We start from the raw sequence: 111,323 nt of genomic DNA, 5'->3' as shown, positions 1-111,323 counted from the left end.
AACATAGAAACATAGAAATATAGAAATGATGGAAGAAAAGATCCAATTGGTCCATCCAGTCTGCTCAGCAAGCTTATGGTAGCATCTGCTGCACCGTGTAGGTTACCCCCATGCCGTAAAAGTCAGGGCCCTCATTGGTTGCTGTTTGAATCCAATTCCCCATTTATGCTTGCCGTTGAAGCAGAGAGCAATGTTGGAGTTTCATCAAAGTATTAGGCTTATTGGTTTATTTATTTTATTTTATACATTTTATATATAATCTTATATGTAATTTTCTCCCAGATTTGGTTTGATGCAAACCTGTTATGTGTAACTTTTCCAAGGTTTGGTTCGATGTAAACCGGTGTGATAAGAATCTTCGTCTTGAACGTCGGTTTAGTAAAAAGATGTAAATTAAGGGCAGTAACTGCCGCATCAGCAAATGACCCCAATACTTGTTTCCCCAGACCATAAAGGTCAGGGCCCTCATTGTTGCTGTTCAAATCCAATTCCCCTTTTCCCCTGCCATTGAAGCAGAGAGCCATGATGGAGTTGCATCAAGAATATGAAGGCTTATGGTTAAGGATAGTAACCGCCACACCAGCAAGTTACTCCCTTGCATTCTTTTCTTCATTTCTATCCTCTAGCCTTTAGGGATCTGCAGTGTTTATCCCATGCCCCTTTGAATTCTTCATAGTTTTTGTCTTCACCACCTCCTCCAGAAGGGCATTCCAGGCAACCACCACCCTCTCTGTGAAGAAATATTTCCTGTCGTTGGTTCTGAGTCAGCCACAAAAGTGGGTGGCATTATCTTATGGCGCCATGCCGGAGTGTTCTCTTTCTCAAGACTTTTCAGCTTTTTTTGTCTGCTATCAGAGTGTTTCTCTTCTACTTGCCGCAATTTTTGGAGTTTTTTTTTTCCTTAATTTTCTGTTTTTTTCTCACCTGTTTAATTTCTTTATTTTCTTCTCTTTGTTTTGAGGCAAAGGGGGAAATAAACCTAAACTAATCATGATTGAAAAGACTTAAAGAGCAGGAAAGTCCCCATTCAAGTCCTGTGCAAAATGCCACCTCAAAATAACACAGGCCCTACATGACACCTGCCTCAGATGTTTAGAGCCAGAACATGAAGTGTTCAATTGCAAACCCTGCAGACGGATGTCTCCAAGAGTTTATACTTTTAGGGAGATGAAACAGAAGTATGAGCTCTCAATACCAGCAAAAAAGAAGAAAGGTACCCATAAAGGGCCAGAACCTCATAGGTCTGAACCAAAGAGGGGAAAAGAGAAAATCAATCATAAGCATCACTCCTCAAAGAAAAAAACAGCAGCTCCTACAAACTCGGAGCCAAGTTTAAAAATATGATGCGTCAAACATAGGTCAGGCCGAAATTTGGCATAGATATCCTGATGGCACAATCACAACCAACATGGCCCACATCTTCTTCAACCTTGGCACCGATGTCTATATTGACAAAGCTTCATAGCACCGACCACTGTCATTGGCACTATCTTGTTATTGGCACAGAAAGGGTGTCGGCACCTAGTGTTCCCCTGAATATAAAAAATCAACTTCTCTTATTTTAGTGCCAGATTCTGACTCTTCAACCAAGATTATGTCACTACTACTGTCACTGCTACCAATTGCAGAATGCCACTTATTAAAAAATGGTGGTCTGATTTCATGAAAACCTATATAAATTAGATTCCATCTACTTCTACAGGGGTGCAAGTTATAGAACTTATTTTTGAGAAAATTGCAAAGGAGCTTCAATCTAAATTGCAGCAAGTAAAACCAGGGATAAAACAGTCCCAGACCATTTCTTCAGAAGATGCATCATCAACCAGAGAATTGCCTACAGTTCTTTCAGATTTGGAGGAATCTTTTGATTCTTATTCAACATATTCACGTCTCTTTCCAGCCATACCAGAACTGCCTTCAGACCAGTTCCCTGAACCAGCAAGAAGAATTACACCAATAGACAAACCTAGCCTATGTACACAGGATGGCTGAAGCTATACCTTTCAAATTAGAAGAGGAGACCAGCCAACAGGAGGATTTACAGGGAATATTAAAATGTATTCATCTTCTAAATGATTTAAAGTGGTTCTGAATCATAAAGCACTTACAAATGAGAATATGGAAAACCCCTGTATTACTGTTACTAGTGGCAAAAATATAGATGTAAAATATAGGGTACAGCAGTGTCCAGGTTTCAACAAGGGGCAGCTACCGGATGATTCAATGGTAGCAGAGTCTATAATGAAAAAAAGCAAAAACATTATTCTATTGCCCACACCTGGGAAGGACTCAAAATTGTTGTATAATTTTAGAAGAAAAAATTTTCAATCAGCAACTTTGCAGTCCAGGATCACAGCTTACTAGCTGTAAATGGTACAATACATATACAATACCCTACAAAAAATTAAAGTGGTCTCCTTGCAAACTGAGGACAGGATTCATCAACCTATCACATGCGATAGGAAGAAGAGAGAGAGAGAGAGAGAGAAGAGAGAGAGAGAGAGCTTGATGGACTCTCTCCCTGGGTAACACGAAGCTAGGTTGAGAGAACATTTACAAATCTCATCTTTGTGTGAGTTTCCTCACTCCAAAGGACATCAAATCTTCACAAGAGTGTACTGTTCTGTTTGTACATCTCACTCTATATGTCAAAGTGGCCCCTAACCCCTACACTACTACCTAAACCTCACCTCGAATAACTAGGTGGGCCTCATATAGAAGTATAAATAACTACTATAAGAGCCTTATAGCTACTCTTTCTCTCTCTCTCTCTCTCTCTAAAACATGCTTCTTGTGAAAAGATTTCAAAGTGTGATATAGCCACATTGCACAGCTTAATGAAAAGGTGTAGTTATATTTCTGGTGTTAAAACTTTGCAATATGGCTTTTTCCAAATTAGCATCGCACCATGCATTATGGTGTTTTTTGCATGTGAAAACGCCATAACACAGCTTGGAAAATAACTTTAAGTCTCTGGACTAAGAGAGGATATATAATGACAAGTTAGCCGATGGACCATGTGCAGGGGATAACTTTTTCGGTGAAAAGGTAAAGGAAGCAGTTAATGTTATCAAAGAGCAATCTGCCGCCTTTCAATCCTCAACATCTACTATTGACCAGTCATCTCAAAAGAGATATCAACAGACATTTAAGAAACTATATTATACTACGGAAAACGAAGATATAATCCATATTCTTTTTACAGACAGCATAGATTGTCCCCTCAGCAAAAAACCAACTTCAACAACTTCTTTAGCAGCAACAATCTAATCTCTGTCTAGAGGGAGCACACAGTGCCTGATTAAACAGCCTCCTCAAAACCTAGCATGAGTTTTTTGACTACTCTTATTTTGGGTCTTTCTCCTTATAGTGTGGGGAAGGTTTCAGTATTCTGCTGCCCAATGGTTGCTAATTACATCAGAAAAATGGGTTCTTAAGAGAGTCAACAGGGTTACTGCATAAACTTTAGGTCTCTGCCACTGGCAGTTTCTCCATACCTTCAATGACATTCTTAATAACTGCAAGCACTAAAGAAGGGGCTAGAATCCCTCATGTAAACTCATGCAATGGAACCCTTTTCCCCAACACAGAGTGGAATGGGATTTTATTCCAAATATTTACTCATTTCAAAGAAGACCAGAGAATCGCAGACTATACTAGATCTCAGAAATCTAAATATATTTTTAAAGAGAGAAAAATTCAGAATGAATTCTACAGCAACTACAAATAGGTAAATGGCTCAATACTCTGAATCTCAAAGATGCATACACCCACATTCTAGTATATAAATTACATAGAAAATAGCTAAGATTTTCAGTAGACGAATACTGTTATCAATACAAAGTTCTTCCATTCAGCCTAGCAGCAACTCTGAGAGCATTTACCAAATGTTTGGCAGAAGTAGCTGGGCATTTAAGAAAAAACAATGTAATTGATTTTCGTATTTGGACAAATGGCTAATATTGAGCAAATACTATGATGATTCCAGATGGGACATTGCTTTTGCAATTCAGACATTGCAGTACCTATGATTCATCATAAATTTTGAAATCTTAAATAACTCCGACATATCAGTTAGAATTTATAGTAGCTCATCTGGGGAAAGTCTTTCTATTTATTTAACATTTTTATATACCGGGATTCATGTAAAGATTTACATATCATCTCGGTTTACATTGTAACTGAAAACAAGCATGTAAGAATGCGATTACATTAAACAAGGCATAAAACTTGGATCTGAATAAATGGGGAAAACGCATAAATAATATTAGAACGAAGAAAAGAAGACATGTTTATGAGTAAGGTTTAGTCTGGCTGAGGGTCTAGGAACATACTGGATTTATTTAATGAGACAGGTGCTCTGAGTAAACTTTGGAGTGATCAGATGTGGAGAGGGGTAGCTAAATTATAAGGGAAGTATGAATGGATAGACTGAAATTCGGCCTGTTGGTTAGTATGGTGGTGCCAATGGTATGTCATTAGTATAATTGGAACGCTTGCTCAAATAGCCAAGTATTTAGTCTCTTTTTAAAATTGATAGGGCATTGTTCTAACCGGATTTCTGGCGGTTCTACCCAAATAGAGGCAGATAATTTAATAACCATGTTTGAAAATCTTTGCTGTCATTGTTGGGTCATAGCCAGATCATTTATGAGAACAATAGGCCATATTACATCCACAGTACATGTAATACTTCTAGGATTTCTATACATGAGATTGGCTCAGATTTACATCCTCTGCTCGCATAATACCAGTAACAAAACTACTCACATGGGGTAAATTTTAAGAGCTCAGCGCACCAAATCCAGGAGATACACGCGTCTCTGGGCCGGCACGCACCACACGGATTTTAAAAACCATGCGAGTATGCACTTATCTTCTGGTACGTGCAAAAATTATTTTGGGAAAAAGGGGCGGGGTGTGAGCATGGTCTTGGTGGGGCATGGACGTACCCAGATTTTAGCATTAAAACATCATGTAACTATTTACACGCACAAGCGCATGCCAGGGTCCCTATCCGTGTATCTTTACTTCTGCTATGGATGGCATGTAGCTAGTATAATAAAAAAATTAGTCTGGTTAGTGAGGATTGAAGGGTTGGGGTAAAAGGGTAAAAGGGAGGAAGGTTAATTAGGGTGTTAGAAAGTCTTAGCATTTACCTGGGAGAACTGGGAATGTATTGAGGAAACCGGTAATTGTGTCGGCACGGTATATAGTAAAATTCACCCACTTACGCAGTGAGAGCCAAGATTTGCACACACATGCACACGCCCATATAAAATTGTGCGTACATATACATGCATACTGCTGATTTTATACCATGTGCACATACATGTGCGTATGTTTAAAATGCCACGTCCATTCATGTGAGCCAGCACACATGCTTACATATACTCCCGCGCGGCTGTTTGAAAGTTACTGTTCTGGGTGTAGTGTAAAAGGAGTTATGCACAAAAATATAACTTACTATTGTAGCAATTTTCAAAAGCCATTTACTCAAATAAAGTGTACTTATGAGAGTAAATCCTATGGACAATTCAATGGCATATATTGTAGCAATTTTCAAAAGCCCCCTTACTCAACTGAAGAGCATTTATTCGAGTAAAACCCAGTTTTATGCGTGTAAATGATTCTTAAAATTAGGCCCTTAGTCCCTAAAATGGTGGATAGATATGTCAAATCTTCAACACAGACTCTGTTTTCATTCTCCAAAAAGCCCAGATAATTTTGACCACAGATTCATCCTCACAGAGGGTGGGGTACTCATCTCAACACAATATGTACACAGGAAAAGTGGATCTCTTCAGAGTCCGTACTGTACATCAATCTGTTACAGCCATATTCAAACCACTTCAGGTTTTTGAGCAATGGATAACACAATCTGTCATCAAGATACAGACAGACAATCAAATAGTGATGTTTTACATAAACAAACAAGGGAGAACAGATTCCTGGCAACCATGCAAAGAAACTCTCAAAATTTAGACTGGGCATAAGGCAAACAGATTCATCTTTCGTGATTCATCTGCCAGAAAAAAGCAATGTCATAACCAATGCATTGAGTCATTGTCTCCAACCTCACAAATGGTTTCTGTTCCACAGTACAGTAAAACAACTGTTCCAACAATGGAACAGTTTTGCTTCTCCCCAAACCCAAACACTTCCTCTTTACTGTTTCAGGAGACTAGCACACTGTGCTTTCTCTCTGGAAAAAAAAAGGTACCGGTATTCACATAAAGGATTCATATATATATTTTTTTTTTTGAGGGACCACAGGGCAAATCAAGCAGGTGGAGTAAAAGATGCTAGTACATAGTATTGACAAATATTCTCTGAAAAATCTCTGCTAGCACAAGACTCTTTGGTATCAGGCACTTTTCAGTTCCTTGAGAAGAGGAACTAATATATGTATTTCTTCCAGTTTCTCTGATTGCAAGACAGAGATAATAATCATAGTGGTCTCTTTTTGCCCTTAGCAGATATTTTTATTTTATTAATTTTAAAATCTTTTGTATACCGTCGTTCATGGTTTCCTTACTTGCAAAGGGTGGCAGTAGCTCCCCCATATGACTGAAGATATTCCCAAACCTACTAACTCAGCTCAAGGGTACTCTGCTTTACCCAACCTTCAATCTTTAGCCCTAACAACATAGAAATCGAAAGCAAATACACAAAATGACAGTTTTATGGAGCAATTGATTCAGGAATTGACGAGAGAAGAAGCAATTCTAAATCTAATTTTCAGTGGAGTACAGAATTTGGTGAGAGGTAATGGTGGCGGGGCTGCTTGGCAATAGTGATCATAATAAGATCAAATTTGAATTAATGACTGGAAGGAGGACAGTAAGTTAATCCATGGCTCTAGCATTAAACTTTCAAAAGGGAAATTTTGATAAAATGAGAATAATAGTTAAATAAAAACTGAAAAGTGCAGCTACAAAGGTAAAAAGTGTGCAACAGGCATGGACATTGTTAAAAATACCATTTTAGAAGCACAGTCCAGATGTATTCCATACCTTAAAAAAGGTGGAAAGAAGGTCAAACGATTGCCAGCATGGCTAAAAAGTGAGGTGAAAGAGGCTATTTTAACCAAAAGATCTTCATTCAAAATTTGGAAGAAAGATCCATCAGAAGAAAATAGGATAAAGCATAAGCAATGGCAAGTTAAATGTAAGACATTGACAAGACAGGCTAAAAGAGATTTGAAAAGAAGTTGGCCGTATAGGCAAAAACTCATAATAAAAACTCTTTTAAATATATCCGAAGCAGAAAGCCTATGAAGGAGTTGGTTTAACTGTTAGATGATCGTGGGGTTAAAGGGGCACTTAGGGAAGATAAGGCTATCGCAGAAAGATTAACCAGTTTCTTAACCTCAGTGTTTACTGAAGAGGAAGTCGGGGAGATACCTGTTCCGGAGACGGTTTTCAAAAGTGATGATTCAGATGAAATGAACCAAATCATGGTGAACCTGGAAGATGTGGTAGGCCAGATTGACAAACTGAATAATAGTAAACCATCTGAACCAGATGGTATATACCCCAGGGTTCTGAAAGAGCTAAAAAATGACATTTCAGACCTATTTCAATTAATTTGTAACCTATCATTAAAATCATCCATTACACCAGGAAGATGGCCAATGTAACACTGATATTTAAAAAGGGATCCAGGGGTGATCCAGGAAACTATAGACTGGTGAGCCTGACTTTAGTGCCAGGAAAAATCGTGGAAACTGTTATAAAGAATAAAATCACAATGCATTTAGATAGACTTGATTTAATGGGACACAGCCAGCATGGATTTACCCAAGGGAAGTTTTGCCTCACAAATCTCCTGCATTTTTTTTGAAGGGGTAAATAAACATGTGGACAAATGTGAACTGGTAGAAGTGGTGTATTTGGAGTTTTAGAAGGTATTCGACAAAGTCCCACATGAGAGGCTTCTAAGAAAACTAAAAAGGCATGGGATAGGAGTTGATGTCCTTTTGTGGATTGCAAGCTGGTTAAAAGATTTATTTATTTATTTATTTATTAACTTTTGACATACCGACATTCATAGAACATATCATGCCGGTTTACATCAACTCTTGTAGCGAGGTAAGAGAAATTACAAAATAACAGGGACAGGGGAAGGGGGAGCAGGAATAGAAGAGGAGAGAAGGGGGGGCGGGTGAAAGCAAGTGCATAAGTAGCGTGAAAAACATAGGTTGCAGAGCGTAAGGGAGAGAAGGAATGTAGATAGGAACTATATTCAAAACATTAAGGCAATAACATTTCAATGATTATATAGACAACGTTTCCTTAAGATGCATCATTATTAGAGGGTAGCAGGGCTGGAAGCAATGAAGGGGTTTAGGTTTGATTGGCATCAGGGTAGGCCTGTAAGAAAAGCCAGGTTTTGATGCCTTTTTTGAAGTGGGGTAAGGAGGGTTCAAGGCGGAGAGACATGGAGGTTGAATTCCATAGTGTAGGGCCAGCTATGGTAAATGCTCTTTCTCTGGTAAGGGAGAGGTGTGCAGTTTGAGGGGTGGAATGTGTAGGGTTCCTGCGAGGGTGGCTCTGGATGGACGATTAGAGGCACGGAAACGCAGCATTTCCTTGAGCCATGCAGGATTGTTTTTGTAGAGCGCATTATGAAGAACGGTGAGGGTTTTGTATTTTATCCGGAAAGGGATGGGGAGCCAGTGCAGATCTTTTAATGCTGGGGAGATGTGTTCTCTTTTGCTTGTGTCAGTGATGATTCTAGCCATGGAGTTCTGCAGGATTTGTAGAGGTTTAATTGTAGAGTAAGGGAGGCCTAGGAGAAGGGAGTTGCAGTAATCTAATTTAGATAGAATGGTAGACTGCAAAACTAGACGGAAGTCCTGAGCGTGGAGGAGGGGTTTAAGTTTTTTGAGGATGTGGAGTTTATAGAAACCTCCTTTTAGTAGAGATTTGATATGGGGTTGAAAATTGAGGCGTTGACCTAAGACAACACCTAGGTCTCTTACAGAAGGCAGGGGGGGGGGGGGGGGGGGGGTGAGTGTGTTGGATGTGATCTGCGAAGTGATTTCAGGATTGTTGGATATGAGGAGGATTTCTGTTTTGGTTGTGTTAAGTGCAAGTTGGAGGTTGGCTAAAAGGACGTTGATGGAAGCTAGGCAGGATTCCCAGGATTCCCAAAGGGTGTCTTTGGGGGTTTTTTGAATGGGGATGAGGATCTGGACATCATCCGCATACAGGAAGAAATTAAGACCTAGGTCAGAAAGAAGATAGCAGAGAGGGAGGAGATAGATGTTAAAGAGGGTTGAGGATAGGGAGGATCCTTGGGGGACGCCTTGCCGAGGGGGATGAGTGGGGATTCTGAGTTGTCAATTTTGACCAGGTATTCTCTGTTGGAGAGATAGGAGGTGAACCATGAAAGTACTGTGCCGGAGATGCCTATCTCTGATAGCCAGGATAGAAGGATTTGGTGGTTGACTGTATCGAAAGCAGCAGAGATGTCTAGGATAGCGAGTAGGTAGGAGTTTCCTTGGACCATGCCAATAAGAATGGTGTTGGTGATTGCTAGAAGGAGGTTTTCTGTGTTCCAACCTTTGCGGAAACCAAATTGAGATGGGTGTAGAATGTTGTGGTCTTCAAGGGAGTCAGAGAGTTGTGTATTGACTACCTTTTTAAGGATTTTGGATACAAACGGGAGGTTAGATATGGGCAGGTAATTGGAGAGGTCTTTGGTGTCTAAGGTGGGTTTTTTAAGGAGGGGCTTGACGATCGCAAGTTTAAGGGGGTCTGGGACTTTGCCAAATGTGAGTGAGCAGTTGATTAAATCAACTAGGAGTTTGGATATGGAAGTGGGAATGGAGATGAGGGTTTTGGAGGGGATGGTGTCGGCAGTGTGGGAGGGGGTTTCATGTTTTTTAGTATAGTTTCTATCTCCAGGGTAGACGTGTTGTCGAAGGATTGAAGATAGATTCCATTGGTTTTAGTAGGTAGGGGGGAGGTGGGGGAGGGCTTGGTAGGGAATCGAAGGAGGATGTTGTCAATTTTATTCTTGAAGAATTTAGCAAGTTCAACGCACTTCTCCTTAGAGTTTTCTTCTTGGGAGTTGGGTAGTGGGGGTGTAGTGCGCTCAGTTGAATTGGTAGTTGTGGATTTTGGCCGCGTAGAAGTCTTTTTTGGCTTGGATGGTGGCTTGACGGTAATTGTATAAAGTGTGATTGTATATTGATTTGTGTGTGGGAGAAGGTTGTTTGTGCCAAGTGCGCTCTTTCGATCTAAGGTCCTGCTTGATCATTTTGAGTTCATTGGTGTACCATGGCTTTTTGTCTGTAGTTAATAGTGGTATTTTTTTGTGTATGATGGGACAGATATCCTCAGCTATCTTGGTATTAATATTGTTCCAGGATTGCAAGGCTGTATCTGGACTGGTAAGGTCCAGGTTCTTATCTGCTTTGTTGAAAGCAGAGAGTAGAATTAAGTGGTCTATTTTCATAGTAGGAAAAGGTAAACAGTGCCTCAGGGATCTGTACTTGGACCAGTGCTTTTTAATATACTTATAAATGATCTAGAAAGGGGTATGACAAGCGAGGTTATGAAATTTGCGGATGACACAAAATTATGCAGAGTAGTTAAATTTCAAACAGATTGTGATAAATTGCAGGAGGACCTTGCGAGACTGGAAGATTGGGCTTTCAAATGGCAGATGAAATTTAACATGGACAAGTGCAAAGTGATGCATATAGGGAAAAATAACCCTTACTGTAGTTACACAATGTTACACAATGTTAGGTTCTATCTTAGGAGTTGCCACCCAGGAAAGAGATGTAAGTGTGTTAGTGGATAATACATTGAAATCACCGGCTCAGTGTGCTGTGGTGATTAAAAAGCAAACAGAATGTTAGGAATTATTAGGAAGGGCATGGCAAATAAAATGATGGATGTAATGTAATGAAGTTAAAGTCATCTAACTGATTAAGAATTTCTTCCTAACCGTGTACTTGAGATGTAATGTAATGAAGTTAATGGCATCTGACTTCATATACAAATGTGATAATGGTTGTTTGTTAGCCTTATCTTGATGATTTTTATTGTTTATAATATTGTTAGTTTAAATTTTATTGTTGAGTTTAGTTTCTGTGAAACTTTTAGATTTAATTTTGTGTGTGTAATTATGTACATCGCTTAGGCCAATTATCGATCAGAAATTAGCACCTGCCCGGAGCAGGTACTAAAACTATTACAGAAAAGCAGAAAAAACTGCTTTTCTGTACTGCCTCCTATTTAATATCCTTGGGATATTAAGTGGGAGGAACAATTCTTTAAAAAAATAATTTAAAAAAGAGTTTTAAAAATGCACTGGCAGGGGTTTGGAAAATGGCCGCTGGTTAATTCAGCATCCATTCTCCGAACCCGACTTCTAGCACCAGAAGGAGTGTATAAAATGAATATTAAAGTGTCGGGCACTTAATATTAATTTATTCACTCCTTCACTTATTGCCCATTGGTCCTTTTCACTGACATTTATCAGTGAAAGGACCAATCCCCTTTCAGGACAAGCTTCTGAAAGGAGATTGGTCCTTTCACTGACATGTGACAGTAAAGGGACCAATCTGCAAAAAGTGAAGGAGTGAATAAATTAATATTAAATGCCCGACACTTTAATATTGATTTTATACACTCCTTCTGGTGCCGGTAGTAAGGTTGGGAGAATGGACGCTGAATCAGCGTCCATTTTCCTAACCCCTGCATGTGCACTCGTTAGGAAAACGGGACGCTGATAAATTCAGCATCCGTTTTCTTAACCGGCGGACAGCCACACAGCGGACCTCTTTCTGACTTGCGCTGTCAATCGCCCTAGCGCCTCCTCGACAACGCGAACCCTAATTTAAATATTGCATTGCTTCCAGGAGAGGTGCGTGAGGGTGCGTTATGAAAGTGGGCGCTGAATACACAGTGCCCGCTTTCAGTGCGAGTTTTTTTGCATCGGTCCTAGAGTCAGTGAACGTCAAGGTTTAGAATATTATGCCCCTCATACACACATTTTTACAAGAGTAGGTTTTTTTAACTTTATCTTTATTAATTTATATTACACACTCAAGGAATAACTTTGTACAGATAGTTTAGGAAGAATTCTGATAAAAATATGTTGGTAATAGAAGAAGAAGTCTTCGTAGTTTCAAGTCCATAATTTAAGGGAACCCAATAACACAATCCCAAGTAAACGTAACAAATAAAAAGGTAAAACAAGCACAATAGGTGAACAATCTATCTATGAAGAATTTTAACACAGCTGGAACATATCCTGCTAAGTACTGCCAGAGCCCATTTGTACAATTTTATCACTAAGAAAGAGGGTGAGTTGACTAGTCAAAAAAAAAATACATGACACATTATTATATTTGACCAAACATTTGCATGCAAATTTAAGAAAAAAAGGCCCCAAGTTGGACTGCTCTAGGTCTCATAATATAAACCAGTGGTTCTCAACTTTTTTTCGGCCGGGACACACTTAACAGATGGTTCTCACATGCATGACACACTGAATATGTGACTGTCACGTGGCTATATGTAAACATACACTCTGCATCCTCGGGAACCCCCTTGACCCCTAACAATGGATGCAGAGCAGAACTAGGGCATTACCCATAGAACTCACCATGTAAAAAAAAATATTCTGGTTCTGATGACAACTCAGTAAAAGCAAAACAAACTCCCTTTACTACCAGGCACAATAGCCCTCCTTACGAAAAGTTAATAATTTACCACTAATGCATAACCTATTGAGAAAACACAACAAATAAGATTGATACAATTGCCTACATGCTAGTAAAATACCTCACCTCGGGCACACACAGAGCCTACCTTCACCGAGTACAGAAAGACCACACATTATAAATATGGAGACAAACTGGAATGGAAAACCAAAAAAAGCCACTCTGCATGCAGTGCAAACCTGGAGAAATGGAAAGAGAAATAGAGCACCTAACATAGTCCCAGAATCTGCAATAATGCACAGAACTAATCTGCACAAAGTTACATCTGTAGTATGGAATACATAACAACCCTATCTATGAAAAGGCATCACTATAAATATTAAATCAGGTCCTAAACACTAATACACCTCCTATTAGGAAAACAGAACAAGCCAAGCTGCTATAGATCCCCATACAGAAATAACTGTAAAACTATATTAATAAATGTTTCAAAACAGCTGATGAACAGAATAACGTCAAACAATTAAAACTCATAAAAATTATTACAAATTGTCCAATATCAATAAAATATTTCAAACCAGCAGACACATCACATAATACTCAATAATTAAAATGGCAGTCAATCAAGAAAAATATAATATTATCTAGAGATGTGAATCGGAACTGGAATCTGATCGGTTCCGGTTCCGATTCAAAATCTTAAAATTTTTATTGTCCAGCTCGATTTTTTTTTTGTTATCGGTTGCGCCCGATCCAATAACAAAAAAACCCTCCCCCACCCTCCCGAACCCCCAAAAACCGTTTTAAAATTACCTGGTGGTCCAATGGGGCCCGGGGAGCGATCTCCCGCTCTCGGGCCATCGGCTGCGTTAAAAAAATGGAGCCGATGGCCCTTTGCCCTTACCATGTGACAGGGAATCCGTGCCATTGGCAGGCCCCTGTCACATGGTAGGAGCACTGGATCGCTGGTGCCATCTTTAAAGATGTAGGTCGTTTCAGTCTCAGCCACCAGTGGAGGTGGTTCAGGAGCCTTTCGAGAAGGCCAGGACGAGACCACTGGTTTTAGAAGAGTTACGTGAAACGTATTGTGTATTCCCAACATAGGTGGCAGCCGAAGCTGGTATGTAACTGGTCCAATGTGTCGGGTGACCAAAATAGGTTCAATGTACCTTGGAGCGAACCTTTGAGAAGGTATCTTGAGTCGGAAATACCGATGGCTCAACCAGACTTTCTGGCCAGGAAGGAATTCAGGGGTCGAGCGTCTGTGACTGTCAGCAGATCTCTTGGCCTGGGAAGTGGCTTGACATAAGCAAAGGTTCGTCTGTTCCCATAAAGCCTTGAGGGCATCAGCTGTAGCCTGCGCAGCAGGGAAAGGTACTGATAATGGTATGGGCAATGATAGTCGTGGTTGCTTCCCATAGACGATGGAAAACGGTGACGTGCCTGTAGCAGTGGCAATGTGGGAGTTGTGAGAAAACTCCGCCCAAGGAAGGAGTTCAGACCAATTGTCTTGGCGGTCATTTATGTAGGCGCAGAGAAAAGCCTTTAAAGAGTGATTCATACGCTCAGCTTGTCCATTGTCTTTTGAGGTAAGCGGTTGTTAGACTGATGTTAATGCTGAATTTTCGGCAAAGGGCCCGCCAATATTAGCAACAAATTGTGGACCCCTATCAGAGACAATGTCCTTGGGTTGGCCAGGTAATCTGAAGATGTGATGAAAGAATAGGCATGCCAACTCAGGAGCAGATGCTAGGCCCGGTAGAGGGACAAAATGGGCCATCTTTGAAAATCGATCTATGGTTACCCATATAACGGTATGTCCCTTAGATGGAGGCAAGTCCACAATGAAATCCGTAGACAGGTGAGTCTACGGTTCCTCGGGAGCTGGAAATGGTTGAAGCAAACTCCAGGGTCGACCGACTGGGGGATTTTGTTGCGCACAAGTGTTACAGGATTCGACATATGCTTTAGCATCAGAGACCATATTGGGCCACCAGAAGAACCGCTGGAGCAGCGCCAAGGTTCGTGCTTGCCCTGGGTACCCAGCAAATTTGAGTCATGTGCCCATGGAGGACTCTTTCTCAGAGTCATCGGGGCACAACAGTCTTCCCAGTAGGGACTGGGTGAGTGGCAGATAAGCAAATACAAGCTGGATCTATTATATGGCTAGGTTCTTCCGGAGTTTCTTCAGGCTTGAAAGAGCGTGATAGGGCATCTGCCAAGAGGGTTTTCTCAGCTGGACGGTAACGAAGTTCAAAGTTGAACCTTGAAAAGAATAATGCCCTTCTGGCCTGACAGGCATTGAGACATTGGGCATGGCTCAAATGTTCCAGGTTCTTGTGGTTGGTGAATACAATGAATTTATGTTGAGCGCCCTCTAACCATGGGCACCATTCTTCAAGGGCCAGTTTGATGGCAAGTAACTCACGATCTCTGATACTATAATTTTATTCTGCAGACGAGAACTTGCAAGAGTAGAATAAACATGGGACTGTGAATCAGAAGAGGTGCGTTGGCTCAGGACTGCCACAGCCCCAGCTGCGGAGGTAGCCACTTCTACCTGAAAGGGGTGGTTCGGGTCAGGGTGGTGAAGGCAAGACCCAGTCAGGAAAGCTTCATTAAGGTGGTGGAAGGCTGTGATGGCTTCCGGTGTACAATTTTGAGTGTCTTGGCCCTTGTGAGTTAATGCAGAGGGGCAGCCAAGGTTGAACAGTGTGGAAAAAAATGGCGATAATAATTTGAGAATCCTAAGAACCACTGGAGAGCCTTAAGACCCATGGGCTGCGGCCAGTCTTGGATTCCTTTTAACTTGACATGTCCATAGAGAATCCTCGTTGGGAAATAATGTACCTGAGGAAAGGCAGACTGGATTTCTCAAATAAACACTTAACCAACTTCGCAAATAAGTGATTCTCACAAAGGCGTTGGAGGAAGGTATGGACATCAGTGCAGTGTGTAGCCAGATTTTTAGAAAAGACAAGGATGTCATCCAGGTACGCCACAACCTTGGTATACAGCAAATCTCTGAAAATTTTGTTTATCATTCATTGCGAAACTGCGGGCGCGTTACAGAGACCGAAGGGCATCACCAGGTATTTGTAATGACCGTCTCTGGTGTTAAAAGCTGTCTTCCAAATATTGTCAAGACAAATTCGTTCCAAGTTGTACACCCCACGTAGATCCAACTTGGTGAATATGGATGCTCCATGCAGGCGATCGAATAGTTCCGAGATCAGCGGCAGCAGGTACTTGTCTTTACGGGTAATGGAATTCAGGCTGTGGTAATCAATACAAGGCCTGAGAGACCCATCTTTCTTGGTCACAAAAAAGAATCCTGCTCCGGCAGGATACGAAGAGGGGCGGATGAATCCCTTCGCAAGGTTTTCTTGAATATACTTCGTCATGGCCTTTGTCTCTGGAAGAAACAGAGGATAGGTACGCCCTCGGGGAGGCGTGGTCCCAGGTAGGAGGGCTATGGGACAATCAAACCTCCGAAGAGGTGGGAGAAGGTCTGCTTTTTGCTTGGAGAATACATCTTCGAAATTTTCATTTGGAGCGGGTATACTTGAAGAAGTGGCAGCCAGAGGAACCACAGGTGTGGTACCACTTTACGTAGGCAGGACTGGTGGCAGGTGGAACCCCATTCCACCTGTTGAAGTGAACCCCAATCAAATTGGGGAGAGTGACGTTGGAGTCAGGGTAGTCCTAAGACCACCGGATGAATGGATTTCTCCAGTACTAGTAATTCAATTTCTTCCGTGTGGAGAGCACCAGTGCATTATTGAACTGTCTCTGTAGTGAGGAATATTCGACCGGGTAACGGTTCCCCATAAATGGAAGCTATGCACAAGGAGGTCTTTAGAGGATGGGTCTTTATACCCAGGAGTTGAACTACATCCTTGAGGATAAAATTACCTCCTGCCCTGGAATCCACCAGAGCAAGGACTGGAAAGGACCGGTAGTCCCAGATCAGGGTGACCGGTACAGACAATTGAGGGGCCAGAGATGTTGCACCCAAGTTCAGGACTCCTACTGAACTTAGGCCAAGAAGTTTCCCAGAAGGACGGGGCAGGTCTGTAGATGGCCAGGTGCTCTGCAATACAGACACAGACCGGTTTGTCCCCACCAGAGGTGCTCTTCTGGGGTCAGCCGCCCTTGGCCCAACTGCATGGGCTCTTCCGTCTTAGCCACAATAGAGACCCTACCAGAGGCAGGGCTGGTGGTCGGTGGTGAATGGGATCGAAGCCGAGAGGGCTTCTTGGGCATCCGACTCTCCCGATGACACTCTTGGAGATGATGATCAATTCGGCCCTTCAAGTCTATAAGGTCCTCAAGAGAGGAAGGGAGCTCCCGTGCAGCCAGCTCATCCATCTGCTGTATGGAAAGTCCATCCAGGTAGAAAGCTCGTAGGCAATCTTCCTGCTAAGCGAGTTCAGAAGCCAAAGTCCGAAATTCAATAGTATAGTCAAAAAGACATCTTTGACCTTGACGAAGGTGTAACAAACTAGTGCTTGCTGCGGCATGCCACCCTGGATCATCAAAGATCCATCGAAACACAGCCACGAACCAAGACAACTCCCTTAGGAGGGAGTCCGATTGCTCCCACAGGGAAGAAGCCCAGGCCAGCGCCTTCCCTTCAAGACGAGACAAGATAAAGGTGACCTTAGTTAATTCATCCTAGAAGACGGAGGGCTGCAGAGCAAACTGCATATAGCATTGGTTGATGAACCCTCTGCAGAGCTTGGAGTCACTGTTGAAGCTCAGGGGTGCTGGTAGGGCCAACAAGGCTCGAGGTGTAGAAGATGACGGCTGTGGATGAGAAGGAGCCGGTACTGGAACCGGATTGCTGGTGATGGCGTCAAGCCAGGCGTGGAGACGTCTCAATGGAGGAGGCTAGTGCCTCGAGAAACTGCTGCTGTTCTTGTACTTTGGATGCCAGGCTGGGAATGGCCTGGAGGGTACGTGGCTCCACTGAGTCCATGGCCTTTGCAACCTGTTGCGCCGGAGGTGGACCTTGTTCCGAGGTGGGGTTGATGCAACCCATAGGTAGGGACCTACAGGTCTCCACCATTGGCAGGCGGAGTGGCCTAATGAACAGAGACCAGCTGGAGCTTCACCAATACCAGCCCTCGTTCCCCATGGGTTGAGCTTTGGGTGCCGGGGCTGGCTGGACTTAGGTGGGCCTCTGTATGTGGTCAATGAGGAGATCGAGATCAGCCCAGAGACAGAAGGAGGGAGAAGGTAGTGTCCTGGAGACTCGGGCGCCAAAGGAACAAAGGCAGACAGGGGGCACCCGAGCAAGAGCAGGCAGAAGCCTGAATAGACCAAGACCAGGAAGTAGGCTGAAGAAACTTCTAGGAATAGGCTTGAGTCAGGGCTGGTGGCAATCTGAAAGCAGTGGCAAGCAAGGCTGAGATCTGATCACGGAGACAGTCAAGCGTAGTCAAATGATGCTGAGGTCTGGGTCTGGAGAGAGGCAATGACGAGGTCAGGCAGTGCAGAGGTCCGGGCTTGGAGAGAGTCAGTGGCATGGTCAGATGAAGCAGAGGTCTGGGCTTGGAGAGAGTCAACGGCGAGGTCAGGCAAAGCAGAGTCAAAGTCCTTGTAGGCAATCCAAGGAAAGGTGAAGAGCAGGAACGTAGGAGCAAGGAGTCAGTAACCAGGATCAGCAAGGAACAGGAACACGGGAGTGAGACGAATCTCTCAGGAGGCAACGAGTACTCGACAAGCGAGAAGACCTGTTGCAAAGGCAAAGCTAGGGAGCGGAGCCCGGGCTTAAATACTGGTGCTCCGCTGATGTCATCATCTGGGGCCGTGGCTCATTTCCTGCTGCAGGCCCTACTTAAGCATTAGTGATGTGTGCACACCTAGGGAGGGGCGCGGCACTGAGTAGCAGCGTCTCTCCATGAGCCACGTGGAGAGGCCCGACGTGGAGCAATGGAAGTGGTGGCTGAATCGGGAACGCCAGGGACTGTAGCTGAGCCGGAGACACTAGGGGAGGCCCGAGGACGGAACTGGCGGCCTACCGCTGCCAGGGACGAGGAACCAGGAACCAGGTGCTGGAGTTACTCCAGAGGGTGAAAGGGCCGTGCCACAGGTCTGCCGTGGACGGCACGCGTAACATATACTTAAAATCCCGCTAACTAGCCTCATTTTTTTGTTTCATTACTTACACGCCATCCATAGCAGAAGTAAAGTTACATGGTAGGGGACCCTGGCACATGCTTGTGTACTTAAATACTTATGTGCACATTTCATGTTACATACCCCGGACCGCCCATGTCCCACCCATGTCCTACCCAGACCCCGCCCATGTCCTTCCTCCTTTTTGCTTTTCCCATTTTTGCGCATACCGGGAGATATACACATACTCGGGCACTTTGTAAAATACATGGGGTGCACACCGGCCCAAGATACTCACATATATCCAGGCTTTGGCGCACATAGGGCTTTTAAAATTTGCTTTTATATGTTTTTGTTTATTGACCTTTATTTCAGCACATGTATAAAATGAAACATAACATTTTTCATTGTTTCAGGGTATGTATGCAATGCGCATTTTATAAATATTGCATCATATTCAGAGAGTACTATTTCTTTTTGTGATGAATGACTGTACCTTGGTTGAAAACTGACCAATTAGACAACTAAAATTTTATATGTATTTACTTTATTAATGTGCACTAATTTACATTTTTGTACACTGTATGTTGAAGATCCCCTGTTGCACAGGAGCAGATATCAGTAAACTATTGACAAACAGAGAGATAGCAGACTGTTCTAACCAGATATACACTGGCAAAGTTCCTGAAAATCTCTTTACTCTCAATGATGATAAAGACTGCTTGAAGGCACTGAACTGGCTGAAAGACAACTTTGTCAATAAAGAAGGTAAGGATTCTGCTGGCCATCAACATTTGCAAAACTGTTCTTTTTTAATGAGTTTTATTCTTCTTCCAGTTCTAGTATATAATTAGTGCCTAATTAATTCCAACAAAATCTTTCATCTGTCATGCTTTGTTTTCCAGATTCATTTACAACATGTTGTCATTTTTTGGGTACCCAGCATACTTAGTAGGAAATAAAGGCTTGATGTAGTTTAATTATCTGTAATTATTATATGGCAAAAATGAATGTCCTAAGAGCCATGCATGACTAAACTCATTAACTAACTAATTAAAGAATAATTTAATTAGCAAGCTTGCTTTGCAATTATATGGAAAATATGTATCATTGTGAGGAACTGAAAAGCACTAGATAGAGAAGAGAGGGTGAAATTAGGACAGATATTTTCTTGAGAATCCATCATCTTTTACTTAATGTCATCTTTAGTTTACAGTCCTTCACAACTGAAAAAAATCCTGTAAATGTGTCCTATTTTGGAATAAAATCATGGAAGAAAGAACTGATTGGAATATGGTTATATTCATTTTATTTTGAAATTGCATTTTGGTTTGACCTTTTGGTTGTGTAAGAACATGTAATCGTGATATGAGCCCCTATATTATAGCATTCACATTAATATAAGGCTACACTACTGTTGGATTCGTGGACCCTTGAGCCGGCTCGAACTGATGATGGCGCACCGTGGGAAGGCCCATCATGGAGGTTGTAGCTGGAAGGCAGTCCAAGCCAGGAGACCAGTCGAATCTTCACCACTGGAAACCCGAGATCCCCCCGGGAGAAGCCCTTGAGGACCCAGGCTGCTTGGACTTATATATGGTCTCCTGAGGGCGAGTATCCGAAGAGAAGTCCAGGAGTGCTGAAGAGAGGAGAAGCTGGAACCAAGAGGCCAACCAGAACTTCACCACTGGAAGCCCGAGGTCCCGGAGGAGCCCGTGAGGACTCGAGCCACTTGGACTTAGGCAAGGCCTCCTGGACGGAGCGATCTAGACAAAGAAGAGCAGAAGGAAGGAACCAACCAGGATTCAGGGCATGCGGCTGATAGCAGAAGTGGAGACGAACCAAAGTCGAGGCAGGCAGAGAGCGGGGAACCAGGAGACTAGCCGAAGTCAGAAGCCAGAGGATGAGCCGAAGTCAAAAGCCAAAGGATGAGCTGAAGTCAGAAGCCAGTGGACGAGCCAAAGTCAGAAGCCAGTGGATGAGCCAAAGTCAGAAGGACGAGCAAGGCAGGAACAGCAACTAGCACACTCCAAGGAGTCAACCTCTTTGCAAGGCCAGGAGTGAAGCTAGTTGCAGGGTTTTAAACCCTGAGGGCGTCTGACGTCATCCTCGGGGCTGTCCTACATTTCCCACGCTGGCCACTTTAAATACTGAGCCCCTGCGTGTGCACGCGCTATGGGGGGGGGCGGGAGCCAGCTGCTGCGCATCGGCGGCATCTCCCTCAAGGAGGGACGCTGCAGGCAGGAGCCAGGCAGGCCGGACCAGGCCCCAGCGATGCCACAGCGTTCTGGGCCGGCCCCGAGGTAAGAGGAGGGACCGGGGTACGGCCCGGGACCGCAACAACTACTCATACTGTACTATGCATATTTGTCTTCGACTTTTTATATGTAGCTCTGTGATTCAACCTGTCAAATCTTCTCAGCTGACTGAGATATCCCAGAGTTGGTGTATTGGTGGACTAGTCCTATATTGCTGTTTGGTCTCTCTTAATGCTGTAACAAAATTAGCACTATATTCCTACGCATTTATTTCTACTAAGTGGTACAATTTTACTGAAAGGTCAACTGTTTACAAAGTGCATTGATACAGAGCAATGGAGAGGAGATTATAAGGGAAAAAATAAGACTTCTCCTGTATTGTGTTTCTTTTTAAGTGAGTTTGAGTCATGTGCAGGATAATTTACAGAGGGCAAAAAAATCATGTGCACATCAATAGATTGCAATTAGATTATCAGAGGGGAGAAAGCACAGCAACATTCCTGGGGAGTTTCCTGCAAATGAACTGAACAAAAAAAATCATCTTAACCAGACATGCAATAATTACAGTTATTGCAAAGAAATAAACTTCATTACAGTATTATGAAGATTCATAGTTCCATAAAAGACCTGTTAACGCATGCAATAGCACGATATGGTGTGATGCAAATCTGAAAAAGTGGAGGAGTGGGCTTACCAGTTTGTTGGGGGGGGGGGGAGAGAGAAAGAGAGAGAGAGAGATTGATTAGCAGCAATGCTGTCTCCCTAAATGGGTATTTATATCCCTATGGGAGGCCCACCTAGTAACTCGAGGTGAGGTTTAGGTATTAGTGTATGGGGGGGGGGGGTTAGGGGCCACTTTGACATTCAACGTGAGACGTATGAACAGAACAGTGGTCTCTTGTGAAGATTTGATGACCTTCGGAGAGAGGAAACTCACCCAAAGATGAGATTGGTGCAATGTTCTCTCCACCTAGCTTGATGGACTCTCTACCTGGGTAACATGATATTTCCTGGGTGTAAATATTGATAACCATCTTAATCTAAAAACGTTTATCTCCTCCACATTAAAAAACGGCGTCTTCAAACTACACACACTAAAAAGACTCAAATCACTCCTCCTCCCATACTATTTTCGCACAGTGCTTCAAGCCACTATCCTTTCCAAGCTTGACTATTGTAATGCGATCCTCCTAGGCCTCCCCAAAAATTCTATCCAACCCCTTCAGATGTTGCAAAATGCTACTGCCCGCTTACTCACCAATGCCCATCGCCATGATCACATTACCCCAGTACTTCAGTCACTACACTGGCTACCTATATCCGCCAGAATAAAATATAAATCCCTCCTGCTCATACACAAATCCATTCACAATCAGAATATGCAATGGTTCTCTGAGCAACTCATCCTCCGCAATCCGACTAGACCAACCAGAACACAACATCAGGCAAAACTCCACACACCTTCACTTAAATTAACTAAATTTGTCTCCACAAGAAAACGCTCCATCACCATTGCGGGAATAGCTCTATGGAAGAAAATGCCCTCAAGTCTTCGCCAGGAATTATGCCCCAAAAGATTCAAACAAAACCTCAAAACCTGGCTTTTCAAACAGACATACACCTGACTTTACCTCAATTTTCTCCTCTCCCTGACGATCTCCCAAACAGACATAAGCTTGACTGTATCTCAACCTCCCCTCCCCCCAACGATATGTTACCGCACTGCTGTATTTTATGGATCTCTGTATATATGCTCCTCCATAGTAGGTACATCTGTATATATGCTCCTTCATATTAAGTATTTATGTATATACGCTTCTCCTTACTTGTAACACTTGTAATTATACTATTCTCCCCTGTTAAGATCATTTATAATGATGCTAATCTTGCTGTCGTACCCAAGTTACTGAACTCCTGGCTTCCCACCCCTTTCCAAGAGTTTCTTTACCTTGGCCACCTTCCAGTCTTTAGGTTCAATGGATGATTTTAATGATAGGTTACAAATTATTTGATTTATATATTCTGCTTTTTGTACTTTTTTCAGCACTTCAAAGTGGATTAAATTCAGGTACTGTAGGTGTTTCCCTATCCCCAGAGGACTTACAATTTAAGTTTGTACCTGAGGCAATGGAGGGTAAAGGGACTTGCCTAAGGTCACAAGGAGCAACAGTGGGACTTGAACCCTGGTCTAACCACTAGGCTACTCCTCCACTCCTATGAAAGAGGTCTGAAATTTCATTTTTCAGTTCTTTCAGAACCCTGTGGTCTATACCATCTGGTCCAGGTGATTTACTACTCTTCAGTTTGTCAGTCTGGCCTACACATCTTCCAGGTTCCTCATAATTTTGTTCAGTTCATCTGAAAACATCACCCTTGAAAACCGTCTCTAGAGTAGGTATCTCTCCAACATCCTCTTCAGAAAACATGAAAGCAAAGAATTTGTTTAGTCTTTCTGCAATGGAATTATCTTTCCTAAGTGCCCCTTTAACTCCTCGATCATCCAACCAATTCCTTTGCAGGCCTTCTGTTTCTGATATATTTTAAAAGTTTTTATTAAGAGTTTTTGCCTCTGCAGCCAATTTCTTTTCAATCTCTATTTCTTTTCAATCTCTCTTAGCCAATCTTATCGATTCTTACATTTAACTTGCCAGTGCTTATGCTTTATCCTATTTTTTTCTGATGGAGTCTTCTTCCAATTATTGAATAATTATCTTTTGGCTAAAATAGCCTGTTTCACCTGACTTCTTAGCCATGCCAGCAATCATTTGACCTTCTTCCACCTTTCTTAATATATGAAATACATCTGGGCTCCGCTTCTAAGATGGTATTTTTTAACAATTTCCAAGCCTGTTACACACTCTTAATCTTTGTAGCTTTACCTTTCAGTTTCTTTTAACTATTTTTCTTATTTTATCAAAGTTTACCTTTTGAAAGTTTAGTGCTAGAACCGTGGATTTATTTACTGTCCCCCTTCCAGTCATTAATTCAAATTTGATCATATTATGATCACTATTGACAAGCACCCTACCACCAATAACTCTCTCACCAAATCCTGTACACCACTGAGAATTAGATCTAAAATTAGTCCCTCTCTCATCAGTTCCTGAACCAATTGCTCCATAAAACTGTCATTTATTCCATCCAGGAACTTTATCTCTCTAGCATGTCCTGATCTTTCACTTACGCAGTCAATATATTGGGGTGCTTGAAATCTCCCATTATTAGTGCACTATCAATTTGGTTAACTTCCCTAATTTCTCTTAGCTTCTCACTGTCTGTCTCATCATGTTGGCCAGGTGGATGGTAGTATACCTCTATCGCTATACTCTTCCCCCAACACACAAGGGATTTCTACACATAAAGATTTGATTGTGCATTTAGTCTCTTGCAGGATCTTTATCCTGTTGGATTTTCTGCCATCCCGGACATAAAGCGCCACCCCACCACCAAGTTGCTCTTCTCTAACATTGCGATATAATTTGTACCCTGGTATAGCACTATTTCATTGGTTATCCTCTTTCCACCATGTCTCAGATGCCAATTGAGGTGCCCTAAAGGATCTTCCCTTTCTCCAACACTCTTCAACATATACCTTATACCACTCTGCCACCTACTCACAAGGCTAAAACTATCCCACTACCTCTAGCGGACGATGTCCAAATCCTCATCCCGATCAAAACTCTCTTCAAAAAACATTGAACCACTGGACCACCTGCCTCCAAGAAATTAACCAACTACTTGCCACGCTCAACCTGGTCCTAAATAGTGACAAAACCGAGATTCTTATCATCTCAAAGGACATCCTCAACAAACCTCCAGCATCACCATCCCCAGCTCATTCGGTCAACTCAACGATCAAATCATCTCCTTTCGTCAGAGATCTAGGCGTGATCCTAGATAATCAGTTTAACCTAAAGAACTTTGTGAACACCACAGCGAAAGATTGTTTCTTCAAATTACAAGTTCTCAGAAATTTAAAACCTCTCCTTCACCTCCAAGATTTTAGACTGGTATTGCAATCCATCATCCTTTCAAATCTGGACTATTGCAACTCCCTCCTGCTCGGACTCCCAGCTAACACCATAAAACCTCTTTAAATGGTTCAAAACTCAGCCGCCAGGATCCTCACCAACACCAAAAAAAGAGATCATATCACCCCCGTTCTTCAGCACCTCCACTGGCTTCCCGTCAAGTTCAGGATCCTCTTCAAAGTCCTCACAATCATCCATAAAGCTAAACACAACCTCACATCCATCGACACCACCATTCAATTCACACCTCACACCTCATCCAGACCCATTAGAAGCGCCTATAAAGACACCCTGTTTGCCCCACAACAAAATCAGCCCTAAGAAAGAGGGCCCTCTCGACAGCAGGACCCATCAATGGAACACATTACCACCAGACCTCAGGCAAGAACAGTGTCCATCTTCCTTCAAAAAAAGACTTAAAACATGGCTATTCAGCCTAGCCTTCCCGGACTCCTAATGCTATTCTTCCCATGCTCCAGATTCCAGCCTTTATAGTCTCTTATTTCTTGCAACCTCAGACTGTTTATTCCCCCTCTCTTTCTACCGTAATTGGCTCACACTTTGTTTCCCACCCACCTTTCCAAAGCTTTCCACAGATACATATTTACGAGAAGTTAATTGATATGATAGGATATGTTCTGCTTACTATATATTAAGTTAAAATTCTTTTCATATTTTTATGCCTTCTTTGTTATGTTGTTTGTATTGTTATGTATACGCCTAAGAATTTTGTTGTTATTATGTAAACCGGTGTGATCTGTATTCGTACAGGAGCTTCGGTATAGAAAAATTAAAAATAAATAAATAAATTAAGTATATGTCATTATTCACTGCTATACACTCTAACTCTCCCATCTTACTTCTTAGACTTCTGGCATTAGCATACAAACTTTTCAAAGTGTGTTTTTTGTTTGCATTAACATTCTGCTTTTCAGTTAACAGGGATAAATTGGAATCTTTTATCTCAGATGAATCTTTAATTATAGGCACTTGGACTACTTTTCTTATTATTGGAACCTCTCTATTGGGATGCTCTAACTCTAATGCTTCATTAGTATCCTTTGAAGATACCTCCCGCCGAACCAATCGCTGTTAAGCGACTGATGGTATTCCCCTTCGATTTAATTTAAAAGCTGCTCTATCTCCTTTTTAAAGGTTACAATAGTTACAGCCTAAAACAGCAGTGATATGACTACATTGTGCTTCTTAGAAATCATGGGGTAACCTGCATGCAGCAGCACTTACAATCATAAAAGACACATTGGGAAGGGGGAGTAGGTGTCAGGTTCCATGTAGGAATTTGTATGTGCATCTATCCAAAGTGTGAAAATGGCTACTGGGCAGACTTGATGGACTATTTTGGTCTTTATGTACCATCAGTTACTTTGTGAATATTTTATTATGTTATAAGTGGGTGATGCCATCTGACAGCACTGATGTGGAACCTTTTCACAGCTGCTTAGAAAAGTCTAGAAAGCACTTTTGTACATGCATGGGCCTTCTCAGTTATTTTGTTTGCAGAGATGCTAGAAGGTTTTTTCTTACAGTGGGGCCAATATAATATGACCCGCAGTGAAATTGGCACTAGTTGCCAGCATGTATTTGTTTTAACGTACATACCAAAAGCAGGCGCCTCCATGGGATGTAATAAAGAGCACATATGCAAATGAGCTATGCACAAAAATCTGTGCAAACATGAAACCTGTGCAAAAATGCATGCTCATGGCCTTATGTAATAAGCTGCACAGAAATTCATGTTGAAACCCGCATTAATGTGGTGACCTGCAAGTGACTCTCAGAGCAAAAGCCTTCTCTTTTTATAAAACAGTGAAGAAATTAGTGGTCCAGGAGTGGAACTGAAGATGGGAAGAGCAATATCTAACCCCTTCATGTTCTGTCTCCGTCCATGTGGCAGCTATTCCGATGGATGCTAGCAGATGCTGGAATACAGCAGAGATTTCTACAGCCAGTCTGCAAAAATTTTCCAAATTTCTGTAAAAAGTGAAGGTATTCCATGATTACCCCAGACTAAACTGGTTTCCAGACATGCACTTTAACTTAACTCCTGCCTCTGAGCCAAAAACCTGCATTAAAAAATCCGCCCTAACTGCATAGCCGGTGAAAAGTTAATTGCCTCATTTGCATGCACTCGCACTAAACCAGTGGCGCATTTTAAAGCAGGTTTAGGTGCACGTTTTTCCCACACTGAACACTTTATTACATACCTGTGTAAGGCTAATGTGGGAAAAGCATAAGAACATAAGAAAATGCCATACTGGGTCAGACCAAGGGTCCATCAAGCCCAGCATCCTGTCTCCAACAGTGGCCAATCCAGGCCACAAGAACCTGGCAAGTAACCAAAAACTAAGTCTATTCCATGTAACCATTGCTAATGGTAGTGGCTATTCTCTAAGTGAACTTAATAGCAGGTAATGGACTTCTCCTCCAAGAACTTATCCAATCCTTTTTTAAACACAGCTATACTAACTGCACGAACCACATTCTCTGGCAACAAATTCCAGAGTTTAATTGTGCGTTGAGTAAAAAAGAACTTTCTCCGATTAGTTTTAAATGTGCCCCATGCTAACTTCATGGAGTGCCCTCTAGTCCTTCTACTATCCGAAAGAGTAAATAACCGATTCACATCTACCCGTTCTAGACCTCTCATGATTTTAAACACCTCTATCATATCCCCCCTCAGTCGTCTCTTCTCCAAGCTGAAAAGTCCTAACCTCTTTAGTCTTTCCTCATAGGGGAGTTGTTCCATTCCCCTTATCATTTTGGTAGCCCTTCTCTGTACCTTCTCCATCGCAATTATATCTTTTTTGAGATGCGGCGACCAGAATTGTACACAGTATTCAAGGTGCGGTCTCACCAAGGAGCGATACAGAGGCATTATGACATTTTCCGTTTTATTCATCATTCCTTTTCTAATAATTCCCAACATTCTGTTTGCTTTTTTGACTGCCGCAGCACACTGCACCGACGATTTCAATGTGTTATCCACTATGACACCTAGATCTTTTCTTGGGTTGTAGCACCTAATATGGAACCCAACATTGTGTAATTATAGCATGGGTTATTTTTCCCTATATGCATCACCTTGCACTTATCCACATTAAATTTCATCTGCCATTTGGATGCCCAATTTTCCAGTCTCACAAGGTGTTCCTGCAATTTGTCACAATCTGCTTGTGATTTAACTACTCTGAACAATTTTGTGTCATCTGCAAATTTGATTATCTCACTTGTCGTATTTCTTTCCAGATCATTTATAAATATATTGAAAAGTAAGGGTCCCAATACAGATCCCTGAGGCACTCCACTGTCCACTCCCTTCCACTGAGAAAATTGCCCATTTAATCCTACTCTCTGTTTCCTGTCTTTTAGCCAGTTTGCAATCCACAAAAGGACATCGCCACCTATCCCATGACTTTTTACTTTTCCTAGAAGCCTCTCATGAGGAACTTTGTCATGGTCAAAACCCCATGCAAGTATGGGCAAAAAAACCCATGGCAGCTTTAGTGATACTTATTACACTGGCCTCAGTGTTACCACTGACATTTTTCAGCAGATTTTTAGCAATTTCTCATACTTTTTCCAGATTGTGTGGTCCTATTCTCTCATTCTACCCCTCTTAGCTATCTTTAGTTAGGTTTTTGAAAGCTCTTTTTACGTTTTACACTTTTTTTTTGTCACTAAAGGCCATCAGCTCCAAAGTATTTTTTACCTCCTCTCAGGAATACTGCTGCTTGCGGCCTCATTGGCTTTTTTTTTTTTTTTTTTTGCCATTGTGGAGTTTAATTTCACTGCATCCATTTTCTTCCCCATATCTGTAAAGAAGTCCAGTGGCTTCAGCTGCTGTTCCCACTGTAACTTCAAAATGTCACATATAGATCATCATGAGATTTTCCAGCATTGTTTGGGGCTGGAACATGATGTCCTTGCATGTGGCATCTGTCACAGAAGTCACCCAGAGCCATCAAGCTCTGGCAACCAAGATATCAGACTATTGCAACCAGAGAAAATTCTGGTTGTAACAGCGAGCGTGCCTTCTGGTCCACCAGGCTGGTTATTGTGATGGTCTTAGGCTTCAGTATAGCCTAACCCTGGAACAATATATGGGAGTTTCAAAACTACCTCTGGTATGGCAGGGCTTACCTGCCCTTACACTTGTGAGATGGAGTGCTCCATTTTGTGGCTGAGAGTTTGGCATCTGGTAATTTAGTAGATATAAGCACCTACATGGCTCACTTGCTCCACACTTTCCCCTTCTGAACAACTATTTCCCCCTCTGAGTGTAGGGGCCATTAACATCTTGCACAGTGTCAAATCCCCTGGTAAATCTTAGAATTGTCCCATGGACTTAGTACATACCGGTCATACTTCCTTGGGCTATTAGACCATGCTGTCCTTTACTGCAACCACTTTAGCCCTGCAGAAACTCCCTAATAGGTGTATTTTAAAAGATGCGCCAATTTTATTATATGTGCGCGCCAACGCATTATCTGAATAGATGAAGTAAGTTCCGCGCGCCAGTCAGCTGTCGGCGCATGCGTCCCCAGGACAGGACCTAAGGCCACTGTATCGGCTGGCCTCTGCCATGCCCATGTCCCGCCCCTTTTGAACAACCCTTAACTTGGTTTTTGGCAGGTTCAACTTTTTGACCACTGCATGCTCTTCCCTTGTAGCTGTTCACCTTGAAGACAGTTTTTCTGGTAGCAATTTCTTTGGCATGTCGGATCTCTGAGCTGCAGGCTTTTTCCTGTCACGAGCCTTTTCTCCATATGACTCTGGGAGCAATTCAACTTCGACTGTGCCCTCTTTTTTATTTCAAAGTGGTTTTGGACTCTCATTTGAATCAATCCATTGCTCTGCCTGCCTTGGAGAGGGACAGAAATAAAGCTGAGTACCGCCTTTTGCGTTCCTTGGATGTCAAGTGTCATTTGCTGCGGTACTTGACATATCAAAGACTGTTCGGAAATCTGATCGACTGTTTATGCTTAATGGTGAAGGTAAGCAGGGAGCATCAGTGACATGGGCAACAATTACCCCGTTAAGTTAAGGATGTCATAGCAGCCTATGTGACTGCTGAGGTTGCCTTACTGAAACAGATTAGACTGCATTTTACAAGGGTTCGGGGTTTGCTGTCACTTGCTGAAATTTGCCGAGCAGCAACATAGTCATCTTTATACATCTTCTCCAAGCATTACCACTTGGATGATAGGGCTAGGGAGGATGTGCAAGCAGTATTGACAGGACCGCTGGCTGCCTTTCACCCTTTTCGAGATTATCTTTGGCACATCCCACTTGTTAGGACTGACCTGCCCAAATGCCCCTGACTTCCACGGTCGGGTCACCGGTAATTTCGACAGCCCCGGCTTCTACGGCCAAGGAGGGTGCATGTGCAGCAGAAAACTCTGACAGTAGCACAGGTTGGCAGGGGAGCGCTGGTCACTAAGAGTTCAGTTTTTTAACAAGTTACAGTGTTGTTTATGATGGCCAATTATGTTTATTGCTCAATTTAGTAATGTATAATCTTACCATTGCTTATTGGGCTGCGGCCATTATTTTGTCCAAACTAATAAAATTCTCGTTATTCAAATGTAATGGTGTGCGTTGTTTCTAAGAGCTACCTGCAGGTATGATAAGGATTACAAACGCAGGCTTTCCACTGCCCACATTGTGACTTTTTCAGAGAATATTGGCAGATTACTGTTGGGGTGGGACCATATAGCCATGACTTCAGCTTTGTGCCATCGCCATCTGCTGGCAGAAGTGCATAACCCACTTGTTGGGATTGACCTGCCCTTACTAAAGGAAAGGAAATTATTAGGTAAGTAGTAATTTTTCCTGTTTCAACAAGTAATGCTAGAGATACTTTCCCATCCACTTTTAGGCAGATTGCAAGTCAAAGAAGCTTAGTGAGAAAATCAGGCTGCAATGCAGGCAGAGGGACACTGACAGAGCCGTAATCGCTGACAGAGTCCCTTTGCCTGCTCTGCAGCCTGATTTCTCCGCTAAGCGCATCACAAAAGCTTCTTTGACATGCAATCTTGGGCTTGCTCATTGGTTCAATAAAGCTAAACAGAAGAAAAGAAAAAAAGGAAAAAAAAAAAAAAGAAACAAAGAACAAAGAAGGGGAAGTTTATTTAATTCCTATTACCTTATGGAATACTTTTATGACATTCTATCCCTTTCCGGACTGATGATTATACAAGACCCAGTCTGGTTATTATGAACATTAATTGTTCACATACCTTGGGTGCTATGAAGGTCCGTTCATGAACACAGAATTGTAAAAACAAATGTACATAATGGAATAACAACCAGACATTAATAGAGGCAACATGTCATGGATGAGGAAGGCCTTTACAGAACACTCCATAGACATGGTATATGTACGGATCTCAAGCAGCTGGGATGCCATATGCCACATATGATAAGATAGTGTTTCACTGTCTTCATCTGCAAGAACACCTGCATAACACCAAGACACAAGAGTATGCAGCAATCTTTCCAAGGCAGGGTGGGTAATGTAGCAGATCAACTCATTCTGGAACTGCCAGCATCCTTAGAATGGGCACATGAAGACCCAATGCCCCAAATTAAGTCAAACAGTTTACTGGCTGAAAACTGACAGTGGAATTCATAACATCACCAATGTATATGGAACCTACCAGTGTGCAGTTTGAAGGCCAAATAATGCATGCACTGCTGACAGGGGCAAATCACAGCCATAACTGGTGTCAGATTGCCATACATGACCAGCCGAAGAAAGAAGATGACCATGTGGGAAACTCTGACATATCATTGGATACCTCCTGACTCCATGAATGATTACTCTGAGTTCACAAAACTTTGAAGTACACAAAGACCTAATCTCCTGAGCTACCAAATTGCCAATGCGTTGGCTCATAAAGTATGCAGCCTTGATGAGCAGAAGTAAACTTAAATCATGCGATGGATCATGGAATGGTAGCAAGGATATTAATAGAACAACTCTAGTGTATCACATGTGACAATGTCAGGCATCAGCCAATTCGACACAGAGTAACCATGAGGAAGTGTTAAACACCAAAGGGATAGCAAGGAGAATAAAAAGGCAACAGTGATGCAAAACCATCACCACAAGCCAGACACAGTAGAAAATAGTGTGCTATCTGAAAGCCACCTGACACATGTGCCAGCATCAGTGCCAAGTCATGGCCAAAAACAGATGCTCAGTTGCCATAATGACCTGCTTTAGAAAAGAGAAATAAGATCTGCAAGAAGCACCAACATATATGTGCCAGAAGTGGGGCACTTGCTACTGACCAATCTTGTAATGTAATTGCGATTAGCCATTAGTTAACAGAACCTCGGCAATGGTATCCAGAGAACTGATTGGAAACTGCAGTTTTCCAACTTGCTAATAAGAATTATGGGCTTTCTTGTCCTCTTCGCCAGCTCCATGTAAATTAAGTTGAAGACTAGTACAGCAGCCCAGGAGTTATGTGGACAGCCAATGCAGAATAATCTCAAAATCGAGCAATTACCAATGCTACCTAAGTCACCCAGCACTGCCAATATTCATGGCAAACGTGTGTAGGGTATCTACTAACTATGACCAGATTCCTATTTTCTACCACTTATAAGACGCTACTGTGTAATTTTGACCATCATAATAGGCATCATTGTGTGGTGTTATACAGCCATGATCACTCTGCCTTATATATAATCATAGGTCAGTCCATTGTGTTGGAACTCTATTTTTTCAATTTTTTTGTGCTTCTCTCACCCGTGAAATTAAAATCTCTTCTGCAATCATATAAATTCTTAATGATTCAAGACACTTATCTTACACACTGATTCACGCTGTTTTTCTACTTTTTGTTTCCACTGCTGTAAACCAACCAAGACTGTTCTGCCCAAACTTTGCAGCAATGTGAAGGTATCCACACTGCTATCTTCATGCCCGACACTGTACAGTGTTTCGGACTCTGTAATGTTCTTCATCAAGGGCTTGTATCTGCGTTTTTCAGCGGCAAGCACAAAAAAATTGAAAAAATAGAGTTCCAGCACAATGGACTGACCTATGATTATATATAAGGCAGAGTGATCATGGCTGTATAATACCACACAATGATGCCTATTATGATGGTCAAAATTACACAGTAGCGTCTTATAAGTGGTAGAAAATAGGAATTTGGTCATAGTTAGTAGATATTGTGGATTGGTTGACCTGTCCATTTAATAAAGTGGTCGCCCTGAGCATTAACAAAGTGTTTCTACAAGTGTGTAGGGAACAGGTACCACAGTGTTGAAAATGACTTTACCAGATAGACATAAGAATCATCTTCAAGGCAAAGTGACAGAAGCACCTCTGCCAATAGGCAGGCTGCAGCCAAGTCAGGTCACTGGAAGCAAAATGTGTCTTGGTGAAACAAGCACACAGCGGCTGCTATTAAATTTGTAGCCCAGTGCATAACTGTAGAGGGCAACTCCCATGCTTATCTGAAAGACACTTTTATATTAGGACCTCAGTCTGACTAATGTGATTGGCCATATAAACATTATTGCTGTATACCTGTGAGTCCTGATCAAGATGTAAAGGCTAGTCACAGTGCCATTGCTGGTTGCAAAGGAGTATTTAAATACTTGCAGGCAAGAATGACTCAATAACTTAAATACAGGGCATGCAGATCAAAATGACCCCAAACTGCCTATAGCTTCTGATAATAAGCAGGTGGTGGGTGTATATAAAATTAGAAATATAATAAGCCTACTTTAAAAGTATGTGCCAGAAGCCTGAACATAAAGACCGTAGCAATAGAATGCATGGTCTAGAGGACAAAATATACTTCATGGATGAAAATGGTTGAAGGAAAACCACACAGTAGCATGGTTAAACGGTGAGATTAAGAAGCAGTGTAAGCTATGACCACTATGTTAGACAGATTTTTTTGTTTTTTGAAGTCTGGAATCATGATAATTTCATAACAACTTAAAAACTACTTGTCATACTCCCAGAAGTCCTCCCAAATGTCCATACCTGGGAGTTATGGTCACCCTGAGATTGCTGTTGATTAGCAGAGTGTGGGGGGAGAGGGAAGGAATGAATAATATGCATCAGCTTTCTAGCTTCCACCTCCCCAACTAATCCACATTTTCTTTTTCTCCCACCTATCACCATCACTTGTCCCCCCTCCCAAAATGACTCAGCATACTTTCTCTTCATCTGTCCCTCACCCCAGTACTCTCTTTGCTCTCTCCCCCTATATGACTTATATATCCTCACTTTACCTTGGCTGAGTGATTCCCAAGTCTTGGAATCATAGTTACAGTCTGAGTTTTGTGAGCATTGCAGCCCCTCTCCAGTTTCTCTCCACATGCTGCTTGCAGTGTCTACTCCAGGCTCGTCCCACTTCTCCTGTTCTCTGCAGGCTTACTGAGGAAGGGGAGTGGCTGAGCTATATAAAGAGAGCCCCTGAGATTTCTAGTGATTCCCCTGAGACCCTGCAATTGATGCAAATTCCCTGATTCTCAGCATGAAATCCTGAGAGTTCCCAGGTATGCATATGTCACCAGGCATGGCCACAACTTGAGGCCATAGGGCAACGGTCTAGTCCTCTCTCACTCCTTAATTCGATTTGTCAGATGCCTATAGGCCAAAGTGCCAAAGTCAGCAGAAAACCCCAGAGAACTTCCCACATGTCTCCCAAATGGTGTCATAGCCACATTCATCTCCAAGGCATGACTTTGTGGGAGCCAGACCAGGCCTCCCACTATGGGTTGAACCACCATAGGAGACCCAAAGACACTAGTTTAGCCTGGAGACCCTGTGTGCATGGGAAAGGGGTGGGTGGGGGGGGGGGCGGGGCATGCAGCTATAAGCGAAAGGAGCACCGTATGTCCTAGGCTACCTACCCAGAGGGCCACCATTCTCTGCACCAGCTTTTTGAAAAACACTCTCAGCACCATAGACTTTCATGCCATGGCAGAGGAGGGGATGCTCATGCACCCGCTGCCACAGTAGGAAGACCATCACAAGCCCCCACCAACCCATACACTTGCTATCTGTACCCCAGCATACTCTGTAGGCTGCATGTCCACATCAGCATCTTCCAAAGCACACAACATCACCCAGGGTTATGAACAATGTCCTCTGCCATTGGATCACAAATGCATCCCCTTTACTCTGGTCCTGTACCGCCAAAGACCCCTTCCTCAATAGTCATCATCCATCACAGCCTTTTTTTTTTTTTTAATTATTATTGGCCATCGATTCCCCCTCACAGAAGAGACCAAGGGGATGTGCCCTAGAGGGAAGGCTCACCATCCCTGGATGCTGCCAATATGCCTTAGTGCCAGACCCAACAACCATGTGCTACCATCACACTCCCGCCATAGCCCCCTTAAGGAGGCCTTTTCTTTCTTTTTTTTTTTTTGGTACTTCAGTCCTCTATCTCCCCAGCCTTAGGAATATGGCAGTGCTGCAAATGGAGTCTGATTATGGCCTTGCAACAAAAGGCATTGCAGGGCCCTGTTGGAACACCCACAAACCTGCCCTCTGCTTCGTACTGCTGGCTCTCTGGCAAGGTGCTCCTGGCCTGTTAGGTGACAAACTAAACTGCACTCCTGCCCGCTCCGAACAGCAGACTACCACATATGCAGCTGCAGCAGCCTTGTGGAAGCCATAAAGGCCACTGGATCCAAGGGAAGGAAGCAGGCATTCCCATGTATGACAGCCGATGTGAGCAGCATGCACTCTGCACTGTGACCTCTGACCTCATCCAAGTGAAGACATAATGGGGGATGTCAGGGCCGCAGAAGTGCAGCGATGGACCAACAAGCAAAGACAGATCCTCACCAGCACTCAACTAGGCTGCCTACCCCCATGCCCATGCCGAGCCCAAGATGCAACTCCCAGTTCTACCTATCTTCATCCTGCATGTGCGATGCCACCATTCCGCCAAGTGAAAAGCCTCATGTCGGAGGAGAAGCACTGCAGCATGGGTCTCCCCATTGTCCACATACTGCTCCTACCTGAAAGAGAGTGTGCTCCACAGTGACCACCATCAAAGCATGGCTGGTGCTATGCGGTGGTGTCTCCTCAAACCACCTGAATAAACAAGCTTCATCGTGGGTCAGGCTAGGAACCAAGGTAGGCCGCAAAAGGGGGGAAAGGAACTAAGAATGCAAAATCTTACCCAGAGAAAAAATACTGAAAAGAGGCTGGTGGGTGGACTGGCCCTGGCTTAGACTGAGCTCACTGGTGCTTCCACCAGCTGCTGCACCTCTCCCCCAAATCAGAGCAGTGTATCTCCACGGTTGTGGCCTCACCTCCTTACCTGGGATGGGGGAGGGGACAGCTCCTTTCCTTTATAATGATCTTCTGAAAAAAAATATTTGCATGCTTTATAACTAATTGGATAGATCCCATCTCCCACTATTACAGCACCTGAGTTGGCTGCCTGTTAAATGGAGGGTTCAATTTAAAATAGTAGTGATCATTTTAAAGTTATTAAATACAGAAATCCCATATATTTTAGAGAATAAGTTAAAGAAATAGTCTCCTATAAGGGCTCTGAGGTCTCAGGATTCTAATCTGTTATGTGTACCACCAGTGTGTGATTACCAATTGCAGACTGCACATTTGAAGGCATTTACTGATATGGCTCCATCTTTGTGGAATGCTGTACCTGAAGAATTGTATAACATCAAGGACATTAATTTCTTTAGGAAGTAGGTTAAGGCATTCTATTTTAATGTTGCTTTCATTTAATATTTATTTATTTTATTGTTATTACATGTATGTTTTATGAGATGAAAATGTGATGTTTGTGCTAATTAAAATTTTACATGGTTGTCATGTTCTTTGCACAGAGATGCTAAATATATACAGTATATATGATATCCAACACCAAGGTTAATGAAGATGTTACAAATAAGTGTCAAACTGCTATATTAAATAATATAGCAGGCAATGCCAAACCTTATGAGACTCCTGTTCTCATCTTAATCTATTGGGAGACTGGAGTGTCTTGATGAACTTGGAACTTCCTATCCTCCAAAAAATAAACCAGGATAGAACAGCACCTGATACCCTAAGACTGACCAGATGCTCCAGCAATGAATCCAAATGCTGGTCAGTCTTGGGGTATTAGAGATGTTGAGCATAATTAAGATATACTTGGTGTCTTTATAAAATCCTTTTTGAATAACATCAAGAGTAGATAGATGCAGTATTCCATGCTATGAAATTTCAGAATCCAAAATCCAACAGAGCATGATCATTGAGATATTCAGTTAATTGTTTCAACACAACAGTTTCAATAAACATAGTAAAAAAATATAGTGGGGTCAGTAATTTTCAATATTTTGGGGATCAAAGGATGATTTCTTTAATATTGGAGATATGAAATGATAGAGATATATAAAATAATGAATGGAATGGAATGTGTAAACACAAATCAGTTATTTACTTTTTTAAGACAGTACAAACACTAAGGGACAATCAATGAAGCTAACTAGGTGATACATTTAAGTCAAATAGGAGAAAATATTTTTTTACTCATCACATAATTAAACTTTGGAATTTGTTGCTGGAGTATGTGGTGAAAGTTGTTAGTGTGGCTGGGTTTAGAAAAGGTTTGGCTAAGTTCCTGGAAGAAAAGTCTGTAAACCATTATTAAGATAGACTTGGGGAAATCCATTGCTTATCCCTGGGATTAATAGCATGGAATCTATAAACCTTTTGAGATCCTGATATGTACTTGTGACCTGGACTGACCACTATTGGAAACAGGATACTGGGCTTGATGGACCTTTGGTCTGACCCAGTATGGCAAATCTTATATTTTTATGTAACAGAGGCACTTTTAAGGCATGCTGGTAAACTGCCTGACACCAGAGATGTACTAATAATTGCATCTACTGATGGACCAATATTTTCTCTTAATGCTTTTAAAATTACTGTTGGACATACATTCAAAGGAGAACTAGTTGGATTCATGTATAATATGATTTAAGGTAAAGAGACCATTAAGAATTGTTCCCAACTATACTTCTGAAAGGATAAGGCACATATGATATGTTTGTATTTCTAGTCTGTTTACATGTAAGGTGCTACACAGTATGGAATAGCTCATATAGTTTATTCAGAGAAGATTCTATTCTGTTTGTAAAATATGTCTTTACAAGCCGTTAAGCCCGTTAAAACGGGCTACATCCCTCTGTCTCTCACCTCCCCCTCTTTCTCTCTCCCCTCACTCTTCACCACCTCCTACCTCCCTCCCTCCCTCACTCCTCCCCACCCTCCCTCTCCTCTCTCCCTCTCCTCTCACTCAGTCCCTCCCTCCCACTCAGTCTCACTCACTCCCCTCCCCCCCTCTCTCTCACTCAGTCCCACTCACTCTTTCCCCACTCCCTCCGTCCCCTCCCTCAGTCCCACTCCCTCCCTCCCTCTCTCTCCCTCCCTCAGTCCCACTCAGTCCCCCCTCCCTCCCTCCCACTCAGTTCCTCCCCCTCACTCAATCCCTCCCTCCCACTCAGTCACTCCCTCCCCCTCTCTCCCTCCCTCTCACTCACTCAGTCCCACTCACTCTCCCTCAGTCCCACTCCCTCCCTCCCACTCAGTCCCTCCCTCTCACTCAGTCACTCCCTCCCACTCTCTCTCTCCGTCCCTCCCTCCCACTCAGTCCGTCCCTCCCTCTCTCTCTCTTCTCCCTCCCTCGCTACTGGCCGCTACCGCCGTCGCCGCCGCTCGCTACCGCCGCCCGCTACCGCCGTCGCTACCGCCGTCGCCGCCCGCTGCCGGTACCGCCGCCGCTCGCTACCGCCGTCGCCGCCCGCTGCCGGTACCGCCGCCGCCGCCACGCGCTGCTGCCACTGGACGCCGCCATTGTTTTCTTTCAGACGCTTGCTCAGAGCGACGTGCTCGCCCGCACATGCGCGGTAGAGCTGGTCTCTACTGCGCATTTGCGGCACGTCGGTCAAGCTTCGTTTATCTAGTAAGATAGCCATCTCAATAGCTTCTCTATACATCTCTAGCAGGCTTCTATAATAATTTAAATTGTAAGACAATTATGATTTTCGCCAATGGTGTTCTTTCCATCATAGATCTTGCATGAACTCCTGTAACCTCTGGGTAAACCATGAACAGCTAAGAAATCTTTAGATAAGGCTTTAACAGTAAAAAAAATGATCTATTGTATCTAATTAAGTAAATACAGGACTGGCTCAAAATACTATACAAGAACCATCTTAAAATATTCTCTGCCTGCCGGAGAATGGAAAATTATGCCCTGCTTTCTTCTGTTACATAAAACCTTTGATGATATTCATATTGCCACCTCCAGTAACTGGTAGGAAAGGTCAATTCTGACAGCCAAGTAGGAAAAAGTGAGGAGTGGCAAAGATGTTCTTTCACAAACTGAAAACATTTTGAAATATATCTGCTTCCTACAGATCCAAATATATCACTGCACAAAATTGCTTCAGCTTATCAGTTTATACATTATTCCTTCATCAGAAGATTATTACTGTCATGCCTATGCATGTTTTGCATGAACAATGCTAGAACATGCATTTATCAAAGTTAGGTTTCATGTTGTTTTCTCTGAAATTCATTTATTGGTTACAACAGCTTTTAATGTATTAATAGAAAATTATCCATTTTGCGTGCACAGTTCAGTGATTTTCAGTAAAAGGATATATTTCAAGCATTTTAGTTATTATTCTGACTGATGCTGTTGCTGGCTCATGATGCCAATTATTCTAGGTCATTGCTCTATTGAAATCCTCTACGAAGATATCTATTTATATTGTATGACAGTGCTTCTACGTGTGACCCAATTCCTGGAGAAAGATCTTTAGTTGATTTCTGGGTTTTGGGCTTGGCAGTTCCTTCCTGTTACTTTAGATTTTCAGCTCAATTGGAACAAGGTTTCATTGGTAATATACCATAATGAGCCTTCAATCACAACTACTCAGGAGAGGGAAGGCATTTTTTTAACCCTCTCTATTTCTGTCTAGCATAACCTTTGCAATGACAGGCCTTGATTAGGGGACATAGACTGAGGCTCTTTCTGGAGGCCAGTATATATATATATAGAGAGAGAGAGAGAGAGAGATTTTTTCCACAAGGTGTCACCATTGTACAATAGCCAAAACTCCCTAGCCCCTCCTCCAAGGGGCTGTGAACAAAACCTGTATTTTGAAGGTACATATTGGACCTTCCAGAAAACTCCCATATTGGCTGCTCTACCTCTTGACTCTCCTGGCAGCAGCTTCCCTGACTGCTTAGCAAGTCCTAATAGCCACACAAACTCAAATTAAGACTAATTTTTTATATTGGCTTTAAACTGTTTCATATTTATCATTTGCAAAAACAACCATACCAAGTCCTGATTTTATTTGTTTTTGTGTTGTAGGATTTATAGTTTTTTAAGTCATTTGACAAGCTTTGGGCCAGATTTTAAAAAGGTTACGCGCGTAAATCCGGAGGCTTTACAAAAGGGGTGGTCCGGGGGCGGGGCAGGGCAGTTTGGGGGCTGGGCAGGGCCAGAGGCCTCCGACAGAGCGGCCATTGCTGCTGTGTCGGAGGATCTCATGCTGGCAGCCTGCCGGTGCGTGCAACTTGCGCCTGCCCGGAGGCAGGCACAAAAGGTAAAACAAAGGACAGGGGGGGTTAGAGTAGGGCTAGGTTGGAAAGGTTAGGGGAAGGGGTGGGAAGGTCAGGTTAGGGGAAAGGGAAGTTCCCTTCCAGGCCAGGGAGGGAACGGGGGAAGGCAGCGCGGCTTGGCACGCACAAGGTGCACAATTGTGCACCCCCTTGCGTGCGCTGACCCCTGATTTTATAACTTGCGTGTGCCTGTGCGTGCAAGTTATAAAATCAGGTGTACATGTGCGCGCGCTGGGTAGCGTACGCATATGTACACCCACGCGCACCTTTTTAAAATCTACCCCTTTGTGTCTACACTTCTGAAAGGATCTTGAGTTGATAACTGTGTTGGGAGCTCTACAAAGTCTTCAAGGCTTACAAATTAATTTTCAAAGGAATTACGCATGTAAAATTAGCATAAGTAGCTCGTACTTGCATGCATGCTATTTCAAAAACATCAAAAGTACACGTATATTTTCAGTTTTGTGTGCACATTTACCTGTGCAAAAAGGGTCTAATGGCATTTGGGAAAGAGCCAAGAGAAACATGCTTAAGTTGCTATTTTATAAGAAATGTACGCTAATATATTAGGCAACTGATTCACGCAATTTTATACCTGCTAATCATCAAGCACAGTTCATATCATCTGTTGTCTGCTGTTTTTGAATGGGAGGTCTGCATGAAATGGGGAGAGTTCAGGGTGAAGTACTAGGAGGGTCTCAATGAATTGGAGATGGACTTAGTGAACTGGTAGAGGTAGCAGCAAATTGGTGATTTCAATTCTATATGCATTTTTTAATATATACATACTTCCACATATAAATCAGGGTTTTACAGGAACACGTTCTAGCTTTTTTCACACATAAAATATACGTGGGTATTGTAACCCTTTATCGAGGAATATGCCTGATTTCAAGGACCATAAAAGAATTTCTTAAACTGGGCTAGCTCCTCTGCCATATCCCTAGCTCTTCTGTCTCTAAGGGCTGGATTCTTTTCTGCGGGAGGGGGTGGGGAGGAGGTTAACCTTCTGGGTCCAGGCACTGGAAACTTTCTCTGTGTGTGTGTGTGTTATCACAGCTCTTTGGAACAGGTACCTTGACAAAACAAGCTGGTCTCACTGGATGGGTGTTCAAACTAAAGTTTACTGTGATTGACTGTAGAAAAATCAATAGGAGCAAATAACAAGTGTCCAAGTACATCTAGATTCTTTATACTTAAGGAAGCACAGATGGAAGTTGTATTTCCCTCTGTGGAAGAGTCCCTTTGTACTGAAGTTTGAGACTTGTGCATCCTTCATGGGTGGAGTAAATATGTATCCCAAGATAGCTGCAATATCCTAATCAGAGCGGATGATGTGTCCCCTTCCCCAAAGTACCTGATATCCTGAGGGAACTCCTGAACTCCAACCTGTCTGTGCCCCATGCCCCAGGATGGAAACTCCTGTTGGGGGTCTCCAGATATTCTCTGCCCTTCCCTCATCGACTCCTTTTCAAAAGAATAGATACAGACCCTCTTGGAGGAAGGGCTTCTACTGGAACAATTCTGGGTAAGGAAGGGGACAGCAAAATACTTCCTTCACAAATCAGATGAAAATCTCAGTCTTGCCAAAACCAGCACTAGGTCTTAACTGCAGGTATCTCACACCTCTTCTTTACTGGGCAAAATGGTGTGCAGATCCCCAACTGCACTTCTGCTGCCCAGAAAGCACTGGTTTAAAACAGAAAAATCTTAAAAAGGTGAGCAAAAAGGAAAAAACAAACTCTCGTCGGGCCCTCTTCCCTCCAGTCTATTACAAAGACTGGCAGGGCAGTGTCTCTCCTTCTCTATGCTAGACTAGGAGCCTAACTTGGAGAGCACACTGAACATACATCTTTCTTCATGAAGGCAAAACTACACTGCCTCCCTACTCTCACTCCTAATCCCCCCATCATGGACTAAGCAAACCTCTAGCAAACCTGTAGGGGGAGGTATTATTTGGAATAGTACCCATGGGCTGGAAGTTAGGGTCATCTAGTGGAGACTTCATAGTCTCTACAGTATGTTTATAAAACAGGTAGAAAAAATACACGCTTAATTATTTACTTACGTATTTAAAATTATTTATGAATCACTTTTTCCTGATTTAAAAAAACTGCTCAGAGCGATTTACAGAAATAACATATAATACAATAAAAGCTTTGATTGCATTGCTGATATTCACGTGTTGTGAAACATAGGAATGTATGTTGGGGGGGACATGCACATTTTTCATAATCTGCACAAACCAGAATCATGCAGGTTATAAAATACTATACTTGACTTCTGCACAGCCATATATGTGTGTATATGTGGCCGCGCAGAGCTGTTTGAAAGTTATTATCCCTGGGAGCAAGGTTAAGTTCCTCTGGAAAGGGAGACCATAGAAAAGTTACGGCAGGGACTGCTTTCTTTTTGTTCCCTCTACATTAATTGCCAACTTTTCCACAATTGTTAACTGGATATTGGCAAATTTGAGGACCTTAGAGGGAGGTGCGCTTTCAGTTGTTCTAACTCATACTCCCCACTGCTCCTGGCTCCCTTGCCCTGCTACCTACATAGGAGAATGACAGAACTGTAGAGGTGGTGAAGCAGATAGCAGGAGAATCAAACCGGACATTTTGGCATATCCCTCCCCTGTCTCTGCCCAACATTTTTCTCTCTTGTGCTCTCTCACCTCTTCCCCCCCCCCCCCCCCCGCCCAGCATCCCACTGACCCCCTCTCTCTCTTCTCTATCCTTTGCCCAGAATCCTGCCATCCTGGAAACTGGGTTTGATTTCTGGATAAGGCCTCTTGCTTCCCAGGTTGGCAGGGGCAGGGGATACTGCAGAGGCAACATTTACATCCCTTGGAGGATGAGAGTCCCAGTCATCATACTAAAGCAACATCTAGTGAATGAATAGGGCTCATGACTGTATGGTTCCAGAAGGAGCCATGGTGCATAGCCCCCAAGCTAAGGATTGTCACTGCAGGAGGATATAAATTAGGGGGGATATCCCTGGGTAATTGTGAATGAAGACTTATAGCGCCTGTAAACAGGGGTGGAATCAGTTGAGCTAGAAGCCCAAATAAGCAGGAACAAACTGCTGAACGCAAAAAACAAGATAGCCCTTTTCCTCCCCTTCCCCCTACCCCTCTTAAAAAAAACAAAATAAATTGTACAGATACGAGCTAACTTAGAAAACCACTTTTTCTAATTATGCAAAATAATATAAGTTTGTGATAATGTGACACAAAATTGCCTCAGCATTTCACAAATGTTACCACAGAATTTTCTAATTCTTGCTTAAAAATCTATGAGCTGCTGCAGGAAACTTGGCTCTATGGCCATAAAACTACTGTGTTGTAGGCTCTGAAAAAATCTTATATTTCAATATTTTAAATATAATTTAACTTATTTTAAATGAAAGCAATGTATTCTGTTATACTTGTATAGGCCTAGAAGACTCCAAATGCGGGTGTCTAGATAGGAGGCTTAATTTTGGAGAAACAGAAATGAGATAAAATAACTAAAATCCTCTGTAGGTGGAGGATGCATGTGCAGCTTTCAATAACAGTGTAGATGTTAATGTCAAGGTACTTGCTATGTTGTTACAAACCTCTTGTAAAAGTCATAAAGCCAAAGAGTCATGAGCAATTTTTCATCCTCCTTTTCTTGCAAACAGACGTTTGTGAGACGAAAGGCTGTTTTCCTTTAGGTATTAGCTACTAAACTTCCAGAATTCAAAACACGTTATAAAATAGTTATGATTAAACCCTAATGACAAATGTTTTCTGTATATTAATGGAGCCTACAATTTAGTACAATTTTCTCCATTAATAAATATAATACCACAGTGTTGAGCTTATTCTGCACTTATGCTATTATCCCGTAATCCAGGTCCTACCATCAATTAAACATTAATGGTATACTGCCCTACCCACTGAAGGTCATTTGCTGGTATAAGGACATTCCTTGTCAATATTGATTTTTTACCAGGAACTTGGTGGTCTTGCAGAGATTCTAAACTAACAAAATAAAATTCATGGGCTGATTAAATAATTGCATATTTTGAGATATTTGATCCATAGTATTTTTCTCATGCTCTAAAATAGATTTTCAGTTAGTTGGAGGGAAGTGTAACTTTGTCCAGTGGAGATTTACTCCGATGCATAATTTTTTCAAATGCCTCCAAATTACTCTGATTAGAGATCTGTGCATATGCTCAGGGCCGGCACGTCCTGTTAGGTGAACTAGTCCTGGGCCTAGAGCGCCAACCATTAAGGGGTGCGAGCCATGTAGGGCTGCGAGAGACGGCAAAGACGAGTGGAGATTCGGCGTGCCGTGAGCAACACCCAACCTGCTCACAGCCCAGAAAACCACACACTGAATGTGAGCTTGAATATTGTGGCCTTAATTGTCGAACCCAGCCTGCAATGGGACTCTATTCAGCCATCGCAACCTTGCTCCAGCATACCACATCACCAGCATGAGGCTGCAGGCTCTGCAGCAGACCAGCCCTCTCATGCCCCTTCTGGAGCTCAAAACCTTATCTTGCCACACGACTAGCACAGCAGCACCAACACCAGCTCCAGCACTGTCACCAGTACCATCTCCAATAGAGGCCTCCATGCACAAGCACCTGGACCGACTGGAAAGGAGCCATCATGTCAACCTACACCACAGATGGGCAGAGCTAGTGCACCTAAGGAGGGCAGTCAATGGGCATACCCGGGCCCTGCATGCCCAGATGGCACCGCAGGCACAAGGTCTCACAACAGTAGTAACGTCAATCAATAACCTCATCTGTGTAATGACACAGATTCTACAAAAAATACCAGAGCCTGCACCTCTGCCTTCCCCAGCGTCGCAGGACTCAACGCCATGCAGCAGTCCCTGGCCTGAGAGATGTCCCAGGGGTAGGCCTCCCAAGGACATGCCACCCCCAAGTGGCAAGCCACGGCATGGCAAAGGGCCATTAAAGATGCAAACAGCTGGCCTCTAATGGCTAAGAACAAGACATGTTGGACAAGCCTGGCCAGGCCTCTGTACAGAGTTCCTGTGCCAGCTAGATAGCAGAAGAGTGCTGGGCCTGTCCTGCCTACAGAGTTCCTGTGCCAGCTAGATGGAAGAAGGCATCCAGGCCCCTCCTAATTACAGAATCCCTGTACCAGCTAGTTGGAAGCAGCCATCCGGGCCCATCCTGACTACTTAGTTTCTGTGCTTGCTTGATGATGGGGATGGTCTACTGTGTGCCACTGTTGTCCTAAAGTCTATTTACAATGCCCTCCTCGATCTTCTGTCTGTATTCCAGCTTCTTTGAGACCTGTCTCCAGTCAAGGTCCAGCTGCTGTCTCTTATCATATCTCATCTCATCTCATCCTGCTGCTGCCTCCAAGTTGCTGGGTCTTCTCCTGGACTTTGGCCTCCATGCTGTGCTCTTTGATCCTGGATCTGCTGCCTTCTTGGTGAACTCTGCTGCCTTGGCCCTTAGGCTGTCCTTATTTGAGTGTACTCTTTCTACATGGACTTTCTGGGGTCTTTTTCTTGCCATCATATAGTAAGGCTGCTATCAGCTCTAATATTAGAGCTGTACTGTAGCTATAGGGGGTGTCACTTCCTCTTTCTATGTTCTTTGCTGTAATTATGTTTGTGCCAAAAGGATAAAATGCTAAGCCTTTATATGTAATGATGCCATTTCTAACAATGTATGTATAGGTCTACTTTGAATGTGCTGTTCAGTTCATTTACAATGTTATGTACTATTTTCTATCTTGTCCTTGCAGAATGTGATTATCAAAGACATTTGTAAGATCATCCTTAGCTTACATGTATTATACAGACCCCCAAGCCAGGCCAGTACAGGGATGGCAGTCAGTCTGTGGAAGTCTGTCTGGTCCCAAGCAGCAGCAGACCTCTAGGCCCTCTGCTCTTAGCCTGTGGGCATTCTCTACACGACTCAACTCCTTCACTCCTCCTCTTCACTTGTCACACAGCAGTTGACAGCCTGTTCTAGCAGTCAGCAAGTAAACAGCAGTGCTGAATGCAAAGGTTGATTAGTGGACAAGTGAAGCGCCAAAGGTTTTATGTTAAACCCATCCCCTAGATTCTACATAAGATATGTGCCACCACTTCTATGTATGCACAGTAAACATATTGAGCTACATTTGGCAGAATCCAGGTAGCCCTACCTTGCCAATATATACAGATGGCTGAGTAAGTGTCAAATGATGTGGCCTGGTGTGGTAGCCTCTATGTCAACTGTCCATGATATGATCTACAGAGAGGAGGCTAAGGAGGCCACTGACCAGAAAAAGGGAACCTCAAATAGGACTGCTGCCAGACCTCAGGCACCTGACAAGCAACCCAACCTCACAAACACCCCCCCCCCCTCGGTATCTGCTACATGATGACACTAACCCCTCCCCCAAAACATTTTTCTGAATAACCCCAATGTTGATAGCATTAGGGGCCATTGACAATCTGCGTTCCTGCCATTCCTGCATCCCCACATTCAGTGGCAGCTTCTTAACACTTACAACTCCCCTCTCAAAACTGCTAAGCCTCCCTGGCAGCTGAAGCTCTGTGAACCCTGCACCCCGCCCCCCCTCCCCAATTAACTGGACTATTAGGCCCCCTCCAGGTATTAGGTGTAAAAGCCTCAGGTCCGAGGGGGAGGGGGTTTGGAATGGAAGGTGTGCATTACAGGCAGATATCAACTCATCCTGAAAAGTTAGACTGCATATTTGAGGTCTGACACTAGCAAGTTTCACTACACCCCTCCCCCCAATGCAAAGAATAAACAGTGAGCGGCCTAGGGGGAATATAAGAGTACTCCGTGTGAGCTCATTCATACAGCAGCCCATACTGTCATCTCTCTGAGACACCCCTTCTGGATCACTGGTGTCCAAAGCCAGGGTATACAAAACAAATGCACACACACTGCCTGCTCTGGGGAATGCATTGGTGTGATAAGGGAGGGAACTACAAGTTCAACATCACCCCCAGACACTGAGATTGACAGAGGCCAACACAGCATGTCACTCACCGAGAAGCACACTGACACTCATATCTAATGGGTACCGACTTCCTGCAGCACTTTTTGCACCTACACATGGCCAATGCATATGTTCCTGGACTATTTGCCATCAAACATCATTGATGTCTGTGGCAGCCTGTCCCTAACTGCTAATGAGGTAGTCTGAGTCCTTACTCAGCACAGAAGATTATCTACACCTGCCCACATAAAAGACATCTGTCAGAGGCTTATATGAAATGTACTTTGTGTGAGAAATTGACATGGGACCCTCAAAGCCTTAGGTGGCACTAAATGTGTGTCTTGCAAGAGACCAACATAGAAAGGGCATCAGCCATCATGCCAACCACATGAGACCTCTGGGAGTAGTAGGCTTGTACATTCAGCACTGTGGCTGGTTTACTATGGAGACAGCTTGTAGGCTCTTGTGGTCCTCAGCTGATAACACCTTTTATAGCCATTATACTATACACAGAGCTGATGATTGATACTCTATCAGAATACCTGCCTTGCTCACCACTAACTATAACAGTGACAAACACCACATGAAGCACAGCCTATAGGACAGCTAATCTTCCATGGGGGCCACAAGTCATGGCTGTCATATGGACCAGCAAAGGCCTCTAACTGTAAACCAACTGAATGGGGACTGACTTTCCTTCACACTGCTCACCCCAGGAGACCTCAACCTATGCACTTTAAGGGTGCCCACAGATAGCATAAGGAGTGTAACCAATACTAGTTATTGCTACAAACACACAGCTCTGCAGAATTTATTGATACATACATACAGCAGCACAAGATGACTAGCCATGAGCTGGATGGGCCAAAGGTCGCACGGTCACACCTCCATCACTGACAAAAGCTACCTGTTATGTGTCAGACTAGGCAAATAGCTTCTAACACACATTTGCAGTGGGTTCAGTTAGGGGAAGCTTTTGTTAGGAGACATGTATGTGCTATTAGAGTCTTTAGAAACTGGTTTCTTTAGACATGGACATAGAGAGTGGTAACTTGAATAAAAGAAAGATTATCAAGAGGAGAGCTGATGCAAATACTCTGCTCGGCTCTCTTACATGGAAGGAGAAGGGGTAGTAGATTGCTAAGAGGCAAAGAAGCATTGTATGAGGCTTTGCCGAAGCTGGCTGCCACTCAGCATGGTGTCTTGGGCTTCTGTGGGTAAACATGGGGGATCCTGTAGAGCGAAATTATGGAATTCACAGCAGAGCAGCACTATATCCGCTATTCTGGGTGGCACATACATTAAAGCCTTCCCTGTTTTGTCCAGACAGCAAAATCTACTTTTCAGAACTCTGAAGGTGCATTCTATGATACAGCAAGTAGAACATAAGGCCTCGTTGTACCTCATCTCAGCCGGCATGTTGGGAATAGCAACAGGGGTGAGAAGCCAGGTCCGGCAACAATATTCCGAATCTCCTGGGACAAAGACAGAATGGCTGCATCATTTAAACCACTGTAACTTGGAGATATCAAGGGCAAGGCACAATATAGGTATTAAGACAGCATAAGGTTACCTCTATGTTAGCTTGGCACTTCAAATACTATTTCTCAACCCTAAGTCCATGCCACTTTTTTGAGTGACACTCTATGAACATTTTAGGACTTGCTTATTCTGTGTCAACTCTTCCAGAATGGCTTGCTACCTCTGGGGTTCCTAGCAACTGTGTGCCTGTCACTCAGAAAGAAGCAAAGGCTACCCGTTTGTAGCACTCATCAAACCCTGAAGCTGTACCTCACAGCTGCCACACATGTCCTAGCAGAAAAGCTTCAACCACGTGGTATGATAGTGCAAGTTCCTGGTTGCTTGCTGTATGTCCTCCCGAGATACTGTTGTGTATCTCCGTACGGAGTTAGCAATCTGTCAAGATTTCCATGAGGAGATAGCAATCTGTTGTCAATCTGTAACAAAGCTCTGTAGAGAAAGCTGGGAGGAGTTAGCAATCTGTCAGAAAGCTCTGTTGTTAAAGCTGGTATTAGCAATCTGTAGTTATTTAGAATAGTTGTGGGTGGATCCTTGGACCAGTGGCAGGTGACCACGCCCTAGGGGGAAATTCCAAGAGGGACCACTGGTCAGGCTCAGTGTAGGAGACAGACACACACTAGTTCTTTTATTAGACAATATAGTAAACCACCAGAGGTGGCAGTAGTGAGCTGGAAGCGCCCGGCTGGGCTGTAGTCCCTCAGGTACTGGAACAGCGATCCCCAGGTGGCTGAGCTGTAGAGAAACTAAGAAAGTGAGTAGGCAGTATATGCAGAGTTCTGGAACAAGTCCTTGATGGTAACACTCACACAATAGTCTCTTAAGGCAGCCCAGGAGATGGCATACATTAGGCCCTCGAGGAGCGAGTACCTGGACCCAGGGAAAGCTCTGAGAGATAGATGGAAACTCACAATGTTGTAAGCAGCGATGACTTCTTAGCAGAAGTGGTATGCAGGAGCAAGTCCAGGACGTGGGCCCTCGAGGAGCGAGTACCGCTGCTCGAGGGACCTGCAAAGAAAAAGACCTGCAAAGAAAAAGAGAGAGCGAGACCCCCGAAGAGCGGGTACCTCTAGTGAAGTCTGAGGAGGCAGAGTAGCTAGGGTTGCGGAGAGCGAATCCCATCCGCAGCGACCAGGAAGAAGCTAGGTAAACCAATCCCTTGCTAACTCGTCTTGCTAGCGAAAACTGAGACCTTAAATATCTGGAGCTGGTGACGTCATCTCAGGGGGATGCCCCTGAGGTTCGCACCAATGCTGGTACATCAGTCGGGCCGTGCGCACACCCTTAGGCATCTGGTCAACATGGCGGCCTGCAGCATTGAGCCGGTCTGGGGACGCTGGAGAAGGACGGCATGGAGACGCCGCAGCAGCCAGCCTTCCATCAACCCCGAAGGAAGTCGCCAACGAGGTGAGGTGGGCAGTGCGGAGACGTCAGGCAGCGACGGACACAACAGATACACATTGGTCTGACCTGACTCACAGAATATGCTAGTCCAATTCATGGCCATGCCACAGCTTTTATTTTACCTGTGTCAGGATCCAGACAAACTGTGGCTAACATCCTGGCTGAACAATTACTAACCAGCCACACAAGATCTAGGAGTCCCAGCAGTGTGGATACTAAAGGAATGTGAGTAACTAAACACATTTCTACTGCTCCAAATGTGATCCTTGGAAAGCAGCGATTTGTAAAGTGAAGCCGTAGAAAATCTGGAGTGGCTGCCCACTCACAAAGCTTTGTGGCAAGTGCATTGTGTGCCACACAACATTAGCAGGCCTCTCCAGCTTGGGGAGAGAAAGGCAGACCCTGGCGCTCTGGGATGTACACCTAACAGTACAAGCCATTTGTCATATAATCAGTGCTGTTACCTCCCCCACAGCCCCCCTCCCCCATGTCCCAGCCGGTTGATGGAAATATAGAGCCAAAGAGGAAATAGAGAAAGAAGCATGTGTCTTACCTACAAGTCAACCATCACCGTAGAGGCCATCCTCAAACTGAACAAAGAGGCCTGATTGCCTAATTATAAAAGAATCATGCATGGCTCCTGGGTACCTGGCCACCATGTCAAGGATGCACATGCGAGTGTCATAGACCACTCCCATGTTAAGGGAATGTAAGTGCTTTCTATTACAGAAGATCTCCCCCCTGTTATGTGATGGGATGATGGTTATATGAGTGCAATCGATAGCTCCAATAACATTGGGAAAGTGTGAAATGGCATAAAAGTATCTCGATATTCATCGAGTCCTGCCTGTCATAAGGGAACTCTATGTAATGATCAATGTGGTCAGATACAGCTGTTATGACCTGGCCCAGACAGCAGGAAAAAGTGGTTTGGGACATTCCCCCATTGTCCTACTGTCGTTTAGAAGGAACCAGATGCCAGGAAATGCTGGGTGGCAAGTAGTTTGGTGAGGCCAGGTATAGCGTGAGACCCTCCATCAGTGGATCCAGATCCCTCTTATAACCTCATATAATTCCAGGATAACCTGAGAGGTGAGAGAACCTGCTTACCACATAATCTTCTGGCATGCCCAGCAAAGAGGTTCTTGGAGGACAGATGCGTTCCCTGTATCTCATCTGCCATTGCCACCTGCATGCCAAGCGCTGTCATGGGCCCCGATACTCTCCCTGGGGGCCAGTGGCTCAGGCTCTGGTACAGGGAGTTCCCTAGGAGAGGTAGGAACAGGGGCGGATTGGCCTATCGGGGGATCAGGCTTCCCCCGGTGGGCCGGTCTAGCTGGTCACGTGGTCTCAACCGCATGGCTCTTCGTCAGCCCAGCCTCAGTGCCTCCCAGCCAGCCCCCGCTGGAGACCAAGCCAGCGGGGGCCGAAGAAATAAAAATCGAGGCTGGCCGAGGCCGAAGAAAAGAAGATCAGCCAGCCCCTGCGGGAGACCAAGCCAGCGGAGGCCGAAGAAAATGTAGATGGGAGCTTCCGAGCCAGCCCCCACCGGAGACCAAGCCGGCGGGGGCCGAATAAATTAAAATTGAGGTTGGCAGCGGCAGAGGCCGAAGAAAAGAAGATGGGCGCCTCCCAGCCAGCCTCAAGCGGGGGCTGGCTGGGCGGCGCCCATCTTCTTTTCTTCGGCCCCCGCCGGCCTTGATTTTAATTTCTTTGGCTCCCACTGGAGACCAAGCTGGCGGGGGCCAAAGAAATTAAAATCAAGGCCAATGGGGGCTGAAGAAGTGAACACCGGTGCTGCTAACAGCCGCCGGAGACCAGCTGTTCAGCTAGGGGCCTTAGATCAGAAGGGTGCTTCTGTGTGTATGTGAGAAAGGAACGGTGCTTCTGTGTGTGTGTGGGTGTTGTGTGTGTGTGTATGTGTATGTGAGAAAGGAATGGTGATTGTGTTTGTGTGTGTGTGTGTGTGTATGTGTTGTGTGTGTATGTGTGTATGTGAGAAAGGAATGGTGCTTCTGTGTGTGTTGTGTGTGTATATGTGTGTATGTGAGAAAGGAATGGTGCTTCTGTGTGTGTGTGTATGAGAAAGGAATGGTGCTTCTGTGTGTGTGTGTATGAGAAAGGAATGGTGCTTCTGTGTATGTGTGTATGTGAGAAAGGAATGGTGCTTCTGTATGTGTGTATGTGAGAAAGGAATGGTGCTTCTGTATGTGTGTGTATGAGAAAGGAATGGTGCTTCTGTGTGTGTTTATGTGTGTATGTGAGAAAGGAATGGTGCTTCTGTGTGTGTTTGTGTGTATGTGAGAAAGGAATGGTGCTTCTGTGTGTGTGTGGTTTTGTGTGTGTATGTGAGAAAGGAATGGTGCTTCTGTGTGTGTTTGTGTGTACGTGAGAAAGGAATGGTGCTTCTTTGTGTGACAGGGAAGGTGCTTCTGTGTGTGAGGCAGGGAGGGTGCTTCTGTATGTGTGTGGTGTATATGTGAGTCAGAGAGGGTGCTTGTGTGAGTCAATGTGTGTGTGCGAGAGAGAGATGGAGCATGTTTTTGGCTGGCTTGTAGCTGTGAGAGAGAGGGAATGTGTGTGATTGAGCCTGTTTGTAAATGAGATAGAACATGTGTGTGATTGAGAGCTTGTGTGTAAGTGAAATAGAGAGAGCAAATGTGTGATTGAAATCCTGTGTGTAAGAGGGAGCGAGAGCATTGTGTGATTGAGAGAGACTGGCCAGAGAGGTGACGTGTGTATGTGTGAGACTGATCAGAAAGATGACTGGTATGTGTGTGCTTGTGTGTGTGTGTGTGTGTGTGTAAGAGAGAGAGACTGGTTGAGGAGATGATTGGTGTGTGAGAGACAGAAACTGGTCTTGAGGGTATGACTGGTGTGTGTGTGTGAGAGAGAGAGAGAAGAGACTGGTTGCGGTCCCTAAGGAAGAGGACCATGAGGACAGCTTCAGCAGCTACTGCTGCTTTTGGTGTGGCCTGCAAGGGAAAAGAGTAGGAGAACTGCTGTAGAGGGTAAGTAAAGGTGGCTTTTTAAGTTCATTTTTCTTGATTGACTACCATTTTAATTATTGGGGTAGTATGTGATGTGTCTGCTGTTTGAAATATTTTATTGGTGTTTGGTAATGTTTCAAAATTTGCTTGAGTCTTTAATTATTGGATATTCTATTCATCACCTGTTCTGAAATTATTTTATTAGTATGATTTTATAATTATGATTCATGATTTATATATCTTGATTTTATTGATTGTTTCATGAGGAATGGTGATATTTTTGTTTTTCCATTGTTGCACTGTATAGAGTTTGGCGTGATATGTTTTACAGTTTAGTTTTTGTCTGCACATTTTTATTTATACTTTATGTGGCTTTATTCTCTATTTGGTGAGAGTTTGTGTTCTGCATGCAAAGACTGAGATGAAGCATTCTTTTAGCATGTGGTTTCTCTGTAGGGATCTGTAGTAGCTTGGGCCTGTTCTGTTTTCCTGATAGGAGGTGTATTGATATTTTAGATTCTGGTGTAATATTTGTGGTATTCTTTTTCATAGGTGGGGTTGTTATTCTTTGAGTTTTGGCAATTAGTACTGTGTTCATACGGGAGGACCATGCCGAAATATAGGGGTGTGTACATATATATGTAAATTATATATGTAAATTATATTGTATATGTAATTGGGGTACCCATGGGCCAGTATGGAGAAAAATCCCCCGGGCCACTATTTTCCCACAATCCGCCCCTGGGTAGGAACTTCCCTTGCCTGTTCTGGTATTTGTTGTTATTGGTCTTCTTTTTCTTTTTGTTGCCTGTGGCGAGCCACCTCAAGCATGCAATATGCCCTCAGAATTATACTTGCTACAAACATAATGGGTCTAGGAAGGCAGGCCAGGGAAGAACAGGTGTTTTTAATGGGTCAAGCAGCCTTGGTAGGTGTGGTTGCTGGAAGGTCTCATACTATGGCACGCAATAATAGCCACGATAATAGTCGCTATCATCACTAACGGCCATATATGCATGATAAATACTATTTTCCCTGTATCTCCAAAGAATATAGGTATAGTTATTTCTGTCATGAAATCTTGCATTATTGTGCGTTAATCAGTCGCGAAATGTGGTAGAAGAGCCTATTTTGCATTAACTCCTCCCACTTGCAAACCAAATTTCGAATTTGCATGCTAAGGCAAGTTGCAATATTTATCACATGCGTTTCAGCTGTTTAATGCGTATTTGGGCCCTAACACAAAATGATACCTGATTCTTGTTTATTTGCTATAAAAATAAAATGAAAATAAAGCATTTGCTCTTACCTTTGTATTCCTTTAACCACTCTTTTTATATTTTTGTGTGAATTAATAGCATCAAAGCAACTCTTGCATGCCAAGGCAAAAGAAAGAAATTCCTTTAGTCACTTTAGAAATAATGGGCTACGTTTTCAATAGGGTGCCTAAGCGGTGCTCTAAATGCCTACATTGTAGTTGATATTTAGGCACAGGTCCCCATGTACATTATATTTGAATACTGGCTTGTTATGCACTAAAAGTACATGTTATGCTGACACCATCTGAAACAATTGTGAAGATCGTATAGATTGTTGCTAATTTAATGTTCATTGTAAACTGATGTGGATTGTAAAGCCTGTTGCTAATTTAATGTTCTCTGTAAACCGAGGTGATGTTTCCCAACGTGCCGCGGTATATAAAAACCCTTAAATAAATAAATAAATAAATAAATAAAATAAGCAATTAGCCTACCCATATACAAATCTGAAACTTCCTTTTGTGCCTGTAGTTTCCAAGCACCCCGTCCCCCGTCCCCTCGGAAAGGTCTCCTTTTTTCTTATGCAATTAAAATTCTGTGTGTTGTAAAAGTATGCACATACTTACTGCCTGCTAAAAATCCACTTAGCCACATGGCAGGGGTTTAGACAAGTTATTCCTTGTGTTGTGTGTATAACAGACATGTAAACCTTTGAAAATTTCCCCAAGAATGTGTTTGTGTCCCATCCTGTAGCCAGCTGCTGTAGTTTCATAGCCCACTGATTGTATGAAAAACAGTAATTCAAACTCAGGATAAAGACAGGCCACAAAAATGCTCATAAAATAATGCAGAGCCTATACCATAAGATTTATAAGGAGAAACTAAGGACCTAAATATTTATATTGTAAAGGAAAGGAGGAAGAGGGGCAAGATGATGATGAATGCAGTTTTCTGTGCTTCATATATTCATAACCAGGGTTGGCTTTAGAGATAATAGCACCTTACATGAGTACCAAAAATGGTTCCCCCATTTTGGAAAATTGTGTACTGGGGATAGAGGGACGTCGCTATCTATAACCATTTTGTGTTAGATAACTAAAATTATATATTCATGTTACATGTAAACTATTTCAAACAAAATGGCAGGAACGATAAATTTAAAACAAGCACTTGGGCACCCATACATACAGTTGCATGCTTATGGTTTAAAATACGTCTACCGCATGAACGTGTGCTCCTAATTTTAAGCTGTTACTAGAGCAAACATACTTTGCGTATCTTCCTTAGTCAGCTTTATCACACGCAGGTAAGCAGATTTTAAAACATGTTTGCGTGAAAGACATTCCCAGTTTTACCAAGAGTGTTCACAAGTTTGCCCAGTCTATCCTGAGGTCATCCAGACAACTCTGGTTCTTCAGCCTGTACTCCCCCCCAGTTGACCTGGACCCCTCACCCTGTTGTGTTAGGCCTAAAAAGCAATTTCTGCATGCTTATTTATCATCAGGAGGAGCAGTAAATACTGGCAGCCGCATGCTGAGGCTGCCAGTTTTAAAATACAGATTTATGTGTGTAACTGCTGGCCCTGCCCCAGAATGCTCATGCCCCATCCCCTTTTTTTTATCACACATGAGCATACATGCACATAATTAGTGACTTTTAAAATACACGTTGCTTATGCGTGGCCCAGATACTCAAATATATATATATTAGCGCAAGCAATGCTTTCAAAATTCACCCCTTAGTGTTTAGAGCAGGGGTGGTCAATTCATCCCTCAAGCACCACAAACTGGTCTGGATTTTAGGATAATCCTAATTAATATTTATGAAATGGATTTGCATACAGCTGAGGCAGTGTGCTTGCAAATCTCTCTCATGCATATTCATTAGGGATATCCTGAAAACCCAACCAGTTTGCAGTTCTTGAGGATGGTGTTGCCTATCCCTGGGTCAGAAAATGGGCTAAGAACCAAAGAAAGCAGGGTTCCAGTTCCACTTTTTCCATTGACAGTCTTTGTAACCTTGTGCAAATCACTTTGGCCTGGATTCACTAATACTGCAAGGCTTAGTGAATCCCGGCGCTAACGGGGGCGGGGGGGGGGCAAAGCGGGGGGTGGTCCTGTGCCAGCCGGCAGCAATTGCTGCCGGCGTTGCACCGAATAACTACACCATAAAAGGTGTAGTTATTTGGTGCAAAATAGGCAGCGAAAAGGCTCCTTACCTTTTTGCTGTTGGCGCCGTCTTCGCGGAGTTGGCCCCGGTGACACCCCAACTCCTCCTCTTCTGGGGCCGACTCTGCCCCGATTTAGCTAGCGCAGGCCTGCGCTAAGCTTTCCAGCTATCGCTCACTTGCGCTATTCCCTAACCTTTTCACATCCAAGGCACACCTATGTTAACAAAAATGTTGAGTAATACACCAACTGCCATGGAGCAGGCAGTACAAACGTCAAGAGGACTCATATGGCCAAAAGAAGAACTAGGGAAGCACTAAAAGCCCCACCGCTCTGTCCTCCAAATTTTAAAACAAGGGGAGGTTGGGGGCAAAGACACATGATGGAGCAGCTCACCTTACATTATATACAAGTTCAGGAGTAGGGCGATGTTGGTGTAGCATTGGCTGTGGCTGCCAGATCAATAACTTACCTTAGCTAACACACGTGGCTGCCCAACTTACATCACTGTTGCTGCTCCCACCACTCAATGTGAGTCATATACAGTGAACGATTTCCTTGTCTCACTCAGCCTGAAGATAAGACAGAGGCTGGAAGAACTCAAAGATGGGGAAACATAGAAACATAGAAATGACGGCAGAAGAAGACCAAATGGCCCATCCAGTCTGCCCAGCAAGCTTCACACATTTTTTCTCTCATACTTATCTGTTTCTCTTAGCTCTTGGTTCTATTTCCCTTCCACCCCCACCTTTAATGTAGAGAGCAGTGATGGAGCTGCATCCAAGTGAAATATCAAGCTTGATTAGTTAGGGGTAGTAGCCGCCGCAATAAGCAAGCTACACCCATGCTTATTTGTTTTACCCAGACTATGTTATACAGCCCTTATCGATTGTTTTTCTTCTCCCCTGCCAATAAGCAAGCTTCTCCCCTGCCAATAAAGCAGTGATGTGTGCAATGTGTACTGCATAAAGTGGGTCTCAGCTCTCTTGGCCCTGCGTGCTGCTTGTTAATTGACACCCCAGGTCTCATGCTGTAGCTAAGAAGAAGAGGCATACATGATTAGACATGCTCTCAGAAAGGAGTTCCTACAAGTTTACAAACCTTTGCTAGTATCTCTTGTTGCTGCAAGGTGCTATGAGCAGAGTCCATGTGGTGGTCTAGACCTGAGTATCAGACAGTGATGACTTTTCCGTGGTACACCTAATCAAGTCTGAAGGTACATCAGTATACCATGGCACATTGGGAAACAACACTTCAGTCATCAAAAAGCATCTCTAACAAAACTACTGCCCCACAATTACTGCATTGTACAACTTCCATTATTTCTACAGTTTTAATTTTGTTAAAATAAATAAATCATTGCTTTTCAAAATGTTTCTTATTACTTGCCCCTGAAACTATTAGGAATTAGTGTATATGTAGCAGATCTGACTTTAGGGACTTGTTGTGGAAGTGGACCCTTTGGCGGAGGTGGAGTTGGCGCAACCTGCAAGGAGGAGCCCTGCAGGTCCCCACCATCGGCAGGCAGAGCTGACCAGCAGAGAGGCTCAACTGGAGCTTCACCAATACCAGCCCTCATTCCTCTTAGGTTGAGCCCTCAGGTGCCGGGCTGGCTGGACTTAGGTGCGGCCTCTGTGGAGGTGAAGATCTGAAGCTTGGTAGATGAGTTAGGTCAGCACAGCGGGAAGAGCAGTCAGGTCAGGCCACAATCTAAACAGGCAGCAGGCAACAGAGTCTGGACAAGGTAGAGTTCAATCAAGACGAAGTACAGGCTGTGGTCAGTGACAGGGAGAGGTCAAGCAGCGTTGAGGTCCAGTCCAAAGTCAAAGCCAGATGATCAATCCATGGATGATGACGAAGAGGAGGAAGATGAGGGACCACAGGAACATGAGGAGATGCTGTAGACAGACGAGAGGAAGACTGACTTACAGATTAAGAGATCCAGAGACAAACCAGACAGCAGGAACCAAGGATAGAAGACACAGACTCAGGAACCAGACTCAGGAACCCTTACCTTCGGGCCCAGCCTGAAGGTTAGGGTGGCGGGCTGCGGGACGGGCCCTGGAGACAAGAACCAGGAAGCAGGATACAGGAATCAGGAACTCTGACAAAGTACTTCTCCAGGAGGATTTGACCTATTGTCCAGACACTGGAGGGGCATCTGGAGCAACTTTAATATGAGCCAGCCAGTGATGTCATCAGAGGGTGCTGCTTGGCCGTTCCCACAACTAGCCCTTTAAATGTGAGGGAATCAGCCACGCACACACCTAGGAGGGACTAGGGAGGAAACGTCACGGAAGGCAGGCTGGCCCCAAAGGCTTCAGTGGCATCCTGCCGCATAGGAGAGTGGACAGCTGGGGCAACGCTGCATGACCTCCTGCCACGTCCTGTGGGGGTCACCTGTCGGGACCTAGAGAGAGGCCTCAGGCTAGTGCAGTGGACGGCCACATCTTGCAAGAATGGGCCCAGTCTGAAGGTAAGGGTGGCGGGCTGCGGGCTGTGCCCACGGTCCGCCGAATGCAACAGGACTGCTTGGCTTGCTAAGCAAGGATACAGAAAGATTTTCCCCCTTTACAGAGAAGATTCTATATAAGAAAAACTGGAAGTTCAGTGGGTATGGAAGGGAAGAACTTACTATCCAGCAATAACAACAAAGAACTGCAGCCAGAGATTGCCCCTTCTTAGACTACAAGTAGAATAAAAGGGAGTTAAAACTCTTTAGTTCCCTGTATACAGACCAATGCAGCAGCTCCAAAAGATAGACTTAGGGAATAATTTTCAAAGAGATTTCTGCATATAAAACAGTGTTTTATGCTCAGAAGTGGCCTTGTACAAAATTGCCCATCCCATATGCAGCTAGATTAAGGCATGTATGTCATATTCGCGTCTCTTTACCCAGTTTGACTGGAGGCATTTCTAGAGGTGGGGTAGAAACAGGATTTGGATTTACATATGTATTTCAGAATTTAAATGTATGTGCATACATTTTCTCAACAGATTTCTGTGCACATAATATCAGGTATAACATGTATGGGATAGATTTGGTGGGATAATTTTCAAAGCAGACTTACATGTGTATGTTTGCTTTGAATATTGGTATAATTTTTATATGTTTTTGCCAACTTTCTTATTCGGGCTATTTGAAAATTACCCTTTTAATGTCTAGTTTCCCCATACATAGCAGAAAACATATGAATTTGCAAGGTAGTAGAACAATTACAGGTGCACCCAGTCAAAGAGTGTGGAAGCAAAAACTCTTCAAAGTTAAAAATCAAACTTTAAAATGAAAGTAAGAAAAAGTGGAAACATGCACAGACCAATTTCAAGCAAGAAGGCTTCAAGCAATTTGCAAAGTAATAGTGCAATTGCACCCAGCTAGAGAGTCCGGAAGCAAAAGGGTTCAGCCACAGCTTTCCTGATAGAATCCAGGAGCCTAATGCACTCTAACTTCTTATAACTCTAATTGAATGTAATTGAAATTCATCTGCTATTACCTCATAGCTTTCCATGAAAAGGAAAAAATAGAGGGGAGATGAGGTAAATCATAATACAACTCTAATAGGCCAAAATGGATCAATTATTTTCATCTTTGCACATAAATACACTTTACTACCTTATTAAAAGCAGGTTTGTAGGGAAACTACAACATTAACATTCCAGTGTATGAATCACCAAAACCATTGTTGCATCTAATGTGTTTATTTCTCAATTTATTTTGGCATTCCAAAGGAAAACAAATCATGCCAGGGTCAAAGAAATCTTGTGTCATTCACTACCTGCACAACATGAAAGAACAGATTCAGCAGTGCATCCTGTGGGTATCTAATGATAAACATGAGGAGTGCCATAATGGTCTTCATTTATGGCTGCTGCAATGTTCCTGTTCCACATTAAATTTTATTATATTTACTTATGGAGAAACTACTGTGCAGAGAGGTAATAAAGCTATTCTAGGAACTACTTGCTGGCAGGTAGACTGATGCACATAATTTTTAGGCTCTACAGGAGTATCTGTAATCCCCAGGAGCTGGTATGGCATTGGAAGAGAACCATTCTAATAAATATAATTAGTTGATTTCATAGAAATGGCAGATTGTAGCAGGGAAAATACCTTTTCTCATCTAATCACAAAGAAAGTGTCTTCAAAATGAGGAATGTTCTGGAAACATTTCATTATTGCCAGTGGAAACTCTACTGCATTGGAATGCATACTTGGGATTCTAATGTAGAGGCCACTAAAACTTGAAGGTTTCTCTGGGAAATCTATGAGCATCCTTTGAAAACACAATTGAATGTATTTATTAAACTTTGTAGAAATGTGGTTCTCTGCACCAGGGAGTAATTTAACTTTTATAAACGTTTAATTAAAAAAAAAAAGTTACAAAAAACTGAGAACAATATTTTCAGATTTTTCTAATTTTGTTTTCAAATTGTTGCCTAACTAGTGAGCTTGCACCTGCCTGCTATATGTCACTTCTGACTGACTGTCAGAAACATTCCTTTTTCTAAATTGATATAGTTTTTGTCATTGCAAATCACATATTGAACACAATTAATTGTTCAACAAATGTTGAAAGTATGAAAAAAGGGTTTTGCAGCAAAATAGAAACCAGTTTCAAGATTTTTTTTCATTATAAGCATAAAATGGAAGAAATACTTTAGGAAATTTGATTTGGATTGTTGCTGAACACTTTTTTAAAAGGTTGTAACAATTTAAAGAACTCATCACTAACCCTAAATGTTTTAATCGGCCAAACTAAGCTGTTAATTCACATCAAGTAGTTTTGTTTGAAAAGCCCATAACTGATAATAAGGTGAAATTAGTTCTTACCTGATTATTTCTTTTCCTTCAGTCCAGTCAGACCAGTCCAGATATGGATATGCCCACCGACCAGCAGATGGAGACAGAGAATAACAGGCTTGCTCATGTCACCCCTTATATGCATCTGTGCTGACTTTAGCCACCCATTATTACCTGTAACAAGCTAACTCTGGACATGTAAACATTTCTCTTTTCCCTTTCTTTTTGTTGCCCAGGAAGCAACTTGAGCTCTAATGGTATGTACTCTGACTTGACAGGGCAAAAGCTTACTCACATAAGCCACCTGAATGGCCTCCTTAAGCCTTAAAGACTACTGAACAGAACAAAGAGATGATTTGATTTCCAAAATGCATTAGTGAGCTTAAGGTACCTCATCAACACTCTTCTCAAATCCAGGCAATGAAGGGAGCTATAGTTACTACCTTTCGAATGCCTGACTAATGATACGAAACAGATCACCTGAGTCATATGAAAGAAAGATACCACTTTCGGAAGGAAAAAAAGCACCATACAAATTTTAACCATCTCATTAGAGATCTCCAGAAAAGACGCCCTGCAAGAATGCACCTGCAATTCCAATACTCGTCTAGCGGATTAAATAGCTACAAGAAACACTGTCTTCAAGGTTGGCAGTCTTATCAAGTTGTCCTTAATGGGCTCAAAATGCGCACCTGTTAAGAAGAACAAAATCAAATTGAGATCCCAGGATGGAAAAGGAAACCTTAATGGGGGCCTAATATGTTTTACTTTCCCCCTAAGAGTATGTGACACATCCAGATGAGAGGAGAAGAGTTTCCCCATGATTTGCCCCCTGTCGCATGCAATAGCTGCCACCTGGACCTTCAAGAAATTAAGTGCTTAGCTCTTTGATAGACTCTGTTGCAGAAAGTCAGACACCATGGGAACTGACACCACTGTAGGTGATAAGCACCAACTAATATACCACTGCTCAAAAATCTCCAAATGCACACAAAATCCAAGGAAGTAGATTGACCACCACTTGAGAATAACCCTTTTTTTCTAAACTTGCCTTCTCAAGGCCAAGCTGTAAGACAAAACCGATTGGGATCTTGGAGAAGGAGTGCACCCTGAGACAGGATTCCCTTATGCAAAGGAAACCTCAATGGGACGCTGTGCAAGATCCTCACAAGATCCATGTACCAGGGGCACCTCAGCCAGTCCAGAGCCATCAGAACTACCAGGCCCTGATGGTTTGAGATCTGCTGAGGCACCCTTCCAATGAGGGACCACAGAGGAAAAATGTAGAGAACTTTCACGGTTGGCCAAGACTGAACCAGAGTAACCAGTCCAGCCAAACAATTTTCTCTTCTGTGAAAGAAAAATCTGCAAAATTTTGCATGTTTGGAAGTTGCCATCTGATCCATAAATGAAAAGCCCCACCTGTCCACTATTTGTGCAAATACCTCCTGAGAAAAGGACTACTCCTCTGGATCCACCAGATGATGACTGAGGAAGTCTGCTTGCACATTTTGTCTTCTCCTAATGTGGGACACTGAGATCATTTTCAGATTTTTCTCCACCTAGGAGAGTAATAGTTTTGCTTCTTTCTTACCTGAGGACTCCTGGTACTGCCTGCCCTGATGGTTTACACTTGCCACCATTGTGGCATTATTAGACATCCTGACCACCTAACCCATCAACCTTAAGGCAAAATGAATTAGAGCCAAGCTGAATAGCCCTGGTTTCTAGATTAATGGACCATTTTGACTCCATCAGAAACCAGTGGCTCTGAGCAACTTGATCTGGACAATGAGCACTGTATCTGGACATTCTTGCATCTGTTATCTCTGTCTACTTCCATCCCTAAAGCCAGGTGTTTGAATTGCATCCACTACTGCAAACTGCCCTTGCCCAACCTTGGCAGCAGCAGCAAAAGGATAGAGTAATCTTGACAATGAGGATCCCATGTGGATGTAATAAGGCTCTATCCTCTGGTAGCCTAGGAACCTTAAAATCCCCCCATCCCTAGCCATCTTCTCCTGATCCTTGCCAAACAAGAGCTGTCCTTTAAATGACAGCTTAATCAAGAATCCACCAACCAATTAAGCAACCAAAGAAGACTCCGTGCAGCAACTATGGATGCTATATCTTGGGCCAATATCCATACCAGTTCAAATGAAGCATCTGCCAGATACACCACACCTATTTCCAGCTAAAAGGAATCATCCCTCAGATCTTCTTATGCCTGCTGCACCAGGCTCAAGCCCAATCTGGACATAATACATCTGCAAGCCACTACCTGAAGAGCCTTGCTAACAGCCTTATAGGTCTGCTATATACAAATTCACTTCTCCTATCCTGAGTGTGTTTAAGTGCTTCTCCGCTTTTTACTGGAATGGTATTTCATTTAGACACAGAACAAACTAGTGCATATACCATGGATAACCTCAGCTTATCTCTCCCTTGAGGAACCAAAGTATCCAATTTAGCCAGTGCTCAACCTCCCTAAAATTTGTCTTGGAAGACATCCATTCCAAATCAATCAAATCCTTCACCGCTTTATGTAAAGGAATGGATTTGGAAGGTTTTCAAATACTGACCATAATCGGAGCCTTTGCGGAAGCTGGAGATTCCTCTTCTTGTCCTCCTCTATGTTCAGTGTACTTATGAACTGTAAAATCAAAGATGCCAATTCCTCCTTATGGAATTGATGTACTACAGAGGAAGCAACCTCTCCTTTGATGGAAAATTCACCTTCTTCTAAGTCCCCCTCATTAGGAAAGTGTGGGAACCTTTGGAAATCATCAAGGGACTCAGACTCTGAAAAATAACATCTTTCACCACTCTATCATCTACTCCCTGAGAACTTTTCCTACCTGAACCAGAAGATACCTGAAAACCTGGAGAAGATCCTGGGACTGAACTCTGTCCTGTAATGAAAGCCTGCTGCATACACTTAAAAAACTTGGTTGCCTATGCAAAGGAGTGAAGAGAATCAGACAGAGAGGGGAAGGCAAACAAACCTCTAAAAGACACAATCCTGCGGGAATCTCCCAAGGAACCCCTTGGTCGCGTGCCCTTCAGCCAACAGGGGAAGAAGATCCCCTCACTCCCCCGCGGAGTCAAAATGGCTGCTGGTCCCGAGTCTCCCAACCCAGGACCCGGCCAATGCCAGCCCAACAAGCATCTCATGCAAATCAGAGGCCCCCGAAGAACCCTCTTCACCATCACAGAGCTCTTCTATATCCTGCAAACAAGCGTGGCAGAACTTTGCTGCCTATCCTGCCTGCCTGCACCTTCTGCAAACAGAGCATGGGCTTTTTCCGGTGCTCTGTGGCTGCCAACATAGCTCCTTTGGGATTTTCCTCCATCTTTCAGACTTCACTGCCATAGCCAAGAAGGCCAAAAATAAAACAAATGACTCACGCAGTAGCTCTCTGGAGCTATCTGTGCAGCTTCCTGACCTGTGTCTGCAGCAGTCAGGCCCTGCAAGAACCTCTTTTTTTTTAATTGGCTTCTTAAAACTGCAGATGCTGCAGCAGAAGGGCAGAAGGATACTGCAGAGCCAGAAGGAGAAGCTAAGAAAGGTGGGGAGGAAGGAGAATGGAAGAACTACCTAACTTACCTGGCCCAGAAGGATCCTGGATGCCCCCTAGTTAAGACACTGCTCAACCGAGCAATAAAGCACTAGGGCCCTGCTCCACAGAGAGAGGGAGAGTGAGTCTTTCACCTCTGGAGCTGCCCTAAACTCTTTCCAGATCACCCTTAGTTCAGAGCCCAGGATGCAAACTGTACCATCTGCTGGAGACAGAGAATAATGGCTGGATGAGGTCATCATGGATGCCTATAAGGGGTGATGTCAATGAGTTTATTATTCTCTGTTTCCATTGACTGTTCAATAGGCAAAACCATACATCTGGAATGGTCTGACTAGATGATGAAGAATTGTGTGCTGTTACTACCTAATAGATTTCATTTTATAATGTATTTTATATAGCCTGGTCCTGAAGATGTTATATAAATTTATGCATTTTTCAGGAGAGTTAGTGTATGACAATGGAATGCATATCAAAATGTAGTGCACTGATTCCTTCTATATTCTGTGAAGTACAATAAAGAGCAGAGTTACAAGTTGGCTGCAGCTGACAAGGGACAATGAGGCTGATGATTAGCTAGTACCGAGGTTCGCAAACATATTAATGTGTGCTAAGACTGCCAATTACATGCACTATTCTGTTTGAAAAATCTTTCATATGTTGTTTGCTGTTTTAAAACACACTATTTTACAGTCACAAACTGTGCCATAACATTTATGTAAAATGAGGTAATAGACTGCATAATTATGTAAATCAGCTCATTACCTATGTTTGAATAGGAAAATAATGTGCATTAAAACATGCAAATGTCAACAGAGTCATTATTACAAGAAACTTAACTACATCTGAGGTAAATGTATTTATAGACTTTTTGTGATATTGGTCACTCAAATGTGAAAAAATTAATGCAAACATTTGTATGTAATGCAAACCCATTTGCATGCAATTAACAAGGACTGTTTTTGCAATTTAGCACTTTGGCTTCAATTTTTACGTTCCTTTGTAAGGGCAATTTGTAAAGAGATTTCCACAGTATCATGTGGAACTTCCTTTGAAAATGTCCCCAAGCTCTCGACAGGGAAAAGAATGTACGCTGCCAACAGTGTGCAAGCTTTTCCCTACAGGGAAAATGGACAGTGCTGGGGGCAGAGCCGGGGCAGGCCAGCAAAACGTATCTGCGGGTATTTTATTTTAAAATCCTCGCAGCTGCTTCCTCCTGATTTTCCATGCCTACTTTGAACCTTTGCATCTGCAAAGTATGCAGGGAAAAACATCCATGTGGCATCAGTAAGTCTGCAATTTTTTAAAAAGAAACTACATGGGTGTTTCTTTAATAATTTTGTTTGTAGACCCACAGGTTACAAAGTAACGGTGGAACTGGAAGCTATTTAAAATTGCCCTCTTTATGTTGTTACTTCTGGTTTCTCCAAAAAAAAAAACTGCACTACAGATCCATATATGCAGTGGGATAAGAGATTAAAACCAGGACTGCCTAAGCCTTCCCATGGAGGTCTTAATCCATCTGAACACTAATAATCAGACTATGATCTAATGAAATGCCTACAGTGTTAGAGAATACAACATAGTACTCTATCTACTCATTAAAATGCTATAATCCATTGAGTTTAAGGCCAAGATTAAATATAATCATATTGCATATTTGAAGAAGGGACCTTTGTGATCTGAAATGTTGATATGCTACAATTACAACTTTTTTGTTGGTCCTGTTGGTCCAATGAAAAATATTAAAACAACTTTCTGGACAGAAATGCTATAGAACAATCAAATAATAAATAACAATAGTTGGTCAAATGCAAAGTCTAGGGTTTATTAAGGATCATTTTCTAATGAGATATAAACATCAGTAGTCATAATGCACTGATAAGCAGCTATTATCCTTAGGAATATAAACTTGTTAAAGAAATACGTAGTGAATTTCATGATTATGTCAAGGTGAATCATCTTAACATCATTGTTGTTTTGCCCTCCTTCTCCTGTACTCCATCATATTGTAGTTGCTATGTTGTGGCTCTTTGGGAACTTTGCCTTTCTCTTTTCTTCCTCTCCATTTTCTTTTGTCATTCTCTGAGTTTCATTGAAAGAAAATGTGCCTAACAGATGTTAAATAGTGATGTCTGGCTTTACTCTTTTGTCACCAAGAAAAACTCATAATTTAAATTGTGCAAAATGTTCATTCTTTAAAACACAATTTATGTGACAGCTCTGTGTTACCATATCACCTCTTTTTAGGGTTTCTAGATTTCATTTCAGAAACTGACTTGTTTTATAAAATAAAACATAATTGCTAATATGCCTATGACATATTATCCCTTTTTAACTTGTACTTTATTAAACTTTGGAATGCAGATGGAGATCAATAAGATTATTTAACAAATGTACATCATACAATGTTTTGTACATCTGCTTTTTATAGATCTATAGGAATATGATTCTCAGTCATGATATAGCCTACCACGATCGGCATGATTATAATAGCATTCTTTGTAACGTTTTAAATCTATGGACAATGCAATAGCACAATGTAGGCTAATATTTGAACATACCACCCATGAGCTCTAAAAAAAAACAGTAATAAAAAAAATCAGACAAGAAATGGATTCATTGAGAAAAACTATAGTCTTTTTCAAGGTAAAAGGTACCAGGGCATTTTCTGAACATGCTTCTACTCTGGCTTCATTAGAGTAGCAGCTGCAGTTGGTTTGTCACTAACAATAAAAATGCATTCCAGCGTAAATATTTCTTCACAGTGCCATCTTTCCACCCCTTCTGAAAGGCTGAAAAATAATCCTGAAAATGTGCCATGTTTGTTGGGGGTGGTGATAGGATGACTTGCAACTACTCTTAAGGGGCCTATCTAATAAACAATGCAGGTGTTTATGCAGGTGTAAATAAATGGGTGTTTACACGTGTGCATATGAGCACACTATACAGCCTGTTTAGCATAGGTGAAAACCTGCACTAAATAAAGTAATCACTGCTGCTTCATATTTAAATTATTAAGTTCATTATCTCATTCACTAAATAACTCAAAGTGGCAAATGTTATTGCATGACCAGTTAATGGCTCATACATTTTCCCCAACTCTTGAGATGGAAAAAGGGTGTAGTTTACTGTTTTAGTACACTGCCTCCTTTTCATCATCTGAATCATTATCCTAATCTGTGCCAAAACCCTAGTTGCCATCTTCCTGACCCCCCCACCCCCAATCCTTCAGAGTACCCACCCTCTGGACCCCCTCAATCCTCTAGAATATTCTCCCTCCCATCCTATGGTTCCCTCAATCTTTTCACATACCCACCCTGCTCTGAACCCTCAATATTCCAAAATATCCACTCTTAGGAATGCCCCTTCCTATTCCACTCAGCATGGTATGCACCCCAGGTTTCTAAAATAACTCAAAAATGAAATTTCAGATATATTAGTTAAAATTTGTAATCTATCATTAAAATTATCCATTGTACTTGAAGACTGGAGGGTGGCCAATGTAAACCCAATATTTGAAAAGGGCTGCGGAGTGATCCAGGAAACTACAGACCTGTGAACCTAACTTCAGTGCCAGGAAAAATAGTGGAAAGTATTCTAAAACTCAAAATCACAGAGCATTTAGAAAGACACGGTTTAATGGAACACAGCATGGATTTACCCAATAGAAGTCTTGCCTCACAAATCTGCTTCATTTTTTTGAAAGGGTTAATAAACATGTGGATAAAGGCGAATCAGTAGATGTAGTGTATTTGGATTTTCAGAAGACATTTGACAAAGTCACTCATGAGAGGCTTCTAAGAAAACTAAAAAGTCATGGAATAGGAGGTGATGTCCTTTCGTGGATTACAAACTGGTTAAAAGACAGGAAACAGAGAATAGGATTAAATGGTCAATTTTCTCAGTGGAATAATGCAAACAGTGGAATGTCTCAGAGATCTGTACTTGGATCAGTGATTTTCAATATATTTATAAATGATCTTGAAAAGAATACGATGAGTGAAATAATAAAATTTGCAGATGATACAAAATTATTCAGAGTAGTTAATTCACAAGCAGATTGTGATAAATTACAGGAGGATCTTGCAAGACTGGAAGATTGGGCATCCAAATGGCAAATGAAATTTAATGTGGACAAGTGCAAGGTGTTGAATATAGGGATAAATAACCCATGCTGAAGTTACACGATGTTAGGTTCCATATTAGGAGTTGCCACCCAGGAAAAAGTTCTAGGAATCATTGTGGATAATACAATGAAATCATTGGCTCAGTGTGTTGCAGCAGTCAAAAAAGCAAACAGAATGTTAGGAATTATTATGAAGGGCAAGGTGAATAAATTGGAAAATGTGTTAATGCCTCTGTAGTGCTCCATGGTGGGACCACACCTTGAGTACTGTGTACAATTCTAGTCACCACATCTCAAAAAATATATAGTTGCACTAGAGAAAGTACAGAGAAGGGAGATCAAAATGATAAAGGGGGTGGAATTGTTTCCCTATGAGGAAAGGCTAAAAAGGTTAGGGCTGTTCAGCTTGGAGAAGAGAAGGCTGAGGGAAGATATGATAGAGGTCTATAAAATCATGAGAGGTCTAGAATGGGTAAATGTGAATTGGTTATTACTCTTTCGGATAATAGGACTAGGGGTTACCAAATAGCACATTTAAAACAAATGGAGAAAATTATTTTTTCACTCAATGCACAATTAAGCTCTGGAATTTGTACCCAGAGGATGTGGTTAGGGCAGTTTGTGTAGCAGGGTTTAAAAAAGGTTTGGATAAGTTCTTGGAGAAGAAGTCCATTAACTGCTATTAATCAAGTTGACTTAGGGGCAGATTTTTAAAAAATACACGAGCGCGTACTTTTGTTCGCGCACCAGGCGCGAACAAAAGTACGCTGGATTTTATAAGATACACGCATAGCCGCGTGTATCTTATAAAATCCGGGGTCGGCGCACACAAGGGGGTGCACATTTGTGCAACCTGCGCGCTCCGAGCCCAGGTTGCACAAGGGGGAAGGTGGGGGGAAGGTGGGGGGAGGGAACTTTTCTTCGCCCCTCCCCCCCACCTTCCCCTCACCTTCCCCCCCCCTTACCTTTGTCGGCAAAGTTATGCACTTTGCGTGCGTCGCCGGCAGCCCTGCTCCATCCTCCGGTCCCAGGGGCTGGTCCGGAGGCCTCGACCACGCCCCCGGGCCGGCGCCACGCCCCCGGGCCGGTGCCACGCCCACGAAACGCCGGGGCACGCCCCCGAAACGCTGCGTCGTTTTGGGAACGCCCCCGGACACGTCCCCTCCCTCCCCTTTTCGAAAGCCCCGGGACTTACGCGCATCCCGGTGCTTTACGCGCACCAGAAGCCTATGCAAAATAGGCACGCCGGCGTGCGAAGGCCCTGCGCGCGTAAATCCGGAAGGATTTACGTGCGCGGGCCTTTTAAAATCCGCCCCCTAGGAAATAGCCACTGCTATTACTGGCATGGGATCTACCTTAATGTTTGTGTACTTGCCAGGTACTTGTAACCTGGATTGGCTACTGTTGGAAACAAGATGCTGGGTTTGATGGACCCTCAATCTGACCCTGTATGGCAACTTCTTATGTGTTCTTATGTACTTACGTTAATGTAGCGGAAGTAATGTATGCCCTGATAAGGGCTCCTATATCCCCAACCATCCCAGGAGGCAAGTGGAAGCCTCCCCAGCCCCTATGAGGGTTCTTTCTCTGGCCTACCCCATCTGAAATAGGGCAAAGGTCAATGGGGACAAGAGGAAAGACAGCTCCCTCTTGCTTTACCAGCACCAGAATCCAAAATTGTGCCAACTGACCTTATGTGATATTTTGTGCAGTCTTCCACAGACTTCAATGCATTCTAGCCTTAAACGTAATTGTACATACCAGTTGAAATAATACCCTTTACGATCATTGCCATTGCTGTACCTATAATTTTCAGTGAAGCTAATTGTAATGGCACATAAAACCATCATATTTTAAATGCATCCAAAGCTCTGGTAAATAGTTTCAATACAGATAATCATATTTTTTGAACTTTTGGATTTAATGGAGTAGGCTCTGTAATGGATTATATGTAACCTAATACTGGAAACCCAGATGGTTCTAGGTTTTAAGGGTAAATTCCTCTTTTAATTATGCTTGATGAACATCAAATAGCCAAGAATGAAATATGCACCTAATCAAAGTCTACAGACATTATAGCTATACCATGTTTCCATAGTCAGTGTATATCATGTCTTTTGGAAATGAGTTGTTTTAGTATGAACTAATTTGCATCATCATGCCGGAAAATATATCAATACAATAAAAGGGTTTCAATTAGAATTTTTCTAATTTCTAAATATCAGAATATTATTGAATTTTGTGTTCAAAGTGCTTGTCTATTTTGTGGAAGCTTCTGTACCAATTCTTTATTAAATCATTATGGTCAGTGTTGCTGGGTAACATAGATTGCTTCACACTGCATTGGATAAATAAGAGGGTCATGTAGAGCAATTTTATACTGCCATTTGTGTTATACTAATAAAGCTTTTATTATACGTGTTTGAAAATCTCATGTCTTTCTTTGTAGGAAATGCCATTGTATTTGGAAATACAATTGATACTTACACCACAGTAGAAACCCTCTTATCCCTTGGAATTAGTGGCAGTCGTATATTCTTAGTGCAACCTCCATTGACATACAGCATTACTTGCTTTAACAACTACAGAGTGGAAAAAGTTGTAGAAGAATCACTATTTAAAGCTGGTGTAACTGTGTACCACAACAGTAAACTTGCCCAGTGGAACGACGGTGGCAACCCAAATCCTATACAATATGCATCTTTCACGACTGACACCAAACCATTTAAATTACAGTGTGCGGTAAGTATAGGTTATTATTTTGCCTTTACAGTCATAGATATTTTGTTTTTAAATGGTATATTTTCAATAAGGCACCTAACAAAAAAGTATGTGTGAACTTTTCACCCCGCATAAATGAACCTGATATTCTGACACAAATTATCTTCATAGCTTGTGTTTGAAGTTTCAGTTGTTATATGGATAAAAAGTGCACATATACTTAAAAGTATGCACATTGAGTTGTTTATTTATTTATTTAGAGATTTTTATATACCGCGGCACGTACAGCACATCACCTCGGTTTACAGCAAACAATAATTCAGCAACAGGCTTTACAGTGAGATATTAAATGGAGCAATACATGCAGAATGCTTAACAATCAACTTAGCAACAAGAACCATTTTTTAAAAAAAATAAAATAGATATCATTGACTTATAAGTAACACGATATACCGAGAATTTAATCTACATATAGGCAAAAATACCGTGGAGATCTTTTCTAGGGAATAAGAGCCGGACAAAATGTGGGGGGGGGGCGGGGGGAAACAGGTGGAAAGTTGTGAAACGTTAATGTACATGGGTAGTTTTCTCCCCTGACCAAGTGATCCCCCCTGAATGCCTCTTTTTCTCCATCAAGAAGCAGGGTGAATTAGCCATTAACACTAGCAGCCGCCACCTTACCCACCTGGCCGTAGTTCCTACCTTCTGGCCCTTTACTGTACCTTATACAAATTAAGCATTCACTTTGTACACATGGAAAACGCAGAAACTGTCATTGGTATAATAAGGCCGCAGCTTTTATTTAACACATCAGCAAAAACTTCCCTGGTGTACCCGAGCTGGTATGATGTCTCCACTGCTGCCCGCCGTAGTGACCAAGCAAGACAGCTTTTACTCCATGGGCCCCCTGCCGGGTCCTCAAGCAAGAGGGCTCTAACCATCGGCGCATTCCGCGCCCCCAGCCTTTTGCGCTGCCCAAGGCACTGATCGGCTACCACGCTGTCCTGTGATGTCACTGGCACCACTTACAATATGCCCAATTTGTGCCGCCCAAGGCACTGATCGGCTACCAACGCATCCTGTGATGTCACTGGCACCACTTACAATATGCCCAACCGGCCCGGGTAACCGCCAAGACACGAGGTAGGGTGTACCCTTGCCTCGTGTCCCCCCACTTAATGAATAAGCTGTGGCCTGTGTCATTTCTTGTCCTGTTATGCCCCGATGGCCTCTCGTAGATCATTATTAGATTTCCCGCAACCGATGGCATTCCGTGTAGCATGTTAAGTATGCCTCAACCGTCGAAGAGCCCACGGGTCCGTCCTTGCCCTCCGATGTGTTATTCTTACTCCCTTAGCGACCCTCGAACCTTCGGGCACCGTAGTAGTAGTAACTATTTGACACTCCCGGGCTTTCCCATCCATGTGACGATTCCGCTAGGCTGGTTGGTCTCTGGGGGTCACCGGTACTTGCTACCCAGATTATTATTATCATTATTACCCCTCCTAGCAACCCTCAATCCCCTTGGGTGCCGTGATTGGGGTAATAATTGTTTTGACGCCTGCCATGCTTTCCCATTCGTGAACCGACCCTCCCTGGCATGGCCAGTGCCACGTGTGGTCCCTAGGGTCATCCGTGTTTTATCTTATCGGTCTTCCGCATATATGATTGCCCAATGCACCAATCTACTCTTAATGCACCACTCTGCAAGTTATATTTAATCATTTTTGTTTTGCTGTGGTCAATTTTTCCGGAGCAAAATTTCTGTGGGCTTCCCCCACCCGGGTTTCCAACCCATCCTACTTAAATACAAACCATGTATCCTCATCACTAGCCTCTAGGGTTCATCGTATTGACCGCATTGTATTGCTCTCATCCACTTTTCTTATCGTGGCTGCTTGAAATCCAACTTGTACCATGGTTGTAGCCTTGCCCCTCCCAATAAGTTTTCTATTGCGTACCTTACCAGTGTTGTGTCCCGCCCCCGTTTTGTGCCACGGCTCCTCTTCCATCGTGGTCTGCCTTGGTCTTGTGCATGCTGTTGATTGATGCCTCTGGCGTCTAACATCGCCATCCATTATCTCCAGTGCCCTCTTCATCGTTCTGCTCCAAAGAAAGCCAGTTGGATGGTCGACCTTATCTTTATTTTCTTCCGCATGAAGGACTTATTGTTGTCACCCCACTCGCGTGCCTTAACTGGCAGCGTAGGATATCGGTGATATGCTTTATCTTCCGCTGTATCTCTTTTTAACTCTTATGTAATGGTTGGGAAGATGTATTCAGCCTGTATCGGCCCTTCCCATGGGAATAACCCAACCTTCATCGTTCAAGGTATGCCGGTGTATTTTCATTTTATGAATTGATGCATTTAATACTGCTGCAAATTTGTATCTGATGATCAGTGTACCATCCATGTGTATCAATAGATGTACTCCCTTATTCGACCTCAGCAAGAAATACTTCCTTGCGTTGTTTATTGGACAAGTATCGTACCCTGCCACCCATTTTAATAGCAGCGTGGCTCCTCTTCCTTCTTGGTCCATTTTTTATTTCTGAATTGTGATGGTTAATGTGTCTGCTGTCCATATCACATTCTTCCAAAGTAATCCGCTCTGACTGGTGTCTTCTTTGTTGGCTGCTGTCAGTTCACTCACCCGCATTGCTCCAAAGAATGCCAGTGAAAATGCCAGTTGAAATAGTTCCCGTTCAAAATCCGCTGAACATATTGATGATAAGATTGTCCAGAGAGACCGCAACATGTCATGTGTGATGGGATGGTATTGAACTGTGGCTTCCTTCATTCCGGGCCCGTTGCTCCGACCACTAGGCGGCTACTCTCCGATTCCATGTATTGGGTTGCTGATGCCGCATTGCTTATAATGCCATCCTGTGTTGCCCTGTGACTGACATGACTAACTGGTGGGATATGACCTCTTAGATTTCTTGTGTGTATCGCATCTGTCACTGTGTTGGTTTCGACATCAGCAGTGCCCGACTGCTGTCTCCACTGTCATAGTCCCCCGCCTCGCCAGACTGTGTTATCTTCTGTGTATGGTGGTCACTGTGCTTGGCTGGCGTTTCGATTTCTGTTATCCTGCTTGTCGCTCTGCCCTTGTGCTGTCAGCTCCGCCCGAAGATTCTTGTACTCTAGTATGTGCCGGCCGATATTCCTCTGTTATTTGTTTCCGTGCCCTTGGTGGGTTTTTGTTACCCCTTGCTGCTGTTCGCTGCCTGGCCAATCTCGCTGATGTTGCTGGTAGAAGTGTTGGCTGCTCATAATGCTATACGGCGTATGCTCTCCTTGGCCTCTTCGGTTCCGTCTCAAGTATGATCTGCGAGCGTTGTGTCCCCCTGTCGCTTTTGAATGCCCGTTGATGTTGCCCATGTTCTGTCATGAAGTGTATATGTGGTTGCTGTACCCGTGGTGCAATGGCCGAGGGTATCCCCTGACGTGGGTAGGCCTTTGATACTTGCTCTTGCTGGCCTGCGGCTGTGGGCCCCGGGAGTGCTCCGGCGTGAAGTGTCGTAAGCCGTCACCCTCTCAGAGGTGTGCTTCTGCGACCCAGACATCCTGGCCTCTTCTGTCCTGGTCTCTGTAGCTGAGCTGTTATCATTACCTTACTTGTTTTGCAGTTCCCTCATCTCTCTCTTGTGTTGTTGTCCCTTCTCAACTTGGTCCTCTTCTTCTGTGGCTTTTTTTTGGGTACTCTCCCCTTTGTATTCTTTCTGCCATGTGCGTTCTCTTGCCTTGTTGTCCGCCTGGCTGTGTTTCTGGGTGCCCTTTGTTCCTGAGTTTTTTCCTCGTTACTGTGGAACTCACCATTCGCCCTTTGGGTTCTGTCTGCTCCACCTCTGGCATGACTCTTGCGTGACGAAAGAAAAGATCACCTGTTGTTCAATGAAGACCCTCGAGCCCCACTGCCGTGGGCCCGACAGCCTCGCATTCCTGCTGTGAGCCAGGGGCACCGTCCCTGCCAACCCCTCCCCTGCTCTTCGCTCCGTTTAACATAACGTGGCCAGCTTCCTGTCCCGAAGGTGATGGGGGCCAAGACCTGCTGCCCCTCGTGCCCCCTTTTTTTTTTGCTGGTTGTGTATCGCCAGAGACTATCTGCCTCCAATTCGGGGCTCATGTGCACGTCCTCGGTGCATCTGTCTGCCTGCATATACCGGGGGCGAAATTGAACATTTTTTGCCCGAATGGAAATACCGGGGGGGGGGGGGGGTGCACTCGGGGCCTCCTACATGCGAAGCCTGTGCTCTACCACTCAGCTACGCCTCCTCCTATAAATGCGCCGTGCCCCCCTACAGGCTACACCAGGCCCTTCACTACCACGAGCGCCTTCCGGCCCCCCCTGTGACCAGCCGACTTTTCCAGACTGGGGGGGGTCCACCCCCTTTAATTCCCGACCCCCCCCCCCATTGGCTGTTTAGCTTTGTGTGTGCCGCCGTGCACCGGCTCTCCTCACCGAGAGTGTCGGGTTGCATATCCCTGTACCAATCCTTGAAGGCTCTGCCTCCCTGTGCCATCCCCTCGAGCCATCCACTCCCATTGGGAGGAGCCCTTTGCACCACCCATCTCAACTTCCTTTACCTGAGGCACCTTCACCTTGCTGGGTCCAACCCCTCCCGAAAAAGTCTGCCTAGTACCCACTTTCAACTTCCCTCTCTGTTTCCCAAAGCTGGATTCAAACTCACAGCCCTAGATACTCCAAACACCTCTCCACCAGGCCAAGCCACAGGGTCCCCTTTAAATCCTGGCCCTCGGCCTACAGTGACCCAACTGCCTCTCTGCCTACCACCTCCAGGTCTCATTTGGTAAAAGCTTGACTAGTACTCACTTTCAACCTCCCTTTGCCATGCTGGGTCAGAACAAGGGTCCATCAAGCCCCACAACCTGCCTCCAATTGTGGCCCATCCAGGTCACAAAGTCTATTCCATGCTACCGTTGCCAAAGACATACCTGAGCTCGCAAGGAGCAGCCTGGGGATTGAACACTAGTCTCCCTGCTTTAAAGCCAGCTGCTCTAGCCACTAGGCTACGTAGAGAGCATTGTAATAGCAGTGTCTATTTTCCAAGTCAACCTGACCGGCAGCAGGGAATGGATCTGCCCTCCAAGAATCCATCCACTCCCCCCCTCAAGACCGCTATGCCCACTGGACCAGCAGCATCGTCCAGCAAATTCTGGAGTCCAGCTGTGCATTGAGTGAAAAGAACCTTCTGATTAGTTTTGAATCTGCCACATGCTAACTCTCTCTGAAAATGTAAACTGCGGGGCATCCACTGCCATGATCACCACCCCATTCGCCACGTATGAATCCGCTCACCTCCTCTACAAACCCCCTCCCCCCCTGTCTGCTTGGGAGTATCTCGCCCTGTCTGCCTCAACTCCCCCTTCCCGGGACCATCCCCCCCGGGCGGGGAACCCCTGGACTGTCCCGCCACGCTGACCCTACATCCGCTGTGGAGAAAAAACTTTTTCCCCTTTTTTTTTTTTTTTGTATATAGGCCCGATGGTCTGCGCTCGAGCAGGGGCTGGCTCCTGCGGCTTTTGGTCCCATGCCAATGGGCCATTCCGACCGTCTGCCTCGACCTCTCCCGCCTGAGACCGATCCCTCCCAACCTGACCCTCCCTAACATATGCTTTGGGCTTCCTTTTTAAGGGACCAGATCATCCAAAAACTTGACTAGTACCTACTTTTACTCCCTCCCAGTTTTCCTAAACTGGATACACACTCCTTATCCCTGTAGCTCTTAGGACCGATCCCTTACTGCCCCAGCCACCAGCACACAGAAGGAGTCAGGCTCCCTCTTGATTCCAACTTTAGGGCCCCTGGGGCATGGGGGAACAATCCCCAGTTTGCTTCCTACCTGCCTTCATCTCTATAGCCTGGAACAAACCCCCCCCCCCCCTCCCCCCTGGGCCCTTGGCATTCCCTGCACATGGGTGGCCTCCTTAACATATCCTGGCTGTTCCACTCCTCTTGGTGTGGGTCGGGATGACCCCCCCCCCCCCCACATATGTGGCTGTCCCCACCCCACCTGATCGCGCTGTTTTCCCTTACCACGATCGTGCTTTGTTGGCATGTGCTGGTCAAAAAGGGAGGTTCCTGGCCTTCGTCGACGCTCCCTCCATGCGCAGACGTCCGGGGGCGCATCCTAGCGCCACGTCATTGCGCTCACGCGGGGGGGGGGGGGGGGGGGGGGAGACGAGCCCATTCACGCGCTGTCGTCTGTGTCGCCGCGCACCTCACTTCCCCCCTTTCGGGCCACCATCCTTCAGAGGGGTGGGGGCGGCGCTTCGGTTATGGATGGGCTCTGGGCCAGTCGGCTCAGGCCCCTCTATAAAAATAGGTGACATCATATAATGGCACTGATGTGAAGTGATTCTCATTTAGTTCTAGAAATGCCTAGAAGGCTTATCTGGCAAATGTGGGACTTTCTGTGCAACATTCACAGTCCTTTTCTTCTGTGAATCTAACTAGATGTGTTCGGTAGTTCTCCTCATTCCATACATTTTCTTGGTGAATTTCCTTCTTTTGTTTGTACTGTGCCTCCTTGGTCTACCTGTAACTGCACAGGTATTTTGGCAATTCTTAAGTTGTTTTTTTTTTTCTTTTTGATGACAGTTGTGGAGCCCCAGAGTCTTTTCCCCTCATTCTGGTGAGGCTCCCCAGCAACTCCATGTAATCCATTTTTTAAATGAAGATTTTGTCAATTTTTCTCAACATGTCGGAGAAGCAGGCCAGCAGCTTCAAGTGGTGCCCTTCATTCAATCACAAGTTTTCCAAAGCAGATCCTCAGAAGAACTATATTAGATGTTTGGGCTTAGAGCAAGATAACCTTACTTGTGGCATCTGTGCTAAGATATCATCTAGCAAATGGCAAATGAAATTAAATGTGGACAAGTGCAAAGTGATATACTTAGGGAAGAGTAACCCAAATTATAGTTGCACAATGCTAGGTTCCACATTAGGAGTCACCATTTAGGAAAAGGATCTAGGCATTATTGTTAATAATATGTTCAAATCTTCTGCTCAGTGTACAGCAGTAGCCAAGAAAGCAAATAGAATGAAATTATTAGGAAAGGAATGGATAATAAAACAGGACCCCAGAGGTGGACAGAGTTCTAGAGTTTCAATGAATGGATTAGACGGTGCAGGGAAGAGAGTTTTAGGTTCATTAGGAACTAGGCATCATTTTAAGGAAGGGGGTCTTTTTCCGAAAGGATACGCTCCACCTTAACCAGAGTGAACCAGAGTGCTGGCACTAAGCTTTAAAAGGAGATCGTGCAGCTTTTAAACTAGATATTGGAGGAAAGTTAATGGTCACTCAGAAGTGCTGTATTAGTGGTAAGGGAAAAGTTTTGCAGAAGTCATCACAATGTATTTTGTGAAGGGTTAATTTAGCTCCTTATGAGAGAGAAATACAGTTATGATTTATTCATAGTTTTAGGATGCAGTTTTGTGCTTAAGTTCTCAGTAAAACTTATTGTGTCACAGCCCCCCTCTTCTCCCTAATATAATCAAAAATTAGTACTGACAAAATGGTGAAATATGTTGAAAAATAGTGAACAAGGATGTTAGAGAGAAATGAACAACTTATACTCCATTATTATAGTACAAGGTCAGCACGTAGCTTGTCGAAAAGTACTGAATATTTCTGCCAGAAACACAGTACTGCTCAAATACATGTCCAATGAAAGCATATAGAAGAAATTATAGAATTCTGGGCAATTAAGTAGCCTCCCCTCCACAGCCCACAGCCCACAACCCTCCTTTCTCCTCCTTTGATAGAAGTAGCCTGAAAACTTCAAAATCACACACAGAGATGTACAAAATACAAGATGGAGACAAGACTTAGTTAAAGGATAAGAATACCACTTATCGCCAGCTGGTAGTGAGTTAAATCTTGTCCTTTGTTCCAATGAAAAGTAGAACCAAGTAGACCTACTAGTGCTGAGAACTGGCAGTTGCACAGATTTAGTTATAGACACAGAATAAACTTTTATAGTCCTTATGGACATAAGTGCACTTTTAGCTTTTGGGGCACACACATTCTTATCACAGTAGTGATTGCCTGTTAACTGAAATAATATTTGTATGATTGCTTTTATTTACGTGATGCTGATACAGATGTTATTATTACAATTCTGGTGTCCAGCATAATGTGTTGGATTTAGAGATAGTGCAGGGCAAGTGGTCTTATATGTGAGAGAGAATATCTGTACAAAATGATTATTAGAAGTAGTGAATAAATATAAGAGATCCACCATTTCAGTATAGTGTTAAGACCAGTAGTAGTTTTCCTTATCAGTTAGTTTGGCAATATGTCAGGAGAGTTAGGAAACAAAAAATCTATATAGCACATGTCCAGACACAGACATAAAATCTTAGCACCCAGTGGGATGGACAGATTGTCTGCTGAGAGCTGAACAGACCACTTCAGCAAGACAATCTCTACAATGACAAAAGAATCTTCAGTACCATTACAGTCCGCCCACTGAGACAATGACTGCTGTCTGAGGAGCCTGGCAGATGCTTCCCCTGTTAGCTGGGGAAGATTATTTACCCTTTGTTTGTTATTATCTCAGATGTTCTTATAAGTGTCTGTTTGTGCATATATTATATAGAAAAATATAGCTTTTCATATTTCCATGTAAGCCATAGTCAGATGTCATTATTTTCTTAGTGTGTTTGTGTAATGAAGACTAAAGGCAAAAACCCTAATCCTTCCACCCACCACCCAAGCGCATAAGAACATAAGAACATAAGAAAATGCCATACTGGGTCAGACCAAGGGTCCATCAAGCCCAGCATCCTGTTTCCAACAGTGGCCAATCCAGGCCATAAGAACCTGGCAAGTATCCAAAAATTAAGTCTATTCCATGTAACCATTGCTAATGGCAGTGGCTATTCTCTAAGTGAACTTAATAGCAGGTAATGGACTTCTCCTCCAAGAACTTATCCAATCCTTTTTTAAACACAGCTATACTAACTGCACGAACCACATTCTCTGGCAACAAATTCCAGAGTTTAATTGTGCGTTGAGTAAAAAAGAACTTTCTCCGATTAGTTTTAAATGTGCCCCATGCTAACTTCATGGAGTGTCCCCTAGTCTTTCTACTATCCGAAAGAGTAAATAACCGATTCACATCTACCCATTCTAGACCTCTCATGATTTTAAAACACCTCTATCATATCCCCCCTCAGTCGTCTCTTCTCCAAGCTGAAAAGTCCTAACCTCTTTAGTCTTTCCTCTTAGGGGAGTTATTCCATTCCCCTTATCATTTTGGTAGCCCTTCTCTGTACCTTCTCCATCGCAATTATATCTTTTTTGAGATGCGGCGACCAGAATTGTACACAGTATTCAAGGTGCGGTCTCACCATGGAGCGATACAGAGGCATTATGACATTTTCCGTTTTATTCATCATTCCTTTTCTAATAATTCCCAACATTCTGTTTGCTTTTTTGACTGCCGCAGCACACTGAACCGACGATTTCAATGTGTTATCCACTATGACACCTAGATCTCTTTCTTGGGTTGTAGCACCTAATATGGAACCCAACATCGTGTAATTATAGCATGGGTTATTTTTCCCTATATGCATCACCTTGCACTTATCCACATTACATTTCATCTGCCATTTCGATGCCCAATTTTCCAGTCTCACAAGGTCTTCCTGCAATTTATCACAATCTGCTTGTGATTTAACTACTCTGAACAATTTTGTGTCATCTGCAAATTTGATTATCTCACTCGTCGTATTTCTTTCCAGATCATTTATAAATATATTGAACAGTAAGGGTCCCAATACAGATCCCTGAGGCACTCCACTGTCCACTCCCTTCCACTGAGAAAATTGCCCATTTAATCCTACTCTCTGTTTCCTGTCTTTTAGCCAGTTTGCAATCCACGAAAGGACATCGCCACCTATCCCATGACTTTTTACTTTTCCTAGAAGCCTCTCATGAGGAACTTTGTCAAACGCCTTCTGAAAATCCAAGTATACTATATCTACCGGTTCACCTTTATCCACATGTTTATTAACTCCTTCAAAAACGTGAAGCAGATTTGTGAGGCAAGACTTGCCCTGGGTAAAGCCATGCTGACTTTGTTCCATTAAACCATGTCTTTCTATATGTTCTGTGATTTTGATGTTTAGAACACTTTCCACTATTTTTCCTGGCACTGAAGTCAGGCTAACCGGTCTGTAGTTTCCCGGATCGCCCCTGGAGCCCTTTTTAAATATTGGGGTTACATTTGCTATCCTCCAGTCTTCAGGTACAATGGATGATTTTAATGATAAGTTACAAATTTTTACTAATAGGTCTGAAATTTCATTTTTTAGTTCCTTCAGAACTCTGGGGTGTATACCATCCGGTCCAGGTGATTTACTACTCTTCAGTTTGTCAATCAGGCCTACCACATCTTCTATGTTCACCGTGATTTGATTCAGTCCATCTGAATCATTACCCATGAAAACCTTCTCCATTACGGGTACCTCCCCAACATCCTCTTCAGTAAATACCGAAGCAAAGAAATCATTTAATCTTTCCACGATGGCCTTTTCTTCTCTAAGTGCCCCTTTAACCACTCGATCATCTAATGGTCCAACTGACTCCCTCACAGGCTTTCTGCTTCGGATATATTTAAAAAAGTTTTTACTGTGAAGTTTTTGCCTCTACAGCCAACTTCTTTTCAAATTCTCTCTTAGCCTGTCTTATCAATGCCTTACATTTAACTTGCCAATGTTTATGCTTTATCCTATTTTCTTCTGTTGGATCCTTCTTCCAATTTTTGAATGAAGATCTTTTGGCTAAAATAGCTTCTTTCACCTCCCCTTTTAACCATGCCGGTAATCGTTTTGCCTTCTTTCCACCTTTCTTAATGTGTGGAATACATCTGCACTGTGCTTCTAGAATGGTATTTTTTAACAATGACCACGCCTCTTGGACATTTTTTACTTTTGTAGCTGCTCCTTTCAGTTTTTTTCTAACAATTTTTCTCATTTTATCAAAGTTTCCCTTTTGAAAGTTTAGCACGAGAGCCTTGGATTTGCACACTGTTCCTTTTCCAGTCATTAAATCAAATTTGATCATATTATGATCACTATTGGTTAGAATGATATCTTTGGTTAGAATGATATCTTTGGTTAGAATGATATCTTTGAAGGATACTAACAAGACAGGGAAATTAGGGCATTCCAGTAGAGAGGTTGCAACAGGAGGATAACCAATAGGACACTGTGATACCAAAGTACAAATTATATCAAAATGATGGGATGGATCAAATTGGTGGAGGGATGGCACAATAGATTTAAATGAGTCTGACATCTGTGCCAGGCAAAATGGTAGAAACTATTATAAAGAACAAAATTACTGAACATATAGATAGGCATAGTTTAATAGGACAAAGATTGAGTTAAACAGAATAAAAGTTCTACAGGAAACAAAATGTAATGTTGAATCTTCATGTATAGAAATTACAATGGGGGTGTATTACCATCCACCTGGCCAGATTGAACAAACAGACATTGAAATGCAAAAAAAAAATTAGGGAAGCTCACAAGATCAGCAGCACAGTAATAATGGGTGATTTAAGTTACCCCAGAATTGACTGGGTAAATGCCATATCAAGACATGCTAGAAAGGTAACGTTCCTAGATGAAATAAATGACTGCTTCATGGAGCAGCTGGTAGAAGAACCAACAAGATGGGAAACTATGTTAGACCTAGTCCTTAGTGGAACTCAAGATTTGGTGTGAGAGGTAGCAGTGTCGGAGACAATTGGCAATAAAGATCATAACATGATCAAATTTGACTTAATAATTGGAGGGAGGATACTAAAGAAATCTACTGCGACAACTAACTTACAAAAGGGTGACTTTGATAAAATGCAGAAAATGGGTAGGAAAAAACTGAAAGGGGCCTCTGCAAAGATTAAGATCTTGTTAAAAATACCATCTTGGAAGCCCAGACCAGATGTAGTCATCACATTATAAATGATGGAAGGAATGCTAAACGACTACCAGCATGGTTAAAAGGGGAGGTGAGAGAGGCTATAATAGCTAAAAGAACATTTTTTAAGAAATGGAAAATGGATCTGAATGAAGAAAACAGGAAACAGCATAAGCACTGGCAAGTTAGATGCAAAGCATTGATAAGGAAGGCAAAGAGAGAATTTAAAAAGAAGTTTGCCATGGAAACAAAAACACATAATAAAAACTTTTTCAGGTACGTTTAAACTAAAAAGCCTTTGAGAGAGCCATTTGGACCATAAGATGATCAAGGGAAAAAAGGGGCACTTAGTGATGAAAAGGCCATAGCAGAGAGACTAAATTAATTCTTTGCTTCAGTCTTAACTGAGGAAGAAGGAAGAGAGATATCGAAGCTGAAAATGATAGTCAAAAGTGATGATTCAGAGGACCTCAAATAAATCTTAGTGTACATGAAAGATATAATAGGGCAAATTGACAAACTAAGGAGTAGCAAATCACATGGACCAGATAATATATATCCCAGAGTGCTGAAAGAACTGAAAAATGAAATTGTAGACCTGCTACTGGTAATTTGTAAACTATCATTAAAATCATTTATGGTACCTGAAGATTGGAGGGCAGGGCTGGCAAGTGGACCAGACGTACTACACAATAGCCTAGGGCACCAGAAGTGGGAGGGGCAAAGGAGAGGAAGGAGAGGGCAGCATTTTTAAATGCAGAGACATGGCGCAGAGGTTTGTGATCGTGGTATGCCTGGTGTTCGGGTTGCTCTCTCTATATAAAAAAATATAGTCTTTTATTTTTGGTTTGTGTCTGTGTGAGCACGTGATGTATTGAGAGAGAAAGACAGAGAGAGATTTAAATAGTAAACAATCATGTGATGAGTCAGACTTACTGAACGAAATCACTGTGAACCTGGAAGATGTAGTAGGCCAGATTGACAAACTAAAGAGTAGCAAATCACCTGGACTGGATGGTGTGCATCCTAGGGTGCTGAAGGAACTACAAAATGACATTTCTGATCTGTGTTAAAATTTGTAACCTATCATTAAAATCATCCATTGTACCTGAAGCCTGGAGAAGTCCATTAATGGCTATTAATCAAGTTTACTTAGGGAATAGCCACTGCTATTAATTGCATCAGTAGCATGGGATCTTCTTAGTGTTTGGGTAATTGCCAGGTTCTTGTGGCCTGGTTTGGCTTCTGTTGGAAACAGGATGCTGGGCTTGATGGACCCTTGGTCTGACCCAGCATGGCAATTTCTTATGTTCTTATGTGATGCAGTGACATCATTGCCTAGAGTGCCAGCAAACCCTAGCACCAGCTCTGCTGGAGGGTTGCCAATGTAACACCAGTTTTTAAAAAGAGATCCAGGGATGATCCAGGAAACTACAAACCAGTGAGTCTGACATCTGTGCCAGGCAAAATGGTAGAAACTATTATAAAGAACAAAATTACTGAACATATAGATAGGCATAGTTTAATGGGACAAAGATAACATGGATGTAGCCAAAGAAAGTCTTGCCTCTCCCATCTGCTACATCTTATTAAGTGTATAAATAAAGATGTGGATAAAAGTGAGCCAGTTGATATAGTATATCTGGATTTCCAGAAAGCATTTGACAAATTCCCTCATGAGAGACTTCTTAGGAAGTTAAAATGTCATGGGATAGGGGGCTGTGTCCTATTGTGGATTGGGAACTAGTTAAAAGATAGAAAATGAGAGTAGAGTTAAATGATACATTTTCTCGATGGAGAAAGATGAATAGTGGAGTCACCCAGGGATCTGTTCTGGCACCACTGCTTTTTAACATATTTATAAATGATCTAGAGATGGGAACTATGAGTGAGGTGATCAAATTTGCTGATGATACAAAATTATTCAAAGTTATTAAATCACAAGAGGATGATGAGAAATTGCAAGTGGACTTTGCAAAACTGGGAGAATCTGACATGCAAATGACAAATGAAATTTAATGTGAATAAGTGCAAAGGGAAATGCACTTCAGAAAAAGTAACACAAATTATAGCTACACAATGCAAGGTTCCACATTAGAAGACACCTGAATGGATCTAGGCGTCATCGTTAATGATACCTTGAAATTTTCTGCTCAGCAGCAGCCAAGAAATCAAATACTAGGAATTATTAGGAAAGGAATGGAGAATAAAACAGAAAATATCATAATGCCTCTGTATTGCTCCATGGTGCAACCTCATCTCAAAAAAGATATAGCAGAATTAGAAAATGTACAGAGAAAGGAAACCAAAATGATAAAAGGGATGGAATGATTCCCCTATGAGGAAAGGCTAAGGTAGTTAGATCTCTTCAGCTTGGAGAGATGGCTGAGAGGAGATAGAAGTCTATAAAATAATGAACGGAGTAGAACAAGTAAACATGAATTCGTTGTTTACTCTTTCAAAAGGTACAAAGTCTAGTGGACACACAATGAAGTTACTAAGTTGTACATTTAAAATTAATAAGAGAAAATATTTTTTAATCAATGCATAATTAAGCTCTGGAATTTGTTGTCAGAGGATGTGATGAAAGCTGTTAGTGTAGCTGCATTTAAGAAAGGTTTGGACAAGTTCAATTATATGAAAGGAGTTGCAAAATCCACTGCTTATCCCTGGGGTAAGCAGTATGGAATCTATCTACCCTTTGGGATACTGCCAGGTACTTGTGATCTGGATTGGCCACTTTTGGAAACAGGATACTTGGACTTGATGGACATTTGGTCTAACCCAGTATGGTAAATCTTACCATACTGGGTCATGGGCAAAAGATTGAAGCTTCTTTGAGATTGATATCAAAGAGCTTACTGGTCGATTTTAAAAGCCTTACACACGCCAAAGCTGGGAGAATCATGTATGGCTCGGTGCGTGCTGCAAGGACTTTAAAAACCGTGCAAGTACACGCATATCTCCTGGTATGCGCACAAAAAGCTTTTCACAAAAAAGGGGTGGGGCATGTCATAATCTGGGTGGGCCATGTGCTAGACATGGGCAGGCCAGGTCTATATCATGAAGTCTGCGCGTAAGTCTTTCCCCACACAAACACATGCCAGGATCCCATATTGTGTAACAAGACGAGGGGACACTTTATCATTCCAACCTTTTGGCTTTCAACCTAACAAGCTTGGATGTTTAGCACTCAGTGATCATGGATCTCAGTATGCATAGAGATATTGTAGCCATATTAGTCTTGTCTAGAAAGCCATCAACTAGAAGAAATTATGATCTCAAATGGAACAGATATTCCTGCAAACCCAAGTATCTGCTGACGTCCTTACTCCACTTTTCTGATTCAGGTCTCGTCACCTCTTTGGTGTGAGTACATGTCAGTGCCTTAGCAGCATACTATGTTCTGGTGGACAGTAAACCAATTTCTGCTCATCCACTGATATCTAGATTAATGAAAGGTCTATGGCATTTCAACCCTGGTGTTTTCTCAATAACAGCAACATAAACTCCCTCTACTACCAGGCACAATAGCCCTACTTATAAAAAGACAGCAGTTCACTACCAACACATGTCCTATTGAGAAAACACAACAAATAAGGTGAGGTATTTTACTAGCCTACGTGCTAGTTAAATACCTCACCTCGGTCACACACAAAATTGACCTTCACCAAGTACAGAAAGACCACAAATTACAAATATGGAGACAGAAACTGGAATGAAATCCAAGAAAGCCACTCTGCATGCAGTACAAAACTGGAGAAATGGAAACAGAAATAAGCACCTAACATAGTACCAGGATCTGCAATAATGCACACAAACTAATCCACACAAAGTTACACCTACATTATACACTCAAATTGAACAACCCTACCTATAAAAAGGCAACACTACAAATATTAAACCAGGCCCCAAACATCAATAAACCTCCAATTAGGGATGTGCAGCAGGGACGGATTTGTCCCATTCGGCATTTGTATTCGTGGGGAGCCAAATCCGTTGCATCCGTTCTTGGGGGACCCCTATCCATTCATTAGTTACGTATGTATTCGTTTCCCAAAAAAACCCCATCCCAACCCTTTAAATTTAATTAACTATAACCTAGAGAGCAGCAGCCAGCTTCCACTGCCTCACATACCATTGGGAGGTCGATTGTGCCACTTCCACAACCTATGGCACTCAATCACCTCAGACCAATGGGTACTGGCGATAATTGCTCAGGGTTACCATCTGAACCTTTTCTCTGTGCCACCGGACTCCCCACATCTACCGATGTGGAGAACATCCGATCACTCCATCCTTCTGGATCAAGAGGTCTCCCTCCCTCTTCAGTCCAAGGCAATAGAACCTACTGGCCCTCAACAAGTACCTCCAGTGAGAGAAGTTCAAGATGGTAACCTTAGGCTCGCTTCTTCCTCTTCTACAAAGAGGAGACTGGCTCTGCTCTCTGGACCTCCAGGACGCATACACTCATATTGCGATAACTCCATCTCATGCAAATACCTGAGGTTTCTAGTAGGCCCCAAGCACTATCAATACTGAGTGCTTCCATTCGGTCTGGCATCTGCGCCACGAGTCTTCACAAAATGCCTCGTAGTAGTTGCAGCCTTCCTCAGAACCCAAGGTGTTCACGTCTACCCCTATCTAAATGACTGGTTAATCAGAGCTCCCACTCAGCAAGCTGCTCTGTCGTCCCTCAATCTAACCTTACACACTCTAATTTCATTAGGATTTCTTGTCAACTACGACAAATCCTACTTAGTTCCATCTCAAACTTTGTCGTTCATTGGGGAAGACTTGGACACCTTGCAGGCAAAGACTTTCCTGCCTCGACAGCGAGCCCTCACGCTCATGTCTCTTGCACACCAGCTGCAGTCTCAGCACTCCGCGACTGCACGCCACTTTCTCATCCTCCTGGGAAACATGGCATCCTCAGTTCAGGTCACACCAATGGCCCGTTTGGCCATGAGAGTCATGCAGTGGACTCTAATGTCTCAATGGACTCAAAGTATTCAGCCCCTGTCGACCATTGTCCACGTAACCGACTCACTCCATCAGTCTCTAGCCTGGTGGAAAAATCAGATCAATCTCTTCCACGGCTTGCCCTTTCAGGTTCCAGACCCTCAATTAATTCTCACCACTGATGCTTCCAACCTTGGATGGGGAGCCCATGTGGCCAATCTGCAGACACACGGATCTTGGTCTCCAGAGGAAGTCAAACACCAAATAAATTTCTTGGAGCTTCCAGCAATCAGACATGCTCTCTGGACATTTCAGGATTGCCTCTCAAATCAAGTTATCCTGATCCAGACAGACAATCAGGTGGCCATGTGGTACATCAACAAACAGGGAGGCACGGGCTCCTTCCTTCTGTGTCAGGAAGCTGCATAGATATGGGCGGAGGCCCTCTCCCATTCATAGAAACATAGAAACATAGAAACATAGAAATGACGGCAGAAGAAGACCAAATGGCCCATCTAGTCTGCCCAGCAAGCTTCACACATATTTTCTCTCATACTTATCTGTTTCTCTTAGCTCTTGGTTCTATTTCCCTTCCATCCCCACCTTTAATGTAGAGAGCAGTGATGGAGCTGCATCCAAGTGAAATATCTAGCTTGATTAGTTTGGGGTAGTAGCCGCCGCAATAAGCAAGCTGCACCCATGCTTATTTGTTTTACCCAGACTATGTTATTAGCCCTTATTGGTTGTTTTTCTTCTCCCCTGCCATTGAAGCAGGGAGCTATGCTGGATATGCGTGACGTATAAGTCTTCTCCCATGCCGTTGAAGCAGAGAGCCATGCTGGATGTGCATCAAAAGTGAAGTATCAGGCCCATTTGGTTTGGGGTAGTAACCGCCGTAACAAGCCAGCTACTCCCCGCTTTGTGAGTGCGAACCCTCTTTTCTTCTCCCCTGCCGTTGAATCAGAGAACTATTCGATGTACCTCAGGGCCACCTACTTGCCGGGAGTGGACAATGTATTGGCAGACAAGCTGAATCGCATCTTTCAACCGCACGAGTGGTCTCTCAACCCCTCGGTGGCGAACTCCATCTTTCAACAATGGGGATATCCTCAGATAGACCTCTTTGTGTTTCCTCAAAACCGCAAAGTAGAGAACTTCTGTTCTCTCATTCGCAGCAAACACTCTCAGCCCAGAGACGCATTCTCCCTCTCTTGGGCAACCGGTCTACTCTACACATTCCCTCCACTTCCTCTTCTCTCGAAGACTCTCGTGAAGTTACGTTAGGACAAGAGAACCATGATCCTGATAGCACCTCACTGACCACGCCAAGTGTGGTTTCCAATACTGCAGGATCTCTCCATTCGCAGGCACATTCTCTTGGGAAAGGACCCGCTTCTGATCACTCAAAACGACGGGTGCCTCCGCCATCCCAATCTTCATGCCTTGTCCCTGATGGCATGGATGTTAAAAGGTTAATCCTTCAGCCATTTAACCTTTCTGAACCAGTTTCCTGTGTCTTGATTGCTTCACGGAAGCCTTAATGGAACAGGTTCACGTCATGGTGCTCTTCTCAGTCCCTTGACCCCTTTACCTATCCAATCACGAAGATTTTGGACTATCTCTGGCATTTATCAGAGTCAGGTCTAAAAACTTTTTCCATCAGAATGCATGTCAGTGCGGTAGCCGCCTTCCATAAAGGTCTTGGGGATGTTCTTATATCAGTACAACCCCTTGTAACACGTTTTCTGAAAGGCTTGCTTCACCTCAAGCCTCCACTGCGTCCTCCGGCCCCTTCTTGGGACCCCAACCTGGTTTTGGGTCAGCTCATGAAATCACTATTCGAGCCTCTTCACTCCTGTGATCTTCGCTATCTTGCATGGAAAGTGATTTTCCTTTTGGCAATCACTTCAGCTCGCAGAGTTAGTGAATTACAGGCCCTTGTTACCTATCCGCCTTACACTAAACTTCTGCAGGACCGGGCGGTACTCCACACTCACCCTAAGTTCTTGCCTAAGGTAGTATCGGAGTTTCACATTAACCAATCCATTATACTACCTACCTTCTTTCCCAGGCCCCATTTCAATCCAGGAGAACAGGCTCTGCATACCCTTGACTGTAAACGGGCTCTAGCTTTCTACCTAGACCGTACAGCTGCCCACAGGGAAAGCACTCAATTGTTTGTCTCTTTCCACCCTAACAAGTTAGGAAAGCCTGTGGGTAAGCAGACTCTCTCCTCCTGATTGATGGACTGCATATCCTTTTGCTATCAGCAAGCGGGCATTCCATTTTAAGACCATGTTAAAGCACACTCTGTGAGGGCCATGGCAACTTCAGTAGCACACCTACGATCGGTACTGCTTCCTGACATTTGCAGGGCTGCCATCTGGAGTTCTCTTCACACCTTTGCAGCCCACTATTGCTTGGACAAAGCCGAAAGACAAGATTCCATCTTTGGCCAGTCTGTCCTTCGTAACCTATTTACAACGTGACGTACCAACACCCTTCCGCCTGCCTGGTAGGGTTCAGGATGCCCTCGTCCAAATTTTATCCCAGTCCTAGTGCCTCACACACCTGGGTACATTTGGTGCATTTCTCGGACATCCTCAGCTCGGTACTCACCCATATGTGAGGACTACCATCCTACTTGTCCTGTGAGAAAGCAAATGTTGCTTACCTGTAACAGGTTTTCTCACAGGACAGCAGGATGTTAGTCCTCACGAAACCCGCCCGCCGCCCTGTGGTCCTGGGTTCGTTATGTTTTCTTATTTTATTTTTTGGCACTGCCTGTAGCTTTTAAACAAGACAAGCACTGCCTGTAGCTTTTAAACAAGACTGAAGGGGGACCCCTGCTGGCTGCAGGGTTAGTGATTGGGCTCCTTCCTGTGATGTCACCCATATGTGAGGACTAACATCCTGCTGTCCTGTGAGAACACCTGTTACAGGTAAGCAACATTTGCTTTTCCTCTAAATTCGACTCAATGACTTTCACTATTCAAAATTTTTTTTCCATTCTGTTGGATCATTCACAGAATTTATTATAGCAATCATGGAAACTGAGGGAATTGGCAACAAACACAAGGAGTTGAATCGGTATAAAAATGGACTTTATTGAATCTTGCCCGACTCTGGCCGAGTTTCGGTCATTCGAGCTGCCTCAGGGGCTTGAGAGCCACTTGAATTGGCTCAGATTAGCATGGATCTCTCATATCATACTTTAGAGAAACATCAGCAAAAACTAACTATACAAACTGTTGAATCTGTTTTTACCAATGGAATCTCTTTTTTAAACCAGCCACTTTTAACAACACCGCTGTAAGCGCAATGGCGATTCAGTACTACTCGCTGCTCAACACTGAATGGTATAATGATCATCTTGGATCGGTTGCCGGTTTGTTTTCTTGGACCAACTGAGGGAATTGGACACTAAATTTCAAGTCGATAATTTTAAGGATTCTCAATTTGTTAATCATAAATTGGAAAATATGGGTAATGTTTTAAGATGATGCAAGCTCAGATTTTCAGTTTTCATCATTGTTCTATGATTTCTCCTTTGGAAATGCTGAGAAAATTCTATTAGACTTCCTCACGGTATCCAAAGAGACTAGCCCTGATATTGTTAAAGTCTATTATTTCACTGTTAAAAATGTTCTTCAGACAGAGATCAGCAGACCTCTTTTTCTCCTATATTGGATATTTCTGCTTTTCTAGAGCAATCTAACTCAGAAAATCTAGAAAGGGCCTCTTTTATAGTAAACTTCTCTTAGAGAGACAGACAAACAATGGTCATTGAAGTTGCTCTTTCGTTTATCTAATAAATCTTTTATGGGTCAATTAATATTTCTCTTTATAGTTGTGATAAAGAGTACACAGAATAGAAGGAAAGTTTTTCTTTCAAAAAAGTCTAGGGTTTTAGCCTTAGGGGCAACATTAATTTTATTTATTTATTTATTTATTTAACAGTTTTATATACCGAAGTTCTAGTAACAAAGTTACTAATCAATTCGGTTTACATTATAACAATAAAATTGACAGTATATAGAATAATGTCTTACAGAGAACAGGGAAGATTGAACTTGGAAATAAATAAAATAACTTAATGAGAGCAATAAATAACTTCAACGGAGCAAGGAGAGTACAATTTAAATACAATATAAAATAGGAGAATATATTTTCGGAATTGACTGTGTCGGGCCTGAGGTCGATTGTTGAAAAGTTCAGAATAGTTAATGGGATTAGGAGAATGCTTGATTAAACAACCATGTCTTGAGTCTCTTTTTAAAGGTGGGTGTCGATTGTTCCAATCTCAGGTCAGGAGGGAGAGAATTCCAGAGTTTATGTTGCAATTTCCCTGTAAATATGTAATTCAATAACAGTGTTAAATATATTTTTGGAGATCTAATACATTTAGAAAATTTTCTCCAGGTTAAATCTGTTATTTCAGTATTGGGAACCTGTTGAAAATTGGTGAAACATACATTGCTAATTGTTTCTTTTTTTAATTCCTGTCTATGAGGTGGTCTAATTATAATGGTTGTTTGCTTTTTTATTTCTTTTCTTTTGTTTGTTTAAATTCCCCATGTTTCTCCTGTAACAAAAGGTTTTTGTATTAATTTATGAAAGTTAATAAAAATAGTTAAAAAAGGAAATTAAACATCAAAGGCACAACTTTTCTCTTATTAAAAACTACAATTAGGTGAAAACATTACACCACCAACTAAAAATATTCATTATAGATCTGATTAAACGAAGATTAAGTGGAATGCCCTTAGTACGTACCCTTTATTACCAATTTGTATTACCTGCACAATATCTCTAAGAACAAAATATTTTTTATTTGTAAATTTTTACATATGCTGTATTACCTTTTATTTCTTGTACCTGGCAACCTTCTTATGGGCAGAGTGCAATCTGGAACCCAGTACATGAATGCTTGTTCTATACAGTAAGTGTCACTGTTGTACAATGACTGGAATGACTGGAATTCCATCCCTACTTCCTGCCAGCCTGAGAAGCAGATCTGGGAATAATGCTTGGCTCTCTCACATGACAGAGTATAGTGCTACTCTTGAGTCATTCAGCCAACCATTATTACCAGTTTTGAATGCAATAGCATTCTCCATAGTATGTACTAAGGGATTTCACTACACTTTCCAGAATTCACAACATATGCCAAAATCCACTAATGTATACCATGTCCTATGTTATTGTCTATTCTATGCACACTTTCTTATGTATTATTTTTGCATATATGTTGTTTCTGTAGATTTTTTTGTCTTTCCTCATTTTCTTCCTTCAATTTCCACTGTCATTCTCCCCAACAGTATACCTGGATGGCTCAAGGAATACCCACTGGCCTGAAGGCTTGAGGTGTGCCTCCTTCAAGGAGACCCCTCAGCACCACTCGTTGGCTAGCAGAGACTGTCACAGAAGTGGTAGTTGTCTCATCTCCCTACTCGAGCCTGAGCCCACTGCCTTCGTGGCATATCCAGGTTTGAGTGGCTTTGATAGATGGGGAGTGCACAGCACTACAGCCTGAGCCATAGGGTCAGCCTGTTTCTACAGACTTTTACTGATAATAAATCTTTTTTTAAGCTTTTATTCAAAGTTGTAGTGACATAGAAAGTTGTTAATATCATAGAATAATTCCCATAAAAGATAATATATTGCTTTATTTATACTGGAAAATTATTAGGGATCATTTATAGAGTGTATTTTTTATGTGTTATTTTTAGGTATTCTTTAACTTTTACCAAAAAAGAGTAGATTATGAAGCCTTCAGAGCAATCAATGATGCATGCCTGGTCTATAATGGAAGACTTGTGATTGATACCACCTTTCATACCAATGATGTGACTATCAGAGCTGCAGGTCCTTTAACCAAATATTCCAGTCAATATTATGCAAACGAATGGACACACAGCAATTTCAGCTCAAAAGAGATTGGTTTTCAACTTGCTGCAGCCATGCTACCTCTCTTTGATCCAACTCTTGAGCCTATTTCTGAACCACCAGAGGATCTGGATAAACTCCTGCCTATGTACAAAGCAGCTAAAATTCAAGGTTTGTGAAAACAATTCTCCAAATATTATTGATATTAATTAAAACCAATTGATCCATACAGAGATACTATGACAGTGGTAGGCAACTCTGGTCCTAGAGTGCCACAAACAGGTCTGATTTTCAGAATATCCATAACAAATATGTATGAGATATATTTGTATGTATTTTCTCTATTGTATGCAAATATATCTCATGCATATTAATTGTGGATATCATGAAAACCAGATCTGTTTGTGGCACTCCAGAACTGATGTTGCCTACCCCTGCATTAAGATATTCCCAGTTTTATTCTCTATACTTTTATGAATAATTCCTAACATTGGGGTAGATTTTCAAAGACGCGCATGTGTGGATGTGTGCACGATTCCCGGCGCACACACATGTACATGGCAATTTTATAAAATGTGCACTCATTTAAAACAAATCAAAGAAAATTCTTTTTCACTCGGCGCATAGTTAAGCTCTGGAATTCATTGCCAGAGGATATGGTTACAGCAGTTAGTGTAACTGGGTTTAAAAAAGGTTTGGATAAGTTCCTAGAGGATAAATCCATAAACTGCTATGACGGTCATTGATAAGCAACAGTAGCTTGTGATCTATCTAATGTGTGGGTACTTGCCAGGTACTTGTGACTTGGATTGGCCACTGTTGGAGACAGGTCAATGGGATTGATGGACCCTGGGTCTGACCCAGTATAGCATATCTTATGTTCATATGTTCTTATGTACCTCCCAGCCCTCATGCCCCTAAGGATCCTTTATAATCAATTGGAGTGGAGGAGTAGCCTACTGGTTAGAGCAAACCAGGGAAGCCAGGGTTCAAATCCCACTGCTCTCCTTGTGACCTTGGGCAAGGCATTCTACCCTCCATTGGCTCAGGTACAAACTTAGAGGAACATGTTAAGACCCGGGCATGCACGTTTGCCGGCAGGCGAACATGGTTGTGGCGATTTTTTAACATATGTACATTTACATGCGCATTTCATAAAATCAGCTATACATGCATACATGTGTGCATGACTTTATACTGATGCACACATGTGCACGCAAATGCCGACTTCAGTGTGTAAGTGGGGGGAATTTTAGTAGATTCGCACACTGACACAATTACCTGTTTCCCCAGTTCATTCCCAATTTGCTCCAGTAAAGGAGAGGACTTCCTAAACCCCCAAGCTAATTTGCCTCCCTTTTATCTCTGGGGAGAGGGAAATACCTACAGTACCTGAATATAATCTGCTTTGAAATTTCCTGAAAAGCAGAAAATAAATAAAATGGGGCACTCTCTACTATGGCCTCCTGCTATCCAGGAGGCAGGGTGTCCTGCTGTGACCACCAGACCAAGAAACATTGTCTCAAAAGATGTGGCTGCTTCTGAAAGATGTAAAAAATAAAAGATGGTACTCATTAGTAGATTTCAACAAGTGGAAAGTAAACTATTAGTCTAAAGCAGGAGTGGGGAGCCTGCAGGCACATTGTGTACTTTCTTCTGACCCCCAGCAAGATCCCAAGAAACAACTGATCACATTTGGAGCTCCTACTTTGCTTTAAAATTTCTCTCAAATAGCTGCTCCCAGTAGTGACAACACTCCCACTCACCACTGAATCTGGATTCAATGAGTTCTCTTCTCACTGCTGCCATCCCATCCCATGCTGCTCTACCCATTACAGTTCTCTTCTGAGCCCCTAAAGGCCAAACAAATGTCCTCCATCCTTTTTGCTTGTGGCAAACAGTTGTTCCTGATATAGACAAAGAATTAGCTGAAGGGGAGCAGGCTTACCTCAAAGGTCTTTTTTTTTTTCTTTTAAAAACTGTTCCATGTCCCCTTCTCTTCCAAAAATAAACATTGGACTTAATAAGCCCTGAACCATGCTGCTGCAGCTTTTAAAAGGGACTACCCCCAATAAAGTTAAAAAAATAACTCTTCTGGTTTACCAAAAGAGCAGGGTTCAGATGGGCTGGGAAAGAAAGAGAGGAAAAGACTGGTGGGGATGTGCTGGTGGTTGATGTTTTCAGCTTTTGCACTGCTCTCACTTTCACTCCCTAATCCCCTGCTAATGGGGCCCACCAAGCAGGGCCACTGCATCCCATTAGGCAAACTAGACAGTCACTTTGGGCGCCAACCATTAGGGAGCACCGAAGAGCAGCCTTGTGGGACCACAAGCGGAGCCTATCCCGCTCGCGGCAAAGAGGAGCAAAGCATGGGGCAACGATGACAACAGTATGGAGAGGACAGGAAGGGAAGGAAGACCGGTGAATGGGGAACCAGCATGTCTTACTACCAGCGTGGGGTTGTTCTTGTCTTGGTGAGTCACAACTCAGATCACCCTGCTCACCAACCCTGGTGCGGCCACCATTGAGTGAGAGAAGGAGGAGGAGGAGGACCTCGCAGACTGGAGCTGGGAGGAGAATCAGGGGAGAGAAGCCAGCCGGAGAAGGAGACATGCCAGGATGTCCCAAGCCGGGCCAATGTGGGAGAGAGGTGCCCAGAACAGGAGGGAGCTGCCTGGGCCTGGGCTGCTTCTTGCTGCTCCCATCCCTGGCGCTGGCTTGGACATACAGAGAGGAGCCGGGGAGGAAGACAGGTGAGTCCCTGGAAATAAAGAGTCCAGATACAGGTCAGGCAGCCCCGGGCTGGGTCTGGGCTGCTTTAAGCTCTGTACTCTGATCGCTTGTTTTATGTATTTATTTATTTGACCAGTTCCATAGCTGCACTTTGTGCCGCTTTATGTGCCATTCACTTATGGCTTGCTAAGTCAGACCCACAATAAAAGGGCAATCTGAGTAAAATCCAGTTTTCTCACCTTTCTGCAGGGAAATTTGTTCACAAAACAAAATAACTACTACCAAATACCGATGTTTGAAGTCTGGAGAGCTAATGACCTGATTTAGGTTATGCGCCCAATCTTCCCAAGAACCGGCAGCTCCTCTCCGCTGACAGTGCACAGGAACTGCTTCCCCATCAGCTCCAGCTGTGCTTCCACCACCATGGCCTCTCCTGGAGAGAGCACACCAGCAACAATCCCCGCTTTACCAGGGCCACATCGTGCTCAGTGGTGGCAACCAGAGACCGCAGGGGACAGGGAGGTTAGGGAGGAGAGCATAACAATCAGCTGAGGTGTGGCAGGGTTCAGTCCTGGGGAGATGGGGGGAGGGGTGGGCGCAAGGTAAAGGTTTGCCTAGGGCGCCTAATACCCTTTCACCGGCCCTGCTGCCAAGGGTTTTATGACTGCTAATATGGCTCATCACAAAGTGTTCCCCAGCCCTTATCTAGAGAAAAGAATCACACTCTGGCAACAAATATTGGACTCATTTACAACATATACAGACACTACCTTTCTCACACATTTACAACATATGACAGATTTATTGGAGGCTGACAAGAAACTTGCCAGAAGTAGTCCCCATCATCCCAATACTGGTCACAGAGAACTAAGTGGAAGAAGACCAGTGGGCAGTGTTTGAATTTTGCAGAGGAGGTGCTGGTCTTGACTGTTATGCTATGTCTGACAGGCAGTGAACATGAGCATGTGATGCCTGCATATTTTTGCTGTGTCCAGTACCACCTAAAGGGAAAACTATTATCAGTATTTAAAGTAATCACATGCTTGTATTAATTGAGCACAGGCATCCTATGCTCTTTGGTGATTATAAACAGCAGGCTTTTGAAAAGGGATTGTTGCACTGGTGGATCCTTGGACCGAGGGGGAGTTGACGCTACCTGTGGAGAGGAGCTCCACAGGTCCCCACCATTAGTAGGTGAGGCTGATGACAGGCAGAGACCCCTCTGGAGCTTCACCATTACAAGCCCACGTTCCCTTCAGGTTGAGCCCTCGGGTGTTAGGGTCGGCTGGACTTACGTGGGGGTGTCTGTGATGATGGAGGTCCAGGAGAAGGAGAGTTGCTGGAGTGTAGGAGCTGCACTAGATCAGGCAGCAATGTATGAGGGCAGGCTGCAGGAAAGAGACAACACAAGCAGCGAAACTCATGATTGGATTCCAGGCGGCGAAACTCATGGTCAGATTCCAGGCAGGGGTCGAGGCAGACGGCGTGACTCGTATTAAGTATATGGTCCAAAGTAAAAAGCCAAGGCAGTCCAAGGAACTCAGGATCTCAAGAACTCAAGAACTCAGGAACTCAGGAGCAACACGTAGATCACAAGAAGCAAGGAGCCCTGTTGCTAGGGCATTGGATGAAGGCAGGGACTACCCTTATATAGCCCCTGGAAGATGATGTCATCGCTGAGACCCATGGGGCTTTTCCCACCACGGGCCCTTTAAATCTGGCATGGAGGCACACGTGCACATCTAGGGAGTCAGGTAGAAACAGAGCATTGGTGGTGTTCCAGCCACGAGACAGCAGGGAAAGCGTTGGCTGGCGGCTCAGAGCTGCTTGGTGGGCCGTGAAAGGAGAGAATTGCATTGGCAGCAGCTCCCTGCCACTGCCAGGGCAACTGGGCTTGCTTCTGCCATGGCAGCACGGTGGTAGGTGAGTGAGGCCGGTAGCAGGGCCCCTCCTCTAAGCCCCCTCCTGAGGGTTTCGGTTTTCTGGGATGAGGAGCATGGAATTGCTTGATTAGGTTTTTATTCAAAATATTGGAGGCCGGCTCCCAAGTGTTTTCTTCTTGGCCATAACCCTCCCAAGCGAGGCCACGTCTCCTCACATTCAGGACCTTCCATACTTGAATCATGGTATCGGACTCTGAAGCAATTTGCTGTGGCTGGGATGACTTTCAAGAGGGCCATGAGAGTATCAGCGGTTTGAGGAGGGAGACGTGGAAGACGTTATGAATTCCTAAAGAATTAGGTAAGCGTAGCTGGTAGGTTATGGGCCCCATCTGTTTGATAATGGGAAAAGAGCCTATATATCTAGGTGCTAAGCACATCGATGGTAGTCTAAGATGGATGTGGCATGTACTGAGCCAAACTTTGTCTCCGGGTCTAGCTTGAGGTGCTGGTCTCCGATGGGCATCTGCCGATCTCTTTGAGTGAGTACTCCCTTTTGTAACAACTCAGATGTACGAGCCCACAACGTCTGAAGTTTCATAGCTGTTAATTGAATCGCTGGAGACAGAACATTGAGAGGAATTGGTAAAGGAGATAAAAGCTGCCTTCCGTACACAATTTGGAATGGTGATGATTCTGTAGAGGCACAGAAATGGGAGTTTTGTGGAGAAATCTGCCCAGGGTAAAAAGTTGGCCCAGTTGTCCTGCTGATCATTGGGATAGGACTGGAGAAAGGTCTTTAAGGAATGATTGGTTCGTTTGGCCTGACCGTTGGCCTGCAGATGATATGCAGTTATAAAGTCCAGTGTTGTATTTTTTACACAACGAACTAACACCAAAGTAAGGCTGTAAACTCGGGGCCTCTTTCGGAGACCACATGCTGAGGCAACCCATGAAGGCAGAACCTATGCTAAGAAAAGAGTCGGGCAAGCTCAGGAGCTGTAGGAAAGCTGGTAATGGGACAAAATGTGCCATTTTAGAGAAGCAGTCGATCATGACCCAAATAACAGAGTTACCGTTACAAAGAGAGAGGTCCACCACAAAATCGGTGGACAAGTGGTCCAGGATTCCCTGGGGACTGGCAATGGCTGTAACAGCCCCCAGAGTATTCCCACCAACGGTTTCTGCTGTGTGCAGGTGGGACAAGAGTCCACATAGGCTCGGACATCGCTTAGCATTTGGGGCCACCAATAGTAGCATTGAAGGAGAGCAAGAGTCCAAGCCCGCAAGGGTGACCTGCCACACGGAGTCATGGGACCATTCCAAATCTTTTCATGGAGCCTGCGGGGAGTGACTGTTTTCCCTGGAGGAACAGTCTGGGAGACAGATAAGAAGATTCATGCTAGATTCATGATGTGCTGTAGTTGTTCAGGAAGATCCTCTGGCAGAAAAGTGCATGATAGTGCATCAGCCCAAGCATTCTTGATCGCTGGAAGGTAATTCAAGTTGAAATTGAAGCGGGTGAAGAAGAGGGACCAGCGGGTCTGCTGGGCATTCAAGCATTGAGCATGTTGTAGTGTTCGAGATTCTTATGATCAGTGTAGATTGTGAACCAATGTGCGCACCCTCCAGCCACTGGTGCCATTCCTCGAGGCTAACTTGATAGTGAGGAGTTCCCTGTTGCCTATCCCGTAGTTGTGCTTAGCAGAAGAGAACTTTCAGGGAAAAAAGAACACAGATTGCAGGGTGCCCTTAGGAGAGCCCTGGCTTAAGACAGCCCCAACTCCTACCAGGATGCATCCACTTCTAGGATGAAGGGGTGATTAGGGTCTGGATGGTGCAAGCAGTGTTCCTGTAGAAACACTTCCTTCAGGTGCCTGAAAAGCTGTCCACAGGCCTCGGTGATCCTGATCTTAACATCGGCTCCCGTGGCACATGGGGCTATAAGTGGAACTGCAATCGAGGGAATAATTAGGGGATGTAAAATGTATGGTAAATTTAGTTATTATTATTTAAGTTTTTTTTATATACAACATTCAAGACAGTAGTCCCATCATGCTGGTTCACAAGAAACAGGGGTGCAATAAACTTTACAATTTGAACAATGGTGCAGAAAAGCAGTTACATGTAACAGGGAATCAATAACTAGGAGTAAGAAGGAAAATGAATAATTGGCAAACCCCCAAAAACTTTGGAGAGCCCGCAGTCCAGTTAGTTGGGTCCAGTCACGGATGCTCTTCAGTTTGCCCGGATCCATGGAGAAACCACAGCTGGAAACTATGTATCCTAGAAAGGGAAGGCTTTCTTTTTCAATTGTCCAGTTTAGTGTATAGATTATGCTCCCAGAGGCAATGTAGACTTGGCAGACATCAGGCAATGAGATGGAAAATATAAGGATGTCATCTAGGTACACCACAACTCTGTTATAGAGGAGATCACGGAAGATCTCGTTCATCATTTTTTGGCAGACCGCCTGGGCATTACACACTCCGAAGGGCATAACAAGGTAGTTGTAGTGCCCATCTCTTGTATTGAAGGCGGTCTTCCATTTGTCATTGGGTTGAATGTGAACCAGGTTGTAGGCCACTCGTAAATCCAGTATGGTGAAGATCTTTGCTCCCTGCAGGCAGTCAAATAATTCTGCGATCAGTGCGATCTAGTGATTGCATTGAGGCCACGGTAATCAATACAGGGCCATAATGTCCCATCCTTCTTCATCATGAAAAAGAATCCTGCTCCAGCAGGAGAAGTGGATAGTCGATGAATCCCTACTCAAGCTTCTTCCGGATATAGTCTGACATAGCCTTGGTTTCTGGAATGGATAGCAGGTAAACCCTAACACGTGGAGGAGTGGTACCCGTTCAATGGCACAGTCGAGGCTGATGAAGCTTCTTATGACTCCGCATTCCGCACAGTGCTCCTTAAGCTCCTGGCTGCCAGAGGATAGGGGGGAACAGATGCTTTATTTTGCAGCTCATGCATTGTACAAACTCTCCTGCTACGGACTGGAGATGGAGGAGATTGGCAATGCTTCTTGCGGCAACATAGGCTGCATAGTTTATCGTCCTGCTCCTAGTTGCTGGAGGGGAAGGGGAGCCAATGTTTCTTTTTGCAGCGCTGCAATGTTTTTCCTGCTCCCAACTGAAGGGGGAAGGCTGATAATGATGCTTGTGGCCCCACAGGCCATGCTGCATCTTAATGCATGGCAGAGCAGAGCAAAGAGAAATGCCTGTGCAGGCTGACTATGAGCTCCCTCCAAGGATGGCCCTGAAGGGAGAGCAGACACCAGGAGCAGGTTGCAGCAGCTCTTCATACCCAGGAAGCAAAGCTCTAGAGGGTGGAAGGGAGGCTTTTCAGCCACATTGTGAGAGTGTGACAGCACCCCTAGTGGATGGTACCTATGGCTGAGGCCACATTGGCTATAGACTAGCTCAGCTCTGCACAGGCTAATTAAACTAGAAAAACAGGATTCCCTAACATGTCTCTTCTTTCACCTCCAAAATCCCTGCTACTTTTCAATAAAGAGGTAATTTTCAATGCAGTTCAACATGTAAATGTAACATACTATCATATCAATTTTCAAAAGCCATTTAAATGCATAAAGTGCATGTACATGTGTAAAACCAATGGATAACTCAATGGCCTATAGTTTAGCAATTTTCAAAAAGCCCACTTGCGTGGGTAAATTGCATTCACATGTATAAAACCCAATTTTTAAGCAAGTACATCCTTTTGAAAATTACCCTCTAATGTTTTAAATATCTCATCAGAGATAGATTAATAAGAATGTACTAATGATCGTAATTTTTAAAACGAGCATGCATGTGCTCATATACATATGTATAGGGTGCGCAAGTGAAGATACACTGGAATTTTTAATTGTGTGCGCACTTGGATGGATATGTTGTAAAATACATCAACTGTGCGTAAGTATGCACATAAGTTTGAGGTTATTTGAGTACAGCATGCATGTGTCTTCCATAGGACTATGTCAATTTTTGCGCGTATATATCAGCAGATTTTTAAAACATGCTCGCGCGTGGTTACAGCATTTATTTATCCAGTAGCACTCCGTTTCCTGGATCCTGAACACACATTTACTTATATGTATGGGTATCACAGCAGTAACCGGGAATTTTGACCATCACATCTGTATTGCGAGTGATGTGAATGTGAGCCTCTCTTGCTGTGGCACAATTGGCTCAACCTTGTGGGCAGCATATTAAGGCCTGCACCAAAGGTGGGCAAATAAGTCTTTGCATGAGCCACACTATGACAAGGTCCGGGGGCTAAGGCTGAAGAAAGGCTTTGGAACGAGGCTAAAGCTGAAGGCAGGCTTGGAACGAGATTGAAACTGGAGCAAGACTGAACTCAAAACAGGCGACCTTTGGCTGAGGGTAACGAAAAACATCAGGGAAGCTCTTTTAGAGAATGAGGAGCTGTGCCATCATCCGAGGGCGCCACAACTTTTCCCAGTTTTCCAATTAGTCCACTAGTTTGTTCAGTTAATACTGAGGTCATCATAATATTGGTTCTTCATCCTGCATGCCACCCAGTTGATTCGGACCCCTCACCTTATTCTATAAGCCCTAAAACTCAAGATCTACAGAACTTGCTCCTCATCAGGAGCAGCAGTACAGTTACGCGGGATATCTAGCATACACATGCTGCGGTTTTTGTTTTAAAATGCTCATGCCTCACCATTCCCTGCCCCTTTTCCACTCCCTTATTCTCATGTGGACATGAGGACATATAAGATATTATATGGCTTTTTAACATCCACATAGCACGCGCGACCCACTATGCATGTATGTGGACCATTTTTTTGCATGAACAACGCTTTTAAATCAACCTGAATGTGAACAAGCAGAGATGTCTTTGATGATGAATGTCACTTCTGTTAAACTGCATAGGAATTTTGATATGCAGTATATAAATATTTCAAATAAATAAATAAAATTTAATTTTAGCATCTTACAGCGCTGACAAATCTAATAAAGAACCTCAGGTTACAGGAGACAAAGTGTGATTTGTTATATTATTATATTATCAATACATATAAAACAAATTATGTTTACTATTTGATATTATTCCATATGGTAAGTATCTTCAATTTTCTTGTGAATATTGTGATTATTAATATTTATAAAATAATTTGTGCTATGCTTTTGTATGCATTTTGGGGGAGAAAAGTGACAAGAACTTTAAAGTGCTAGAGTTATAACTCTGCATCTTTATTTATACTAGGGGGTACACTTCCTGGAGGTTACCATTACTTACATATTGCCAAACCAGCAATTCCTACCCCTTTGGATGCACAAATGTCACGGCCAGATTATGTAAGTATTATTTCAGTAAAGAAATTCTTAAGTATACCAGGTGCTGAGAATGCAGGTTCCACAGAAAACAGGAGATTCATTACACAAACATTTTGAATCTTACAGTAATTTTCATCACGTTACCCTACAAGTCTACAATATAGCTTAAAATAACGTAAATACTTCTCTTTACTTCTCCATTGCTCATGCCCATGGTAAAGAGTCACACCTAGAATTGACTAAAGCTATGCCCTGTACAGACTATAAAACGGCTCATTAGTGCACAATGAAGTGCAAACATTATTTGGTCACATAATATGTCTAAAGTGCTGTTAATATATCAGAATGCCTGAACTGAAAAAAAGCAGAGTTGTATAACATAAAAAATTATGACAAATACAGATTGCAGAGCCCATCCAGTCTGCTTGTTCCTGATATAATACCACAGAGCCTACACAATCATATGTACATACACCACAATAATGTAGTTTACTGTATCATGAAATGTGCCTAATGGTCAGAGCAATGGGCTGAGAACCAGGATATCCCACTTCTCCCACTGATATCTCTTGTATACTTGAGCTAGTGATTCATCTCCTGTTACCTCAGATACCATTTAAATTATAAGATTTTAGAGCAGGGATTTATCACCATTCTACTGTACTTCATACATCCTATAGCACTATACACATGATAAGTATTATTTTTAAAAAGCATATCAGCAAGTGGCAACCAACTGTACTATCAGTTATAGCTCTATTTTATTTAATGTTTTTCTAAACTATAAAATAGTAGGGTGCTTGTGATATTCTTAGTTGGTAAGGTTCTGACACCTACCAGTATTCTGGCACTTTATCATAGGTTGGATCCTGAGGTAACAGGAGATGAATCACTCTCCTCTATTGCAGGAATCCTTTCTACACAGCCACTGTGACCATACCTGTGAACCTTTGACTTCTTTTCACCTTGAGATTGCTGTAGGTGAGCAGAGGAAAGGGCAAGTGCAAACCCCCCCCCCCCTACCCACCTCCTAACATGGACTCTCACTCAAACACACTCTCATTCACAGAGATTCTCTCACACACACTCTCTCCTCTCTCTCTAGGGATGACCCCAGCCCTTCAGCCCCTACCTAGGCCAAATCCCAGCAGTATCTAATCCTCCAACCTCCGCTGCGGCTCCCAGGCCAATTAAGGCATCAGCACTTCCTCCTTCCTGCAGCCTACACAGTTAATACCTCCACCTTATTTTTCCAGCCTAAATGGCTAATGATGCCAATTCCTTCTTCTGAATTGTGTGGGTATAGGCTGGCACCCAGAGATTTCCAGTGTGTCTCCAGAGGCCCAAAATTTCAAGATAATTCCCAGTCTCTGGGTAATACACAGTCTTTCCTCAGCTAATGCTGTATCTAAATGTAACTTGCCTTGAGCTACCAATGAAAGGGAATGAACTAAATACACAAATAAAATGAAAGAAGTGTGCATTAAGAGAGTGGTCGTCCCTACACTAACATCATATAAACAAAAGAATGCATTTAATTTCTCTGTTCCCCAGTATGCCTCTTCTCTAGTTGCTCAGCTGACCTTTCCACCTAGTCAGCAGAGCTCATCAAATACATCTGTATTTTTTTTAAATTAGCTGAAGAACTCTTTACAAAGTCATGAGATAGGTTAGGCCCCAGTATATATATATTTTAAATTGTTATAATCTTTGGCTCCTTTACATTTATGTAAATAATAGTAGAAACTGGGATCTGAAGGCAATCAGTGCCTCTCTTCAAAATGAGTGAAAGCCAATGTCTACATTATTTGAATTGTTTCCAAGTTGCTGAATTTATTTGGCAGTGTGGCAAAATGTTATTACACTGACAAACATAATTATTGGTATTCCTGATATCCAAAACAATTGGTGTTTGCCCAGGATGGTATAAGGTTTCACTATCCTAGCAGCTAATCTTAATCTCATAATCAGTTTGCATAGCATTGTAAGTTTAACAAAACTGTCAAGGGTCAATTCACAATCTTTACTCCCTTTCAATCTCTCTTATTAATACTCACATAAATTTACTTTTCAGCAGAGATCCCTCCTCCTAGAAGTGCAAATAAGGTGATGCAAATTCCTCTCTGACAGTAGTTAGAAGCTTTATCAGAGAGCTGGGTTGGTAAATACAGCAGCCATTACAATGACAATATTAGCTTCCTTCCTGTACATCTCCTTCTCATGGTCTGACTCACATTCTCTGCCGGAGCATGCCCAGTTCCCTCTGACTGGACCAAATTTATCTTCCACCTGAGAGTGACTAGATTATATCAAAGGGGTTTTGTAACAGTGAGATATACTTGCCCAGCTTGAAAGCAGAGACTAACAGAAGGAAACAAAAATAAATATTTTCTCTATTATTATTAAAATTATTGTATTTGTTTTGGGAAAGACATCCTCTCAACCTAAAATTGTCACATATTTCACATGGACCAGAGAAATCTTAAGTGAATTATTGTTACATTTCACAAGCTCTCTGGGATGCTGCATCTGCTGTGGATCTTGCTCTATTCTGAGTTTCTTATTTTCTGTTTTATCTCTTCTGCATCCACATACCTCCACTGGCTTAGGAAAACTGGAACAGACAAAAATATGGTATACCATGCAGCACAAAATAAAAACATTACAGATTTTCTATTGGCAGAAGGTCAATAAAGCTTCCGGTATAGTATTATGAGGAAAAGTACACCTTTTCAGCAGTCCAAAGGTGTGCTTGATCATAGACCTGGCAGTGTGATGGCTATGATATACCAGTCTTCTGAAGCACAGGAAGGATTGAGGATGGAAGTTAGTAGCCAGGTAACAGGAGATAGCTATTGTCATCTTCAAGCATAGAAAGAATGTGGCACAGCATGAAATATTAGATGGTATAATATAGCATCACTGAAGACTACAGTGGTTACAGTATTTACCAAGTAAACCTCCATTTCCTGGATCCTGAACATATGTACTTATATGTATGGTTATCACAGCAGTAACCAGGAAACTTGACCATCACATCTGTGTTGCGAGCATGAGCCTCTCTTGCTGCAGCACAGTTGGCGCAACCTCGTGGGCAGTGTCTTAAGGTCTGCACCAACAGTGGGCAAACGAGTCTTTGCATGAGCCACACTATGACAGGGTCCAGGGGGCTAAGGCTGAAGAAGGGCTTTGGAGCAAGGCTGAAATTGAAGGCAGGCTTGAGCAAGGCTGAAGCTGAAGACAGGCTTGGATTGAGATTGAAACTGGAGCAAGACTGAAGTCAAGACAGGTGACCTTTGGCTGAGGTAACGAAGAAACATCAGGGGAGCTCTTTTTTAGAGTGAGGAGCTATGACATCATCCAAGGCGCCATGGGCCCTTTAAAAGAACTGACATTGGGCCCGCGGGCGCTTATGAGAGGATCCGGAGCCAGTGATTCTTTTTTTTTTTAAATTTTATTTTTATTCATTTTCATCTACATTTAAGTAATCTCGCTTACTTCCAGAAAAATCAGAGATACATGGGCATATGTCTTTAACACATTAATTAAAAAATAATTAGTCATCATTAATATCCATTAAGGAAATACTCCAGAAATCTAAACATACAACCTTAAATTAATCATTTACCCATGCCCCCCACAATAAAGGTAATGAAGAAACAGAGGGGGGATGAAACATTGGGAGTTTAACAATGAAAATTAATATAAAGAAACAGGCTTACGTATCCAAACCTTATATATAGCTATGTACTTTCAGAGACTAGATTGTAACTAAGGATTGGGTAGTTATGTTCCTAGCGTCTATAAAGGACTTAAATTGCTCTGGTATTAAAAAAATGAAGGATTCATCATGCATCCTTACCAAACATTTGCATGGATATCTCAATAAAAAATTATAGCCAAGAGATATTACCTGTGTAGCTCGAGTAAAGTCAGGGTAAATTCTGACTTGCTGAGAGAAGAAGCTAGCTGAGATATTTTTAAAATATCTCTGCATTACTTGGCTCAAGTCTGCCTCATTGAAAAAAGTTACTAACAGGGTTCCTCGTTCGTAACTTCTACTCTCTACTGAACTCTCTAAGAACTGAGTTAAATTCTCTAAAGCCTCTGGCTGGTTTGGTTATTTCTCACATTAGATGTTATAGGCAAGAAAGTCAACTTATTCACTACAGGAGTTTTTTGTTCTTCAAACTTTAAAATTTCTACCATATACTTTTTCAAAGTTATAAGAAAATCTTGACCTAAAACTTTAGGGAAATTTAACAAACGTAAGTTTAATCTCCTATTATAGTTTTCTAGTTGTTCTAATAGGGATGTGCAGAGCAAAATTTTATGTTCATATTTTTTATGTCCGAAAGGGGGTCCCACTTGCGGCCAATATGGACATAAAAAAAATCCAGTGAGTTGGGTATATGTACAGAGGTGCAAAAAAAAAATTTAAACCCCCTCACCCTCCTTAATCCCCCCCCCAGACTTACCACAACTCCCTGGTGATCGAGCGAGGAGTGAGGACGTCATTTCTGCAATCCTTGGCGAGAAGCATGTGACGTCGCGGCACGTCGAGTGACGCGGCGTCACGTGATTCCCGGCTCGTTCGCGCCGGACGGCTCGTTCGGCCCAAAAAGAACTTTTGGCCAGCTTCTCGCCAAGGATTGCAGAAATGGCGTCCTCACTCCTCGCTCCATCACCAGGGAGTTGTGGTAAGTCGGGGGGGGGGGATTAAGGAGGGTGAGGGGGTTTATATTTTTATTTTGGCTCAACAATCGCGATTTCCCACATATCGAACATATCTATGTTCGATATGTGGGAAATCCGATCGTTTATGTCGAATCAATTTTTTAAGTAAAAAAAAATATGAGTTGCGTTTTACTAATGCGGTCAATCCGAATGCACACCCCTATGTTCTAACCTCCTGTTAGTATTGTTGAAATCCTTTATAAGTTTTGTTACACAGTCAGAGTTTTTAGACATTGAAGATTCCACTTTCTTTCCAATTTGTTCTTTTGATTCAGAGGATTGCTTCTCCACTTTTTTCTCCAGTACTTCAATTTTGTTCTTCAAACGCTTCAATTCTGACCCTTGTTCCTTGTGGCACTGGCCTAAACCGACCATTAAGTCCCATAACGCTTCAAGCGTTACAACCTCAGGTCTAGGTGGAATATGGAAGGACTCACCCATATCTTCCCAAATGGGCTGAGACTCCTTCCTCCGTTGCTGTCCCGGACATTCTCACCGCTCTAGTCAGCACTCCAGATTCACCATCCGGCGTTGAAGTCAGGAAACAAGCCCCAGCTCCAACGCTGTTCAGGTCCTCTGCCTGCGCGGCAGCTCGGTGCTTTGACCAGGCAAGACCTCTCTCAAGCCCCCACCATCCGGAGTCGCACGACCGATGTCATCCTTCGGCGCCCTGGGCGAGGGAGAGGAGCCAGACAATCTCGGGACCTGAGGAGGTTGAAGGTACAGAGGGCTTAAGGGCACCTCCCCAGATAATTCCCTTGCTCTCTCGAGGTTAATCACAGCGGGGAATTCGCCCTCTTTTTCTGAGGTTGGAATAGAGCAGTAGGACGTGATCAGTCTCTGGGAGGAGGGCATAGCAGCTTCGGTGGGGTATAAGCGCACTTTACCCTTTCTTTTTGCAGGCATCTTGCAGGAAAACTGTCCTTAGAGAGAGCGTTCCTCCGGTCTATCTTACGCCGCCACCATCTTGTCCCCCGAAGAGCCTGCCACATTGTGGTGTCCTGCCACATTGTGGTGCTTGCAGCATCTTGCCGCAGTAAGACCCGCTGGCCTTGAGATGTTCATTCAGGGCCATTCAACAAGCAGCATACTTAACAGTATCCCCTCCTCTAAGCCCTGAGCTCAAGTCTCTTGTCTTCAGCTTTTGAGGAGACATTGAAAGTACATCTTACCATCTGGGAACTTGGATGGTTCAAGATGAACTTTACGGATTCTATGATTTGTGAGCTGCACAAGAGAAGTGTCCACTGACACATTCCATCCCAGGGGCAAGGATCCTTCTAAAGACATGACTTGTAGGTTACAAAATCATTGTGTTGAATAAAGACAGCCCTGCCATCTTGGTAGCAACCTCTACCTCCATAACAACAGCCTTCAAAGGTTTAGAGCCATCTGCAGAATTGCAAGATGCTAAGGCTACTAATCAGGACTCATAGCATACATTAGAACAGGATGCACACTGGAGTGGCAGACTTCAGGCAAGGTAGTCCGGAGTGGAGTGCTCAGAGATACGG

General features: G+C 43.2%; 1 protein-coding gene across 1 annotated transcript; it reads left to right on the top strand.

Moving 5' to 3' along the window:
* Window positions 1–17,490: 17,490 nt before the first annotated feature.
* LOC115082428 (cilia- and flagella-associated protein 61-like) lies at window positions 17,491–105,093 on the top strand (the record flags this gene model as incomplete). Its single annotated transcript, XM_029586659.1, has 5 exons — window positions 17,491–17,517; window positions 19,405–19,579; window positions 72,061–72,353; window positions 94,985–95,312; window positions 105,002–105,093. Coding segments are annotated over exons 1-5 (915 nt in total), but the record flags the coding sequence as incomplete, so codon positions are not given.
* Between the last annotated feature and the right edge of the window lie 6,230 nt (window positions 105,094–111,323).

The sequence above is a fragment of the Rhinatrema bivittatum genome, unplaced genomic scaffold, assembly GCF_901001135.1.
Source record: "Rhinatrema bivittatum unplaced genomic scaffold, aRhiBiv1.1, whole genome shotgun sequence".
Taxonomy (NCBI): domain Eukaryota; kingdom Metazoa; phylum Chordata; class Amphibia; order Gymnophiona; family Rhinatrematidae; genus Rhinatrema; species Rhinatrema bivittatum.
The sequence above is the reverse complement of the archived record's forward strand: the minus strand, read 5'-3'. Positions and strand labels throughout refer to the sequence as shown.